The sequence below is a fragment of the Pseudophryne corroboree genome, chromosome 3 (genome assembly GCF_028390025.1).
Source record: "Pseudophryne corroboree isolate aPseCor3 chromosome 3, aPseCor3.hap2, whole genome shotgun sequence".
NCBI lineage: Eukaryota > Metazoa > Chordata > Amphibia > Anura > Myobatrachidae > Pseudophryne > Pseudophryne corroboree.
In genome coordinates this window covers 445,643,169-445,760,510 of record NC_086446.1, presented here as the reverse complement: position 1 = coordinate 445,760,510, position 117,342 = coordinate 445,643,169, and the positions used below count along the sequence as shown (strand labels likewise).

Here is a 117,342-nt window from a genome sequence, read left to right as displayed (position 1 = left end):
GCACCAAGAACCTGCACTCCATCTGCGCGCGAAAAAATTGTTAAAGAATTGGAACTGGATAGGATGGTGGGACCGTACAAGGCCCCTCCGCTGCCAGGCCTGGTAATTTCCCCTTTGGGCCTAGTGCCAAAGAAAGCAGCAGGGAAGTTTAGGCTCATTCAGCACCTATCTTTCCCGGAATGGGTGTCAGTAAATAACGCCCTGGATGATGAGCATTGTTCCGTGCAATACCAGTCAGCGTTCCGTACAATACCAGTCATTTGATCAGGCAATTGCAATGGTGAAGGGGCAGGATAGAGGAGCCGTGTTAGTAAAGCCAGACACTGAATCAGCATTTAGGTTGCTTCCACTGCACCCGGAGAGTTTCCATCTCATGGGGTTTTGCTTTGATTGCCTGCCCATGGGCTACGCCATATCCTGCGCATTGTTCAAAAAATTCAGCTCATTCCTACAATGGTGCCTGGAACTGCGAGCAGGGTGCAGGGCGGTGGCGGATTATTTGAACGATTTTTTGCTGGCGGGCCAGGCGCAGTCTGAGCAATGCGGGCGGTTGCTGCAGGAGCTAGAGCCGGTGTTCCAATTGCCACGGAAAAGACAGAAGGCCCAAAAACAATAATTTCTTACCTGTGCAGAGAGATAGACACAGTGAGAATGGAGTGCCGGCCTCCGGCAGAGAAGGTGGAGAAGCTAGGCCGGGAAATAAGTGCATGCGCCAGGGCTAACAAAGTTACCCTAGAGAAGATGCAATCGTTGCTAGGCCTGCTCAATTTTGCCTGCCAGATAATTCCCATGGGTAGAATTTTCAAGAGGCGCTTAGAAAAGGCCACTGCTGGCGTGAAGAGAAGGCTCCACCTCATACGCATCAATAGCGGCCTGAGAGACGATTTGTTGGTATGGGATGGGTTTTTGCAGCAGTTCAATGGGGTACGTATATGGCCTAAGGCTACGCAGACATTCCATGCTTTGGAGCTGTTCACGGACGCGACAGGGGCTACAGATTTAGGCTGCATACTGGCAGGACGAGTGGATTTGCAGAGTCATGGCCAGGCAGTTGGAAGGAGAAAGGCCTCACAAAAACCTGGCAGCGTTAGAGTTATTTCCCATAGTAGTAGCGGTAGGCATCTGAGGCTGATGGCTGGCAAATAGACGCATTCAGTTTTGATTTGACAACATGGGAGTAGTGCAAGCAATAAACAATCAGTCTGCTGCGTCACCCCCGGTAGTAAAATTACTGCAAGGGTTAGTGGCGGCATGCCAAGAGGAATTCCAGCTGGGTCGTTTCCTGCACTTCCTACAGTCAGGGGTGACTATGGGCCTAAAATTGGGGTCCATAAAGGTCCAGATTTCGGCCCTATCCATTTTCTTTCAAAATGAACTGGCTTCACTGCCTGAGGTTCAGACATTTGTTAAGGGAGTGCTGCATATTCAGCCCCCTTTTGTGCCACCAGTGGCACCCTGGGATCTTAACGTTGTGTTGGATTTCCTGAAATCCCACTGGTTTGAGCCACTTAAGACCGTGGAACTGAAGTATCTCACGTGGAAAGTGGTCATGCTGTTGGCCTTAGCATCGGCTAGGCGTGTGTCGGAATTGGCGGCTTTGTCATGTAAAAGCCCATATCTGATCTTCCATATGGACAGGGCAGAATTGAGGACTCGTCCCCAATTTCTCCCAAAGGTGGTGTCCTCGTTTCATTTGAACCAACCTATTGTGGTGCCTGTGGCTACTCGGGACTTGGAGGACTCCAAGTTGCTGGACGTAGTCAGGGCTTTGGAAATATATGTTTCCAGAACGGCTAGAGTCAGGAAGACTGACTCGCTGTTTATCTTGCATGCCCCCAACAAGCTGGGTGCTCCTGCTTCAAAGCAAACTATTGCTCGCTGGATCTGTAGCACGATTCAGCAGGCTCATTCTGCGGCTGGATTGCCGCATCCAAAATCAGTAAAGCCCATTCCACAAGGAAGGTGGGCTCTTCTTGGGCGGCTGCCCGAGGGGTCTCGGCTTTACAGCTTTGCCGAGCGGCTACTTGGTCGGGTTCAAACACATTTGCAAAGTTCTACAAGTTTGATACCCTGGCTGAGGAGGACCTTGTGTTTGCTCATTCGGTGCTGCAGAGTCATCCGCACTCTCCCGCCCGTTTGGGAGCTTTGGTATAATCCCCATGGTCCTTACGGAGTTCCCAGCATCCACTAGGACGTCAGAGAAAATAAGAATTTACTCACTGGTAATTCTATTTCTCGTAGTCCGTAGTGGATGCTGGGCGCCCGTCCCAAGTGCGGACTTTCTGCAATACATGTATATAGTTATTGCTTAACTAAGGGTTATTGTTATGAGCCATCCGTTGAGTGAGGCTCAGTTGTTGTTCATACTGTTAACTGGGTAAGGTATCACAAGTTGTACAGTGTGATTGGTGTGGCTGGTATGAGTCTTACCCTGGATTCAAAATTTCCTTTCCTTGTAATGTCAGCTCTTCCGGGCACAGTTTCCCTAACTGAGGTCTGGAGGAGGGGCATAGAGGGAGGAGCCAGTGCACACCAGATAGTACCTAATCTTTCTTTTAGAGTGCCCAGTCTCCTGCGGAGCCCGTCTATTCCCCATGGTCCTTACGGATTTCCCAGCATCCACTACGGACTACGAGAAATGGAATTACCGGTGAGTAAATTCTTATTTTCCTTATTTTCCAAGTTGCATGGCAATGGGGGACGATACTAAAGTTTTTTTTTAGTGCGCACCATAATGAGGGGGTGGGCCAGGGCAGAGCCAAGGAGGCCGAATACGCGCGAGCCGGTAACTGAGGAAAGGCTCAGGAGCATTACCCACGTCATACCGGGTGTGTGCAGCAATAAGTACGAGGAAGAGCTGTTCAGGACAGCTTTTACTATGGTGTTTGGTGGAGCGTTTAGAGTGGGGGAGCTGGTAGTGGATTCAAGCAGGGCAGTAGGAACCGACCTGCTATTCAAAAACATGGTGGTAAAACGAAGACATGGTTTTGTGCAGGATTCACAGGTCAAAGACAGACCAAGGTGGAAAAGGGAGATGGATCCGGCTGGCGAGGCATCGGGACACAGCAGTTTGCCCAGTTGTGGGAAGGTCAGGCCAGCCGGGGGGGGGGGGGGAGAATTTTCTCATTCACACAGATAGGGCAGCCCTCACCAGGTACCATTGAACAATGGAGGGTGTTTGTGAAACACAGGCAAAGGCGCAAGGGAAATGCTGCCTGTAGAGCAGACTGATCCAATATGGATTTCACCTTTTATCCAAAAATAAATTGAATATAACAAGAAGAAGGTAGGATCAGTTCGCTCTGTGGGTGCATAGGGCAAGGGAGGGAAAACAGGGTTAAATGAGACTTTCTTTTTGTCTAAATTGGTTTCCCATATATTCATACATAGGGTAATTGTCGAAAGGTTATCGGCGTACCCCCACTCACACTGACAGGGGGTAAATCGTGCACATAAAGGTATCTTTATCCTTATTCAATCGAACAGTGATGTCAATTCAGATGGATCAAAAAGTCTGGGTATCGTACCCCAACTCACACAAGGATGGGAAAGGTCACTCCTATCAAGGTATCTTTTAATGCATGTCCAGTTATGGCTCCTGATGTGTCACTGCGTCATGTGGCGGTCTCGTGTGGTTGGAAGACAAAAAAGGAAAACAACCAATGTGTAGAACCGTGGATACTCCCACCTTATGTAAATAGAGTACTTAACATGGTGAATAAGTGTCTCACTTACACCTTAAGATGGTGCTGGTATGTGTGCGGCAATTTGTTAATTAGCAATACACACTTCACCGTACTTAATCAATGCGTACCCCTGACTCACACAGTGATCAATTGGGTGACTCCTATCAAGGTATCTTTTGGTGACTATTCACGTTTAGATGTCGTACCACAACTCACAGCTCAATATGTAGAGGAAACTCCCATCAAGGTATCTTTACTGAATTCGTGCTTTGTCGGCACAGTGAGGCAGAAAACTCTTGGACTCCAAAAATTAACTGACTAGTTTTTATTCCTCAAAAAGTGTAACAATCATTAAAAAAGACATATATAAAAAAAAGGCCATGAAAGCAAGTTCCATAGAAAATAATCCGAGTAAAAACAAAAATAATTCAATTAAAAGTCCATAGATGAAAAAAAGGCTACTCACACAGCGGTCTGTCGACGCGTTTCGGTCCTAGGACCTTTGTCTAGACATGACCTGCTGTGTGGGGAGCCAGATATTTATGGTGCCAGTAGCCAATGTTGTGCTGACAGGAAATTCATCCACAGGAAGTGATGTCTTCCTGTAATCAAGCACTTCGAAATTCTCAAAACAAAACAAAACAACATAATCCTTCACAATCATCGATCACAATTAAAATGATAAAACTTCATGTCTAATAACCCATATACTACAGCCATTCTCTATCTTTAAAAGTAACTTAGTAGTCTCGGTATTCCCATTCACTTCCGGTCCCGCAAGGTGTTGTGGGAAATGTAGTGTTTTTAAATCTTGTGGGACTTCAATGCAAAGAATACAAATAACTCAACACTCTATAATATTAAGTCCAGGGTGGGCACATCGTTATCCTGGGATGATTGTTCTCTCCTTATTGTGAAATCATCCAGATATAAACATGCAAACATCAACGCCGCAATCCGTCGCTAAGTATTATGGGAGATGTAGTCCAAATCATCTTCCGTCGGGCGATATGCGCATGCGTCTTCCGGCTTTGTCTGACTTCCTGTTCTACAGCATCAGTTCCGGAATCTAACCCCGTTGGTGTATGGGAGATGTAGTGCCGTTCTGGCTGTCATGATGATGAGTATTATGAGATCCGTTCTGTACAACTTTTTTTACAGAAACCACTTAAGTTCAAAGTCGGCGTTAAGGCCTTTTGGAGACAGGGTTTTGCATTGGTAAATTAATCCCATTTCTGCCTTTGCTAGCCTTGCTGCTGTATCTCTATTTCTTAGGTTAGGTTTAATGTGTTTAATACCATAAAAACCTGTGATTTCTGACGGGGAACAATTATGATATTCCTTAAAATGCGAAGGATGACATCACTTCCTGTGGATGAATTTCCTGTCAGCACAACATTGGCTACTGGCACCATAAATATCTGGCTCCCCACACAGCAGGTCATGTCTTGACAAAGGTCCTAGGACCGAAACGCGTCGACAGACCGCTGTGTGAGTAGCCTTTTTTTCATCTATGGACTTTTAATTGAATTATTTTTGTTTTTACTCGGATTATTTTCTGTGGAACTTGCTTTCATGGCCTTTTTTTTATATATGTCTTTTTTAATGATTGTTACACTTTTTGAGGAATAAAAACTAGTCAGTTCATTTTTGGAGTCCAAGAGTTTTCTGCCTCACTGTGCCGACAAAGCACGAATTCAGTAAAGATACCTTGATGGGAGTTTCCTCTACATATTGAGCTGTGAGTTGTGGTACGACATCTAAACATGAATAGTCACCAAAAGATACCTTGATAGGAGTCACCCAATTGATCACTGTGTGAGTCAGGGGTACGCATTGATTAAGTACGGTGAAGGGTGTATTGCTAATTAACAAATTGCCGCACACATACCAGCACCATCTTAAGGTGTAAGTGAGACACTTATTCACCATGTTAAGTACTCTATTTACATAAGGTGGGAGTATCCACGGTTCTACACATTGGTTGTTTTCCTTTTTTGTCTTCCAACCACACGAGACCGCCACACGACGCAGTGACACATCAGGAGCCATAACTGGACATGCATTAAAAGATACCTTGATAGGAGTGACCTTTCCCATCCTTGTGTGAGTTGGGGTACGATGCCCAGACTTTTTGATCCATCTGAATTGACATCACTGTTCCATTGAATAAGGATAAAGATACCTTTATGTGCACGATTTACCCCCTGTCAGTGTGAGTGGGGGTACGCCGATAACCTTTCGACAATTACCCTATGTATGAATATATGGGAAACCAATTTAGACAAAAAGAAAGTCTAATTTAACCCTGTTTTCCCTCCCTTGCCCTATGCGCCCACAGAGCGAACTGATCCTACCTTCTTCTTGTTATACTCACCAGGTACCAGTTTGCAGCAGTTTTTAAGAGATGCATCGTAGCATTGGGCTGGAACGCAAGCAAGTACAGTATGCATTCCTTCAGAATTGGCGTGGCAACATCCGCAGCCAGTCAAGGGCGCTCCGAGGAAGCAATAAAGGGGAGGAGGTGGAAGTCAGGCAGTTATAAAATGTATATCAGACCAGTGGTAGCGACAACGTCGCAAGAGCTATTGTTGTAACCTGCTGACACCTCCGCCCCCCTCCCCTCAGCGTTCTTCACAGGGAACGGTACGGCAAGGAAGATTTGGATCGTGGGCCATTCATACGTGCATTGTGCAGTGCAGTGCAGCGGGCTGCAGTAAGGCCATATGGGTGGCAGCTGGGGCTGCAGCAGGAAGCAGGGAAGGTATTTTGGTACGGCAACAGGGGCATGGCATGGCATGGCATGGGCGCAAGCCAGAGAGACGCTGCGCAAGGCCGAGCGGATGGCAGGGCGGCCTAACGTGATAGTGTTGCACCTTGGCAGGAATAATCTGGGCAAGATCAAGTCACTAGACATGATTAGGATGGCCCGGCAGGACATTGCGTGGATAAAAGGGCAGTGAAGCAAAGTTCACATAGTATGGTCGAAAATCATAACAAAGCTAGCCTGGAGGGGAGCCAGAGTATGGTCAGGGATTGACAGGGCCCGTAAAAAGGTAAATGCAGCCATCAGCAAGTTGGTCACAGCCAGTGGTGGTAGTGTCGTTTAGCACAACGAGCTGGCCGGAAAATGCAATGGTTTGTACAGGAGCGATGGGGTGCACCTGTCCGACATAGGCCTGGACATATTCAACAATTCTTTGCAGGACGCCCTGGAGCGAGTAAGTTGGTAGCGCAGGGTGAGGTAGCGGTACACAAGGCATAAATGGCTGTGCGGATGGTAGCTGGTCCCAAAATGGTAGTGGGCATGGTCCCGTAACCACATGGTGGGGGGCAGGCACGCACCAGGTAGTACCAGAATTGGAGGGGGGGGGGGGGGGGACAGTCACGCCCCAGGTGGTACAACGTGGCAAGAGCCTGACGCACCGCTTCCCTTTCCGTGACCTGCGGTTGTTTTGGTTGTTATTATGTATTTAATCAATAAAGCTGTGACCTTTTGAATTGCCCAAGAAACAAAGTTGTCTTGTCTCAGTTAATGGTTGAACAAAGCGAGGCGCCGGTAAGCCGTCCTCTCCCTCCTTATTGTGCAGCTGCATACTGGCTTCTCATTGCAGACCGCTTGCATGCATAGTTGTCAGGATTACAACACTGATACTGGAAATTCTCAGCCCGTGCCCCTGAGAATAACAAGAAAATATACACAAAATATTCCCTTAAATGAGTCCTTATTTATTTTTTGCAATTGGTTAAACTCTCTCCCCATCTGCAGGATTTGCATTTTCTTTCCCTACCCCACCACCTACGCTCTCCCTTATAATCCATCTATTGATTTCTCTTTATCTTTCTCCTTCCCTCTGTTCTCTTGCTCTAAATCACAACAATCCGTGACACCTTTAAGGAGATGTATTAACATAATTAACATGCTACCAGTCTCTAGTCAGAAGTACACATTTTTTTGCTCAGGGAAATATGCAGCTGTTAACTTGAGGACCGTACTGTGTGGCTGTGTCTATCTTTGTAGTGATATATTATGTTTAATAAAGAATACACCCCCTGCTGTATGACAAAGAACTGCTGCTTCTCTCCCTTAACTGTAGTTATTTGTTGGTCAGTTCTTTTTATAGACCTCCCGAGGACCTATACATAATGTGGGCATCAGCTCCCTAATAAAGGCCTGTAGTCACTTACATATCATTCCTTGTTTTCACATCGTGGCAATAAGAAATGATGATAATATGGTATTTAACAAAAGTCTCTTGCCAGGACACAGGCTCCAATAACAATAAGAGCCCAGCATGTAAAGAGTAAAGCTGGCCACACACCTAAAGATCATCTTCCCAAGCAGCCAACTAGTTGGCTGGTTGGAACGAATATCTAGTAATGTATAGGAGCAGCCATTTGCTCCCAAACACTGCAAAATGGTCAATCAGACAAGTTTGTTAATCTAGGGCAGTGGTTCTCAAACTCGGTCCTCAGGACCCCACACAGTGCATGTTTTGCAGGTAACCCAGCAAGTGCACAGGTGTATTAATTACTCACTGACACATTTTAAAAGGTCCATAGGTAGAGCTAATTATTTCACTTGTGATTCTGTGAGACCTGCAAAACATGCACTGTGTGGGGTCCTGAAGACCGAGTTTGAGAACCTGTGATCTAGGGACTTCTTTCCTCATGTGCCTTTCCTTTTCTTACTTACACTATCTCATACTCCATACTCCCTTTAATGGCATCTAACCCCGGGTTTTCTAAACCTGTCCTATATTGTCTTGTACTGTAAGTGCTGTTTTCTTGTTTGCTCATTTGATTATGTACTGTGTAATGGGCGCTGCAGATCCCTTGTGGCGCCATATAAAGGATTATAATAATAAGGGGCCAATTCAGACCTGGACGCTGCTATGACAGTGGTCGCAGGCTGAAGACCGGTGAAGTGTGTGCACACGCGGTGAGATGCGACAGCATCTCACTTGTGCGAATGCCTCTGCCTGATTGACAGGCAGAGGCATTCGCCGGGCAGGGGGTGGCGTTAAAGGGGCATCAACTCAGCATTGGGGGACACGGTCCAGACAATGCAGGCGTGTCCTGAACGTTTGCAGGCACGCAACCGCTGCGACCTGAAACATGGCAGGTAGCAGTCTGCTTGTGCGCAGGCAAATGGCTACTCGAAACATGCTAAAGCATCACCGCTGTGCGATGCTTTCAAATGTCTGCGGGGGGGCGGGGGGGGGGGGGGTTGCCCTGTGCTGGTCGTTCCCCCGCATGTCAAATAAATTGATCGTAGATGTGCGTGTTTTTGCACATTTACAATCCGTTCTGAATTACCCCCCAATTTGTCTGAAAAACCATTTTTGCCAATTTTCTAGGCATTTGTCCAGATTGTCATTCCACCCAGCCGATTAGGTGTCTGTTTAGAAAACTGCTCTTTAAAGGTGTGATGTAACCTTACGATTTTGACTATATAGTTAAAATCATCGTAAGGAAAGTTAGTGCGAATCGCACCGTGTTTACACAGCATGCGATATTGATGCGCACTCCCGTGGGCTCGGTATCACAAGAAAAGATAGACTGTGCACACAAGTCAATCTTGACTATATAGTGTACAATCTAGTAAATAGTATAGTCACAAAAAGTCAAAATCTCAAGTAAAGATAGTCTGTATCGGTGGTTCAGGGCTCCAGGGAGTTCAGGGGAAATCGCAAAGTCAAAATCAGAGATAGTCACTATCTCACCGTGTGTATGCACCTTAAGTGTGTGGCCAGCTTAAGAAAAGTGATAGGTGTTTCAAGATCCTGCACTTGTATTGTAACGTAAAATGTAATCAACTGGGTCGCATAGGGAAGATAATGTATAGTATATTTTAAATTAAAAGGAATCATAGAGCTGTGAGAAGTATCTTTTTAATAATTTATATTAACTTATTCACAATTTGTTTATATTACCTTTGGGAAACCAATGTTTGATGGTTCTTTTCTTTTGGTAGCACTTATAACTTTTTCACACTTGAGACACAGGAATTTGCCTTGTCTAGCATGCCCGCAAATTCCCGGGTCTCAGCTCTGTGACCCTGGTCGGGAAGCAGGGTCGTGGACCCAGGGCCTAGTCATGGGTTGTTTCCTTTCACACATACAGAAATCCCGGGTTATTGCTCGTTCATGTGCAAAACACTGGGATTTCCAGGTATGTGAGAAAGGGGTATTAGAAGCAGATGTAAAAGGATTCAGCCAAGTTAACCTTTTATATTTCATTACATAGATCCAGTTATGCTAGGAGGCAGAAGTGACCTGATTTTTTGCTAGGAAAGTCCTTGTGACGCCCATGACAGTGGTAGCCGTGGCTAGCAGTGACTGCGTGTGACAACATATTTTAAAACTGCAATGCAGAGTGAACCAGCCGCTGGCAGTACGTAATCGGTTTCAATTATTGATGTATTATTGGATTGCTACGATGGATTGTATCATTTTGTTGTTCTACCGGTACACTATAATTAACATGTTACACTAAAGTTGGCCATGCATGTTAAGAGCCAGATGTACAGTTGTTGGGTAAAAGCTGGATCCACTAAAGCCCCATTTCTGTGGTTCTCTCATCTTCATGCATGTATAATAATGATAGTCGACGACTAATTGCATTTTCAAATAGTAACGCTAAAAATAAAACCATCATTGGTGATTATTGGAGTCACTCACATGGAATGATTTTAACCCTCTTTGGCCTAAAAAGCTAAACAAATCACAACATGTTTCATATTTAGTTTCACAATGTTTACATTTGGTGCATAACTCCGTCAGTGCAACATTTCTGTGAACCGTATAAAAAGGACAATGGATTGGAGCCAGGAAAGGGTGGCTAGGAGGTGTTGTCACTATTGTGCAGCTTTAGTATGGCGTGTGATTTGCTAGCTGCACTTTTCAAACTTCAGGCATTTAAGTCCGGGTTCAGGATTCTCTTTTTGCTTTAACCCCATTTTACATAGAAACATGCTTTACATGTATTTATGTAACATTGTTTCTGCTCTGGGGCCTCACTTCTGCTTCCCAAGCTTGCTTCAGGCAAGGAAAATATTCCTGTATTTGAGGAATGTTATCCGTGTGCAGGTCTGTAGAAAAAGCCAATGGCCCTCTTAGCTACACTTTAATAAAAATGTTTCGTTTTCTGGATATAGATCATTTCCTTGAAGAGCTGTTCTGGTGTTTCCTTCAGTGGAATGCTGTCAGAAACTTAGATGTTGGCTCAGTGATCCTATTGCCAGTAAAAGGGTGACTTTCTATTGTTCGTTTCCACTTCATATGCGTGCTCCTTTGCCACATAAGCATCTTTTCCTAATCTATTATGCAACATAGATATTTCTTGGCTTTCTTGGTATTGTGAAATTGTTGCACTTCATTAACTAGGCATCTTTTTGTGACCATGTGCCAGTACAAAGAACATGCTAATAGGTGTCCTATACCAAGTCTGCTTTTTCTTGTATATGCAGGTACTGTATGTCACACTTACAAGCCTGGGTGCTAAGATTTTTTTATTGCTGATACCACCTGTCCCATGCTACCCCTTTCCCACCTACGTACTGGGTCTGAACTGGGATTTTAAGCACAGTTCCAAACTGGATCAGACCCAGGAGACGCATCTTTCCACCGTGGTGCCCATCCTGGTTATTGCCAGACCAGGTGCCGTTCACATTGCGCACAGGTGCAGTGCCGGCGCTTGGAGATGACATAATTTCCTTGCACCGGGTAAGCAGTTCCCTCCATGCTGTGAACGGGTCCTGTGCCGGACAATGCGGGTTACCGGTTTCCAATGCAGCTCACCCGGGTCCTTACCGGGTAAAATCCTGCTAGCTACCATGGTTAGATATCCGGCTCACTAGACCCAGGTAGACCCTTTTCCATTGAGAAAAATCCCAGGTTGCTATGCGTTTATGTGCAATAACCCGGGATTTAGACGTCCAGTGAATGTGCAGCACCCATATCACAGGGCTATAAAACCACTGCATTATGCAGCATGTATTCTCCCTATTATAGTGTGAGTGTTTATCAGCTGCATCATCTCTGCTTTTCATGAGTACCCCAATCTCCATTATGTGGTTGTACACCTTTACTCCTCCTGTGCTGTCCTTAATCACAGCTCATTAAGGAGCCTATTTATTAAAAATTCTTCTTTGGCCTTGCTCTTCCCATGTGCAAAATTAGCATATTCAGATGCCATTAACGTTTTGGAGCTTGTTAACTATTCCAGTTCTCTGGAGCCATATTGAACTACAGGGTTGTATCCACTGATTAAAACTTTAGTAAATGCCTGATATATCTGTGATATATAGCATTCTAGAAGGGATGCGGTCAGGATCCCAGCAGTCAGAATATTGACAGTGGGATCCCGACGTTAACGTCAGGGGTTAGGGTGGAGCACTAGGAGAAGGGTTAGGCTGCGGTGGTGGGAGGGGGGACGGGACGGTTGGATGTAGGGTCAGGGTTAAAAAACTTAAGCTCTGCCGGGATTTTGACTATCGGGATTGTGACTGCTAGGATTTCGTACCCAACCCTTTTTAGAAATTTTATTGCTGCCACATTCCTGTAAAAACCGCTATTTTATCAGGATATATGGCTTAAAATCATTTAAATCAGAGGTTCTCAAACTCGGTCCTCGGGGGCCCACACAGTGCATGTTTTGCAGGTCTCCTCACAGAATCGCAAGTGAAATAATTAGCTCCACCTGTGGACCTTTTTAAAATGTGTCAGTGAGTAATTAATACACCTGTGCCCCTGCTGGGTTACCTGCAAAACATGCACTGTGTGGGGTCCTGAGGACTGAGTTTGAGAACCTCTGATTTAAATAGACACTTTACTTCCCTTGTAATAGTCTTACTCACACCCTCCTCATGTCTTTCGTGCCAGCCTTAATCACAATACCTTTACTCTTTATGTGTAAATCATTAGCACTGTACCATCTGTATACCTTCTTTAGTTCCTATGTACCATATCCACAACTTTTTCACTTCTGTTATACCAGTCTCAAAATACACTCACTCACACGCTCACTCACTCACTCACTCACTCACTCACTCACTCACTCACTCACACTAACACATCTGCTTTGTTTCATGCCTTGGAATTTTCTGCACTTTTCTTTCACCTCTGATATTGCAATTGTTTATCTGAGCGCATTCCCTTTTTATAACATTATTTTATGATTATTATTTTATTACTCAACCACCCTTTATTCTGACCAATGATTATGTAATCGTTCTAAATTCCTTCTCAATTTAAATTCCCTTTAATTTTATTGTAATTTTATTTATTGATATTCTATCATTTTTATTGAAAACATTAGTAAATGTCATTGTTTTTGTTTTTTTTCCTTCTTACAAAAGCCTTCTGACCCCTCTCAGATTATGGGCGGGATGTAATTCCGTCAGAGTTGGCTGGAGGTGCGGATTGCCGGCCGAACTCGGGCATTTTTTTAAATTGACAATCATTTACAAGGCATGGTTTTGCCTTATAAACGATTGTCGCTTAAAAAAATAAAAAATGGCTTACGTTTGTTCAGCAACCCGCACCTCCGGCCAACTTGGACGGCATTACTTCCCACCCTGCGTGTTTCCCACCATAATACAGTCCTTTTTTTTTTTTTTTGACCGTACAAAACTGCTACCTAGACCTAGAAATGTACTGCTTACAGTTTTTCTAAAACTTGTTTGGTTTTCCATTTGATTGGTTCACAAGGAGCAGCTGACAGGATATCATTTGTTTGATGAATAAGAAGCCCATCTAGTGCACCCATCCCATGGCAGCGCTACAGAACTGTTACACCAGACTTTTCTGTATTCTGTATGGTATCTGTTAAAGGTTGATACAATGTCATAGTTCACACAGGTTAGACAGTTTGCTATTGCTAAATTATGGTTAAATCCTTTTGAGTTACTTATTGCTTTTTAAAATGGTTAAAAGATTGTCTGTACACTGGCAGTGATAAATAGTTGTCTGTGGTTTGATATACATAAAATGTTTCTACTTTAACACAATCATGAGGTTCTTCTGAAAGGCTGCTGTCCACACGGCTGTTACCAAGCTTGGTGCCTTGTAAATGGCTAACCAGATTGGGGCTACCTGAAGATTTGGGGCTGCTGTGGATGAACAATTTAGCATACCCTTGAGTCAGACACATTATATTTGTGATAAGCTCATATTGAGCGCTCTCTCAGGTCAACCTCTACTGTGGTCACCAGGGACACTCGGATTTTGTGGTTCTCAGATAGCCTCATTAGACTATTGGCTTGTCTCTGCTGTGGCATTTTGTGAAGGACGATATTTCTCAATGACTTCACGCAGACTCATAGAGAAGTGCAGATCTCCACCAATGAGAATGAAACCCTGGAATAATACAGAAAACAACATCACCTGGGTGTCAGTGAAAACACTTGTAAGCATGCACACTTGTTCTGGTAAGTACTGGGACTTACTGCATGATGTGTAGTTGTCTCCCGTGTGAAATCCAAACCCTCGGGAAGTGGGATGCCTACTCCTCGCTTTGTTCTCTCTGTGACACACAGTCCATGCAACAAGTTATATTTTGCATAGCTTGCGGGCATATTTTGTATCAAAGAGAAGTTATGGTCTTACCATTGAGAATGGGCATCACTGTCAACTGCAAAAGAGTCTTCAAGGGGCTTTGCAAAGGTATGAGCTGCAAGATAAATGTATATGGTTGTAATTACTTCACTGAGCTCAAGGAGCGTCTTGTACTGACTGTAATAGATTACTCACTGCCAGTGATTCCAGTGCTGACTTGTTGGAGTATATTCTGAATCTAGGAACACAAAGAAACTATATAAGACATTTTTAAAGCTCCTTTAACACACTCAGATGAGAAATCCATTAATTTAAGGCACATTTACTTTAATTTCCTTAAGACCAATGGCATGCAGGTAGGCGATATCCCTTGCACTTATCTGGCTTTGTTTGTGGCCCCAAATCCCAATCTATCTGTACATGCTCCAGTTACTTCATGTATTCCTCTCATTAATGAACATTACAGTGGCAGATTCCATGCAATTCATATGATCCATAGATAATTTAATTAGTCTATATGATTTGTTAACAGTTCAAATCTGGGTCATTAGTGACTCACTAGATGCTTTATATAAACAAGTGTTCTGTACATAATAAAATGCTGTCTTATTTTGTGTAATTATAATCAGCGTAATGCCAAATTTGGGAAAATCTATAAGGGTATAGAGGAAGCAAAGATTTAGCTACATTACCTCTTGAGATCTAGCTGGACTTGTAAAGTGGTCTTCTTCAAAGTCACCTTGGCACTGAGACGGGATTCCTGGGGGCACACAAGATATAGAATGTTGAAAGCAAACTTTAGATCTGTCTTCCTAGCTTGCTTAATATATACAGCTGAGTTCTTCAGTTTTCTATTAAATATCAATTGCATTTTTTTCCCTTTTAATATAGGGTCTCCATTTTGCTGGTGTGTAGAGATCTTTAGCATTCATGTACATGAGAGCTATATTAATGCTATGTTAGTGATCTGCATGAACCCCAACTTCCTTATCTGAAACCATATGGTAAATGGACTAGTACTACACAGACATCTCTATCCATTTACACTGGGAAGTAACACAACTGATCTGCACATGTACACAATCAGTAATTCACTCCATAGTGTACAGATGGAAAGATATGTCGCACATTATGGAAGGAGAGAGGTTGTTGATCCAGTGCTCTAGTACTCACAATGATGCTGGAGTCTCTAATAAAGGATCCCAGGAAATATTAGCTGGGTCCTGGATTAGGCCTAAAGTTAGGCCTGTACATTATAGGGTAAGTGGTAGGATTTCCTTAATGGCCCATGTCTAGTTTTTGACTTCTCCCCAAATGGTGTCCCACTATTCCACTACAGTGAGCCTGTGTTGTCTGCTTAATGGATCCGTTTTAGATCCAGTTGCATTTAGGGAAATCACGCAATGTACCAATGTTCCATACATTGCTCATGTGCAGTATGGGTCCTGCGTCTAAGGACACAGTAAGGCTGCAGATGTCAGGTGATTGACAGTCTGCAACCATTTAAGGGTGGGGAGGGGTGGTGATGATGATCTCCATTTCATAAAATGGAGGTGTGTTGCCTCCGTTTTGTGAAGATGGAGGCAACACAGATTTCCTGGACTCGGCAACGGGCTGCGGTGACCGGTCTGTGTAAATGGAGAGTTACTCAGCTGAACGATCATGTTGCAGTAGTGGATCACACATCTATGCAGGGGGTGTCTTTTTAAACCAGACGCCTCCTGCTGCATTACCATTTGTAGGCATCGCTGCTGCTCCAAGTAAGCAGAATCTATGCTTTCTACCACCTGCACCTGAATCAGGCCCAATGTTTGCACACAGCTTACGTTGTGTAGGCACAGAATCTTTTAGTAAAACAAAATTCTTAAGTTTTAAAGCATATCAATAGCAACTATCAGGGTAGAGACTCATAAAAGTTAAGTACCATAATTTTTCAATTTTTTTTACATAAAGTATTGTAAATGCCCAAGCATGTTAATGTCTTCTATTATGGCGCTCTGCAAAACATAGTGTAACTATTAGGGATGAGCACCGGAAATTTTTCGGGTTTTATGTTTTGGTTTTGGGTTCGGTTCCGCAGCCGTGTTTTGGGTTCGAACGCGTTTTGGCAAAACCTCACCGAATTTTTTTTGTCGGATTCGGGTGTGTTTTGGATTCGGGTGCTTTTTTCAAAAAACCCTAAAAAACAGCTTAAATCATAGAATTTGGGGGTCATTTTGATCCCAAAGTATTATTAACCTCAATAACCATAATTTCCACTCATTTTCAGTCTATTCTGAACACCTCACACCTCACAATATTATTTTTAGTCCTAAAATTTGCACCGAGGTCGCTGGATGGCTAAGCTAAGCGACCCAAGTGGCCGACACAAACACCTGGCCCATCTAGGAGTGGCACTGCAGTGTCACGCAGGATGGCCCTTCCAAAAAACACTCCCCAAACAGCACATGACGCAAAGAAAAAAAGAGGCGCAATGAGGTAGCTGTGTGAGTAAGCTAAGCGACCCTAGTGGCCGACACAAACACCTGGCCCATCTAGGAGTGGCACTGCAGTGTCACGCAGGATGGCCCTTCCAAAAAACACTCCCCAAACAGCACATGACGCAAAGAAAAAAAGAGGCGCAATGAGGTAGCTGTGTGAGTAAGCTAAGCGACCCTAGTGGCCGACACAAACACCTGGCCCATCTAGGAGTGGCACTGCAGTGTCACGCAGGATGGCCCTTCCAAAAAACACTCCCCAAACAGCACATGACGCAAAGAAAAAAAGAGGCGCAATGAGGTAGCTGTGTGAGTAAGCTAAGCGACCCTAGTGGCCGACACAAACACCTGGCCCATCTAGGAGTGGCACTGCAGTGTCACGCAGAATGGCCCTTCCAAAAAACACTCCCCAAACAGCACATGACGCAAAGAAAAAAAGAGGCGCAATGAGGTAGCTGTGTGAGTAAGCTAAGCGACCCTAGTGGCCGACACAAACACCTGGCCCATCTAGGAGTGGCACTGCAGTGTCACGCAGGATGGCCCTTCCAAAAAACACCCCCCAAACAGCACATGACGCAAAGAAAAATGAAAGAAAAAAGAGGTGCAAGATGGAATTGTCCTTGGGCCCTCCCACCCACCCTTATGTTGTATAAACAGGACATGCACACTTTAACCAACCCATCATTTCAGTGACAGGGTCTGCCACACGACTGTGACTGAAATGACGGGTTGGTTTGGACCCCCACCAAAAAAGAAGCAATTAATCTCTCCTTGCACAAACTGGCTCTACAGAGGCAAGATGTCCACCTCATCATCATCCTCCGATATATCACCGTGTACATCCCCCTCCTCACAGATTATCAATTCGTCCCCACTGGAATCCACCATCTCAGCTCCCTGTGTACTTTGTGGAGGCAATTGCTGCTGGTCAATGTCTCCACGGAGGAATTGATTATAATTCATTTTAATGAACATCATCTTCTCCACATTTTCTGGATGTAACCTCGTACGCCGATTGCTGACAAGGTGAGCGGCGGCACTAAACACTCTTTCGGAGTACACACTTGTGGGAGGGCAACTTAGGTAGAATAAAGCCAGTTTGTGCAAGGGCCTCCAAATTGCCTCTTTTTCCTGCCAGTATAAGTACGGACTGTCTGACGTGCCTACTTGGATGCGGTCACTCATATAATCCTCCACCATTCTTTCAATGGGGAGAGAATCATATGCAGTGACAGTAGACGACATGTCCGTAATCGTTGTCAGGTCCTTCAGTCCGGACCAGATGTCAGCATCAGCAGTCGCTCCAGACTGCCCTGCATCACCGCCAGCGGGTGGGCTCGGAATTCTGAGCCTTTTCCTCGCACCCCCAGTTGCGGGAGAATGTGAAGGAGGAGATGTTGACAGGTCGCGTTCCGCTTGACTTGACAATTTTGTCACCAGCAGTTCTTTGAACCCCAGCAGACTTGTGTCTGCCGGAAAGAGAGATCCAAGGTAGGTTTTAAATCTAGGATCGAGCACGGTGGCCAAAATGTAGTGCTCTGATTTCAACAGATTGACCACCCGTGAATCCTTGTTAAGCGAATTAAGGGCTCCATCCACAAGTCCCACATGCCTAGCGGAATCGCTCTGTGTTAGCTCCTCCTTCAATGTCTCCAGCTTCTTCTGCAAAAGCCTGATGAGGGGAATGACCTGACTCAGGCTGGCAGTGTCTGAACTGACTTCACGTGTGGCAAGTTCAAAAGGTTGCAGAACCTTGCACAACGTTGAAATCATTCTCCACTGCGCTTAAAACAGGTGCATTCCACCTCCTATATCGTGCTCAGTTGTATAGGCTTGAATGGCCTGTTGCTGCTCCTCCAACCTCTGAAGCATATAGAGGGTTGAATTCCACCTCGTTACCACTTCTTGCTTCAGATGATGGCAGGGCAGGTTCAGGCGTTTTTGGTGGTGCTCCAGTCTTCTGTACGTGGTGCCTGTACGCCGAAAGTGTCCCGCAATTCTTCTGGCCACCGACAGCATCTCTTGCACGCCCCTCTCGTTTTTTAAATAATTCTGCACCACCAAATTCAAGGTATGTGCAAAACATGGGACGTGCTGGAATTTGCCCAGATTTAATGCACACACAATATTGCTGGCGTTGTCCGATGCCACAAATCCACAGGAGAGTCCAATTGGGGTAAGCCATTCTGCGATGATCTTCCTCAGTTGCCGTAAGAGGTTTTTTAGCTGTGTGCGTATTCTGGAAAGCGGTGATACAAAGCGTAGCCTGCCTAGGAAAGAGTTGGCGTTTGCGAGATGCTGCTACTGGTGCCGCCGCTGCTGTTCTTGCGGCAGGAGTCCATACATCTACCCAGTGGGCTGTCACAGTCATATAGTCCTGAGCCTGCCCTGCTCCACTTGTCCACATGTCCGTGGTTAAGTGGACATTGGGTACAACTGCATTTTTTAGGACACTGGTGAGTCTTTTTCTGAGGTCTGTGTACATTTTCGGTATCGCCTGCCTAGAGAAATGGAACCTAGATGGTATTTGGTACCGGGGACACAGTACCTCCAACAAGTCTCTAGTTGGCTCTGCAGTAATGATGGATACCGGAACCACGTTTCTCACCGCCCAGGATGCCAAGGCCTCAGTTATCCGCTTTGCAGCAGGATGACTGCTGTGATATTTCATCTTCCTCGCAAAGGACTGTTGGACAGTCAATTGCTTGGTGGAAGTAGTAAAAGTGGTCTTACGAGTATGACTTCCCCTCTGGGATGACCATCGACTCCCAGCAGCAACAACAGCAGCGCCAGCAGCAGTAGGCGTTACACGCAAGGATGCATCGGAGGAATCCCAGGCAGGAGAGGACTCGTCAGAATTGCCAGTGACATGGCCTGCAGGACTATTGGCATTCCTGGGGAAGGAGGAAATTGACACTGAGGGAGTTGGTGGGGTGGTTTGCGTGAGCTTGGTTACAAGAGGAAGGGATTTACTGGTCAGTGGACTGCTTCCGCTGTCGCCCAAAGTTTTTGAACTTGTCACTGACTTATGATGAATGCGCTGCAGGTGACGTATAAGGGAGGATGTTCCGAGGTGGTTAACGTCCTTACCCCTACTTATTACAGCTTGACAAAGGCAACACACGGCTTGACAAATGTTGTCCGCATTTCTGTTGAAATACTTCCACACCGAAGAGCTGATTTTTTTTGGTATTTTCACCAGGCATGTCAATGGCCCTATTCCTCCCACGGACAACAGGTGTCTCCCCGGGTGCCTGACTTAAACAAACCACCTCACCATCAGAATCCTTCTGGTCAATTTCCTCCCCAGCGCCAGCAACACCCATATCCTCCTCATCCTGGTGTACTTCAACACTGACATCTTCAATCTGACTATCAGGAACTGGACTGCGGGTGCTCCTTCCAGCACTTGCAGGGGGCGTGCAAATGGTGGAAGGCGCATGCTCTTCACGTCCAGTGTTGGGAAGGTCAGGCATCGCAAACGACACAATTGGACTCTCCTTGTGGATTTGTGATTTCGAAGAACGCACAGTTCTTTGCTGTGCTTTTGCCAGCTTGAGTCTTTTCATTTTTCTAGCGAGAGGCTGAGTGCTTCCATCCTCATGTGAAGCTGAACCACTAGCCATGAACATAGGCCAGGGCCTCAGCCGTTCCTTGCCACTCCGTGTGGTAAATGGCATATTGGCAAGTTTACGCTTCTCCTCCGACAATTTTATTTTAGATTTTTGAGTCCTTTTTTTACTGATATTTGGTGTTTTGGATTTTACATGCTCTGTACTATGACATTGGGCATCGGCCTTGGCAGACGACTTTGATGGCATTTCATCGTCTCGGCCATGACTAGTGGCAGCAGCTTCAGCACGAGGTGGAAGTCGATCTTGATCTTTCCCTATTTTTGGAACCTCAACATTTTTGTTCTCCATATTTTAATAGGCACAACTAAAAGGCACCTCAGGTAAACAATGGAGATGGATGGATACTAGTATACTTATGGATGGACGAGCGACTGCCGACACAGAGGTAGCTACAGCCGTGGACTACCGTACTGCGTCTGCTGCTAATATAGACTGGATGATAATGATATAAAAAATATATATATATCACTACTGCAGCCGGACAGGTATATATTATATAATGACGGACCTGCTGGACACTGTCAGCACTGCAGACTCCTAAAGTAAGCTACTAGTATCAAGAAGATAGGGAAAAAAAAAACACCACAGGTAGGTGGTATACAATTATGGATGGACGAGCGACTGCCGACACAGAGGTAGCTACAGCCGTGGACTACCGTACTGCGTCTGCTGCTAATATAGACTGGATGATAATGATATAAAAAATATATATATATATCACTACTGCAGCCGGACAGGTATATATTATATAATGACGGACCTGCTGGACACTGTCAGCTCAGCACTGCAGACTCCTAAAGTAAGCTACTGGTATCAAGAAGATAGAAAAAAAAAAACACCACGGGTAGGTGGTTTACAATTATGGATGGACGAGCGACTGCCGACACAGAGGTAGCTACAGCCGTGGACTACCGTACTGCGTCTGCTGCTAATATAGACTGGATGATAATGAGATATAAAATATATATATATATCACTACTGCAGCCGGACAGGTATATATTATATAATGACGGACCTGCTGGACACTGTCAGCTCAGCACTGCAGACTCCTAAAGTAAGCTACTAGTAGTATCAAGAAGATTGAAAAAAAAAAACACCACAGGTAGGTGGTATACAATTATGGATGGACGAGCGACTGCCGACACAGAGGTAGCTACAGCCGTGGACTACCGTACTGCGTCTGCTGCTAATATAGACTGGATGATAATGATATAAAAAATATATATATATATATCACTACTGCAGCCGGACAGGTATATATTATATAATGACGGACCTGCTGGACACTGTCAGCTCAGCACTGCAGACTCCTAAAGTAAGCTACTGGTATCAAGAAGATAGAAAAAAAAAAACACCACGGGTAGGTGGTATACAATTATGGATGGACGAGCGACTGCCGACACAGAGGTAGCTACAGCCGTGGACTACCGTACTGCGTCTGCTGCTAATATAGACTGGATGATAATGAGATATAAAATATATATATATATCACTACTGCAGCCGGACAGGTATATATTATATAATGACGGACCTGCTGGACACTGTCAGCTCAGCACTGCAGACTCCTAAAGTAAGCTACTAGTAGTATCAAGAAGATAGAAAAAAAAAAACCACCACAGGTAGGTGGTATACAATTATGGATGGACGAGCGACTGCCGACACAGAGGTAGCTACAGCCGTGGACTACCGTACTGCGTCTGCTGCTAATATAGACTGGATGATAATGATATAAAAAATATATATATATCACTACTGCAGCCGGACAGGTATATATTATATAATGACGGACCTGCTGGACACTGTCAGCTCAGCACTGCAGACTCCTAAAGTAAGCTACTAGTATCAAGAAGATAGAAAAAAAAAAAAAAACACCACGGGTAGGTGGTATACAATTATGGATGGACGAGCGACTGCCGACACAGAGGTAGCTACAGCCGTGGACTACCGTACTGCGTCTGCTGCTAATATAGACTGGATGATAATGAGATATAAAATATATATATATATCACTACTGCAGCCGGACAGGTATATATTATATAATGACGGACCTGCTGGACACTGTCAGCTCAGCACTGCAGACTCCTAAAGTAAGCTACTAGTATCAAGAAGATAGAAAGAAAAAAAAACACCACGGGTAGGTGGTATACAATTATGGATGGACGAGCGACTGCCGACACAGAGGTAGCTACAGCCGTGGACTACCGTACTGCGTCTGCTGCTAATATAGACTGGATGATAATGATATAAAAAATATATATATATCACTACTGCAGCCGGACAGGTATATATTATATAATGACGGACCTGCTGGACACTGTCAACAGAATGCGTTTATAGAATAAAAACACCACACGACGAGTGTTTAACTTTTTCAGGCAGACAATCACAATATACTGGTGGTCAGTGGTCACTGGTCAGTCACACTGGCAGTGGCACACTGGCAGCAAAAGTGTGCACTGTTAAAATATGTACTCCTGCTATAACTGCTCCCCAGTCTCCCCCACAATTAAGCTGTGTGAGCAGTGAGCACTCAGCACAGTCAGATATACAGTATTACATAGATGATGCAGCACACTGAGGCTGAGCACAGATATGGTATGTGACTGTGTCACACTGTGTATCGTTTTTTTTCAGGCAGAGAACGGATTAATTAAACTGGTGGTCACTGGTCACACTATCAGCAAGTAGTACTCCTAATATGCTCCCCAAAATTAGTAAATCAAGTGTCTCTACTACTCTCTAGTCTACTCTAAACGGAGAGGACGCCAGCCACGTCCTCTCCCTATCAATCTCAATGCACGTGTGAAAATGGCGGCGACGCGCGGCTCCTTATATAGAATCCGAGTCTCGCGATAGAATCCAAGCCTCGCGAGAATCCGACAGCGGGATGATGACGTTCGGGCGTGCTCGGGTTAACCGAGCAAGGCGGGAAGATCCGAGTCTGCCTCGGACCCGTGTAAAAAGCGTAAAGTTCGGGGGGGTTCGGTTTCCGAGAAACCGAACCCGCTCATCACTAGTAACTATCCCTGGTACATACCATTGTCATGCTGCTCAGCTGCACAGGGGGTTGGTCCTCTGGAACTAGATAGATGTTCAGTATGGCATTGACTGAAACGCTGGTTCCTGTTGGTTTTATGGTAAATCGTGGAGGGGTTGAAACACGGAGCTCTAGCTTCATAGGGGCCTCTGCCACAGGAGGATCCTATGAGTGGAAACAAATGTCAGCACGGTGCAGACTGGCAATTATGTTACAAGTATGATACATATATGTATGTATGTATAGATATAGATATATATATATATATATATATATATCCTGGTGCAACATCCTACAATATAGAGTAATACAGAAAATAATGTAATATAATTCCATGGCGCAGCTGGCACAGATATGCTATCCTCAGTGCCCTCTCAGACCTTTCTTTCGGGTAGTCTTGTGCCAATCATCTTGCACTACTGCTCTCTACTCTCAAGAGAAACATCCACAAGTAGAAGTGTGCAGACAGGTAGAATACATCTGAAAATGAGTCACAATTAAAAGTTCAACCTCCTACTACTTATGGTCCATACACACTAGGCGATATAGTAAGCGATATCGCTAATTTTTACCCCCCTGAGTGATATCGCTGCTTACTATATCCCCCGATGTGTATGCTGCTGATGACGGCCAGTGCGCGGCCCCGTGGGTCGTTAACAACCCTTAGAGTCGGCCGTGCAGGCAGCTCATTTTGGAGTCATCATCCAAAGTTGCATGCACAGGCTGGCCACGGGATGTCGTCACTGTGCGATATCGCTAGCAATATCGCACAGCGTGTATGCCCACTTTGGGTGGCCCGGGCCGGGAAGGGGACACTTCGTAGTGTGAACCCACCTTTAGAACCACAGCACTCTTTAAATACAATACTCCTGTTTTTTCCCCAACATAGGGGTATATTTACTAAGGTCCCGATTTTGACCGAGATGATGTTTTTTCTTCAAAGTGTCATCTCGGGAATTTACTAAACTCAAATCACGGCAGTGATGAGGGCATTCGTAATATTTTGGAAGTCCTAGGAAAAAATTACGAATCAATACACCATCGGTCAAATACACCTGCAATTTGGTAGAAATCGGTCATTTACTAAAAAGTGCAAATCACAAACACTGCCGACAATAGCCAAACACTGCCGTGCTGAAATACAATTTGTGAAAAAGTGCTAAAAAAAAACAGACCTGCTTTTTTCCCCCGTGTTTGGATAGGCATGCACGGATCCATGAGATCCGTGCAGGTTTTTCTGTGGGAAGGGGTGGGAAAGTGTTAATTTAAAAAAAAAAAAATGCGTGGGGTCCCCCCTTCTAAGCCAAACCAGCCTCGGGCTCTTTGAGCCGGCCCTGGTTGAAAAAATATGGGGGGAAAAATGTCAGGGGTTCCCCCATATTTAAACAACCAGCACCGGGCTCTGCGCCTGGTCCTGGTTCCAAAAATACGGGGGACAAAAAGCGCAGGGGTCCCCCATATTTCTGAAACCAGCACCGGGCTCCACTAGCCAGATACATAATGCCACAGCCGGGGGACACTTTTATCTAGGTCCCTGCGGCCCTGGCATTACATAACCAACTAGTCAATGTTACAACGTAGCGCCAATGGTGGGAACTTTGTGGTCAGCGGTGAGGTTACTTTCGGTCAACTGCTGACCACAAAGTTCCCACCATTGGTTACAATGGAGCGCATAGGCGCTACATTGTAACATTGCCGTGTGCTGCCTGTCATACACTACAGGAGCACACAGCCAATCAGGAGGGTGCCACAACGTGGCGCTCCCTGATTGGCTTATGGAACCGTCTTAGACGTAAGTCAGAGGGGGTTCCTGGCATTCGGGGAAAGGGGTCCCATGTGAAAACATGGGGCCCCTTTCAGTGCGAGGTCGGGTGTCCGTTTTTTTTATTTTGCAAAGTACCTGGATTACAAATGGATTAAAAGAGGAGCCATCTACACTGGATTTTGTGAGTATAATTTTTTCAACAGGTACACCATGGATTCTACATGGAGAAGAGGACCAACCCTCGTGTGAACATAAGTAACTATGTGTATATGGAGGTGTGGATGTATGTATTAAAGTTTTACTTTCAAGGTGTGTGTCATGTTTTTATTGGGGTATTTTTTTAGTAGTAGTACTACAGGTACCAGCGGGCCTGGTTTTCCTCCGCATGCTGGTACTTGTGGTTCTCCAAGTACCAGCTTTCGGGGAGGCTTGCTGGGACTTGTAGTACTGCTACTAAAAACAATATTCATTTTTTGACAAAAAGGCTATCAGCCTCCCATCCGCAGCCCTTGTATGGGGGGGACAGCCTCTGCTTCACCCCTGGTCCTTGGGTGGCTGGAGGGGGGGACCCCTTGATTGAAGGGGTCCCCACTCCTCCAGGGTACCCCGGCCAGGGGTGACTAGTTGGTTATGTAATGCCAGGGCCGCAGGGACCTAGATAAAAGTGTCCCCCGGCTGTGGCATTATGTATCTGGCTAGTGGAGCCCGGTGCTGGTTTCAGAAATACGGGGGACCCCTACGCTTTTTGTCCCCCGTATTTTTGGAACCAGGACCAGGCGCAGAGCCCGGTGCTGGTTGTTTAAATATGGGGGAACCCCTATCATTTTTCCCCCCATCTTTTTTCAACCAGGACCGGCTCAAAGAGCCCGAGGCTGGTTTGGATTAGGAGGGGGGACCCCACGCAATTTTTTATTTTATTTTAACAGTGATTTCATTTTTTAAAAAGGTGCACAATGAAGCCCAGCACGGATCTCTCAGATCCGGCCGAGATTCATTGTATTAAAGTCGGCAGTGTTTTACAAGTCACTCACGTAAAACACTGCAAAAAAAAAAAACGAATGACATCGACATCGGTAAATCCGAAAATGCAGAATACGAGAGCTTAGTAAATTAGTCGTAATAAATTCAAAAAGTTGCAACTTTACACTTTCGATGTCATTCGTGATTGAACTTTGACCTCAGACTGGAAAATACGGATTTTAGTAAATATACCCCATACTGTTTAGTTTAGTCTAATTTATTGCTTGAATTTGCTTTATATTGCAAATGTTGTTTGCTGCCTCTAGCCATAGGTCTACACATCCTACACAATATAGATTTGTATATATTAATCAAAATAATTTTTGCTAATTATTTCTATTATGTGTGCATATCCTTACCAGAAGCATGAGACTTGCAAAGTATGAGGTCCGCAGCAAAACTTCCAGGTCTTTAGGCATCTAAGTAATAGAGATCCAGAATTACGTCAAACAGACTATGATAGTGTCCCAGAAGGTTTCATAACAAATCTGTTAGTGCCACACATTTACTAATATAATGAAATTGTCTATAATCTAAATGTTCAGAGTTACCTTCACATTATACTGCAGCTCTGTTAAGGCGAAAGTATTACCTTCCTCTTCCTCCACAGGCAGCTGAAGTTCCTCTTGCATATTTAGGCCAAAGTATTAATGAGATTAGCTATTCTGACAGCAGTAGTCCTGTTCCTGTATATGCCTCTTTAACTCCACACAATATATTTCTACATTGTAAGCCGACCCTTCAATGTCTACTTCGCTGTAGAAGAACCTTACTCCTAAAGGGCCCTATACACTACAACGATAATGCCCAAATTCATCCGATTTCGACCTTTCGGGCCGATAAATCGGATGAAAAGTGGCAAATCGGATGTGTTTCACATCTGATCCAATCTGATGCGCGGTCCCGTGCCTCCCCTGTCATAATATTAAAAATAATACAAAGAAGATATTTATAACACAGATTCTGTGATAAATATCTTCTATTGTTATTTTCATTATCCCCCCCCCCCCCTCTATGAAAATCCCTGCATGTTGGACTGAGAGGCAGCGGGAGAGGTGCCTCCTGCTGCCAAACTAAAGTTCGGGTAGCGGGGGATGGGCAGGGGGCAGGGCGAAGCAATGGGCTGTAAAAGCCCATTGAAATTATATGGGGAAGCGGCACCTATACTGGTGCCTCAATGACAGGGGCATGCATTCAGCCCACCTCAATGCACGCCCCTGTCAGTCCCCCAGATGTGATTGGACTAGTGGATCCGCTGGCCAGTGGGCACATGTGGCGGGCATCATGGCGGCGAGACTCAGCGGACAAAGGCCCTCATTCCGAGTTGTTCGCTCGCTAGCTGCACACACTAAGCCGCCGCCCTCTGGGAGTGTATCTTAGCTTAGCAGAATTGCGAACGAAAGATTCGCAGAATTACGAATAGAAATTTCTTAGCAGTTTCTGAGTAGCTCCAGACTTACTCCGCCATTGCGATCAGTTCAGTTAGTTTCGTTCCTGGTTTGACGTCACAAACACACCCAGCGTTCGCCCAGACACTCCCCCGTTTCTTCAGACACGCCCGCGTTTTTCCCAGAAACGCCAGCGTTTTTTCACACACGCCCATAAAATGGCAACTTTCCACTCAGAAACACCCACTTCCTGTCAATCACAGTACGATCACCAGAACGATGAAAAATCCTCGTTATGCCGTGAGTAAAATACCTAACTTTTGTGTAAAATAACTAAGCGCATGCGCTCTGCGAACCTTGCGCATGCGCAGTAAGCGACTAATCGCAATATAGCGAAAATCGGCAACGAGCGAACAACTCGGAATGACCCCCAAAGGGCGGACAAAGGGTGGCTGGTGGCAGACCAGGATCCAAAAGAATCCAGTCCCTACCAGCCATTCTTCAGAGTTCAGCAGCGGAGAGCGACTTCCCATTTCAAAAATGGCGCCTCGGTGTAATTTTTGAAATTCAAGATGGCCGCCACGAGCCAATCACAGCTCGCCACGTCATCGCCCCGCCCCCTCAACTGGCTTATATAAGCCAGAGGCGAAGTAGCGGCGGTAAGTCTGAAGGCGGCGAGGGAGCAGGCAAGAGCTCCCGAAGATAAAAGATACCGGAAGCCCTGTGGCGGCGGCGGCCATGCAAAAGAGCTTAAAGGCCGCCGCCCCATAGGTGAAGACGCCGTAAGCCCTGGGGATGCAGTGGCCATGCAAAAGAGCTTAAAGGCCGCCTCCCCCAGGTGAAGGTGCAGCTAAATAAACTATTACCACATTAGGCGTCTGTGTTTCTATTTTAATATTTTCTTTACAGGCGGACTACAGGTGCCAGCGGGCCCTTAATGTCCGGGCATGCTGGCACTTGTGGTTCTCCAGGTGCCAGCATGCTGGGGCAGGCTTGCTGGGACCTGTAGGCCGCCTGTAAAGAACAATATTAGTATGCCATGAACCCCGCACCCACCACCACCAGGGGTGCGGGGCATAGCACTGGGCTGCTGGTTGTTGCTCATTTTTGGGGTCCCCACTTTCCCAGGAATGCTAACCCTGGGCTGACTGGTTTGGGGGGGTGTTAAATGCTATGGCAGGGGGACCCCACACTGAGTGTCTCCCCTGCTATGGCATTATCCCCACTGGCTGGTTCAGCCCAGTGCTAGTTTTGGTTAAATAGGGGGAACCCTATGTTTTTTGTGCGAGTGTGGGGGGAAGGGGGGGGGGGGGGGTTTGCACGTCACTAAGTGCCTCCCCAGTCACTGCCCTCACCGCATGTCACTGCCGCATACGATGTATCTTATGCGATCCTGCTGCCGGGCGGTTCAAGGGAAATCTTATGCGACATGAGGGTCAGACATGTTGCTGAAGTGTATGGGGCCCTTAACACTGCAGCTTGATGCCAAGGAGTGACAGAGATAATGTGCAGGTGTATTTAGATACAAACTTTCCAGTTGTTTCATGTATATTATTCAGCTTTGATTTGTACAGTCTATGATTTATTTAGATTTATATACACTGGCTTTACTAGGTTTTTTTGTGGCAGTTGTCATGGAAGTTTTTATCTATATACAGTATATTAAAAGATGCATATGCCTCACTCCTGCAGTCTCCATTCCTAGCCAAGGACCTAGCACCATCATTACACCCTCTATATGCCTTCCTTCCAAATTAATCTTACCTCAACGCTACAGCAACCCTGATAATCTCATTCACATCTCTCCCACAAACTCTTACCCCCTATCCTGTGCCCTCTGGAATGCCAGATCTGTTTGCAACAAACTGGCCCCTACTCACGACCGTTTAATTTCCAACTCCCTGCATCTCCTGGCCATTACAGAAACCTGGATTACTCCCTATGACACCACTTCTCCTGCTACTCTCTCTGCTGGGGGCCTCACATTCTCACACACACCCAACCCGGGGGACGCCATGGTGGTGGTGTTGGGGTCCTTTTACCCTCTAGCTACACATACCAACTTATACCTCCCGAACCATCCCTTACATTCTCTACATTTGAGGTCCATGCGATACGCCTCCACCAACCTACTAATCTGCGAGTTGCTGTCATCCATCGTCCATCTGGCACTTCCTCCATATTCCTCGACAACTTTGCTTCCTGGCTACCTCACTTCCTCTCTTCTGACATTCCCTCCATTATCCCAGGTGATTTCAACATCCCTATCGATAACCCCACAAAATCACCTGCCTCTAAACTCCTTAACCTCACCTTTTCACTTGGTATCTCCCAGTGGCCCACCTCATCCTCCCATGTGAACAGGAGCTCTCTGGATCTGGTTTTCACTCACCGCTGCGATATTTCTGATTTCTCCAATTCCCCTTTTCCCCCTCTCTAACCACCACCTGCTCTCTTTCAACTTATCTATCTCCGCTTCCCCATCTCTCCCTCCTAAGGCTACCATCACTAAGTGTAACATTGAGGCTATTGACACCTCATCCCTAACCTCTCTGTTCGACTCACTTCTCTCTCCTATTCTCTCTCTCGCATGCTCTGAACAAGCCACATCCCTATACAATGCATCTCTTACTTATGCTCTTGACTCTGTCGCTCCACCAACCACTATTCACCCTTGCAGATTAACACCTCAACCCTGGCACACCAAATGCAACAGATATCTTCAAAAAGGCTCACGTACTGCCGAGCGGCAGTGGAGGAAATCACTCTCTAAGGCAGACTTCCTCCATTTTAAATATATGCTCTCATCCTTCAGTGCTGCCCTTTCCCTCGCTAAACAATCATACTTCAAAATTCTCATCTCTACCCAGTCTTCCAACCCTGGCGCCTCTTTGCCACTGTGAACTCCCTCCTCTACCCACTACCACCTCCTGTCCCATCCTCATTGTCTGCTCTTGACTTTGCCACTTATGTTACATCCAAGATTGACTTCATAGGTCAGGACATCACATTCCACCAGACCAGCAACCAGCCACCACCCATCCCTTGCCACCACTCCCCTTCCCTCTCACCAACTCTGCCATCTTTCCGTTTCTCTCCCCCCCACACACACTTGACCCTATCCCCTCCCACCTCCTCCGCTACCTCTCTCTTTCTGCCTGTTCCCATCTTGCCCACCTTCTCAATCTCTCCCTCTCATCAGGCACTGTCACCTCTGCCTTCAAGCATGATCTTGGCTCCCTATTCTTAAAAAAACTTACCGTTGATCCAAACACCCTCTCCAACTATCGACCCATCTCTCTCCTCCCTTTTGCCTTTAAACTCCTTGAGTGTATTGTTTATAACCGCTTCCCTGCCTTTCTTTCCTCCCATTCACTGCTTGACCCATTCCAGTCTGGTTTCCGCTCTCTCCACTCCACTGAAACTGCCCTCACAAAAGTCTGCAATGACCTCCATGCAGCCAAATCTAAGGGCCACTACTCTCTGCTTATTCTTCTTGACCTCTCTGCTCTGTGGACCCCCCTCTCCTTCTGCAAATCCTTCACTCTTGGTCTGTGTGATACTGCCCTCTCCTAGCTGTCCTCCTACCTGTCTGATTGTTCCTTCTCTGTCTCCTCTCATGACGCTACCTTCCTCCCAACTTCCACTAACTGTTGGTGTCCCCCAAGGTTCTGTTCTCAGTAATCTCCTTTTCTCTCTCTATACGTCCTCTTTAGGTGAACTCAGTTCTTTTAACTTCCAATATCACCTCTATGCTGATGACACTCAAATATATCTTTCCTCCTCTTATCTCTCCCCGCTCTCCTCACTCGTACCTCCAACTGTCTCTCTGCTATCTCTTCCTGGATGTTCCAGCGCTTTCTTAAACTCAACATGTCCAAGACTGAGCTGATCATCTTCCCACCCTTCCGCACAACCTCACCTCCCACAATCTCATTATCCATTGATGGCATGGCTATCTCCTGTAGCCCCCAAGTATGCTGTCTTGGCGTAATCCTTGAATCTTCCCTCTCCTTCAAACCACACATTCAGCACCTCTCACAAACCTGTCATTTTCATCTCAAAAACATTTCCAGGATCAGACCCTTTCTCACCCAGGATGTCACCAAGATCATTATCCACTCACTGAGTATTTCCAGACTGGATTACTGTAATCTCCTCCTAACTGGCCTTCCTGGCAATTACCTCTCTCCACTCCAATCTATCCTAAATGCTGCAGCTCGGCTCATCTTCCTCACCAAACACACTACATCCACACCCCCTTTCCTACAAGCCCTTCACTGGCTTCCCTTCCCTTTTAGAATCCAATTTAAACTTCTCACACTCACTTACAAAGCACTCACCCACTCCTCACTCATCTTCCTCACCAAACACACTACATCCACATCCCCTTTCCTACAAGCCCTTCAATGGCTCCCCTTCCATTTTAGAATCCAATTTAAACTTCTCACACTCACAAAGCACTCATCCACTTACATTTCTAACCTTATCTCCCTTTACTCTCCCACCCGTCCTCTTCGCTCTGCTAATGAATGACGACTCTCCTGTCTTCTGATTACTTCCTCCCACTCCTATCTCCAAGATTTTTCACGTGCTGCTCCCTTACTCTGGAATTCTCTATCTCTCCCCCTCAGACTCTCCACCTCTCTACAGAACTTCAAATGGGCTCTTAAGACCCACTTCTTTACCAAACCCAGCCAAATCTCATCCTAACCCTCTGTCCCACGCTCGGTCTACCCCATCTGTGTCACCCCTGTCTAACTGACCCTCCCCTTTAGACTGTAAGCTCTCACAAGTAGGGCCCTCTTCCCTCATGTACTTATCCTTTTCTTGCTTTAATAATCCTCAACTGCCCAAATCCTGCAGTATTCGGCTTATCTCAGTGTCGTCTTCTGATGTAGTTATGCTTAGTTACCCTGTACTTGTCCTATATTGTCTTCAACTGTAAGTCCTGTTTTGATGATGTGCATATGTACTCTGTAATTGGGCGCTGCGGAACCCTTGTGGCACCATATAAATAAAGGATATTCATTATAATGAACGCTGATTTAAATTTGCATGGTGCGCGTGCATGCTGGACATTACGTACACTGTGTCTGCAACTGCCAATAATCACCTGACGTTCATGTGGGTTTGGTGACGTGCACCGACCTGAGTAGATGACTAGATATATGGAGCTGCGGTGCAGCAGCGGAAGATGATGGCTCAACTGAGAGGAACTGGAGGTAAAGGTTAATGGAAGAGAAACAGAAGACAGAGGAAGAGACAGAGGGCAGGAGAGAACGATACTCAGGGGCAACACGGGGCTGAAGAGAAAGAGAGGGGGCAGACACAGGCAAATAGAAATGAAGAAGACAGTAGAAAAACAAAAAACAAAACCGGCATCCGCTAGTAAACTCATACAGAGCAAGCGCACTTACCTGTTCATGAGAAATGTCCAAACTGAGCACACCTGATTTATAATATGCATACATTGCTGAATCAAAGAAATACTCAGAGAGTGCAATGTACACCATGCGTTCTTTCTGCTTTATGTGCAGTGCTGGGGACATGTTGGGGATTGTGTCATTCTTCGCAGATAATGAAAAGAACATGCCCTGAAAGTAAGGGAAACCAGATGAGTAGAATGTCTATGAGCCGTACTCTACACAGCAAAACACACAGTTTGCCTGATTCTGATATGTGCACTAATGCTGCTGCAATGCCCAAGTGCTAAAATATGCAAATGCTATTTTACACAGTTTCCGCGTGTGTGAGCGTGAGATGGACTGTGTAAAAGTGAAAATGCACCCTTTACTTATCTGAGTATTGTGCAGATCCACCAGATGGACCATGTATACTACAACATTGGCACACATCAATGGCTTGTGTAAGTCCTGAACTCTAACTTTCAACAAATATGGCCACTATGGCAGAGGTACTGTGAGACAGAACTCAGCTGCCTGCATAAGCACTCCCATTACACGCCCACGGCACTCCCGTTACACGCCCATGGCACTCCCGTTACACGCCCACAACACAGCCTCTTTCTGCATTTATTTTTTGTTACCACCCAGTCTCCACCCATATTCACAAATGTCTCACAATGGGCTTCTCATGTACTTGCGATTACGTATGTAGCTGTGTGCACATTTGCAAACGCAGTTCACGTGCGCGCAGTAAGGGTTTCTGAGGATATTCATGCAGGCACAGTAGCAAAACTTCAGCCATTTGTGAAAACGTCAGCATTGCATACAAATCAGAATCAGGTCAAGAGTGCACAGTGGCAGACACCATAAGGCCCGAGCTATAGGGATTTGTTACCTCTAGTGCGCACAGCTGCATCCACTGTGAGCAAGGTGACACAGTTAGATTGCCTGCCATCACAGAGATCCTTGTTATCTATAGTAAATGTTACCTCACTAAAGAGCAGGACACCCCTAAAAAAGGACATAGTGCATTTCCAGTATGCCATGCTCTTGGCGAGTACAGAACATGTGTTTTCCATAAAGAATAATGATCCTATAATAGCAGCAAGTCTACATCAATGACTGCATGATTAAGTGCTGTGGTTTATAAAGAAGGGTATTCATTGTGTGGTTAGACATTCTTGTAAGCAGATTTGGTTTCCAGAGAACCTCTAGATGGCATAAGAGTAGGGAACAGTCACTGGTCACAGAGCAGAAACACAAGTACTGTATGTGCTGGAAGGAGAGGAGAACCCATTACCTGAGATAGTCCTAATGTGCCACTGCCACTACAATACATTATCATGGCAATACACCAATACATACAGTTTCTGACTGAGACAGGTGTCCTAGAAAAATGTATAAAGCTTTTTTGTCTTAAACATCAAGACCACTTCTTCACCAAACCCAGCCAACTGTCCTCCTATCCCTCTCGTCTATGCTTACTGTCTACCCCTTCTGTGTCACCCCGGTCTGTTAGATTGTAAGCTCACAAGAGCAAGGCTTTCTTTCCTCATGAGCCTTTCCTTTTTCTTACTTAAACTATCTTATACACCATACTCCCTTTGACGGCACTTAACCCCTGGTTTTCCATACCTGTCCTATATTATCTTGAACTGTAAGTGCTATTTTCTTGTTTGCTCATTGGATTATGTACTGTGTAATGGGCACTGCGGATCCCTTGTAGCACCATATAAATAAAGGATAATAATAATAATAATAATCATAACATTAGTCCATATCCTAAATAAATACTTACACCAACATTTAATACTAGATCTTATTAGCTGAACCCATGACATTGAACCCATGACAGAAGCCTACAACCAAAATCTAACAGAATCTGTATCATCAATGTAAAAAACCCAAAAACATTCTTTGGGCAAGATGCATCAAGTATCACGTATACTTTGAGATATACAGTATAACACCCCCTATAGCATACATAACAGCGATTATTGAAGCTGGTATACATGATTACTTACCTCCCGGGACGGAATGTAGTTATGTGACCGATGGTCACAATAACTCCACCTGCATCCAGGCCACTCAAAATATCAACAGTCGGCATGCCGACTAGAAGGGACAATTCCCACTCGTGGGAAAAGAATCCGTGGCTAGCTGCGCTAGCCACGATCACGCAAGGGGCTTTGTTCTGCTTGCCACCCTGCCGGGACAGTTCTTCCAATATAATGTACTGACGTCCTGGTTTATGACCCAGGACTCCTAAAACATATGTGCAAGCCGTGGGGAGTAGATCCCTCTTTGGGGACTATTTACAGTAAGAAGCCCATAGGCTTTTATAGGCAATGGAAGGCGTTTTTTATTGAGCAGAAGCTCCGGAAAGTTAAGCTTTGTGGAGCATGCAGCATATGGGTACATTGCGGACTAATAGAATTTTATGTGGCATGCTGTGCCGTGGTCTGCAGAAGATATCTCCAATATTTGCTGTGGAGCATTTTAATACAGATGGGGAACTATGGGGGTAATTCCAAGTTGATCGCAGCAGGAAATTTTTTAGCAGTTGGGCAAAACCATGTGCACTGCAGGTGTGGCAGATATAACATTTGCGGAGAGAGTTAGATTTGGGTGGGTTATTTTATTTCTGTGCAGGGTAAATACTGGCTGCTTTATTTTTACACTGCAAATTAGATTGCAGATTGAACACACCACACCTAAATCTAATTCTCTCTGCACATGTTATATCTGCCTCCCCTGCAGTGCACATGGTTTTGCCCAATTGCTAACAGAATTCCTGCTGCGATCAACTTGGAATTACCCCCAATATGTATTGCAGTAAACCTCAGAAAACAGCAGTTTTCAGGTGTTTGAGCTCCTTTTTTATATTGATGAAATCCGCCCTTTGGGGGTAATTCCAAGTTGATCGCAGCAGGAAATTTTTTAGCAGTTGGGCAAAACCATGTGCACTGCAGGAGAGGCAGATATAACATTTGCAGGGAGAGTTAGATTTGGGTGTGGTGAGTTCAATCTGCAATCTAAATTGCAGTGTAAAAATAAAGCAGCCAGTATTTACCCTGCACAGAAACAAAATAACCCACCCAAATCTAACTCTCTCTGCACATGTTATATCTGCCTCCCCTGCAGTGCACATGGTTTTGCCCAACTGCTAAAAAATTTCCTGCTGCGATCAACTTGGAATTACCCCCTATGCTCCTACTGGGCCTTTTTTTGGATAGATTAATTGCCAACTGGAATGTTACACGTGTGTATTAAGGCATATAAACACTGAGGGGCTGATGCAGAGATGAGCACAAGTCGGACTGGCCCATAGGTGTATAGGGGAAATGGAATAAAGAAAACAGAAAGCAGGTGCTGAGGTGTGACATGCCTCTATATAAAACATTCATGCTTCCAACTTGTACCGTGCTGTATGGCTGAAGTTTGTTAATCTTTCTGACCTAAACAAATGTGACTTTTGGAAAAGCCACTGTACGAGTGTGTAGTGACATTTCTCCTACCCGAAAATCCATGTCCAGGCTGTCCTCTGACACATCAGGGTCACTCAGGAGAGAGTAGTCAATGCCTATGTAATCATCTACTGGATTCTTCACTGAAAGACCAGAATTAGTATTAGGAATAGTTTGGGAATTCAATAGAGGTCATTTATAAAGCACAAAATGGCAACTCCGCAGCACAACAACAGCTATGGACCCACCATGCTCCAAGGTTTACAGTGTTCAGTACCCATGTTTGCAGAGGAGAATTGGTTACACACTTGGCCAGAGGAAGTGGGCAAAGGGGGTCATTCCAAGTTTTGCAGCCATGCAAACGCATAGTCGCCGCCTACTGGGGAGTATATTTTAGCTGTGCAAGTGTGCAGCCGAGCACTACAAAAATAGTTTGTGCAGTTTCTGAGTAGATCTGAACTTACTCAGCCGTTGCGATCACTAAAGCCTGTCAGGTCCCAGAATTGATGTCAAACACCCGCCCTGCAAATGCTTGGACACGCCTGCGTGTTTCCAACCACTCCCAGAAAACGGTCAGTTGACACCATAAACACCTTCTTCCTGTCAATCATCTTGCAATCGGCTGTGGGAATGGATTCTTCATTAAATGCATCGCCCAGCAACAATCCGCTTTGTACCCGTACGACGCGCTTGCGCATTGCGGTGCATACGCATGCGCAGTAGTGACCTGATCGCTGCGCTGCGAAAAACGTCAGCGTGCGATCAGGTCGGAATGACCCCCAAAGTGAAGTAGGCTGACTTTTTTTTTTTTTGCCTCTTTGCACCTCCATGTGCGCTGGACAGACTATCATGAAGCAAAGAAGCATAACCATGGTATTGCCATGCAGATTGGGTTCTTTGCATTAATGCCTTTCAATATTCCACTTTCTTAGGGCATTATGTTGGGGGCAAATGGAACGCACCTGTTAGGCAGATATATACATTAAACTAGAAGAAAAATGACATTATGGCATTAATAATAACGTTGTTTGTCACCCTTTTGGAAAACTGAGGAAATGCAGCTATAGCTATGTCTTGCAGAAAGTTTTGTTTTCTCATAAGTCATGTGTTTTCTGGGAAAAATTGCATCTTTTCTTTGTACAGTGTGCTTGCCAAGATTTATCATTGCAGTTTATCGTTTAATGGGGGTCATTCCGAGTTGTTTGCTCGTTGCTGATTTTCGCAACGGAGCGATTAAGGCAAAAATGCGCATGCGCATGGTACGCAGTGCGCATGCGGTTAGTATTTTAGCACAAAATTTAGCAGATTTACTCACGTCCGAACGAAGATTTTTCATCGTTGAAGTGATCGGAGTGTGATTGACAGGAAGTGGGTGTTTCTGGGCGGAAACTGGCCGTTTTCTGGGAGTGTGCGGAAAAACGCAGGTGTGCCAGGATAAAACGCGGGAGTGTCTGGAGAAACGGGGGAGTGGCTGGCCGAACGCAAAAATAAAGCAGCCAGCATTTACCCTGCACAGAAACAAAATAACCCACCCAAATCTAACTCTTTCTTGGAACCAGATACAGGTTAACATTGTACATATTAGATTAAACCATATATTACTCATTATAATGCAGGGGTGTAGGAAAAAACGTTGTGGGCCCCATAGCAACATTTTAAAAGGTGCCCTATTTCCTTCTAGAGAGACACCCCTTTCCACAGAAGTCGCTAATTTTATGCCCCATAGTAGTGGCTTAAATCATTTTATAAATGATAGTGGTGCCCTGGTTCATATTATTCCCAACAGTAGTGCCCTAGTTTTCATTCTAACATTCAGTGCACCTAGTTTATATTATGCCATATTATAGTGCTCCAAGTAAACAATATGCCACATTGTACTGCCACCAGTTCTCATGCCATACAGTACGTAGTGGGCATTTCCGGGAACCTAGTAGACAACTTTATGACCTGGGTGCACTTGAGTTAGGACATAGAGGTGGGCCCCTTAAGCCTCTGGGTCACACAGCAATATCCTCCCCTGGCACCCACTATAGCTACGCCCATGTTATTATGTATTATGCTTGGATCTAAATATTGCTCAGCATATTGTATCTGCCAACAAATACAATATGGCTGGACTTTGTGTATTTGGTAGCAGACATGGTTGGGCTCATCAGACTAATGCCCAGATTTATCAAGCCTTGGAGAGTGATAAATAACACGGTGATAAAGTGCCAAACAATCAGCATCTAACTGTCATTTTCCAAACACAGCCTGTAATATGGCATTAGGAGCTGATTGGCTGGTACTTTATCTCCGTGGTATTTATCACTCTCCAAGGCTTGCTAAATGGGCCCCTAGGTATCATATAGGATTTCGATTTGTATACTTGGCTCCATATAAAACCCAGGGCACTCACCAGGTACAGTGTTAAGCAGAGAGTTTAGCAGCACCATCCCCGCATGTCTGAGTGCTGGACAGATCTGAAATAAGAATCATGTAACTATGAGCTAATGCGGATACATGTTATTCATTTCAATATATATATATATATATATATATATATATATATTTCAAGAAAAAATAATTTTAATAGAACTCTAACCATAATATTCAAGTAGGTAACAAAAAAAAATCTGGGACATTCCAAAATATATATGTAAAAGTATATGCCAGGCTATAACAGTATTTACAACGTGTTAACGTAAACTAAGCACCTTGAGTCCTTCTGGAGAAAGAGCACTATATAAATACAAATTATTATTATTACTATTTTGTTCTCTAGCTGAGTGTTCTGTAGCTGCCTCTATAAAGTGGGTAACTCCATCTAAGATGGCATAACCCAGCAGGGGCAAACTCCAAAATGCTTCGCTTTTCAGGGGTGTGGTCCGTAGGGGTCAGATCGTAGTCCCCATTGATAATAATTGGGACTGCAATCTGTAGTGCTAATTAGCATTCTGCATGAGATTTCTGTACATAGCCACAAACTATGCATAATTTTATGAAGCAGTGCTTTGATAAATAGGTCCCTTAGGGCTCTATTTAGTAAACATAATAATCTACTTTATCCAGCATTTCAGCCAGAGAAAATAAATTTCACTTATCGAAGAGAAAACTGCAGTGTAGTCACCTATTCACTGAGTTTTCTAATCTCTTTTCTTAGTAATTATGCTATTCATGGAGAAGAGAAATTCTTCTTTTCTCCAAAAGGTAACACCAATTCTAGATGGTGTTATGGTAGGCGGAAAAAACACACAATTAATTGTGCAAATAAAAAAAAAATCTTGAAGAGAAATAGGAAATTAAAAAATATATAATACATGTAAAATATATATATATATATATATATATATATATATATACATATATACACTGCTCAAAAAAATAAAGGGAACACTTAAACAACACAACGTAACTCCAAGTCAATCACACTTCTGTGAAATCAAACTGTCCACTTAGGAAGCAACACTGATTGACAATCAATTTCACATGCTGTTGTGCAAATGGAATAGACAACAGGTGGAAATTATAGGCAATTAGCAAGACACCCCCCAATAATGGAGTTGTTCTGCAGGTGGTGACCACAGACCACTTCTCAGCTCCTATGCTTTCTGGCTGATGTTTTGGTCACTTTTGAAAGCTGGCGGTGCTTTCACTTTAGTGGTAGCATGAGACGGAGTCTACAACCCACACAAGTGGCACAGGTAGTGCAGCTCATCCAGAATGGCACATCAATGCGAGCTGTGGCAAGAAGGTTTGCTGTGTCTGTCAGCGTAGTGTCCAGAGCATGGAGGCGCTACCTGGAGACAGGCCAGTACATCAGGAGACATGGAGGAGGCCGTAGGAGGGCAACAACCCAGCAGCAGGACCGCTACCTCTGCCTTTGTGCAAGGAGGAACAGGAGGAGCACTGCCAGAGCCCTGCAAAATGACCTCCAGCAAGCCACAAATGTGCATGTGTCTACTCAAACGATCAGAAACAGACTCCATGAGGGTGGTATGAGGGCCCGACGTCCACTGGTGGGGGTTGTGCTTACAGCTCAACACCGTGCAGGACGTTTGGCATTTGCCAGAGAACACTAAGATTGGCAAATTCACCACTGGCACCCTGTGCTCTTCACAGATGAAAGCAGGTTCTCACTGAGCACATGTGACAGACGTAACAGAGTCTGGAGACGCCAAGGAAAACGTTCTGCTGCCTGCAACATCCTCCAGCATGACCGGTTTGGCAGTGGGTCAGTAATGGTGTGGGGTGGCATTTCTTTGGGGGGCCGCAGAGCCCTCCATGTGCTCGCCAGAGGTAGCCTGACTGCCATTAGGTACCGATATGAGATCCTCAGACCCCTTGTGAGACCATATGCTGGTGCGGTTGGCCCTGGGTACCTCCTAATGCAAGACAATGCTAGACCTCATGTGGCTGGAGTGTGTCAGCAGTTCCTGCAAGACGAAGGCATTGATGCTATGGACTGGCCCGCCCTTCCCCAGACCTGAATCCAATTGAGCACATCTGGGACATTATGTCTCGCTCCATCCACCAACACCACGTTGCACCACAGACTGTCCAGGAGTTGGTGGGTACTTTAGTCCAGGTCTGGGAGGAGATCCGTCAGGAGACCCTCCGCCACCTCATCAGGAGCATGCCCAGGCGTTGTAGGGAGGTCATACAGGCACATGGAGGCCACACACACTACTGAGCCTCATTTTGACTTGTTTTAAGGACAATACATCAAAGTTGGATCAGCCTGTAGTGTGTTTTTCCACTTTAATTTTGAGTGTGACTCCAAATCCAGACCTCCATGGGTTAATAAATTTGATTTCCATTGATAATTTTTGTGTGATTTTGTTGTCAGCACATTCAACTATGTAAAGAACAAAGTATTTAATAAGAATATTTCATTCATTCAGATCTAGGATGTGTTGTTTAAGTGTTCCCTTTATTTTTTTGAGCAGTGTATATACACACACACACACACACACACACACACACACACACACACACACACACACACACATCTACTTATTTATATATCGAAAGAGCAAATGATGCATACTCAGAGTTATGTGCATTCATCGGGTGCCTAGTTTTAAAAGATAAATAGCAAGCATATGTCCAGAAATAAACCAGCACCCCATATTTGCAAAAAAGTGTATAAATATATCATGCCATCAGTCACAATAAAATGTTAAAAAGTGCTGAATACCCATTATGTCACAGGGTACAGTGATCATGAGTCACATGGTTTAGCAGGCTTGACACAGCTTCCCCACAGTGTTGGAGATGTTGGGACAAATTAGCCTCCTTCCTGCATATCTGGTGGACCTGCCCTAAAATTCTAAAAAGTTGGGGTAATACTGTTTCTCTTAGATCTCATTTTATCCTGCCCCAGGGTCTTTTCTTTTATGCTTATCAATTGAGGCACTGCCCAGCCTAAGCTCTAGTATAAACTGGCTTCCCAGATCTGCAATGTGACCAGATGGTTTATGGCAAGTCATTGGAAAAGGTTGGATGACCAGCCCTTTCAGCAGGTGCCCTTTAATTCTGGACACATTAATTACACAGGTTCTGTGGCTGATTAAAACCAGGCGAAATGGAGTCTTGAAGTCAGCCAGCCACAGAACCTGTGTAATTAATATGTGTCCAGAATTAAAGGGATGGGGTGGTAACCCTAGGCGTACACCAAAGTTTGGCACCACATGACCATGGAGAAAATTTCCTGATTTGAATAATGAAACTCACAAATTTACCAAGATCTGGAACCTTTGTTATAATTACATTACATTGTCCTTAAATGTACTTTCAGTCTTTGGTAATTGTTGCACTCCCCATCCGACTCCCATCTGCCTAAATTATAAGGGTTTCCTGTTTTGAGTTTCAAATGTTTATTCTTCCTAGGCTTGATGTGTTCCATGGGGGTTGTCCACCATCCTATTTTCTTCATCTTGGGTCATCGTGACGTTGCGGCATTACTCATTACCCGTGGAATTTCACTGTGTTTTCATGATCTCAACTGTTTCAACAGTCCTTTGATGTATGGCTTTATTACCTCTATGCTGTTTCATTTGTAAATAAAATAAAGGATTTTTTTATTTTATTAATGAAACACTATTATTTAGGGTTTTAAACCTGCCACCCCTCCCCCACACACACACACCCTGACACCCACACACGTATACACACACTAACTTCCAGATAAAGTCCATTTTGAACCCACATGTTAAACTGAGTTATATTGATGGTTATAATGCAAACATGTTCAGGGTCTTCAAAATAGTGAAATACAATCAAACTTCAAACCAGTTTGAATGTTTCGTACATCCCTATTTGTGAACACAATTTTTCCTCATGCCTCACTCATGATATTAGGCCAGATTATTAGTATGTCTGTTTAATTAGGGTTTGCAGTACTTCTACCTACTGTACCTGTTTGTTTAGGAGGAATCTCATTCCTGTTGTTATAAATGAAGCAAGAAATTCATACACTGTCCTGCAATGATGAGAAAAACAAGTGAGTCCAACAGTGAAGACAGGAGGTGGGTGTATAAGACAAAGATCTGGAGGGATAAATGTGCCGGCCTTACTACCAATCATGAGTAGAAATAGCAGAGAGAGTATGTGGAAATAGAGAAGAGCACTATTATATTAGGGGACGCTATTCATCCATCTCTCTGTACTATGTGCCTCATACCTCAAAAATGTTCACTGGTTCCTGGTGAATTGATGGGGTGCATTATCGTGAATACTGGTTCAGAATACAAAATGATTAACTTTGCACTGTGTGACTAGTTTAGTTTACATTATACTTTATTCATGCAAACAGATCCATACAATACTTGGAATCTCATCAAGAGACCTTGACTATGTATGTATGTATGTATGTATGTATGTATGTATGTATGTAGAAGTATATATAACTGAACAAACAGGACTGGTGGGACTTAATCAAGAGAGCGATAGTAAAGGAAGCTCTTGTATGATAGTGGTAGTTAGCTCACTTGAGTGTACCACTGAACCCGGCCTGCATTCTTTCGATGGATGCCTCACATGACATGTTACCAATCTTCAAACGTCCTTTTGAATCACGGGTAAGATCCAGGTCTGTTTTAATGTGCACTCCCTCTGCTGAGGCATTGATCATCCCCACATCATAGCTGTAGAATAAATGACACTAAACTGAATTTCTAAGTACTGAAACTCTGGTGGCTTATTATTAGCAAAGAGACGAGCATACGGATAGCACAAAGATGAGGAAAATACTTACAAGAGCCAGTACAGAAGTTTCCTCTGGAAGTTGAGACTGATAGATGCGTTATTAATGTCCAACACCAACTGCTTGTCTGGCTGAAACCACAATGCAGACTGCGATAGTTGTAAATGCGTAACACGGACACTGCAAGAGACAAAATCCATTAATATGACCTACAAGAGACAATACTGTGTAACACACATCTGTAAGCTAGAGATTTTAAAGCCACTATTGGGTCAAATGAACTGCTAACACCAAATTAGGGGTTGGGACTGAATGAAATGCCGGCATTCGGGATGCCGGCTGTCAGAACATTGATCAAAGGTTAGAATCCAGACAGGGGATAGAAAAGTATGCTAACCCTCCCCCCCTAACCCTAACTCTCTCTTACCGCCTAACCCCCCCCCCCCCCCCCGTAGCCTAACCATAACCCTGCCCGTAGCCTAAACCTAAGCCTCCCCACCACCACAGCCTAATCCTCCCCGGGAGTGCTTATACCTAGCCCTCCTCCCCGCCCGTAGCCTAAACCTAACCCTCCCCCCCACTGCAGCCTAACCCTAACCCTCCCCAGGGGTGCCTATACCTAACCCTCCTCCTCGCAGCCTAAACCTACCCCTCCCTCCCACCGCAGCCTAACCCTCCCCAGGGGTGCCTATACCTAACCCTCCTCCCCGCAGCCTAAACCTAACCCCCCCTTCCTGCAGCCTAAACCTGAAGCCCCCGAAGCACAATCCCAATACATGCTGGCGATCCTTTTAGCAGCGGAAAAGTACTGCTGCTAATAGGACACTGCTCTTAGTGTCGCTGGATCAGATACAAGTTCAGTTGGGTGGAGAATACACATTTTGGGACCTTCACCTGCAGTGCTTCCCCCAACATGACCTGTATATCTTGTATAGGTGTTCCAGGGTTGATGATAATCCCTATTCTTCTTATACTAGTGTCAATGATGAGATAACATTTTCATTTTAAATACAATAAAATGGAGTATCTGTGCACCTGGACAAACCATGTTGCAAAGCAAGGGGTGCGAGTACATTTTTTTTTTCTTTATTTAGTTATTTATTTATTACATGTAGAGTAAACACTGGCTGTATTTGCATATAGGCCACATATACTGGCCAGCTTTATTTTTACTCAACAAATACCTCCCAAATCTGATTTTCTCTGCACATTTAGATCTATCATACCTGCAGAGCAACATGTTACTGCTAAGTGTGAAATGACTCTTTCAAGCAGTGGCAGCTCCACAGGTGGGGCTGCAGCATATTTGCCAATATCCTGGCTGCTCTCTCTGGGAGAGAGCAGTCAGGCTGGCTCAGCAAGGGGGCGTTTAAAGGGGCGGAATGGAGGCAGAATGGGGGAGTGGTCACAGCAAACGCGTCATTGTAGCCACGCCCTTGCTCTGTAATGTCGATATTAATGGCATTAAACTGCAGGGGGCGTGGCTATGATGGCGCGATTCAGCAAGAATCATGTCATCAACTGCCCGGACCGCCCACTTTACTCACTAAGCGGGCAGCCGGGCAGAGGGGGACCTTCAGAATCGGGAGACTTGCCTGCTCTTCTGGGGGGCTGGGAGGGCCACTCAATTTTCGGGAGCCTCCCAGCCATTCCGGGACAGTACGCAAGTATGGGCAGCAGCATAGGCGTGCGCAGAACATTTTATTAGGGCAGGCATTCCCAACCACGGTCCTCAAGGCACACCAACAGTGCAGGTTTTAGTGATATCCAGGCTTCAGCACAGATGGTTAAATCAAAATAACTGAGGTACTAATTAAGTCACCTGTGTTCAAGCCTGGATATCACTAAAACCAGGACTGTTAGTGTGCCTTGAGGACCGTGGTTGGGAAACACTGTATTAGGGGGTGCACGACTGGAGAGGCATGCCTAGCACAGCCTACTAGGCATGCCTATCACCATGTATTAGTAGTCAATGCCTTCAGTAATATAGAGATATATATTCAGTGAAAGGCTGCAGCATTATAGAAACAGTCCAACTGTGGGCACTCTCCAGACTTCTATATAAAATGAAGAATAATAAATGTATTGAACATACTCAACTTGCACATGTTATTTCCCAAACGGAAGCGGAAACATTTGGGAAGTAACCTGTGCAAGTAGAGTATGGTCAATAAATGTATTATTCTTCATTATATATAGAAGTCTGGAGAGTGCCCCCTGTTGGACTGTTTCCATAGTTATGATACCTTGGTATCCGGTGTACACCCCGGCTGCTGATTTTTCCTGAGTATGTGAGTGTGACATGTGTGTGTGCTGAGCCAAGCAATTAGTAGTTTAGTGAGTGCACCTATAGACTATAGGTACGGTACACTCAGGAAACTACTGATTGCTTGGCTCAGCTAATATATATATATATTGTCACTCACCGCGGGCTGCGGCGGCCGCGCTTGTCCCTGCGGGTGACCTGGACTGCCCGGCGCCTCTCTTCTCCCGGCGATCTCCGGTTCCAGCGGCGGGTCGGCGCGTTCCTCCCGGCGGCTTCCCGGAGCGAGTGATTCCAGAGCTCCCACGTTCCTGTGATCTCCGTGCCTCCAAGCACCTCCGTGCCTCCAAGCACCTCGTGCCTCCAAGCACCTCCGTGCCTCCAAGCACCTCGTGCCTCCAAGCACCTCCGTGCCTCCAAGCACCTCGTGTCTCCAAGCACCTCGTGTCTCCAAGCACCTCCGTGTCTCCAAGCACCTCCGTGCCTCCTGCACTTCAGTGCCTCCAGTGCCTCAGCATTCAGTCTCACTGTGCTCCCGGCACCTGTGTGTCTCAGTACCTGTACTACCAGCACCTCAGTGCCTCCAACACCACAGTGCCTCCAACACCACAGTGCCTCCAACACCTCAGCATTCAGTATTTCTACAAGTCTTGTCTTTCAGGAAACCTTCAATAATTCTTCCGTGCTTCCTGCCTGCCGTCTTAATCCTGCATGAGGAAGACCTACATCCGGCCATCTCTACTGCGACCCAGTAGCGGTTCCTCTTCCCGGTCATCGGAAGAAGCCCCGAGTCCACAACACTCCCAAATCAGGTCAGTGATAGTATACTCAGGCCAGATGGACCCGGGGAATCGGAACACGGACTCAAGTGCCATCCAGAATCTGGCTTCCCGAGTACAAAGTCAGGAAGCGGCACAAGGCCAGGTGATGCAGTACCTCCAGCAGTTGTCCGGGCGTCTGGATCAGATTCAGGCGTCTCTAGCCTCTGTAAGTCCGGCACCTGTTCCAGTAGTCGCACCAGTTGCCGTTGCCAGCAATGTTCAACCATCGGCCGGTATCACCCCACGCCTTCAGCTGCCTACTACGTCCCGCTATAATGGGAATCCTAAAAATTGTCGCGGTTTCTTAAACCAATGCGAGGTACATTTCGAGCTACTTGCACACAACTTTCCTACAGACCGGTCCAAGGTAGCATATATTATTTCTCTGCTGGAAGGGTCTGCCTTGGATTGGGTGTCTCCATTATGGGAACGATCTGATCCCATGGTTTCCAACTATACCAACTTCATCACGTCCTTTCGAAGAATTTTCGCCGAACCCGGCAGAATGACCACTGCTTCTTCCGACTTGCTCCGTGTTCGACAGGGCGCCCGTTCCGTGGGTCAGTACGTGGTTCATTTCCAGACCATTGCCTCCGAACTACGCTGGAATAATGATGCCCTGAGAGCTGCCTTCTGGAATGGTCTTTCCGACCGGCTGAAAGATGAGCTGGTTACCAGAGATCTGCCGGATCCATTAGAAGATTTGATTTCCCTTTGCGTCAAGGTGGATCTTCGGATGCAGGAGCGTGGAAGGGAACGTAGCCGTTCGGATCGTTCCAGGTTCCGGAATCCTACTCCTAGACCAGTGGCCTCACCTAGCTCGGACGAGCCCATGCAAATTAACCGATCCCGACTGTCTCCGGAAGAACGACAGCGTCGTCGTGAGGGTAAACTCTGCCTTTACTGTGGAGCCGCAGATCATTTTCTTAAATCTTGTAAATCCCGTCCGGGAAACGGGCAGGCCTAGCTTGTTCCGGAGGAGTCAAGCTGGGAGTTACGACAAAAGCTTCTCCAACTTCGGACTGTTTGCTTCCTGTAACTCTAGTCTCCGATTCAGTCTCCAAGTCTTGTGAAGCCCTGTTGGATTCCGGGGCTGCGGGGAACTTCGTATCTTCCTTCTGTGCCCAAAGCTTGGGTTTAAAGTTACGGCCTATCGAGCGGCCAATTTCACTGACGGCTATCAACGGGACTAGAATTTCCAAAGGTCTTATAATGTGGCGCACGGGGCCAGTTAAGCTGCAGGTCGGGGCTCTACATCAGGAAGGTCTGGAACTCCTGGTAATCCCAGAAATGCACCATGATCTGGTTCTTGGAATGCCTTGGCTAAAAAGTCATAATCCCCACATCGACTGGAAGTCTTCACAAATTCTGTCCTGGAGTTCCTTTTGTCACACTAATTGTCTCACTCCTGTTTGTCCGCTCCGTGTCTCCTCCAAGACGGATGAAGAGCACATTCCGGAGGCGTATCAAGGGTACAAGGACGTATTTTCGGAACAAGCAGCTGATCTGTTACCACCTCATAGGCCTTGGGACTGCCCTATTGACCTTGTCCCAGGGAAGACGCCACCCCGTGGTCGCACATATCCTCTGTCACTTCCCGAGACTCAAGCTATGTCGGAGTATATTAAGTCCAATCTGCTCAAGGGATTTATTCGCCCCTCTTCCTCCCCTGCTGGAGCGGGCTTCTTTTTCGTGAAGAAAAAGGACGGGGGGTTGAGACCATGCATCGACTACCGCGGCTTAAACGATATTACTATCAAGAATAAATACCCCTTGCCACTAATCACAGAGTTATTTGATAGGGTTCGTGGTGCCCGCATTTTTTCCAAACTCGACTTGAGGGGAGCTTATAATCTTATACGCATCCGAGAAGGGGATGAATGGAAGACTGCCTTCAATACCCGAGATGGGCATTATGAATACTTGGTGATGCCGTTCGGTCTCAGTAATGCTCCCGCTGTTTTCCAGGGATTTGTCAATGAAATCTTTCGTGACATGTTATATCAGAGTGTTGTGGTATATTTGGACGACATACTGATCTTTTCCAAGAATCTTGTCGAACACAGGACTCAAGTCAAAGAGGTGCTCCACCGTTTACGAGAGAATCATCTCTATGCCAAGCTTTCCAAATGTACCTTTGAAGTAACATCAATTCCGTTCCTCGGTTATATCATCTCGGGGACGGAGCTTCGCATGGATCCGGAAAAGCTGTCTGCCATTTGTGACTGGACTCAGCCTCTTTCTTTGAAAGCAATACAAAGGTTCCTGGGCTTTGCGAACTACTACAGGAAATTCATTAGGGGTTTCTCCACCATTGTTGCGCCCATTACTGCCCTGACGAGAAAGGGTTCTAATCCAAGTTTGTGGCCTCCGGAAGCCATTGAGGCTTTTTCCCACTTAAAGTTAGCTTTCATGACGGCTCCAGTTCTCCAACAACCAAATTTCGATGAACCTTTCTTCCTAGAGGTTGATGCATCTTCAGTCGGGGTTGGGGCTGTTCTCTCTCAGTACTCCTCTGATAAGAAATTACATCCGTGTGGCTTCCATTCTCGTAAATTCTCTCCGGCCGAACGAAATTACACTATTGGAGACCAGGAACTCTTGGCAATTAAATCCGCCTTGGAAGAGTGGAGATATCTTTTGGAAGGGGCTAAACATGTGTTTACCATCTACACGGATCACAAAAATTTGCTGTACATCAAATCCGCACAATGCTTGAATCCTCGCCAAGCGAGATGGGCACTTTTCTTTTCTCGATTCTCGTTTGTTATCAAGTACCGGGCCGGGACTCTCAATATTAAAGCAGATGCGCTTTCCCGTTCACAAGCTTCCACAGACGAGGATGAATCTCCTGAGCGGGGTTTAATTCTAAATCCAGTTTCTGTCTCTGCTGCTTTAACTACTCCAGCTCCTCCTCCTGGAGGAATGTCCGTACCAGCTAGATTCCGGCCAAGAATACTACAGTGGGTCCATAACTCCAAGTTTTCCGGTCATCCCGGTGCCCAGAAGATGTACAAGTTTCTGCAAAGGTCTTACTGGTGGAACACCATGAAGAAGGATGTACAAGATTGCGTTAATTCTTGTCCACAATGTACACAACATAAATCTCCTCGTCTGCCTCCTGCAGGGTTACTTCGTCCTTTGCCTATCCCTGTGAGACCCTGGACTCACATTTCCATGGACTTCATCACTGACTTGCCCTGTTCCAAGGGTTGCAACACCGTTTGGGTAATCGTTGACCGTTTTTCGAAGATGGCACACTTCGTGCCTTTGACTGGTCTCCCGACAGCTTCGAAACTGGCTCTACTGTTCATCCAAGAACATTTTCGATTGCATGGGTTGCCACAAGAAATTGTTTCTGACCGTGGAGTACAGTTCACCGCCAGGTTTTGGAAAGCCCTCTGTTCAACTCTACAAGTTAAACTTAAGTTTTCGTCCGCTTATCATCCCCAAACAAATGGTCAAACGGAACGAGTCAATCAAGATCTAGAGACTTTCCTTCGTTTGTATCTCTCCCCTTCACAGGACAACTGGGTGGAGTTGTTGCCTTGGGCGGAGTTTGCCCATAACCATTTGTTTCATTCTTCCACTGGGGAATCACCATTCTTCGTCAACTACGGGTTCCATCCACGTGTTCCAGAATTTCCAAGCCTTCCGATAGAAGAGGTTCCAGCTGTAACGTCCACTCTACGACACTTCGGACAAATTTGGAGAAGGGTTCATGCTAATCTTAAGAAGGTTTCAGTCCGGTACAAGTTCTTCGCAGATAAGAAACGGCGAGCCACACCTCAATATAAAGTTGGGGACAGGGTATGGCTGTCCACACGTAATCTCCGGTTGAAGGTGCCCACCATGAAGTTCGCTCCAAGGTTCATCGGTCCTTACCCTGTGCTACAAGTCTTAAATCCTGTGGTCTGTAAACTGGGTTTGCCTTCCCACCTTCGAATACCTAACGCCTTTCATGTTTCTCTACTCCGTCCCCTCATTCTGAATCGGTTCCACTCAGCATCCCCTAGGCCAACGTCTGTAGTGACAGAAGCTGGAGCGGAGTTTGAAATCAAAGCTATTCTTGACTCTCGTTATCTTCATAAAAAATTACAGTACTTGGTGGACTGGAAGGGTTATGGTCCTGAGGAGAGAAGTTGGATTAAGGCTACTGAAGTAACGGCTCCTCGACTGGTTCGGATCTTCCACTCCAGACATCCAACTAAGCCCGGAAAGTGTCCAGGGGCCACTCCTGGAGGAGGGGGTACTGTCACTCACCGCGGGCAGCGGCGGCCGCGCTTGTCCCTGCGGGTGACCTGGTCTGCCCATCGCCTCTCTTCTCCCGGCGATCTCCGGTTCCAGCGGCAAGTCGGCGCGTTCCTCCGGCGGCTTCCCGGAGCGAGGGCGCCGCCATCATAGTGAGGTCAAGGAGGCGGAGCAGGACTGACGTCACCTGCCTGCTCCGCCAATCAGGCAAGGGCGGGGAATTCAAAACCAGACGCCGGGCAGAGATCCGGTGCCTGAGTATCTTCGTTTCTCCCGCAGAAGCTGTGATTCCAGAGCTCCCACGTTCCTGTGATCTCCGTGCCTCCAAGCACCTCCGTGCCTCCAAGCACCTTGTGCCTCCAAGCACCTCGTGCCTCCAAGCACCTCCGTGCCTCCAAGCACCTCCGTGTCTCCAAGCACCTCGTGTCTCCAAGCACCTCCGTGCCTCCAAGCACCTCCGTGCCTCCAAGCACCTCCGTGCCTCCAAGCATCCCGTGCCTCCAAGCACCTCCGTGCCTCCCAGCACTTCAGTGCCTCCAGTGCCTCAGCATTCAGTCTCACTGTGCTCCCGGCACCTGTGTGTCTCAGTACCTGTACTACCAGCACCTCAGTGCCTCCAACACCACAGTGCCTCCAACACCACAGTGCCTCCAACACCTCAGCATTCAGTATTTCTACAAGTCTTGTCTTTCAGGAAACCTTCAATAATTCTTCCGTGCTTCCTGCCTGCCGTCTTAATCCTGCATGAGGAAGACCTACATCCGGCCATCTCTACTGCGACCCAGTAGCGGTTCCTCTTCCCGGTCATCGGAAGAAGCCCCGAGTCCACAACACTCCCAAATCAGGTCAGTGATATATATATATATATATTAGAATAAGGTAATAACCCTTTATTTTATACAGAACTTTATCCCCCCTCACCCCTGGCTGGCCTGAACTCCTCTCAGTCTTTCGTAAATACAAAAAATACAACACTAAATGGCGCTGCCAATGGTGAGCTGCAGAGAAGTAAACTGATTAAGTCACCACCCTTAATCAATAGATACAAATGGACAAACAAAAGGTTTACGTCTCAGTCTGCGCTTTCCAGTGTTCTCAATTTCTTCAAAATAGGTGTATGTGGTCCTCAATGTGCCGTTATGTATATAAAAAATAATTGAAAAACAACAATGTGTGAAAACTGTATAATAAAGGGGGTCATTCCGAGTTGTTCGCTCGCTATCAGATTTTAGCAGCATTGCACACGCTAGGCCGCTGCCCTCTGGGAGTGTATCTTAGCATAGCAGAATTGCGAACGAAAGATTAGCAGAATTGCGAATAGAAAATTCTTAGCAGTTTCTGAGTAGCTCGAGACTTACTCCTACACTGCGATCAGCTCAGCCCATTTCGTTCCTGGTTTGACGTCACAAACACGCCCTGCGTTCGGCCAGCCACTCCCCCGTTTCTCCAGACACTCCCGCGTTTTTCCCTGACATGCCTGCGTTTTTTAGCCAACGCCGGGAAAACGCTGAGTTGCCGCCCAGAAACGCCCCTTTCCTGTCAATCATTTACCGAACACCAGTGCGACTAAAAAGCGCCGCAGACGCTACAGCAAAACAGCTAAGTTTTTTGTAAAATAACTAAGCGCATGCGCTCTGCGTACCATGCGCAGATAGCGACTAATCGCAGTATAACGAAAGTCGGCAACGAGCGAACAACTCAGAATGACCCCCTAAAGTCCACTGAAATAATCCCAATTGTGCAGGAAAGCAGGAAGGTGATAAGTCCTCTCCCCGGCATGCGTCATAAGGATCCCTCAGTAAATATTCAACACCCAAAGTGTCTAGATGATATAGATTATATGCTTAAATGTATGCTTACATGAATGAGGTGAACACTTGCACATAAAGGTTTCTTTATATGTCCCCTTAACGTATAGGAACATGGATTCCTCATAATATGTCTCAAAATAAATGTAAAGAGACGTATATGTAGTTTCTATATATTAAAAACTATTTTATAAAATTAGAAGAAAACTGTCCTTACCCTAACATGTGTGGGAAGATGGTACTCGGGTTTATCCAACACAATATTTACGGGCAAAGGACAGCGTCTGCACTCTATACAACGCTTTTTGAGTTGACGCGCTACAGCGTCTTTATCAAGTAGAGTGCTAGGATTAAAAACTGTATACATGTGTAAATGTCAGCCTTATTACAATGGTCAGACAAATATATCCAGTACATGTACAATGTCATGCTTACCACTCTTGTAAAAACACTGCCTGTCCTCATCCAAGCCTGCAGTTTCCTGTCCTGCTGATGGTCAAATGGTACACCCCCCCCCCCCCCCATTCCGCATGGTATATATAGGGAGCTAATTGATCAATTGGTATCCCAATTACCTCCCATGTTAATATGTTTGGATCATTCCTTTAAATAAACTGATCCAATTAGGTATCGTCCTTATTAAAAATGTATTTTCAGGCAATATCTGTTAATTTTTATTAATATGAAATCTTATTTGATTAAATTTATTTATAAAATGGCGTTTGTCGTCATTATAATGCGCCTGCCATCGTGGAAACCATATGTTACCATAGCAACCCGATGACGTCCACTCCCATTCATAGGAGAACATTTTATATGTCCGTCCTCCCCTCCAGTGCAGTCAGGCCCACATTCACTCACGTGATGTGTCCCTGCTGTATATGACGTAAGTTAACCGCAGTGTGCATCTGACATCTAACGTCACATCAATGCGCCCGCCATCACGGACGCCACGCGTTACCATGGAGACGAATGCCGTTCAACCCCATTTATAGGAAACCGCGCTTCATGCATGTCTAACGTCACATTAATGTAGTATGCGTGATGGCGTGGTGGTGGGACAGCAGTGGCAAACGCAGGATTTCTAGAGGGGGGTTTCCAAATGCAATTCACAATTTCTCATTCTGCGGAACATTGGAGCAAGTGTAGGACTCTGGGGGAGCAGCAGAAGAGCCTAGTAACAACCCTGGCTATTAATGTAAACAATGGTCTTTTTATACACTGGATACTGTATGGCAGTGGTTCTCAAACTCGGTCCTCAGGATCCCACACAGTGCATGTTTTGCAGATAACCCAGCAGGTGCACAGGTGTATTAATTACTCACTGACACATTTTAAAAGGTCTACAGGTGGAGCTAATTATGTCACTTGTGATTCTGTGGGGAGACCTGCAAAACATGCACCGTGTGGGGTCCTGAGGACCGAGTTTGAGAACCTGTGCTGTATGGAATACTGTGTAAATATTTAACACTATTGATTGGTCTCTAATATAGGCTGTAGTAAACATATTTAAAAGGTTTAATGTATAAATTAGAGAAAATATTTAAATACTATAACTAAGTGGTCAGAAAAAGGTTAAACATACCATAATAAAAAAAAATACACAAGCATAATAGAACCAGTACTACACTTTCTAAGCACACATTCTCCCATCACATAGTAAGGCTCCTGTCTCTTCTTCCTGGTAGCTACTCTCTGGTCCAGTGCACTGCTTGAGGACTCAGATCCACACACACAGCAAGCTTGGTAGAAAAAGCTGCTACCATTGGGCATGAGAGGAGGGGGGTTTCTGAGCAACTGGAAACCCCCCCCCCCCTGCGTGTGCCTATGGACAGAGTCTGGAGAGGACGCTGTGCTTTACGCGGCAGTGTCACATCACGTTAGTGATTGTGAACCTGTCCGCGTTGTAGATTAAGACGTGCATGAGGCGCGGTTTCCTATAAATGGGGTTGAACGGCATTCAGTCGCCATGGTAACCCGTGGCGTCCGTGATGGCGAGGCGCATTGATGTGACGTTAAACGTCAGATGCACACTGCGGTTATGTCATATACAGCAGGGACACATCACGTGAGTGAATGTGGGCCTGACTGCACTGGAGGGGAGGATGGACAGATAAAATGTTCTCCTATGAATGGGAGTAGACGTCATCGGGTTGCTATGGTAACATACGGTTTCCACGATGGCGGGCGCATTATAATTATAATGATGTCAGATGCCATTTTATAAATAAATTTAATCAAATAAGATTTTATATTAATATAGATTAACAGATATTGCCTGAAAATACATTTTTAATAAGGACGATACCTAATTGGATCAGTTTATTTAAAGGAATGATCCAAACATATAAACATGGGAGGTAATTGGGATACCAATTGATCAATTAGCTCCCTATATATACCATGCGGAATGGGGGGTGGGCGTAACCATTTAACCATCAGCAGGGCAGGAAACTGCAGGCTTGGATGAGGACAGGCAGTGTTTTTACAAGAGTGGTAAGCATGACATTAATTGTACATGTACTGGATATATTTGTCTGACCATTGTAATAAGACTGTCATTTACACATGTGTAGTAGGGTATGCCGGCGGATGGGCTCCCAGCTGCCAGCATACCGCAGCCGGATTCCCGACCGCCGGCATACCGACAGCTGGGTGAGCGCTAATGAGCCCCTTGCGGGCTCGCTGCGCTCGCCACGCTATCTATTCTCCCTCCAGGGGGGTCGTGGACCCCCAAGAGGGAGAAAAGGTGTCGGTATGCCGGGTGTTGGGATTCCAGCGCCGGTATACTGTGCGCTGGGATCCCGACAGCCGGCAAACTGAAGACCACCCATTTACACATGTTGTATACAGTTTTCAATCCTAGCACTCTACTTGATAAAGATGCCGTAGCGTGTCGAAAAGCGTTGCATAGAGTGCAGACGCTGTCCTTTGCCCGTCAACATTGTGTTGGATAAACCCGGGTACCATCTTCCCACACATGTTGTTAGGGTAAGGACAATTTTCTTCCAATTTAATAAAATTGTTTTAAATATATAGAAACTACATATATGTCTCTTTCCATTTATTTTGAGATATATTATGAGGAATCCATGACTGTTCCCATACGTTAAGAAACCTTTATGTGCAAGTGTTCACCTCATTCATGTAAGCATACATGTGAGCATATAATCTATATCATCTAGATACTTTGGGTGTTGAATATTTCCTGAGGGATCCTTTTGACGCATGCCGGGGAGAGGTCTTATCAACTTCCTGCTTTCCTGCACAATTGGGATTGTTTCAGTGGACTTTATTATACAGTTTTCACACATTGTTGTTTTTCAATTCTTTTTTTATATACATAACGGCAAATTGAGGACCACATCCACCTATTTTGAAGAAATTGAGAACATTGGAAAGCGCAAAGTGAGATGTAAACCTTTTGTTTGCCCTCTCAGTCTTTCGCCTGGTGCACACAGTGAGTGAGTGAGTGAGTGAGTGAGTGAGTGGTCATTCAAGTCTTGACTCACTCACAATCTGAAGGCTCAGGCAGGAAGGCTCTGTCCAGACGAGACCATCACTGTCCTCCTCCAACGGTGGCTAGTCCTAGGCTCCAGACAGTCTTCCTGGCGTGTGTTGGGCTGTTGAATAGGGCAGGGCACAAACAAATGACTGGACTAGCAACTGAGTGCGGGCGGGAAGGAGGAGAGGGAGGCCGCATGGTGTGACGTGTTGACGTCACACCGCGCAATCGGATCATGACGGCAGGTGGGCTGGGTTGTATGGCCAGCTACCCACCCACAAAGAAGCATGACGGCGGGTGGGCTGGTCTGTACAGCCAGCCACCCATCCACAACAGTGAGTCTGTCTGACTGGCGGCGCAGCGGGAGGGGGTGACTGTGGAACAGCCCGGGCAGTGATGCAGGTGATCTGATCATCACTATTAGTGTGCTGCAGTAGTAGCACTGCTACAACAGCAGCACACAGACAGTGATGATCGGATCGCAGGCGTGACGTGCGGGGGGTGACGGACATTAGGGGGTGCCTGTGCGCACCAGGCACCCCCCGTGCGCACGCCTATGGGCAGCAGCACAGTCCCAAATTGACTCAGGTGCAGTAGGTGTGGCTCCCCTATTTTACAACTTTGGACTATGCTGCAGCCCCACCTCTGGAGCCGTTACTGCCCTTTGCACTCCTTCAAAATGTGTGAAGTGTTTCACAAAACCAGAACTGGAGCATAGAGCTGTGCAGAAAGTTCACTGTTTTTGTGAAAACAAGAAACAATCAGTTGTCATAGTGACATGGAAAACGAACATGGGAGGCACAGTGAATACTCACTCATTGATGCTGTAGCTGAACCTCCCCTCTTTTCCTTTCAGATCAGGAATTGTGATATTCTCCAGTTCCTGTTCCACAAACTTCAGTCCCTCATGTTTCACTGGGCACAATAAACGACTGCTCAGTTCATACATATACAAGCTAAGCAGTATGTATTCTAACTTAAACGTACACTTTATTATACCAAATGTTATGGGTTTTTCTTTTGCCATTTCCAGTATGAAAGAAAGTATTTTTTTATGGTTCTATATTTAATTAATTACAAAATCAGAACTGCCGTATAGTATTTATTTTATTTATGTGAGGACACCTGTCTCATGTATCACTATCAATGTCACTTCTTAAGGTGGGTACACACTATTAGATATATCTGCAGATCAATTGATCTGCAGATATATCTATGTACGGATCGGGCAGTGTGCTGTGCATACACACAGCCCGATCCGTCGGGGGACTGACGTCATGAACTGGGCGGGCGCCCGCTCGCGCCCGCCCAGTTCACCTGTCAATCACCGCCGGCCGCCGCAGCATGTGTACGGGCGGTCGGACGACCGCCCCGTACACACACAGCGACGCGCCAATATATCGTTAGATATATTGGCTGTCGGCTGTGCTGCGCGGCCGACGCGATACGTCTGTGAACGACGGAGTTCACAGACGTATCGCCCGTACACACTGGCCGACGGTCCCGCGATGTATCGGCCGTTCAAGAGAACGGCCGATACATCGACCAGTGTGTACGGGCCTTTAATTTTGTGGCCAGATTGTAAAATTCTTACCACCTAACTTTTATCAATTTGTATTGCGTCATGGCATCTTGACCACATGTCCATGAAAATCACCAGACCAATCGTCAAGGTCTGGTCTACTTTTCTTTACTCTACTCACCAAACTGGAGCCCCTTAGAGGTTATCCTTATTCTGCAGCCCGGATTCGGGGAAGATGACTTTGACACCACAAATGGAACGGCAAGTAACAGAAGGTACACTGACACAGCCATTGTCCTTTACGATCTGAAAGAAATGATGTATAGAAACGATATGCCAAAGCAACTAAACCCATTTTCTTATAGGACTAATAAAAGCATCACAAGAGTTAACACGTAATATATTTTCAATTAAAATGTGTCCCCCTTTGCAGCACTGCTGTGGAGGCCAAATGCCCCCTCTGTAGCAAGCGCTACCGCTTTGCGGCACTACTCATTGCATTGCATTGCAGAGAATGATGTATACTTGTATGTTTTAATTGTATTTATATTTGTATTGTAAGAGTATGGACTTATACAGTGCATATGGAAAGTATTCACAGAGCTTCACTTTTTCCACATTTTGTTATGTTACAGCCTTATTCCGAAATGAAATAAACTCATTTTGTTCCTTGGGATCTGGGGACAGGGCCACACCACAGGCAGTAAACCTGCCTGGAAAGGGAGCTAATAGAGACATGACTCTGAGTGTGCGGCAGGACTTGATGGACACTTGGATGTGTCATGTGATCAGGAAGTGCACTGTAGTCGGAGCTCAGTTAGCAGCAGCAAGAGAAGACACAGGGATGCAGGTAGGAGACTCAGTGGACACTAGCTTAGTGTAGTGAAGGGAGAGTTACAATGAGTAGGTGGTGAGATAGGCTCTCAGCATTAAGACACATCCCCATGTGTGCCTCCCCAGCCATTCACCTCACCGCACGTCACTGGACTGTGGCACACAAGGCTGTGAGTATAATTCCCCTGCATGCAAGCTGTGCATTTTGTGTTTTAAACAGAAGTTATTTTTTACTCAGTGCACATTTCTCCTGCCCATTGGAGCTAAACTAACTCAAGGGGGTTGCTGAGAAACGATTCACATGAAGACAGAAAGGAAGTGTCCCATCCATGTTTTTCTTACAAGGTAATTTCTGTTGTGTCTGTAAATTCTATTTTTGCAATAATTTTTAATTCTTATAATTATAAACAACCAGAAAATTGCATTAAAATGGCGCGCAAACATCATTAGCAATAGCGCCACTTATGTTAAAGAGCATTCTACATTTACTCATTAAAGTTTGTTTTAGGTAATAACCATGAAAGATGTACAGTAAGTCAGGACCTAGGCATACATATAATATTATTATTATTATTATTAGTACTAATTATTATGATTACTACTACTATTATTACTACTACTACTACTACTACTATTAATAATATTATTATTATTATTATTATTATTATTACTACTACTACTACTATTATTATCATCAATACTATTATTATTATTATTATTATTATTATTATTATTAATACTACTACTATTATCATCATCATCATCATCCCTTATTTATATAGCACCACAAGGGGCCCGCAGCACCTTACAGAGTACAGAAACAGAAACAGCAAGAACAAAAGAAGGGGAAGGGGAGTCAGTGTAGGGCCTGTATGAGCGGGGAGGCAGATGTACTATGTCTGACCAATGATTTTATATTGGTATTTTTGTTCCTAGAAACGTTTATATTTTTAAGCAAACATCAAATATACAGGGGAAAAAAGTGTCATTTTCATGATCTCTTCTTATTCTCTGAAATTTACAGGTTAAAATCTGTTTCATACTTCATATTCTATATATCTCCCTCTGCTGGGTAATATCAATTTTCAAAATGACATGGCATCCTCTCCATTCACAATTATCTCAGGGTTTGTGCATGGACAAACGACTTTCCAGTACAATATTGAAGCACAATTAAAAGAGGGAAAAAAGAGAGCCCAATCTGTGGTGAGTAATGAAATAGGAGCGGGAGCTAACCAAGTGGTTCAACAACTCCCTTTAAGCACAAAGACTAAACCAAGAGTCGGCCCTAAGCATTGGCATCCTAGGAGAAATCCTGCCTCCCAACCCAGCACATCCGAGCCAGCCATGTCACCTTCCTGCCTTGCCTGCTCGTGGTAAAATATTTAGACCATACAGTCAGATAGTAATGACAGCAACAGCCCAACAGCCATTTCAAGCACAGTCAGTTGGTTTTCTTCAGGGGCTAGGGGGCGCTCGTGAAAGAGGGTCCACTCTCGTGAGAGGGGCCCGTAGGTGCTACTCACAGGGTCGTGCTGCGAGTCAGGGTGCGTGGACTCATGGCACGTCTCCATATTTCTTAGAAACAGGCACTTCGATCGGCGGGGAAGACGGCTTACCAGAGAGCCTGAAGCTGTGCTGCACGCGGCCTTCCTGGCTCTCTTGACCGGACCGGCCCACCAGCCCATCGGTCCTTCTGGCATTTGCCAGAAGTGCCAGATGGTCAGTCCGGCCCTGCGCCAAACCAACCAAGAAGAGTGTGCACTCCTATTTCTCCTATTACAAATGATAAAGTGATTAATATTATAAATTAGATTATTTATATTAAATACTACTAAGCTCCAATAGTCAGAATACCGACATTTTAAATGCCGACATTTCAAAATACCGACATGAGTTTTTGTTTTTTTGGAGGTGTCATTGTCGACATAGGTCGACATGGACACCGTGTAAGTGTACTGCGTCCCCTCGCATGGCTCGTTGCGCTCGGCACACTATTATATTTCCCCTCCATGTCCGCTGGGATGGTAAAGTATGAACAAGTCTATTTTTGGGCAAGAATTCCTTCAAAACTGGTTTTATTTCATGTAAATAAGTGTTTAAAAATGATGTTGTCATATTACTTAGCACATATTCTCTGTGGAGAGACTTGCTTAGTACACAATCACTGCGGAGGCACTTTTTGAACTCCCTCTACTAGTGCCATAATATCTTTTCTCTCATCTGTGAAGTGGAACAACCAATTAGATACTACTTACTTATCTTCTGGTTACCAGGGTAGAGCTATCTCTCTTACTTTTATCATATTTTGGGGACTGGGAGGTAGATCTATTAAGCCTGGAGAAGTGATTTAGCAGTGATATAAGTGCAAGGTGATAACGCACCAGCCAATCAGCTCCAATATGTAAATTGACTGTTAAGAGCTGATTGGCTGGTGCGTTATCACCTTGCACTTATCACCGCTTTATCACTTCTTTATGCCTTTTCCAGGCTTAATACATCTGCCCCTCTGTACTTTACTGGGGCCTATACAGCAGGACTCACATAACAGCAAACATTTACTTCCCTGAGCTTAGCGAAAAGGCAGTTCTGCATTCCCTTCAATACCCTAGTTTATACCCTTACAGCTATATAAGGAGATGTTTTACAGACTATTCTACTAAGGTTATATTTTTCCTAATCCTACCTCTGCATATCTGAAATGTGATCGCCTCCAGGTGTCCCCTACCATTGACTTTGATTATTATTAAACAATTTGCTATAACTGGATCTCCCATTGAACCCAGATTGGGCAATTCTAGGACACATTTCAACCACAACAAGAATATCCCATGCTGTAAAAAACGATTCCTAATTATTTCTGCTGTGGCTAAAATATGCATCCTTCAACAATGGATCCACCCCACTCCTCCTACCCTCTCAATGTGTTGTTTTAGGCCTTTCAATTGACATTAACGGCGGGATGCCAGCCGATCTCTGCCTTTTTTAAAAGGGGCAATCAAGTTACAACGCATGGTTTTGCCTTGTAAGTGTTTGCCCCATTAAAAAATACATCCGAGATCAGCCTGCATCCCGCACATCTGGCGATCTCGGACTCCATTACGTCCCACTGGCAGCGCCAGATAAAACACTGTTTCAAATCTACATTATGGTATGAAACTAGAGTCTTCCTAAATGACCCACCAATTACTTGCACTTGACCTCTAATTGCTCTTTTGAACCTGGTTGCGCGTTTCATTACTTCCCCTCTATTTCCCACCTTTTTTCCTCTGCTTTTCCTTACCCTCCTTCTCTCATTCTTTTATATCTTTTCTATTTGTTTTTGTTTTTTTTCTTAGCTATATCATGATACTGGGTTATTATTGTTAGGCTGAGTAGACACTAGAGCGATTTCAGACCAATATGTAATTTCCATCCAAATCGGAATGATATATTGGCCAGATCGTTCATTGTGTATGCCAAATCTGCTCACTCCTGAGTCTCATGTGATATCTTCCAATTGGCTGTGCTGCACGGCCAACTGGACGATATCGTATGCGGCACCATGCAGTGTACATCGCTCTGATCTGTACAGCGGATACGATATATTGACCCGTCGACCGGCATAACGCCCAGGTACACATTGTTCTAGTGTGTACCCAGCCTTACCCAATCTTCTTTTTGGTGTAATACATTCCATTGCCAGCTGCACTACTTTGTTAAATCTGTCTCTATGGTTGTAAGCCTTTGTTTATGTTCTTCAGTTTGTTTGTTCCATGTAATAATGTCAACTATACATTTTGTATGTTTCTAAGGCTGCATGTTTCTGACTATGATTAGTGTTTCTGTAAAATGTGGATTCTGTTTTTTGTCCCCTTTCAATTCTTTGTCTTAATAAATTCATTTTTGCAGACAAAAAAATAAAAAATGAATGAGCATTTTATAATATACAAAAAACAATATTATAAGTATTTTTAGAGAAGAAATCATGATGGGGGTTTAATATATGTCATACTTTGCCGATACGTTACTTCTCCCCTCCCCTACACTGCTGGTGCATGCATTTGCTGATCGTTTTCTCTCATTAGGCAGCAGCATACACAACTCAGTTGAATCTCTACTTGCTGCTGAAGTGACGCTAATTGGTGGTAACAGGGTGTTTACACAGAGGCTGAGTTTATGTTAAAGGAATTGTAAGCTAAAACGTGCATACTTTTACACCAAGTATAGGGACGTGCAAGTGTGCAGTGATAATGGTGACTGCTATGTAACTAAGTGCCTAAATCAGAACTGATCGCAGCAGCACGTTTGTTAACTAATGGGCAAATCCATGGGGGTAATTCAGACCTGATCGCTAGGGTGCGTTTTTTGCATCCCTGCAATCAAGTAGACGCCGACTACAGGGGGAGGAGGAATTCGCTGTGCAGGTGTGCGATCGCATGTGCAGAGAGTTGCACAAACAAAAATTTGTGCAGTCTCTGCACAGCCCAGGACTTACTCAGCTGCTCCGATGATCGGGGCCGGAGCTGACGTCAGAAACCCTTGCTCCAAACGCCCGGACACTTCTCTAAAACGGTCAGTTGCCACCCACGAATAGCCTCTTTCTGTCAGTCACCTTGCGGTCACCCATGTGATCGATTTGTTCGCACCATCCCGTCGCTGCGGATCGACGCGCCTGCGCATTGAGGTGCATATGCATGCGCAGTCCAGACCCGATCGCCTGCTGTGCAAAAACGCACAGCAGCAATTGGGTCTGAATTACCCTCTACGGTGGTCATTCCGAGTTGATCGAAGCCAGTAACTTTTCGCTGCTGTTGCGATCAACTAGTCCACGTCTATGGGGGAGTGTATTTTAGCTTAGCAGGGCTGCGATTACTTGTGCAGCCCTGCTAAGCTAAAAAAAATTCAAGCAAAACTAGACTAGGCCTGGACATACTTACCCTGTACGATGGATCCAGCGATGATGGGCTCGGCTTTGACTTCACTCCTCCGCCCTCTGTTCTGCTGGATACGCCTGCGTTATACTCACCACTCCCCGAACACGGCTCCAAACGGTCCGGATCCGCCCTGGCACGCCTCCGTCCTGTCAATCTTCTTTGCGGTCCGTCCTGCGACCGCTTTCTTCTTTAGACGCAACGTAACCCGGCGACCTTTGTCGCCGGGCAACGTCGCGCACGCACACAGCAGCCACCAGCGCATGCGCATTCCACACCCGTTCGCACCGCAGCAAAGAACCGCTGCGTGTGAGCATGTCGGAATGACCCCCTATGTGCACTGCAAGTGTGGCAGATTTTGGGAACATTTGCAGAAAGAGTTAGATTTGGGTGGGTTATATTGTTTCTGTGCAGGGTAAATACTGTCTGCTTTATTTTTACACTGCAATTTAGATTTCAGTTTGAACACACCCCACCCAAATCTAACTCTCTCTACACATTAGCTAACAAACTTGCTGCTGCGATCAGGTCTGAATTAGGCCCTAAGAGTACAGATATAGGGCCTAATTCAGACCTGATCGCTCGCTAGGGTTTTTTTGCACTGCTGCGATCAGATAGTCGCCGCCTATAGGGGGAGGGTATTTTCGCTTTGCAAGTGTGCGAATGCATGTGTAGCTGAGCTGTACAAACAGATCCTGTGCAGTCTCTGAGTAGCCCAGGCCTGTGTTTTCCAGACACTCCCAGAAAACGGTTAGTTACCACCCATAAACGGCTTCTTCCTGTCAATCTTCTTGCGATCGGCTGTGCGAATGGATTCTTCGCACAAACCCATCGCTGAGCAGTGATCCGCTTTGTACCTGTGCGACGCGCCTGCGCATTGCGGTGCAAACGCATGCACAGTTCTGACCTGATCGCAGCGCTGCAAAAAACGCTAGCGAGCGATCAGGTCTGAATTACCCCATCGTCAGTCCTACTGCAGAGATGCGTGCAACTCAGCATACTTGGGAATATACCTACATGTATGCAATGCGGTAGCAATTACGGCCAACTTGCGTTCAGCTCTGCTTCAACACCTAAGTGTCATCTGCTCCCTTAAAAACATCATATCCAGACAACATATGAAAGGATCAGCATCCTGCTATTCCTGTAGATTGTTATTTCTGAGATTTGCTGTAGCTATTTCATTTCACTGTCTATAGTTCTGCATCATGTGATTCTACAGGTTTTTTTTTAGCCATCATTTAATATTTCATTACATTGAGGCTGTTTGTCCAGACATTCCAACCCAGTGCTCTGATGTGATCAGTATCAGGCAGATTGCTCCCTTGATCATGGGTTCAGAATTCCCACTGTTGTTACTTCAGCAGTTGTGGTCAGATAAAAGTCGGTAAACAAGTGTTATTACCAGATGTTGGATCCTCGTGATCTGACGATTCCCCTTGAAAAACAAACTTTAAAATTGCACAGCAAGCAAGTCAACATTTCCATGCTACGTTTTCCTGTACTCTCTTTGATAACTGCAGGCAAAAGTTCACTGGCACAGAAACCCATTTCAGGTCTCAGGCGCACCATGAGGGCTGTAGACACCACATCATAAACTTCAAAACTGTAAATAGCTGCAGCTATCCCTGTCATTATATGTGTAAAGTTAGCCGTATGAGCTACTTGTATTTACAGGAGACTTAACCCACTCATACTATACAGCCACAGGTTACACCCTGGTTATGGTTAGCTCTTTATAGACTGCACGCTTTATAGTCCTACAATGGTATTTATGTGGGTAAACACCAACACAGTGGGTGTGCAGGAACACACAGTACTTACATCCAATTAGACTCCTACAAAACAAAACTTTCATACACCCATATTATGCCAGCAGCATTTCATACCCCTCATTAACGTTAACAGCCCAAGAAACTTGCAGTTTAGCAAGGATTGTGTCATTGGAAACCTAGTGAAGCTTCCTTGAGAAAATTCATAGAGCGTCATTAATGAAGTCATATAGGATGGTACGGGATTTATGTGTTATTCGAGATGCAGGTAACACCCTATATGGAATGTCCGGACCAAGGGAAAAAGAAGCAATTAAATCAGCTACAATCTACTGTTGGTGCCACCACCGCCAGCTGTTAAAATCATGAAGGGGAAATGTCATGAAGGGGAAATAAAATACAGATAGTGGGGTTCATGAACCTAGGGCAGTACGCAGGTGTGATACATGCCTGCACAGAAGGAACCCGATGGATGGTACCTCAACCATGGACTTCTAGGGCAGTGCGCAGGTGTGATGCATGTATGCACAGAAGGGACCCGATGAATTGTACCCCAACTATGGACTTCTAGGGCAGTGCGCAGGTGTGATACATGCCTATACACAGAAGGAACCCGATGGATGGTACCCCAACTATGGACTTCTAGGGCAGTGTGCAGGAGTGATACATGCCTACACAGAAGGGACCCGATGAATAGTACCCCAACTATGGACTTCTAGGGCAGTGCGCAGGTGTGATACATGCCTATACACAGAAGGAATCCGATGGATGGTACCCCAACTATGGACTTCTAGGGCAGTGCACAGGTGTGATACATGCCTATACACAGAAGGAACCCGATGGATGGTACCCCAACTATGGACTTCTAGGGCAGTGTGCAGGAGTGATACATGCCTATACACAGAAGGAACCCGATGGATGGTACCCCAACTATGGACTTCTAGGGCAGTGCACAGGTGTGATACATGCCTATACACAGAAGGAACCCGATGGATGGTATCCCAACTATGGACTTCTAGGGCAGTGTGCAGGAGTGATACATGCCTACACAGAAGGGATCCGATGAATAGTACCCCAACTATGGACTTCTAGGGCAGTGCGCAGGTGTGATACATGCCTATACACAGAAGGAACCCGATGGATGGTACCCCAACTATGGACTTCTAGGGCAGTGTGCAGGAGTGATACATGCCTACACAGAAGGGACCCGATGAATAGTATCCCAACTATGGACTTCTAGGGCAGTGCGCAGGTGTGATACATGCCTATACACAGAAGGAACCCGATGGATGGTACCCCAACTATGGACTTCTAGGGCAGTGCGCAGGTGTGATACATGCCTGCACAGAAGGAACCCGATAAATGGTACACCAACTATGGACTTCTAGGGTAGTGCGCAGGTGTGATACATTTATGCACAGAAGGGACCCGATTAATGGTACCTCAACTATGGACTTCTAGGGCAAACTTGCGAGCAGGGCCTTCCTACCACTATGTCTGTCTGTTTTTACCCAGTTTTGTTCTGTTACTGTTGTTCTAATTGTAAAGTGCAACGGAATATGCTGCGCTATATAAGAAACTGTTAATAAATAAATAATAAATAGGGCAGTACGCAGGTGTGATACATATATGACCAGAAGGAAACCGATGGATGGTACCTCAACTATGGACTTCTAGGGAATGGCACAGGTGTGATACATGTATGACCAGCAGGGACCCGATGAATGGTACCCCAACTATGGACTTCTAGGGCAGTGCGCAGGTGTGATACATGCATGCACAGAAGGAACCCGATGAATTGTACCCCAACTATGGACTTCTAGGGCAGTGCGCAGGTGTGATACATGCCTATACACAGAAGGAACCCGATGGATGGTACCCCAACTATGGAATTCTAGGGCAGTGTGCAGGAGTGATACATGCCTATACACAGAAGGAACCCGATGGATGGTACCCCAACTATGGACTTCTAGGGCAGTGCGCAGGTGTGATACATGCCTGCACAGAAGGGACCCAATGAATAGTACCCCAACTATGGACTTCTAGGGCAGTGCGCAGGTGTGATACACAGCAAGAGACCCCTCCAGCAAGAACACCAGTTTTCACCATTTAATAAATAGACCTAGTCTGCTGTCTTGTCTTGAGCTGTGTCCCCTCTATTCTATATTAAATTATGAATAATGAAACACCATTCCTGATTGGCTGCACATCTATGAAGTAGGCAGACTAACCAATGTTTAACTAATTTATTTGAGGAATCCCTAGCAAGATGAAAAGTAATAATCATTGCAATACAGAACATATGTGGTCAAAATATGAATTATTATTTAATATCAGCGGATAAAAAAATAAGAAAAATGGAAATACACTGATTCTTAATTCCCAGCCTTGGATAGTATAAATAGTACTGTGTATCCAAAATGAAATAAAATAGGTAGAAATTCTGCACTTCAGCAAATGAAAAAATAAATAAAAATGAATTAGTCAACAAACAACGGAATTATTTATTTAAAAAAATTGTGGGCACTTTTATTATTAGCTTAAAATGGGCACTATTATTATTTGCTACAAATGAGGCACGTACAATATTTACTAATATATAGGGGGAAAACATTATGTTAATTACGAGAAAGAAGGATGTATGCTTGGGCCCCTGCACTTACAATGGCGTCAGTTTTCCATAAACCATATACAGTTAGCCTTAAGCCACATGCCATTTAGGGGTTTGATTGAAATAGAAGCCCATTGCTGGCAATTTCAGTTTTAAGTTTAACCATCCAAACGGCTGGTTAATAAATCTGTAGTTAGGAGGGCAGAATCCCAGGCAATGTGCAACGATTTCTGACCCACTCTGAAAATCAGCATTTTATAAAGTTACCGCTTAATTTTCAATTATAGGACCATTCTCTAGAATGAAGCAATGAATGAGTGACATGCATAGATCTTTCGCTGTTGAGTAATAGAACCACAGTTGTACCATATACATAGGCGTGCGCACGGGGGGTGCCTGGTGCGCACAGGCACCCCCTAATGTCCGGCACCCCCCGCACGTCTGGCGCCTATGATCCATTGTGCCGCCGATGTGAAGATGTGGCGCCGCCAGCAGCTCTGCAGTCGCACATCTGAGCAGAGCCGCCTGCGGTAGCACCGGAGCGGGTGCACTGCGGGCTGCGGCGCGGTCACTGTGACTGTTGGTGGGGTGGGGCACTGTAGTCAGCGTATGTATGACAGCCCCTAAGAAATATGGCGGCCGCTCCGGGAGGACGGCTGCTGCGCATGCCCGGCTGCAGCAGCTCCTCCTCCCATGGTCCTTTGCGGAGTCAGTGAGACTCCGGGCACTGCGCCACCACTGAGCCTGGACCCTGCTAGTATTCTGTCAGAAGAGGAGGACGTACCATACCACCGATCCCCACATATAAGTGATCACCAGCAATACATGTGGGCCCGGGGGCGGGGCGGAACGGAGAGCCGCGAGTGCTGTCAGAGCAGTGTACACTGCTTCCTCTCCCCTCTCTTTCTCCTCAACGCTGCAGGTCATCAGAAATTATGGTGGAGCCGATGGAAGCACCTTTATTCAGGATCTGCAGCTCTGATCTGCTGCGTCCTGTGTGCTGCCTGAGCTCCTCCTCCGCTGGGTGCAGCTCATTCACAATCTGAGGTGAGCAATGCTGTGCTGCTCCATCATCTATTATCACTGTAGCTAAAGCCTGTGTATGTGTGCCCCCATATCCCTCACCCCCCCCCCCCCAGTATGTGCGTCCCCATATCTCTCACCCGGCCCCACTATGTGTGTCCCCGTATCTCTCATCCACCCCACTGTATGTGTACCCCCATGTCCCTCACCCGGCCCCACTGTGTGTGTCATAAATATCCCTCACCCGGCCCCACTGTGTGCTTCCACATATCCCTCACCTGGCCCTACTGTGTGTCCCCATAACCCTCACCCACCCCCCTGTATGTGTACCCTCATGTCCCTCCCCGGGTCCCCAGTATGTGTGTCCCCATATCCCTCACCTGGCCCCACTATATGTGTCCCCATATCCCTCACCCAGCCCCACTATGTGTGTCCCCATAACCCTCACCCACCCCCCTGTATGTGTACCCCAATGTCCCTCACCTTGCCCCCAGTATGTGTGTCCCCATATCCCTCACCTGGCCCCACTATGTGTGTCCCCATATCCCTCACCTACCCACCACTGTGTGCGTCCCCATATCTCTCACCCAGCCCCACTGTGATGCGTCCCCATATCCCTCACCCGGCCCCACTGTGATGCGTCCCCATATCCCTCACCCGGCCCCACTGTGTGAGTCCCCATATCCCTCACCCACCCACCACTGTGTGCGTCCCCATATCCCTCACCCGGCCCCACTGTGTGCGTCCCCATATCCCTCACCCGGCCCCACTGTATGCATCCCCATATCCCTCACCCGGCCCCACTGTGTGCTTCCCCATATCCCTCACCGGCCCCACTGTGTGCGTCCCCATATCCATCACCCGGCCCCACTGTGTGTGTCATAAATATCCCTCACCCGGCCCCACTGTGTGCTTCCACATATCCCTCACCCGGCCCCACTGTGTGTCCCCGTAACCCTCACCCACCCCCCTGTATGTGTACCCCCATGTCCCCCACCGGGTCCCCAGTATGTGTGTCCCCATATCCCTCACCTGTCCCCACTATGTGTGTCCCCATAACCCTCACCCACCCCCCTGTATGTGTACCCCAATGTCCCTCACCGTGCCCCCAGTATGTGTGTCCTCATATCCTTCACCTGGCCCCACTATGTGTGTCCCCATATCCCTCACGGGTGGTCTTCTGTTTGCCGGCGGTCGGGCTCCCGGCGCTCAGTATACCGGCGCCGGGAGCCCGACAGCCGGCATACCGACAATTATTTTCCCTCGTGGGGGTCCACGACCCCCATAGAGGGAGAATAAAATAGTGTGGCGCGCGTAGCGCGCCACCGTGCCCGTAGCGTGGCGAGCGCAGCGAGCCCGCAAGGGGCTCATTTGCGCTCGCCAAGCTGTCGGCAAGCCGGCGGTCGGGCTCCCGGCGCCGGGATGCTGGTCGCCGGGAGCCCGACCGCCGGCCAGCCGTAGTGAACCCATCCCTCACCTACCCACCACTGTGTGCGTCCCCATATCTCTCACCCAGCCCCACTGTGTGCGTCCCCATATCCCTCATCCGGCCCCACTGTGTGCGTCCACATATCCCTCACCCGGCCCCACTGTGTGCGTCCCCATATCCCTCACCCGGCCCCACTGTATGCATACCCATATCCCTCACCCGACCGCACTGTGTGCGTCCCCATATCCCTCACCCGGCCCCACTGTGTGCGTCCCCATATCCCTCACCCGGCCCCACTGTGTGCGTCCCCATATCCCTCACCCGGCCCCACTGTGTGCGTCCCCATATCCATCACCCGGACCCACTGTGTGCATCCCCATATTCCTCACGCGGCCCCACTGAGTGCGTCCACATATCCCTCACCCACCCCCCTGTATGTGTACCCCCATGTCCTTCACCGTTCCCCCACTATGTGTGTCCCCATATCCCTCACCTGGCCCCACTATGTGTGTCCCCGTAACCCTCACCTAGCCCCTGTATATGTGTACCCTTATGTCCCCCACCGGGTCCCCAGTATGTGTGTCCCCATATCCCTCACCTGGCCCCACTATGTGTGTCCCCATATCCCTCACCTGGCCCCACTATGTGTGTCCCCGTAACCCTCACCCACCCCTGTATGTGTACCCCCATGTCCCCCACTGGGCCCCCAGTATGTGTGTCCCCATATCCCTCACCCGGCTGCAGGTGACAGTGACAGAGGGGCAGGTGACAGACTCACTCATCCCGCTGTTAGCAAACATGACACTTGGCTTTTGAACCTGTTTATTGTGTATTTGCTTAGTGCCAGAGAACACAAAGAGCAGCTGCACTTTATGGCCCCTAGCAGAACTGGCTTCAATGGCTGTAAATTTTCATTGTTTCTGAATGAGCCCTCACTTACTGAGCCGGCAGAGTTCTCATTCTGACTAGGGCCCAGATTTATCAAACCTTGTAGAGTGGTAAATAGCACGGAGATAAAGTGCCAACCAACCAGCTCCTAACTGTCATCTTACAGTCTGTGTTTGAAAAATGACAGGTGCTGATTGGTTGTTACGTTATCATGTGCAATTCATCACTCTCTAAATCTTTCTAAATCTGGGCCTAAGTGGCTCTGCCAGGCAAAACGTGTGCAAATGTGTAATGAGCTCTACCTGGCGTAATGTGTATAAGGGGCTACCTGGTATAATGGGCTCTACCTGGCGTAATGTGTATAAGGAGCTACCTTGTATAATGTGTATAATGAGCTCTACCTGGCGTAATGTGTATAAGCGGTTCTACCTGGCATAATGTGTATATCTACTTGGCGTAATGTGTATAAGGGGCTACCTGGTATAATAGACTCTACCTGGCGTAATGTATATAAGGGGCTACCTGGTATAATAGGCTCTACCTGACTTAATGTGTATAAGTGGCTCTACCTGACATAATCTGTATAAGAGGTTACCTGACATATTGTGCATAATGAGCTCTACCTGGCCTAATGTGTATAAGGGGTTACCTGGCATCATGTGTATAATGGGCTTTACCTGGAGTAATGTGTATAAGTGGCTCTACCTGGCATAGGGGGTCATTCCGAGTTGATCGCTCGCTAGCTAGTTTTAGCAGCCGTGCAAATGCTGTGCTGCCGCCCACTGGGGAGTGTATTTTAGCTTAGCAGAAGTGCGAACACTTGTGCAGCCGAGCTCTGCAAAAAAAGTTTGTGCAGTTTCAGAGTAGCTCTGAACCTATTCAGCGCTTGTGATCACTTCAGCCTATTCATGTCCGGATTTGACGTCATACACCCGCGCAACGAACGCCCAGCCACGACTGCGTTTTTGCAAACACTCCCTGAAAATGGTCAGTTGACACCCAGTAACGCCCACTTTCTGTCAATCTTCTTGCGGCCGTCAGTGTGAAGAAAAACTTTGCTAGAACCTGTGCACAACCACAACGGTCTTTGTACCCGTACGACGCGCGTGCGCATTGCGGAACATACGCATAAATGCAGTTTTTTCACCTAATCGCTGCGCTGCGAAAATCGTCAGCGAGCGATCAACTCGGAATGACCCCCATAATGTGTATAATGGGCTCTACCTGGCGTAATGTGTATAAGTGGCTCTATCTGGCATCATGTGTACAAGGGGATACTCACTCCCAGCTACTTCATAGAGTTCAGTACAGGTACAAGTGTCCTGTCTAAGGTGGTCAGAAGTTAGGGGCGCCAAACTGAGATTTCATCTTGCCCCCCCCAACCAAAAAACGTTCTGACACCCCTGCCTGCTACCCACTATCACAAAATGCAGGGGCGGACCAGCGCATGATGACGGCTATTTTTGATAAAAGTAAGGCAGCTTACATGTATTCAAAAGTGTCTGTGTGTGTGTGTGTATATATATATATATATATATATATATATATATATATACTCAGTATGTATATATGTTTAAGTATATATATACATATATATATGTTTGTGTATAGATGCTAAGTGGATGGTGGCACTTACAGGACTTTAAAGCATGCTGCGTTCCTCTGCTGAGTTGTCAGCATTTCAATTTATTCTATACATTTTCGTCAGGACAATCATTTTCATTATGTCCTGACGAAAATGTATTGAATAAATTGAAACGTTGACAACTCATACTTTAAAGTCCTGCAAGTGCCGCCATCCACTTAGCATCTATTGTTTCTACCAGAGGGCAGCAAGGCCAGTTGTGAATAGGGAGGCCAATCCCGAGATTGGGAGTGGGATCTGCGGGATCCCGGCCCAAAAACACCAGGGTTTGAATCCTGGGATTGGCGCTTCCAATCACGGGATTATACTGCGTATGCGCAGTTCCCTGCTCCACTTCCCCCGGCAGCTTCTCTTCCGAGTGTGTGTAACCCTTTTTTTTTTAATATATATGTGTATACTAGCCCATTAGGCGGTGCTAGACACGCCCAGTAGGCGGTGCTAGGCACGCCTAGTAGGCGGTGCTAGGCACGCCACTCCAGCCGTGCACCCCCTAATAAAATGTGCTGCGCACGCCTATGACCATATAGTCATATAACCACAGTTGTACCAACTGCTTCGTACATGGGGCCGGATTCAAATGTTAGCGCCCGCCAGCAGCTATTCAAATGTTGCTGCCGATGGGCATGATAAGCTAATTTCAGCTTGCTACTCCCGGAAGTAGCGAGCTAAAATGTTTGTAAAGAGACCCGTTTGGGTGCCCAAACAGGTTTTTTCATGCTCGCGCCCATTAGTTTAGTCGGGTTTAGGTGCTTTACACGCCTAAACCAATCTCTAATGGGCGCAATCAGTGCCATTAGTGGGGGCAATTGCATATCGCCCCTCAATCTCCCGTCACTTTAGACAGGAGATTGGGCGCAATAAAACAATTGAATTCCCCCCATGGTGTCTATTTATTATAACAATGTGATTAATAGATTTTGTAACTAGGTTCACCCCAATATTTTAAAATTAATGTTATAGGGGCAGCTGAGTGCCACTTAGCTCCATGGCGATACTGGTTGGCAGTAGTGATGCAAAAGCCAGCATTTCACACGTGTATACCGAAACTGGAAGCTTCATTTGAACGTTAAGTTATGCGTTAGGAAAAGAAGAAAAAAATCAGTATACAAAAAAAATATTATTTTATTTATTAACAGTTTCTTATATAGCGCAGCAAATTTTGTTGCGCTTTACAATTGGAAATAGCAATGATATAACAAAACTGGGTGATAACAAACAATCATAGAGGTAGGAAGGCCCTGCTCGCAAGCTTACAATCTATAGGGAAATAGGCATGGATACACAAGGATAGGTGCTATCTATTGCAGAGTTGTCCACCAGATTCCAAAGGTTCTTGGTGGGCTGTATGATATGGTCATACAGCAATGATGAACCGGGGTCGAGAGGAAGGGAAAGTGAGGAATGAGAAGACATGTGAGGATATGTATGGACTGTGCAGAGTGGATGCAATTTGATAGGAAAGTTTATGAAAGTTATGTGGGCGGATCTGGAATATGATACGCTTGCCTGAAGAGGTGCGTTTTCAGGGAACGCTTGAAGGTTTTGAGACTAGAGGAGAGTCTTATTGTGCATGGTAGGGCATTCCACAGAGTAGGTGCAGCCCGAAGAAAGTCCTGCAATCGTGAGTGGGAGCAAGTAATGAGTGTGGATGAGAGAAGCAGATTTTGTGAAGAGCGAAGAGGTCGGGTTGGGGGATATTTTGAGATAAGTGAAGTGATGCATGTTGGTGTAGTTTGGTTGATGGCCTTGTATGTGGATAAAATTATTTTATATTGAATACAGTAGAGTACAGGTAACCAATGGAGGGACTGACAGAGTGGATCTGCAGACGATGAACATCTAGCGAGGAAGATTAGCCTCGCAGCTGCATTCAGAATAGATTCTAGTGGTGAGAGTCTCGTTTTGGGAACACTAGTTAGGAGACTATTGCAATAATCAATGTGGGAGATAATGAGAGCATGGATTAGAGTTTTAGCAGGGTCTTGTGTAAGGTATGGTTGTATTTTGGATATGTTTTTTAGATGCATGTAACACGATTCATTCAGATGATACTGAAATCCAAAAGAGCTTATTAGTTTACCAAGAGATGAGGTATAGATTGAGAAAAGCAGAGGACCCAAGACTGAGCCTTGCGGTACTACAACTGAAAGAGGTAGCGAAGAGGAGGTAGATTCAGAGAAGCGAACACTGAAGGAGCGATTAGATAGGTAGGATAGGAACCAAGAAAGGACTGTGTCTTTAAGACCTAGGGATTGTAGTGTTTGTATGAGTAGAGAGTGGTCAACAGTGTCAAAGGCAGCAGATAGATCTAGAAGAATAAGAAGTGAGCCTTTAGACTTCGTAGTGACCAATCATTAACCACTTTAGTCAGTGCTGTCTCTGACGAGTGTTGGGAATGGAAGCCTGACTGAAGTGGGTCCAATAAGTTGTGTGAGTTAAGAAAGTGTGTGAGTCGAGTGTAGGTAAGTCTCTCAAGTAGCTTAGAGAGACAAGGTAGCTGAGAGATAGGGCGGTAGTTTGAGAAATAGTTAGGGTCAGAATTTTGTTTTTAAAAAAATGGGATTAATCACTGCATGCTTGAACAGTGAAGTGAAAATACTAGAGATGTGCACTTGAAATTTTTCGGGTTTTGGTTTTGGGTTTGGTTCCGCGGCCGTGTTTTGGGTTCGACCGCGTTTTGGCAAAACCTCACCGAATTTTTTTTGTCGGATTCGGGTGTGTTTTGGATTCGGGTGTTTTTTTCAAAAAACACTAAAAAACAGCTTAAATCATAGAATTTGGGAGTCATTTTGATCCCAAAGTATTATTAACCTCAAAAACCATAATTTCCACTCATTTTCAGTCTATTCTGAATACCTCACACCTCACAATATTATTTTTAGTCCTAAAATTTGCACCGAGGTCGCTGGATGACTAAGCTAAGCGACCCTAGTGGCCGACACAAACACCTGGCCCATCTAGGAGTGGCACTGCAGTGTCACGCAGGATGGCCCTTCCAAAAAACCCTCCCCAAACAGCACATGACGCAAAGAAAAAAAGAGGCGCAATGAGGTAGCTGTGTGAGTAAGATAAGCGACCCTAGTGGCCGACACAAACACCGGGCCCATCTAGGAGTGGCACTGCAGTGTCACGCAAGATGTCCCTTCCAAAAAACCCTCCCCAAACAGCACATGACGCAAAGAAAAAAAGAGGCGCAATGAGGTAGCTGTGTGAGTAAGATAAGCGACCCTAGTGGCCGACACAAACACCGGGCCCATCTAGGAGTGGCACTGCAGTGTCACGCAGGATGTCCCTTCCAAAAAACCCTCCCCAAACAGCACATGACGCAAAGAAAAAAAGAGGCGCAATGAGGTAGCTGTGTGAGTAAGATAAGCGACCCTAGTGGCCGACACAAACACCGGGCCCATCTAGGAGTGGCACTGCAGTGTCACGCAGGATGTCCCTTCCAAAAAACCCTCCCCAAACAGCACATGACGCAAAGAAAAAAAGAGGCGCAATGAGGTAGCTGTGTGAGTAAGATAAGCGACCCTAGTGGCCGACACAAACACCGGGCCCATCTAGGAGTGGCACTGCAGTGTCACGCAGGATGTCCCTTCCAAAAAACCCTCCCCAAACAGCACATGACGCAAAGAAAAAAAGAGGCGCAATGAGGTAGCTGTGTGAGTAAGATAAGCGACCCTAGTGGCCGACACAAACACCGGGCCCATCTAGGAGTGGCACTGCAGTGTCACGCAGGATGGCCCTTCCAAAAAATACTCCCCAAACAGCACATGACGCAAAGAAAAAAAGAGGCGCAATGAGGTAGCTGTGTGAGTAAGATAAGCGACCCTAGTGGCCGACACAAACACCTGGCCCATCTAGGAGTGGCACTGCAGTGTCACGCAGGATGTCCCTTCCAAAAAACCCTCCCCAAACAGCACATGACGCAAAGAAAAAAAGAGGCGGAATGAGGTAGCTGTGTCAGTAAGATAAGCGACCCTAGTGGCCGACACAAACACCGGGCCCATCTAGGAGTGGCACTGCAGTGTCACGCAGGATGTCCCTTCCAAAAAACCCTCCCCAAACAGCACATGACGCAAAGAAAAAAAGAGGCGCAATGAGGTAGCTGTGTGAGTAAGATAAGCGACCCTAGTGGCCGACACAAACACCGGGCCCATCTAGGAGTGGCACTGCAGTGTCACGCAGGATGGCCCTTCCAAAAAACCCTCCCCAAACAGCACATGACGCAAAGAAAAAAAGAGGCGCAATGAGGTAGCTGTGTGAGTAAGATAAGCGACCCTAGTGGCCGACACAAACACCGGGCCCATCTAGGAGTGGCACTGCAGTGTCACGCAGGATGGCCCTTCCAAAAAACCCTCCCCAAACAGCACATGACGCAAAGAAAAAAAGAGGCGCAATGAGGTAGCTGTGTGAGTAAGATAAGCGACCCTAGTGGCCGACACAAACACCGGGCCCATCTAGGAGTGGCACTGCAGTGTCACGCAGGATGGCCCTTCCAAAAAACCCTCCCCAAACAGCACATGACGCAAAGAAAAAAAGAGGCGCAATGAGGTAGCTGTGTGAGTAAGATAAGCGACCCTAGTGGCCGACACAAACACCGGGCCCATCTAGGAGTGGCACTGCAGTGTCACGCAGGATGGCCCTTCCAAAAAACCCTCCCCAAACAGCACATGACGCAAAGAAAAAAAGAGGCGCAATGAGGTAGCTGTGTGAGTAAGATAAGCGACCCTAGTGGCCGACACAAACACCGGGCCCATCTAGGAGTGGCACTGCAGTGTCACGCAGGATGGCCCTTCCAAAAAATACTCCCCAAACAGCACATGACGCAAAGAAAAATTAAAGAAAAAAGAGGTGCAAGATGGAATTGTCCTTGGGCCCTCCCACCCACCCTTATGTTGTATAAACAGGACATGCACACTTTAACCAACCCATCATTTCAGTGACAGGGTCTGCCACACGACTGTGACTGAAATGACGGGTTGGTTTGGACCCCCACCAAAAAAGAAGCAATTAATCTCTCCTTGCACAAACTGGCTCTACAGAGGCAAGATATCCACCTCATCATCATCCTCCGATATATCACCGTGTACATCCCCCTCCTCACAGATTATCAATTCGTCCCCACTGGAATCCACCATCTCAGCTCCCTGTGTACTTTGTGGAGGCAATTGCTGCTGGTCAATGTCTCCACGGAGGAATTGATTATAATTCATTTTAATGAACATCATCTTCTCCACATTTTCTGGATGTAACCTCGTACGCCGATTGCTGACAAGGTGAGCGGCGGCACTAAACACTCTTTCGGAGTACACACTTGTGGGAGGGCAACTTAGGTAGAATAAAGCCAGTTTGTGCAAGGGCCTCCAAATTGCCTCTTTTTCCTGCCAGTATAAGTACGGACTGTGTGACGTGCCTACTTGGATGCGGTCACTCATATAATCCTCCACCATTCTTTCAATGGTGAGAGAATCATATGCAGTGACAGTAGACGACATGTCCGTAATCGTTGTCAGGTCCTTCAGTCCGGACCAGATGTCAGCATCAGCAGTCGCTCCAGACTGCCCTGCATCACCGCCAGCGGGTGGGCTCGGAATTCTGAGCCTTTTCCTCGCACCCCCAGTTGCGGGAGAATGTGAAGGAGGAGATGTTGACAGGTCGCGTTCCGCTTGACTTGACAATTTTCTCACCAGCAGGTCTTTGAACCCCAGCAGACTTGTGTCTGCCGGAAAGAGAGATCCAAGGTAGGCTTTAAATCTAGGATCGAGCATGATGGCCAAAATGTAGTGCTCTGATTTCAACAGATTGACCACCCGTGAATCGTTGTTAAGCGAATTAAGGGGTCCATCCACAAGTCCCACATGCCTAGCGGAATCGCTCCGTGTTAGCTCCTCCTTCAATGTCTCCAGCTTCTTCTGCAAAAGCCTGATGAGGGGAATGACCGGACTCAGGCTGGCAGTGTCTGAACTGACTTCACGTGTGGCAAGTTCAAAGGGCATCAGAACCTTGCACAATGTTGAAATCATTCTCCACTGCGCTTGAGACAGGTGCATTCCACCTCCTATATCGTGCTGAATTGTATAGGCTTGAATGGCCTTTTGCTGCTCCTCCAACCTCTGAAGCATATAGAGGGTTGAATTCCACCTCGTTACCACTTCTTGCTTCAGATGATGGCAGGGCAGGTTCAGTTGTTTTTGGTGGTGCTCCAGTCTTCTGTACGTGGTGCCTGTACGCCGAAAGTGTCCCGCAATTCTTCTGGCCACCGACAGCATCTCTTGCACACCCCTGTCGTTTTTTAAAAAATTCTGCACCACCAAATTCAAGGTATGTGCAAAACATGGGACGTGCTGGAATTTGCCCAGATTTAATGCACACACAATATTGCTGGCGTTGTCCGATGCCACAAATCCACAGGAGAGTCCAATTGGGGTAAGCCATTCCGCGATGATCTTCCTCAGTTGCCGTAAGAGGTTTTCAGCTGTGTGCGTATTCTGGAAAGCGGTGATACAAAGCGTAGCCTGCCTAGGAAAGAGTTGGCGTTTGCGAGATGCTGCTACTGGTGCCGCCGCTGCTGTTCTTGCGGCGGGAGTCCATACATCTACCCAGTGGGCTGTCACAGTCATATAGTCCTGACCCTACCCTGCTCCACTTGTCCACATGTCCGTGGTTAAGTGGACATTGGGTACAACTGCATTTTTTAGGACACTGGTGAGTCTTTTTCTGACGTCCGTGTACATTCTCGGTATCGCCTGCCTAGAGAAGTGGAACCTAGATGGTATTTGGTAACGGGGGCACACTACCTCAAGAAATTGTCTAGTTCCCTGTGAACTAACGGCGGATACCGGACGCACGTCTAACACCAACATAGTTGTCAAGGCCTCAGTTATCCGCTTTGCAGCAGGATGACTGCTGTGATATTTCATCTTCCTCGCAAAGGACTGTTGGACAGTCAATTGCTTACTGGAAGTAGTACAAGTGGGCTTACGACTTCCCCTCTGGGATGACGATCGACTCCCAGCAGCAACAACAGCAGCGCCAGCAGCAGTAGGCATTACACTCAAGGATGCATCGGAGGAATCCCAGGCAGGAGAGGACTCGTCAGAATTGCCAGTGACATGGCCTGCAGGACTATTGGCATTCCTGGGTAAGGAGGAAATTGACACTGAGGGAGTTGGTGGGGTGGTTTGCGTGAGCTTGGTTACAAGAGGAAGGGATTTACTGGTCAGTGGACTGCTTCCGCTGTCACCCAAAGTTTTTGAACTTGTCACTGACTTATTATGAATGCGCTGCAGAAGACGTATAAGGGAGGATGTTCCGAGGTGGTTAACGTCCTTACCCCTACTTATTACAGCTTGACAAAGGCAACACACGGCTTGACACCTGTTGTCCGCATTTCTGTTGAAATACTTCCACACCGAAGAGCTGATTTTTTTGGGTATTTTCACCAGGCATGTCAATGGCCATATTCCTCCCACGGACAACAGGTGTCTCCCCGGGTGCCTGACTTAAACAAACCACCTCACCATCAGAATCCTCCTGGTCAATTTCCTCCCCAGCGCCAGCAACACCCATATCCTCCTCATCCTGGTGTACTTCAACACTGACATCTTCAATCTGACTATCAGGAACTGGACTGCGGGTGCTCCTTCCAGCACTTGCAGGGGGCGTGCAAATGGTGGAAGGCGCATGCTCTTCACGTCCAGTGTTGGGAAGGTCAGGCATCGCAACCGACACAATTGGAGTCGGACTCTCCTTGTGGATTTGGGATTTCGAAGAACGCACAGTTCTTTGCGGTGCTACTGCTTTTGCCATCTTGAGTCTTTTCATTTTTCTAGCGAGAGGCTGAGTGCTTCCATCCTCATGTGAAGCTGAACCACTAGCCATGAACATACTATTACAACGAACGATGCTGTTTCACACAGGTTCTAGCGAAGCTTTTCAGTCGCACTGCTAGCCGCAGAGTGATTGACAGGAAGTGGGCGTTTTTGGGTGTCAACTGACCGTTTTCAGGGAGTGTTCGAAAAAACGCAGGCGTGCCATGAAAAACACAGGCATGGCTGGGCGAACGCAGGGCGTGTTTGTGACATCAAAACAGGAACTGAACAGTCTGAAGTCATCGCAAGCGCTGAGTAGGTATTGAGCTACTCTAAAACTGCACAAAAAAACTTTGCCGCCGCTCTGCGATCCTTCGTTCTCATTTCTGCTAAGCTAAAATACACTACCAGTGGGAGGCGGCATAGCATTTGCTTGGCTGCTAAAAACTGCTAGCGAGCGAACAACTCGGAATGACCACCCTGGTTTTGCCCAACTGCTAACAAATTTGCTACTGCGATCAACTCTGAATTACCCCTGATGTTCTTTAACTAGTTTCTTTAAAAAAAAATGCAATAATCCTTCATACAGACTAAAGGTGCATACACACTGGGGGTAATTCTGAGTTGATCGCAGCACTAGGTTTGTTAGCAATTGGGCAAAACCATGGGGGTGATTCCGAGTTGTTCGCTCGCTAGCTGCTTTTAGCAGCATTGCACACGCTAAGCCGCCGCCTACTGGGAGTGTATCTTAGCATAGCAGAATTGCGAATGAAAGCTTCGCTAATTTTCTCGTAACGATTACCCCGCAGTTTCTGAGTAGCTCCAGACTTACTCAGCCATTGCGAGCAGCTCAGTCCTTTTCGTTCCTGATTTGACGTCACCAACACACCCAGCGTTCGCCCAGCCACTCCCCCGGTTCTCCAGACACTCCCGCGTTTTGGAACTCGAACGCCTGCGTTTTTCTGCACACTCCCATAAAACAGCCAGTTTCCGCCCAGAAACACCCACTTCCTGTCAATCACACTACGAACACCACAGCTATGAAAAAGCTTCGTTATGCCGTGAGTAAAATACCTAACTTTTGTGTAAAATAACTAAGCGCATGCGCTCTGCGAACCTTGCGCATGCACAGTAAGCGACTAATTGCAGTATAGCGAAAATCGGCAACGAGCGAACAACTCAGAATGACCCCCCATGTGCACTGCAGGAGGGGCAGATATAACATGTGCAGAGAGAGTTAGATTTGGATGGGGTGTGTTCAAACTGAAATCTAAATTGCATTGTAAAAATAAAGCAGCCAGTATATTTACCCTGCACAGAAACAAAATAACCCACCCAAATCTAACTCTCTCTGCACATGTTATATCTGCCCCCCCTGCAGTGCACATGGTTTTGCCCAATTGCTAACAGAATTCCTGCTGCGATCAACTTGGAATTACCCCCATGGGGGGTAATTCTGAGTTGATCGCAGCAGGAAATTGTTTAGCAGTTGGGCAAAACCATGGCCCTCATTCCGAGTTGTTCGTTCGTTATTTTCCTTCGCATCGGTGCGATTTTCCGCTAACTGCGCATGCGCAATGTTCGCACTGCGGCTGCGCCAAGTAAATTTGCTGAGAAGTATGGTATTTTACTCACGGCATTACAAGGTTTTTTCTTCGTTCTGCTGATCGTAGTGTGATTGACAGGAAGTGGGTGTTTCTGGGCGGAAACTGGCCGTTTTATGGGAGTGTGTGAAAAAACGCTACCGTTTCTGGGAAAAACGCGGGAGTGGCTGGAGAAACGGGGGAGTGCCTGGGCGAACGCTGGGTGTGTTTGTGACGTCAAACCAGGAACGAAACTGACTGAACTGATCGCAGTGGCAGAGTAAATGTCGAGCTACTCAGAAACTGCTAAGAAATTTCTATTCGCAATTTTGCGAATCTTTCGTTCGCAATTCTGCTAAGCTAAGATTCACTCCCAAAGGGCGGCGGCTTAGCGTGTGCACTGCTGCGAAAAGCGGCTAGCGAGCGAACAACTCGGAATGAGGGCCCATGTGCACTGCAGGTGTGGCAGATATAACATTTGCAGAGAGTTAGATTTGGGTGGGTTATTTTATTTCTGCGCAGGGTAAATACTGGCTGCTTTATTTTTACACTGCAAATTAGATTGCAGATTGAACACACCACACCCAAAACTAGCTCTCTCTGCACATGTTATATCTTCCTCCCCTGCAGTGCACATGGTTTTGCCCAATTGCTAACAAAATTCCTGCTGCGATCAACTTGGAATTACCCCCATGGTTTTGCCCAATTGCTAACAAACTTAGGGGGTCATTCCGAGTTGTTCGTTTGCAAGCGGATTTTAGCAGATTTGCTCATGCTAAGCCGCCGCCTACTGGGAGTGAATCTTAGCATCTTAAAATTGCGAACGGAGTATTCGCAATATTGCGATTACACACCTCGTAGCAGTTTCTGAGTAGCTCCAGACTTACTCGGCATCTGCGATCATTTCAGTGCTTGTCGTTCCTGGTTTGACGTCACAAACACACCCAGCGTTCGCCCAGACACTCCCCCGTTTCTCCGGCCACTCCTGTGTTTTTTCCGGAAATGGTAGCGTTTTTTCCCACACGCCCATAAAACGGCCTGTTTCCGCCCAGTAACACCCATTTCCTGTCAATCACATTACGATCGCCAGAACGATGAAAATGCCGTGAGTAAAATTCCTAAGTGCATAGCAAATTTACTTGGCGCAGTTGCAGTGTGGACATTGCGCATGCGCATTAAGCGGAAAATCGCTGCGATGCGAAGATTTTTACCGAGCGAACAACTCGGAATGACCCCCCTAGTGCTGCGATCAACTCAAAATTACTCCCACTGTGAGAAATTTTAGTCACTATTGCTCATATTCCCCCTTCTGAGCGATATTGCCTAAAATATTACACAGTGTGTATGCTGCAAACAACGGCTACTGTCAGACGTACATGCAGATCAGTTTTCGCTATGTTGGCCAAAACTACACGTTAAGGGCCGGCAGTGGGGTTAAGTCACTGAGCGATATCATTTGCGGTATCGCTCAGTGTGTACACACTGAGCGGCCCGGGAGGTAAGGGAACAACACACTGTGCCATATCGTTCATGTGGGGTCATTCAGACCCTATCGCACGCTGCATTTTTTCGCAGCCGTGCGATCAGGTCTGAACTGCGCATGCGTGTGACCCGCAATGCAAGGCGCGTCGGCCGCCGGTGACAACGGTCGCCGGGCAGCGACGAATCTAATGAAGAAAGCAATCACACCAGCAATCGCAAGAAGATTGGCATTGACAGCAGAAAGCGTTCGTGGGCGGCAACTCACCGTTTTCTGGGAGTGTGCGGAAAAACGCAGACGTGCCCAGCAGCCATTCCAGATGAGGATTCCTGATGTCACCACCTGTCCAGATTGTCGCAGCGGCTGAGTAAGTCCTGGGCTGTGCAGAGTTTGTGCAGCTCACTGCACAGCCGATCGCACCCTTGCAAAGCGTTTACCCCCTCACCTGTAGGCGGCGATTATCTGGTCACAGCTGTGCAAAAAATAGCCTGCAGGCGACCAGGTCTGAATTAGGCCCATGGAGCGTATTGCACAGTGTGTACCCACCTTAAGAGCTCAGTACATACTACTTTTATACAATAATGCAAGTTTCCTTTCAGACTAGGGGTGTAAACTAACAATTAATGGTACAGTGATGCCATAATGGATTGCTTGTTTGCTTTATCAACCAGTGATAGGTTTTGCTAGTGAAAGTCTCATACGTGAAGGTAGTGATTCATATACAACAGTAACATACAACCACTATATGGTTTTTAAACTAAATGACTATTCAGTGTAGTGTCTCTCTAAAGTGGTTCTGGAGTGTAACAATAAAATAAAACTTATCTGCAACACCCAGCTACTAAAAATAAAAAAATAATAATAAAGCATAAACTTTTTTGCTGTTTATTAAATTTTTTGCATTACACATATATTTCAATCCAACGGGAAACATTCTGCAAAATATTTATCGGATATTATCTCAGTAAGGAACTCAAGGTCTTTGTTTCTGGAGTCAAAACACAAAAAAACCACACAAAAAACAAAACAGAATTTGGCTTAAGGTCTTTGCTTTGGGATAAAAGTTCCTTTCTCTGAGCAGCTGCCAGCTTAGCGGTGGTGGTGTGAGGTCCCATAGATGGTGGCTGTCTAAGAGTTATTACAGGTCTTTGTTAAGTACAAAAAAAAACCCACTATAATAATAACAACATAACTTTCCTTGTAATCACAATGAGAACTGCTAATGTCGAAGTGCATTTTTACTTCAACCAACAATGGATTTTATACTGAACTGTTATTGTTGCCACATAAAAGCACACGGTGGTCTCTGTAAAGTAGAACTCTAATAATATATAATGAAAAATTCACCATTTTGAGGCTGGAGACTGCAATTTGCAGCCATTTTTTGTGGTTCGACTCATGGACTTGGCCAAAAATGGGAATTGTGTGAGGGGCGGGAGCAGGGAAATCCAATCAAAAGTAGACTGCAGCTCTTTATTGCGCCTCTCATTTAAAACCAACAGGTGCCTTGAAAGTATTTGCAGTATTTTTAAAACAAAGATTAATACCTGATGGGTGTGATTCAGATCTGTTCGCAGGGCTACTAACTTTGCTGTCCTGCATTCTGATAGTTGCCACCTCCAGGGGCAAGTGTGTAATTGCATGTGTGCGCCAAGCTGCAAAAACACACTGTGTGCAGTCTCTGTGCTGCCCAGGACTTACTCCTACAGTGCGATCACAACAGGGTTATCGGAACCGGGGCTGACGTCACACAACCTCCCTGAAGACGTCTGGGAATGCCTGTGTTTTTCCGGACACTCCCAGTTAACGGTCAGTTACCACCCACAAACGGCCTCTTCCTGTCAATCACCTTGCGAACATCCGTGCAAATGAAATTTTCACACCATCCTGTCGGTGACCGGCGATGCCCGTTGTTGTTGTCCGACGCACGTGCGCATTGCGGTGCATACGCATGCGTAGTTATGACCTGATCGCCCCGCTGCGTGAAAACGCACAGCAGTGATCATGTCTGAATCAGGCCCAATATTTGTCCTTCCACAGCTGCAGCCTTCTCTATTTATATAGTAACAGTATACCTGCTACTCTATGCTGTAAGCTATAATGGGCAGGACCTACTGGAATGTCTCATATGTGTTCCCCGTGTCTACCTATTCGCACACTGTCTATTCTTCGTGCCATCTCTAATTGTACGAGCTGCCTTACAATGTGCATACAGTAGTACACTGAGCCTTATGTTGTGCACAGTATGCTGTGCCTTATGTTGTATATAGTATGCTACGCGATGTGCGGAGCATGCTGTGTCTTGCGTTGTGCAGTGCACACTGTGCCTTGCGTAGTTTATAGTAAGCTATGCCTTTAGTTGTATATAATAAGTATACGCTGTGCCTTATGTTCTGTATAGTATGCTAAGCGTTGTGCGGAGCATGCTGTGTCTTGCGTTGTGCAGTGCACACTGTGCCTTGCGTAGTTTATAGTAAGCTATGCCTTTAGTTGTATATAATAAGTATACGCTGTGCCTTATGTTGTGTACAGAGCCGGATTAAGAGGGGGGTCCCGGGGATAAGTACCCCGGGCCCCCTTTTTTCAAAGGGCCCCCCGTCGCCGCCGCAGATCGGAACAGCGATCCGATCTGCGGTATTGCGCTGCGCTCCCGGGAGCCGGCGCCACACGCAGCGGCAGGGCAGCTCAGCGATTGCTGTCCCTGGCGGCTCTGGCTCCCGGCAGCGGCTCCACTGACTTCACTGCCTGTGTGATGGGACAGCTGAGCGACGGCTCACCTGTCCAATAACATGAGGAGCAGCAGCCTGCGGCTCAGACATTGGCTGCCGCTGGGCGCGCAGGCTGCAGGGAAGGAGGAGAGAGGACAACCGCGCGTGGAGGCAGCAGCCAACCCAGCACCCATTCTCAGCCAGCTCTCAGAACGTAAGGCTGATTTACAGTATGTTATGGGTTTTAATATATATATATAATATATATATGTATATAAATATATGTGTGTGTGTATGTATATACATATATATATTTGTATATATAAAGGTGTGTGTGTATATAATATATATATATGATTTTAATTTTAAATCTTAGGGCCCCCCTGTCTTAAGTACCCCAGGCCCCCTGAGGCCTTAATCCAGCTCTGGTTGTGTATAGTATGCTAAGCGTTGTGCGGCGCATGCTGTGTCTTGCGTTGTGCAGTGCACACTGTGCCTTGTGTAGTTTATAGTAAGCTATGCCTTTAGTTGTGTATAGTAAGTATACGCTGTGCCTTATGTTCTGTATAGTATGCTTGTGTTATGCAGTTTGCTGTGCCTTGTGTTGTACACAGTTTGCTGGGCTTTACATTGTGCATAGAATAAGAATACTGGTCTGTTCTCTATAGTATTTTTGTGTTGTGCATAGCTCTCTATGCCTTGTAAAAAAGGAATACTAGAGGTGGATGGTTGCGCTGTAAGGATTTGTGCAGGCCTGGGGGTAGTCTGGGAGTTCCCTACAAACTCCAAACGGTAAAAATGCACTACAAATGGTAAAGTGACTCCTCCCACTTTGGCGCTAATCCAATGCTACACTTTTTGCAGGAACTTCTATTTTCTCAATAAAATGTAATGTACCGGCTTGATGTGAATAAAATATAAATTTAATACTACACAATGATTAAAAGTGAGACAAAAACAGAACCCAACATGGGAAACAGAGTCCTACCAAGATGATAATCGGAGCCGCACTGGGGAACACGCCTGACGGAGCCACATGCAGGGTATTGTTCCCGGGAAATACCTTGCATTCATAACACCTGCGGCTCCAATTCTCATGTTCTGTTTCCCATGTTGGGTTCTGTTTTTGTCTCACTTTTAATCATTGTGTAGTATTAATTTATATTTTATTCACATCAAGCCGGTACATTACATTTTATTGAGAAAATAGAAGTTCCTGCAAAAAGTGTAGCATTGGATAGCGCCAAAGTGGGAGGAGTCACTTTACCATTTTTAGTCTCTATGCCTTGTGTCTTGCACAGTTCTCTGTGACTTGTGCATAGTACGCTGGGCTTTACATTGTGCATAGGATACTGTGCTGTTCTGTATAGTATGCTTGTGTTGTGCAGAGTTCGCTGTGCCTTGTGTTGTGCATAGTATTTACATTGTGCATAGAATACCAGCAGCAAATTTGTTAGCAGTTGGGCAAAACCATGTGCACTGCAGGGGGGGCAGATATAACATGTACAGAGAGAGTTAGATTTGGGTGGGTTGTATATTTTGTTTCTGTGCAGGGTAAATACTGGCTGCTTTATTTTTACACTGCAATTTAGATTTCAGTGTGAACACACCACACTCAAATCTAACTCTCTCTGCACATGTTATATCTACCCCCCCTTGCAGTGCACATGGTTTTGCCCAACTGCTAACAACTCTGAATTACCCCCACTGTTCTGTTCTGTATAGTATGCTTGTCTCGTGCACAGTTCGCTGTGCCTTGTGTACAGTAAGCTGTTCCTAATGCTTTGTTCACTCAGGGATGTGTCTTAATCATTCTGCTGTCTGAGGCTGCAATTGAAATGTTGGTCTTCTTACCACTTACGCCAACAATAAACATTTGTATATGTCTTTTTTGCACTTCACAAGACAAATATTGGAATTGCTCAGAATCATTAGGCCCACAAAGCAAACCCTCTAATGTATAGTGTAGTGGTCCCTACACACTGGCCGATTACACTGAAAGATATGAACGATCTTGTTCATTAATGAACGAGATATCGTTCATATCATTCAGTGTGTATGCACCAACGATGAACGATGCGCGGCCCCGCGCTCGTTCATCGTTGGTGCCGGCTCATTTATGCATGCATGCCAATATGGACAGTCTCGTCCATATTAGCATGCAGGGCTATGGGGCTGGGTGACGAAACTTCACTCCCCCGTCACTCTACCCCCCCCCCCATCCTTCCGCCACCGGGGCATCCGTATCGGCCATCAGGCACCTCGGCCGGCAATCGGTCAGTGTGTGGGGGCTATAGGTCTGAATCGAGCAAATGTGAAAATTTGCCTAGGGGGCTATTTATTATGTTTCCCCAAATGTCCTTTAAAAATACAATTTCTTATCTCCATATATCACAGCAATAAGAAATGCTTATTCCTCCTAATTCATTAAAATTCTCTTTGCTGAAACAGTGGCTCTTATTGTCTAACAGCCTGTAATCAGGAAAGTGATATCTACACTTGCGCACTTTATTGCTGTGTCTGGACTGGCTTGCTATTATGCATACATGGTAACCCTCTCTGCAAAAAATTGTAATACTGTAGCCTTCAGTTCAGGCTACGATAGCTGATGTCATCTAAAGATTGTGTCATCAGGGTGAAGCTGTGAAAAGCTCAGCTTTTTGGAGCTTGGTAAATTGGGCATTTTCTCAGTCCCCACATAATACCATGGGCCTGCTACTGAATTCAAAAACAGAGGGACCACTGCAGATATCTCTGATGTCTTAGTATAGCATATACCCATAACTAGGGTAACACTTCTACTAAAGTTGTAATGAGTATGGTCATGTGCAACATGTAAATATATAAACCTACATAACATTTGGGCAAAATCATTGTAGTGTGAAAGTGACATTAATTGTGTATAGTAAAACATTGCTACATACGTTTTTGATACAAATTCAGATCAGTGAGGTCAGTAGCTGGGGAGGCACCGGCTGGTACAGAGCCGGCCCTAACCAATATGATGCCCTAAGCAAGATTTTGGCTGGTGCCCCCTAGCACCACCGCTGGTTGCGCCTCTGACCTTGAACCTCTTTCCCAGCACCATCACCCCTCACCCATAGCAGTCCTTATTTTGGTGTTTGTACCCCCTATATTTTAAATAGGAACAGTTCGCACATTTGGCGCACTGCCCAAAAAGGGGTGTGTTTTTGCTGGCAAGGGGCATGGCCACACAATAGTAACCCCAATTCCAATTACGCCACACAGTACTGCAACTTTATTCACATTTGATCATGTGATAGTGTCCATAATTCATATTACATCCCAGAGTAGTATCACTTTACCTTATAAACGTTACTCCTCACAGTAGAGCCCCTTATTCACATTACATCACACTGAATTGCTCCTTATTCACATTACACCACATCCTATTGCTCTTTATGTATTCACATTAGACAACACAGTAGTGCCCTTTCTATACGCAACACCACATAGTAGAGCACCTTATACACATAATGCCACACAGTAATGCCCCTTACACATATGAGACACATTATTAATGTCCTTATAAACATAATGCACCTTACACATTATGACAACCTTTATTAATGCCCTTTTACACATAATGTCCCTTACACATATGCTGCACATTATTGATGCCCTTATACACATGACACACATAGTGACCCCTACACATTTGCTGCACATTATTAGTGCCCCTATACACATAATGACACACATACAGTAGTACCCTGTTACACATATGCCGCACATTATTAATGCCCTTATACATATAATGACACACATAGTGCCCCCTACACATTTGTTGCACATTATTAGTGCCCCTATACACATAATGACACACATACAGTAGTACCCTGTTACACATATGCCACACATTATTAATGCCCTTATACACATAATGACACACATAGTGCCCCTTACACATATGTTGCACATTATTAATGCATTTTTACATGACACACATAGTGCCCCTTACACATATTCCGAACACTACTGCACAACCAACCCACTCACATGCACACAGCACTCACACTGCCACTAACACTGACCTCTGCCTCTGCTTGGATACAGATGTGTCCTCATAAATCTTGCCTCAATGCTAACGTCGGGCACTTTTTTTTAATGAAAATGCATCTTATTTGCATTACTATGTGGCTAGGATGCACAAGCAGCTTCTGCTGATTAAAATGATATGCAGCATGCCTATATACTGTGTGAGACTGCGGCTGTATCTGCATATGAAATGCTACACACAGAATATAGGCATGCCGCATATCATTTTAATCAGTAGAAGCTGCTGATGCCCCTAGGCATATCAAATGCCCTAGGCAATTGCCTAGTTTGCCTATACCTATGGCCGGCTCTGGGCTGGTATCAGATCCAGATTTACACACACATACAGAGTTGGACTGGCCCATAGTGGCATAGCGGGGGTGTAGTATGGTATGCCGGCGGCCGGGCTCCCGGCGACCAGCATACCGGCGCCGGAATCCCGACCACCGGCATACCGACAGCTGAGCGAGCGCAAATGAGCCCCTTGCGGGCTCGCTGCGGGCACGGTGGCACGCTATGCGCTCCACGCTATCTATTCTCCCTCCAGGGGGGTCGTGGACCCCCAAGAGGGAAAAAAGATGACGGTATGCCGGTGGTCAGGATTCCGATGCCGGTATGCTGGTCGTCGGGAGCCCGGCCGCCGGCAAACAGAAGACCACCCCACAGAGGAAACCCCCGGTGGGCCCCACTGTCTAGGCCTCCTCCTCCTCTAGGGATCAGGATCCATACTGTGTACTTGAATTGTACATTATACATATGTTACCTTGTACTGCACAGGACTGTGGTGTATTTTCTACAGTGCATTGCTGTTAATAATCTGGTACAGAATGTTATCAGGCATGCACTAGCAGTATTTACGTACAGTATATATTGATCAAGGGGCCCAGACCATGCACTCCACAATGGTTATGTGAATCAATGTGGTGGCTTGCCACACCCCCTCTGGAGACTGGCCACACCCCTGAACATGGGCCCCTACCACTGTATCCACCCGGTGGGCCCTTCACGTCCCAATCTGACACTGCACACATATATGATTTGGTGGTGAGTTTTCACTATAAAAATTATATGAATGAAACAAGATGATATGAATAATAAGTTGTTATTTACTGTATAACTTGTAAATAAGGCCGGGATTCTTAGGTTCTAACCTATTCTAATTCTTTCCCATTACTCTCAAAATTTCAGTTTTCTTGTAGGTTTTATGTGCCAGGGAATATCATACTTAATTTCTACTGGACATATAATGACCTAACCTGGAGTTTTGTACCTTTTTCATAGGCGTGCGCAGGGGGGGTGCCTGGTGCGCACAGGCACCCCCTAATGTCCGGCACTCGCTTACACATGCCTGTAACTGAGTCATTGCCAGGCTTGCAGTTCTATTCCTGAGTGTGTATGCCCACCCGCACTCTACTCCCACCAGCACAGACCGCCCACTCTCTACGGCCGTCCGCCTGCTCGCTATGCCCGCCCACCCCCACTCTCTACACCCGCCCACCCCCGCTCTCTACACCCGCACCCGTCCTCCACTTCCCTCTCTTTCTCTTCACCTGCCCGATATGCCCGGTCAGCAGGCTTGGCGATAGTGGAAGAGACATGCCGCTGCAGGGGCAGTAGAGGTTGCATTTGTCAACTGCACCCGCTACTGGAACCCACATGTGAACAGGATTGCAGGGAAGGAGGGGGTGAAGGAGAGAGAGGACGGCAGTAGTTGTCTATGCATGGAGGGGCAGGCGGTGAGGTGCGCTCAGCTGCGAGCGCACCCACAAGTAATGTATAATGTATATATTATATAATGTATTTGGAGAGGCACTATGTGTCACATAATGTGTGTGTGGGGGGGGGGGCACTGTGTGGCATATGTGTTTAGGGTGCACTGTGTATTATATAATGTGTTTGGGGGGCACTATAGGGTCTATTATGGCCGGGGCATAATGTGACGTAATATGAATTTTGCCTCATACCGTGTGGCGTAATGTAAATTTTGGCTCATATCGTGCAGTGTAATATAAATTTTGGCTCATACTGTGTGGCATAATGTGAATTTTATCTCTTACTGTGTGGTGTAACGTGAATTTTATCTCATGCTGTGTGGCGTAACGTGAATTTTATCTCATACTGTGTGGCGTAACGTGAATTTTGGCTTATACCATGTGGCAGAAAATGGAAAATTTGAAACTCCACGTGGCGCTACTTATATACTATCAGAGTAACTCACACAGTGTGATCACAGGAAATTCCGGTTCTTCACAACTATCTCAGTTTGAGAACATAACCAATATTTTCACATGAAAGTTGCAGCTGGCTTGATGTAAAGCTACAAAACATAGAATGTACAGAACATAGTGCAAAACTGTTTTAAAATTATATGTGGGTATTTAAAGTTGTCTCAGTCCCACTCACATAAGGATGTAAATTAAATCGCATGTAGATAATCATAGAAGGATGGCATTCATTTTGGAACGGGATCTTCCTCCTCAATACTTTGAATAAAAAATGATAATAATGATAGTGCAACACCGTCTTTTTATAAAGACAAGTATTTAATAAAAGAATGCACTCACAAAACATCTAATTTAAAACAGCACACTATAGGGTCTATTATGGCCGGGGCATAATGTGACGTAATATGAATTTTGCCTCATACCGTGTGGCGTAATGTAAATTTTGGCTCATATCGTGCAGCGTAATATAAATTTTGGCTCATACTGTGTGGCATAATGTGAATTTTATCTCTTACTGTGTGGCGTAACGTGAATTTTATCTCATGCTGTGTGGCGTAACGTGAATTTTATCTCATACTGTGTGGCGTAACGTGAATTTTGGCTTATACCATGTGGCGTAATGTGAATTTCGGCTCATACCGTGTGGCATAATGTGAATTTTGCACCAAGGCTCACCACTCTCTAGTTCCACCACTAGGTCAGGGATAGGTTGGGGAAGTGTAAGTAGCGATAGGATGCAGCAGCAGCTAGGACTTATGCTGTAGTGGACAGTCAGTAGTGGCTACTGGTCGCACCATTATGTTTCATTTTATTTCTCTGGGGCAGAGGCGGAACTAGCGCCAGTGCAGGCAGTGCCTTACACTGGGGTCCGCCACTGTCAAGGGGCCCAAAGCCAGAGCGGCATGTAATGAGTCAAACTGACTCATTACATGCCGCCTGGCTGCCGCTGTGTGCCACCGCCGAGGCCGAGGAGAGGATGCGCACCGGCTACAAAGGGGGAGGAGGAGGAGGGGGCGTGGAGGGAGCCACAGCAGCGCTGTGTAATTGGTAGAAGCGCTGCTGCTGCTGTCCCTCTCCTTTACCATAGGCTGCCATCCGCCACTGTGAATGCTGGGATGTGCATCGCATACCAGCATTCACAGCGGCGGAGGGCAGCCTATGGTAAAAGAGAGGGCCAGCAGCAGCAGCGCTTCTACCAATTACACAGCGCTGCTGCGGCTCCCTCCTCCACCCCCCCCTCCTCCTTCTTCTCCCCTGCCAGAAGCTGCACGAGGAGCCTGAGCCAGCGGAAATGGTAAGTATACCTATTCTATCTATCTATCTATCTATCTATCTATCTATCTATCTATCTATCTATCTATCTATCTATCTATCCTGTTTGCCATAATGTGTAAAAAAAATGGGACGCTGTCTGCCGTAATGTGCAAAAAATGGGACGCTGTCTGCCGTAATGTGTAATAAATGGGATGCTGTCTGCCGTAATATGCAAAAATGGGACGCTGTCTGCCGTAATGTGTAATAAATGGGACGCTGTCTGCCGTAATGTGCAAAAAATGGGACGCTGTCTGCCGTAATGTGCAAAAAATGGGACGCTGTCTGCCGTAATGTGTAATAAGGGGACGCTGTCTGCTGTAATGTGTAAAAAAGGGACGCTGTCTGCCGTAATGTGTAAAAAGGGGACGCTGTCTGCCGTAATGTGTAAAAAAGGGGACGCTGTCTGTCGTAATGTGTAAAAAGGGCACGCTGTCTGTCGTAATGTGTAAAAAGGGGACACTGTCTGCCGTAATGTGTAAAAAGGGGGACGCTGTCTGCCGTAATGTGTAAAAAAGGGGAAGCTGTCCGCCGTAATGTGTAAAAGGGTCTCTACCTGGTGTAGTGGTACTACCGTGTGGTGTAATTTGAATAATGGAGACTACTGTGCACCGTTATATGAATTGGTATTATTTTGTGTGCCACAACCCTTCCCCACGAAGCCACGCCCCTATTTTTTGGACGCGCGTCTGCGGCGCGCACTGCCCCTGTTTTGCATAGAGGGGCAGGGCTCCGATGCCGTTTCTTGCACACAGCACTAAAATGACTAATTACAGCACTGTTGCTAGGTATCCATTTCTCTGGTCCTGAGCAGGTCCCCCTCACCAGATCCTCTCCAGGGGTGAGGCGGTGGACTTAGATGGGGGGGGGAGGGGCAAAGCATTTTGTTGCACATGGGCCCACCGCTCGCTAGTTCCGCCACTGCTCTGGTGCTCTGGGGTGTATTGTATCTACTTGTATTATTAGGAACTAGAGAGAAATTAGATTACGCTATGTGATTTTACTGAGAGAATGTAAAATAGTGTTAGACATGTCCCTGGGTGATGCGAGACACGCCCAAAAGGCGGTGTGAGTCACGCCCTAAAGGTGGTGCTAGACACGCCCCTCCAGCAGTGCACCCCCTAACAAAATTTGCTGCGCACGCCTATGACCTTTTTGATTGTTAGTACCTAAAAAAACCCTAATCCTGTTACTTAGGTTGAAACTATATATGATTTACTGTGGAAGTGTGTAGAATGAGTAGTTTTCATATGTAACTCATATATACAGATGTGTCCTGTTACAGCCTTGCTGTGTAGTGAACGCATCGCGACTGTCGCCTTCCGAGATTCTCTGGTGCAAGCGTATGCACGCACCCGCGATCCATCCGCTTATATGGAAAAGCCGCAGCTGTGAATGGATCACAGCCTCCCGCGGCATAGCGCGGGAGCAAACGCTGCAAGGAAGTACCAGGACACAGCTGTAATAAAGGCACAGTGTTTCAAACATAATAATGTCTTGCATGGTTTTGCCTTATTTTCATACCAAGTATAATTCCTAAACTGAGATTTTTAAAACCTATAAAATGGATTTCTCTAACGTCCTAGTGGATGCTGGGACTCCGTCAGGACCATGGGGAATAGCGGGCTCCGCAGGAGACAGGGCACATCTAAATAAAGCTTTTAGGATCACATGGTGCGTACTGGCTCCTCCCCCTATGACCCTCCTCCAAGCCTCAGTTAGGTTTTTGTGCCCGTCCGAGAAGGGTGCAATCTAGGTGGCTCTCCTAAAGAGCTGCTTAGAAAAAGTTTTTTTTAGGTTTAAATCTCAGTGAATCCTGCTGGCAACAGGATCACTGCATCGAGGGACTTAGGGGAGAGATTTCCAACTCACCTGCGTGCAGGATGGATTGGAGTCTTAGGCTACTGGACACTTAGCTCCAGAGGGAGTCGGAACACAGGTCCTCCTGGGGTTCGTCCCGGAGCCGCGCCGCCGATCCCCCTTACAGACGCTGAAGACGGAGGTCCGGAAAGCAGGCGGCAGAAGACTCCTCAGTCTTCATGAAGGTAGCGCACAGCACTGCAGCTGTGCGCCATTGTTGCTACACGTCTCACTGATTCAGTCACGGAGGGTGCAGGGCGCTGCTGGGGGCGCCCTGGGCAGCAATATTAAATACCTTTAGTGGCAAAATAAATACATCACATATAGCCATTAAGGCTATATGTATGTATTTAACCCAGGCCAGTTTTCTTAAAACCCGGGAGAAAAGCCCGCCGAAAAAGGGGCGGAGCTTATTCTCCTCAGCACTCAGCGCCATTTTCCTGCTCAGCTCCGCTGGTGAGGAAGGCTCCCAGGACTCTCCCCTGCACTGCACTACAGAAACAGGGTAACAAAGAGAAGGGGGGGCATAATTTGGCGATATTGATATATTAAAAGCGCTTATATCAAAAACAACACCTTCTAGGGTTGTTTATATACATTTATAGCGCTTTTGGTGTGTGCTGGCAAACTCTCCCTCTGTCTCCCCAAAGGGCTAAGAGGGTCCTGTCTTCGATTAGAGCATTCCCTGTGTGGCTGCTGTGTGTCGGTACGTGTGTGTCGACATGTATGAGGACGATGTTGGTGTGGAGGCAGAGCAATTGCCGGTAATGGTGATGTCACCCCCTAGGGAGTCGACACCGGAATGGATGGCTTTAGTTATGGAATTACGTGATAATGTTAGCACATTACAAAAGTCAGTTGACGAAATGAGACGGCCGGAAAACCAGTTAGTACCGGCTCAGGCGTCTCAGACACCGTCAGGGGCTGTAAAACGTCCCTTACCTCAGTCAGTCGACACGGGTACCGACACAGATGAATCTAGTGTCGACGGTGAAGAAACAAACGTATTTTCCAATAGGGCCACACGTTATATGATCACGGCAATGAAGGAGGCTTTGCAGATCTCTGATACTGCTGGTACCTCAAAAAGGGGTATTATGTGGGGGGTGAAAAAACTACCTGTAGCTTTTCCAGAATCAGAGGAATTGAATGACGTGTGTGACGAAGCGTGGGTTAACCCAGATAGAAAACTGCTAATTTCCAAGAAGTTATTGGCATTATACCCTTTCCCACCAGAGGTTAGGGCGCGCTGGGAAACACCCCCTAGGGTGGATAAGGCGCTCACACGTTTATCAAAGCAAGTGGCGTTGCCGTCTCCTGATACGGCCGCCCTCAAGGATCCAGCAGATAGGAGGCTGGAAACTACACTGAAGAGTATATACACACATACTGGTGTTATACTGCGACCGGCAGTAGCCTCAGCCTGGATGTGCAGTGCTGGGGTAGTGTGGTTGGATTCTCTGACTGAAAATATTGATACCCTGGATAGGGACAGTATTTTATTGACTCTAGAGCAATTAAAGGATGCTTTTCTTTATATGCGAGATGCTCAGAGGGATATTTGTACTCTAGCATCAAGAGTAAGCGCGATGTCCATATCTGCCAGAAGAAGTTTATGGACGCGACAGTGGTCAGGTGATGCGGATTCCAAAAGGCATATGGAAGTATTGCCATATAAAGGAGAGGAATTATTTGGGGTCGGTCTTTCGGACCTGGTGGCCACGGCAACTGCCGGCAAATCCACTTTTTTACCTCAGACCCCCTCCCAACAGAAAAAGACACCGTCTTTTCAGCCGCAGTCCTTTCGCTCCTATAAAAACAAGCGACCAAAAGGACAGCCTTATCTGCCGCGAGGCAGAGGAAAGGGTAAGAGAGGGCAGCAAGCAGCCCCTGCCCAGGACCAGAAGCCCGCCCCGGGTTCTACAAAGCCATCAGCATGACGCTGGGGCTTTACAAGCGGACTCAGGAGCGGTGGGGGGTCGACTCAAGATTTTCAGCAATCAGTGGGCTCGCTCACAAGTGGACCCGTGGATCCTGCAGATAATATCTCAGGGTTACATGTTGGAGTTCGAAAGGTCTCCCCCTCGCCGGTTCCTAAAGTCTGCTTTACCAACGTCTCCCTCAGAAAGGACGTCGGTTTTGGAAGCCATTCACAAGCTGTATTCTCAGCAGGTGATAGTCAAGGTACCCCTCCTACAACAGGGAAAGGGGTATTATTCCACACTATTTGTGGTACCGAAGCCGGACGGTTCGGTAAGACCTATTCTAAACCTGAAATCCTTGAACCTGTACATACAGAAATTCAAGTTCAAGATGGAGTCACTCAGAGCAGTGATAGCGAATCTGGAAGAAGGGGACTTCATGGTGTCCCTGGACATAAAAGATGCTTATCTGCATGTCCCAATTTACCCCTCACACCAAGGGTATCTCAGGTTCGTGATACAAGACTGTCATTATCAGTTTCAAACGCTGCCGTTTGGTTTGTCCACGGCCCCTCGGGTCTTTACCAAGGTAATGACCGAAATGATGGTTCTTCTACGAAGAAAAGGCGTATTAATTATCCCTTACTTGGACGATCTCCTGATAAGGGCAAAGTCCAGAGAACAGCTGGAAGTCGGTGTAGCACTAACCCAGGTAGTGCTTCAGCAACACGGGTGGATTCTGAATCTTCCAAAATCTCAATTGACCCCGACAACTCGTCTGCTGTTCCTGGGAATGATTCTGGACACGGTTCAGAAAAAGGTGTTTCTCCCGGAGGAGAAAGCAAGGGAGTTATCCGAACTTGTCAGGAACCTCCTAAAACCAGGAACTGTGTCAGTACATCAATGCACAAGAGTCCTGGGAAAGATGGTGGCTTCTTACGAAGCGATTCCATTCGGCAGATTCCATGCACGGACATTTCAGTGGGATCTGCTGGACAAATGGTCCGGATCGCATCTGCACATGCATTAGCGGATAACACTGTCACCAAGAACAAGGTTGTCTCTCCTGTGGTGGTTGCAGAGTGCCCATCTGTTAGAGGGCCGCAGATTCGGCATACAGGACTGGGTCCTGGTGACTACGGATGCCAGCCTACGAGGCTGGGGAGCAGTCACACAGGGAAGAAACTTCCAGGGCGTGTGGTCAAACCTGGAGACGTCCCTTCACATAAATATACTGGAGCTAAGAGCGATCTACAATGCTCTAAGCCTGGCAAAATCGCTGCTTCAGGGTCAGCCGGTGTTGATCCAGTCGGACAACATCACGGCAGTCGCCCACGTAAACCGACAAGGCGGCACGAGAAGCAGAAGAGCAATGACAGAAGCTGCAAGGATTCTGCGCTGGGCGGAGAATCATGTCATAGCACTGTCAGCAGTGTTCATCCCGGGAGTGGACAACTGGGAAGCAGACTTCCTCAGCAGACACGACCTTCACCCGGGAGAGTGGGGACTTCATCCAGAAGTCTTCCACATGATTGTGAACCGTTGGGAAAGACCAAAGGTGGACATGATGGCGTCTCGCCTCAACAAAAAATTGGACAGATATTGCGCCAGGTCAAGAGACCCTCAGGCAATAGCTGTGGACGCTCTGGTAACACCGTGGGTGTACCAGTCAGTGTATGTGTTCCCTCCTCTGCCTCTCATACCAAAGGTACTGAGAATTATACGGAAAAGAGGAGTAAGAACAATACTGGTGGCTCCGGACTGGCCAAGAAGAACTTGGTATCCGGAACTTCAAGAGATGCTCACGGAGGATCCATGGCCTCTACCTCTAAGAAGGGATCTGCTTCAGCAGGGACCTTGTATGTTCCAAGACTTACCGCGTCTGCGTTTGACGGCATGGCGGTTGAACGCCGGATTCTAAAAGAAAAGGGCATTCCAGAGGAAGTTATTCCTACCTTGATTAAGGCTAGAAAGGAAGTGACTGTACAACATTATCACCGCATTTGGCGAAAATATGTTGCGTGGTGTGAGGCCAAGAAGGCTCCAACGGAAGAATTTCAATTGGGTCGATTCTTACATTTCCTGCAAGCAGGATTGTCTATGGGCCTAAAATTGGGGTCCATTAAAGTTCAAATTTCGGCCTTATCAATCTTCTTCCAGAAGGAATTGGCATCAGTGCCTGAAGTACAAACTTTTGTCAAAGGTGTACTACATATACAACCCCCAATAGTGCCTCCAGTGGCACCGTGGGATTTGAACGTAGTTTTGAATTTTCTCAAATCTCATTGGTTTGAGCCTCTAAAATCGGTAGATTTAAAATACCTTACATGGAAGGTAACCATGCTATTGGCCCTGGCTTCAGCCAGGAGAGTTTCAGAGTTGGCGGCTTTATCATACAAAAGCCCATATCTGATTTTCCATTCGGACAGGGCAGAACTGCGGACACGTCCTCATTTTCTCCCTAAGGTGGTTTCGGCTTTTCACTTGAACCAGCCTATTGTGGTGCCTGCGGCTACTAGCGACTTGGAGGACTCCAAGTTACTGGACGTTGTCAGAGCATTAAAAATATATATTTCAAGGACAGCTGGAGTCAGAAAATCTGACTCGTTGTTTATATTGTATGCACCCAACAAGATGGGTGCTCCTGCGTCTAAACAGACGATTGCACGTTGGATCTGTAGCACAATCCAACTTGCACATTCTGTGGCAGGCCTGCCACAGCCTAAATCTGTAAAGGCCCACTCCACAAGGAAAGTGGGCTCATCTTGGGCGGCTGCCCGAGGGGTCTCGGCATTACAACTTTGCCGAGCAGCTACGTGGTCAGGGGAGAACACGTTTGTAAAATTTTACAAATTTGATACTCTGGCTAAGGAGGACCTGGAGTTCTCTCATTCGGTGCTGCAGAGTCATCCGCACTCTCCCGCCCGTTTGGGAGCTTTGGTATAATCCCCATGGTCCTGACGGAGTCCCAGCATCCACTAGGACGTTAGAGAAAATAAGAATTTACTTACCGATAATTCTATTTCTCATAGTCCGTAGTGGATGCTGGGCGCCCATCCCAAGTGCGGATTGTCTGCATTACTTGTACATAATTATTGTTACAAAAATCGGGTTATTATTGTTGTGAGCCATCTTTTCAGAGGCTACTTCGTTTTTTGTTATCATACTGTTAACTGGGTTCAGATCACAAGTTGTACGGTGTGATTGGTGTGGCTGGTATGAGTCTTACCCGGGATTCAAGATCCTTCCTTATTGTGTACGCTCGTCCGGGCACAGTACCTAACTGAGGCTTGGAGGAGGGTCATAGGGGGAGGAGCCAGTACGCACCATGTGATCCTAAAAGCTTTATTTAGATGTGCCCTGTCTCCTGCGGAGCCCGCTATTCCCCATGGTCCTGACGGAGTCCCAGCATCCACTACGGACTATGAGAAATAGAATTATCGGTAAGTAAATTCTTATTTTTTTTAGATCCTAAAAATCCTGGGCCTAGTTATAAATATCATCTTTGTATTATTCTAATAATTTTTATAGTCAGAACTCTGAAGTATGACAGGGAGTATGGCAAGTGAGGTTGTGCCTCTCCTGTCTACCCTGACTGCATGTCACTAATTCAGATGTATTATAAATGACCATAGCACAATATGACATCATTGCAACTCAAGGGACAAAGGGGTCTTTCCGACCTGATCGCACGCTAGCTATTTTTTGCAGCGCTGCGAATAGATAGTCGCCGCCTATGGGGGAGTGTATTTTCGCCTTGTAAGTGTGCAAACGCTTGTGCAGCCGAGCGGTACAAAAAAGTTTTGTGCAGTTTCTGAGTAGGTCTGAACTTACTCAGCCGCTACGATCACTTCAGCATGTCCAGTTTCCGGAATTGACGTCAGACACCCGCCCTGCAAACGCTTGGACACACCTGCGTTTTTCCAACCACTCCCTGAAAACGGTCAGTTGACACCCATAAACGCCTTCTTCCTGTCAATCTTCTTGCGATCGGCGATCATTCGGCGATCATTGCAGTGCATACGCAGTTTTGCTGAGTTTTGACTTGATCGCATCGCTGCAAAAAAAAAAGCTAGCATGCGATGAGGTCGGAATGACCCCCAAAGCACTATTGCTGAAATAGGGCTTATTATTGCAAAGCCAGCAATTACATTGTTACTAATAGCTGCTTGGTTGGGAAAGCCTATTCAACATGTATCATGTTTTTTTTTTATTATTTACACATTCAGAGACGGGTTTCTGCACGAGCCAGCAAGCCGGCTTACGCCTGTGCACAACTGAAAAGACGGGCTGGTAAAGAAAAGTGGTCAGTTAACACCACTCTATTAACACAAAAAATAAACATGCCCGTTTACTCAATTTATTCCATTTAAATAGCTTGCAATTAATGATAAATATAAGACGTGAAAATTATTCTGCGTTCTAAATGAAAGTCACTGGAAGAGCATTGGAGCAGATGTTTCATGGGTGACCCAATTTCTACCAGATAACTACTGCCCTCACCCCCTCAAACTGTTCTCACAATCTGTCACAGGTTCTAACACCAAATCTGTCATTGGTATGAATAACCAGATATTAACACCCTTTTCCCACTACTGGCTGTACAGTGCCACGAAGCAGATTCCAGCTTGAAACACATTTGACATAATAGTGTAATGCTGTTGACAGAAATTAGTTAGGTTATGGATTAGTCTTTGTAAGTGGTGTCTAAAACACGTTGTAACCTGTAGGAGATGACAGCATACATTTTAATGATTTTTTAAAACTATGCACAAGGCAGGATAGTGAGCACATGAGGGCCTGTGGGTGATAATAATATGGGTGGTCTTCAGTATGCCGAATGTCGGGATTCTGGCGCAAAGTATACCGGCGCCGGAATCCCGACACCCGGCATACCGACAGCTATTCTCCCTCGTGGGGGTCCACGACCCCCCTGGATGGAGAATAAAATGGTGTGGCGCGTATAGCGCGCCAGCGTACCCGCAGCGAGCCTGCAAGGGGCTCCTTTGCGCTCGCCCCGCTGTCGGTATGCCGGCGGTCGGGCTCCCGGCGCCGGTATGCTGGTCGCCGGGAGCCCGAGCGCCGGCATACCGTACTACACCCAATAATATTATTATTAAACATTATGTTTCCACTCTGACATAAAGAGGGCACTACATACTGTGGGCACTGTACCCAATAACCCCACAAATAATAATTTCAGAAGGATGTGTCAAGTTACATATATGCTGTATCTTAAATGATCTATATTAATCTTAAACACTAACTTAGTCATGAACACTAATTAGTTGTCACTTAATAATGATTATTATCATCATCATCATCATCATCAACAACAACAACAGCCACCTGAACAAATCAGGGGGTCAACGGAAATAAATAAACTGAGTTTCCAACATTTATCTTGTAAATAAAAGTATAATTTTCCTCAAAATCTGACAAATATTGCTAATAATATAGAAGTTATTTCAGAACCATGACAAATTAATCAAATGTTGATAAAAAATGTATATTTTGGAGCCATGGCCTATTAGATAAACAAATAGCAGTATAGGGTTTATTACTCAACCATGACAAATTATAGGAAACCTTGGTGGTCTAAAGGCAATTTTTGGAATTGGGGTTTTGAGGCAAATGTCATTTTACCCTAAAACTGCGTTAGTGATAGCTAAATTATAGCCAAAACCTTAAACTTTGTCCACACAGAGTGCTAGACATATGCTCATTAATGCATCTTAAAACTTTTCCGTACTATAGTGTATTTAGGGGCACATTTACTAAGCAGTGATAAAAGTGGAAAAGTGAGCCAGTGGAGAAGTTGCTTATGTGAACCAATCAGCTGCTCTGTATACTGTTATTTTATGCAAATTATAAATGTTACGTGAATGCTGATTGGTTGCCATGGGCAACTTATCCACTGGCTCACTTTTATCACTGCTTAGTAAATGTCCCCCTATGTACTTAATGATAGTGCTTGTGAACACAATACAGTAGGTAACTGCAAAATTGCTGGAAAGCAACCACTTGTCAGAAAGTGATAAACCACTTGTCAGAAAGTGTGTTAGTGGAGTCCAATCCACATACAACATACATACGGACAGACAGTTTTTGTTCAGCATCCCGCCAGGACAGGAGGTCCAGATGGAAGGTGCAGAGGGTGTGGTGGTGCGAATTGTGCCATCACATTTTGGGCCAGTGCTACAAATTGCAGCTTTGTGCAGCAGGGGGAGGGGCCACAATAATGCAACTGATGCAAATCGCATCTTCAAGCCCTCAGAAAACCTACTTACCTAGGTAAGAGATGCAGGAGGCTAGTCTACTCCCTCTGGAGTCTGGGGGGTATATTTACTAAGGTGGGAGTTTTTTAGAGTTGAGATGTTGCCCATAGCAACAAATCAGATTCCACTTAACATTTATCTAGTTGCTTCTAGAAGATAATAGCTAGAATCTGATTGGTTGCTATGGGCAACATCTCCACTTCTAAAAAAACTCACAGCTTAGTAAATATACCCCTGGGAGAGCAACTTGAAAATCCGGGAGTCTCCCAAAGTTACTGAAAGAGTATATAAGTATGGCTGAGTATATAAGTATGGTTTACATTTTCCTGGGTGTATTACTAACATAAAAAGGGCACTTAACCATTTAACTGGCACGGTCAGATCACATGCGACTGCGCCGTCCCAATGTGTCCTCCAGTTTTTGACGAGGAGATCTGTTCTGCAGATAATGTGATATTTAAATATATAAAAAAACTTTTTAAACTCTATTAAATAATAAATCTTTTCTTTTTTTTTTTAAATCAGCTATATTGAAAGGGAAAATCATCAGCTAAGTGGCTAATACACACCTCCCAACCCTATTCACCTTAATTTAATGTCTGAAGATAGTTAATTTAACTGATTTTAGCTTTATTTTTTCTAACTGTAATTGATCCTAATTTCTCAACTGACAAGTCCATTAACGCGTTTTTATCAAGTAATAATAATCATTAGCATTACTGCTTAGTGTTTCTTTATTAGTTTACCCCAACTGTACTGATATTCTCACCTTCACTTTTCAGATCAATTGATAAGTAACACTCCAGTTTATGTCAGTTCTCATCACCTGGCCTTGCAATTGTAAATATGTGCCTATGGAAAGACCCACCAGGACATATAACGTAACAGATACTCTGTTTAGGAACAAAAGTCATATCTGTAAAGTACAGGATATGTTCAATATTGCATCTGACGCTTAAGGAAATAAATACAACCCATAACTCTGACATACACTTCTGATGACTCTGCGGACTTATACACATGTAAACAATTAGTATAATTAAAAAAGAGCATATACAGTATTTTGTGGACAACCTGTCAAAGGAGTATCTATAGCAAAATCTGAATCAGTCACTGAAGATAAAATTATGTCGTTTTAGTTGAGGCAGCTCTATCCTACATCATAAAAGGCAACCGCTGCTCCTCACCTCTATGGGGGACTTTAAGTGTTTTGTGCACTGGTGGCCACTAGATGGCGCCCAACTGAACAATTCAAGTGTTGCTCCATTCGGGCACGCACAGCCGTTGGCGCTGACATTACTGTTGTGTTGTTACGTCATTTTGATGAGCTGGTAACTACTCTGATTAGAAAACTGCTTTTTCATTCATTCATTGCAGAGTTGGGGGTTTTTTTTATAGGAAGGAATGAATATCTGTTATGTGAATGTGACATTAGAATACAGTATGAATGGTTAGGGGGTCTGTGTGGGTCAATAAGGTATTTTTCTGCAAACCATCTTCTAAGTCAAGGTCAGTGTTTAAAGATTTCAACACTACATATTGAATCTTTTGGCTGGGAATTCAATTCACACTATCTGCTGAGTAAAGTCCCATTTGATGCATTAATTCTGAGTAAGGAAAAGTATATTGGCTAGATACAAACCACACAATAAAACATGTAACTCCTTGGAATAGTTTCCGTAAAAATACAATATATCTATTTAAATCTAATGAAAAAATTAAGACTGAATGAATATTCTCCTGCGCACATCATGGTATTCTGCTCACACTTACCTTGCCCCCTGTGCTCACTTGCAGTATTCTGATGCTGTGCAGTCCCCTTTCTGGTACTAGGCTAGAGACCAGCCTGCAGAGGCTTATATAGTGCACACATTCACACACATTCATACACACACCAGGCACAGCCCCTCCTCCTTCCCACAGACCACACAGCTGGATACAGAACAGACCCTGAGGCTGCAGCATATCATGTAAAAGACTTGAGCAGGAAAAAACACAACATGAAAGACATTAAATACAAACATACATTGGAAAACCACAGGAGTCGTACAAAACTACTCACAGAAGAAGATGAAGAAGAAGGCGTAGCAACACACAGTGACAACAAGCACTCTAGAAATAGAGGGAACACAATAGATGTACATTACATGTACATTTTGGAAGAACAGTAGCACAGTGGTTAGTCAAACAGCAATATACTCATAGAAACATACATTTTGATGACAGGTAAGAACCACTTGGCCCATCTAGTCTCATTCAGGTGGGGTTGCACCTGTACCCATTGTTACAAAGTACTGATTTTTGTTACTTTGCGCATGCGCAGGACCCGTTCTGCGCATGCACGAATAGATCCTGTGACACAGGAAGCAGGACAGCATCAGACTGTCACTGACTGACAGTCTGCAGCCGGCTGGGGGTTGGGGAGGCGATGGCCTCTGTTTGTCAAAAAGGAGTCGTTTCGCCGCCGTTTAGGGGTGGGAAGACGACACAGATCTCCACTGTAGGATGGAGATTTCCCGGCCTCTGCGACGGGCGGGTTGTGTGCCACCATGGTGCGGCACGCAAAACAGCAGGGACAGCTGATTTTCGGATGAGCTGCCCCCGCATCGGAGCAATGTTAAATTGCTCCGGTGTTTTAGTATCCACCGCTGCTACTCGCAGCGAGGTGGATACTAAATTATCATGGGCCACCCAGTCCCCGATGACGAATAGGCTCCATAGTGAACTACTGCACATATGGAAATAATACATCTCTACAAAAGTTTTAGGTTTTATGATCTTTAAACGACATTAATACATAAATTTTCATTCTGAAATTTATATACTGATTGAGTATCCCACATCAATAATGCTTGTGACCAGAAGTATTTTGGATATTGGATTTTTCCGTATTTTGGAATAATTGTATACCATAATGGGATATCATGGTGGGTGGTCTTCATTTTGCTGGCTGTCATGGAATCCCGACACCTGGCATACCGACACCTTTTCTCCCTCTTGGGAGTCCACGATCCCGCTGGAGGGAAAATGGATAGCGTGGCGCGCCACCATGCCCGCAAGGGGCACATTTGCGCTTGCCACGCTGTTGGTATGTCGGCTGTCGGGATTCCGGCGCCGGTATGTTGTGTGCCGGGACCCCGACAGTCGGCATATCATACTACACCCATCATGCAATGGGTCCCAAATCTAATCACAGAATGCATTTATGTTTCATATACACCTTATACATACAGCCTGAAGGTCATTTAATACAATATTTTTAATAACTGTGTATTAAACAAAGTTTGTGTACATTGAGCCATCCGAAAACAAAGGTTTCACTATCTCACTCTCTTTCAAAATATTCCGTATTTCTGAATATTTGGATATGGGATACTCAACCTGTATTTTGAATGACAAATTGGTCAAATAAAGAAAATGTTTTTGTTGCTTTTAATGATTCCCCCCCCCCCTATTAAATAAAATATATATTTGAGTTTAGCAAGCCTTTAATGGCTTTTTCCTAATGTATATTTACTGTAATACTATAATATATAATAATATAATACATATATAAAATAATATTATATAGTATTAAGGCTGCATTACACCTCATGCTGATAATGACACCATGCTACCTGGTCGCTGGGACTTCTAGTTCCAAACAGTTGAAGTTGAAATTACTCCCACTGATTATGAATTTAACATAGCTGGCAGTAAGCAGGAGAAGGAAGAAATTCTAATTTCTTTAGATGGCCAATGTTTGAGTGCGAACACAGTCAAGCAGAGCTGTAATTAGACTTTTTGGTGCCCTGTGCTGGGAAGAGAATTGGATCTCACCCCCCACCCCCCCATTTTTCAAATAGGGACACAAGGTGCATGCCTCCTGGGAAAGAGGTATGACAAAATTGATCTCAGAGAAAGCCAATGCTATGACATGTCTAATCATTCTGAGACGACACTTGTAACTTAGCAAGTGTCAATCAGCGGCAGGGGTGGGAAGTGACCAAGATGTTAGTGCATGACACTGCTAGAGCAGGTGAGATGATTGGGGTGTAAAATGCTGCCACACTATGGTCCACTCATAGCTACTCTCTCGGCATCATGTCCACTGACCGACTCTCTTAGGAGTCCAGGAGACCACCAACCATTTTTGGAGTCTCTTGGACAGTCCATTGCTAAATATGGCAGGGGTTTTGTTTGATAGAGTGGAATCTTCTCTTTGGGGTACATTTACTAAGCAGTGATAAGAGCAGAGAAGTGAGCCTGTGGAGAAGTGCCCATGGCAACCAATCAGCACTGAAGTAACATCTATAATTTGCATACTATAAAGTGATACAGAGCTTCTGATTGGTTGATGGGGAAATATCTCCACTGGCTCACTTCTCCGCTTTTATCACTGCTTAGTAAATGTACCCCTTTGGCAGGTATCATATTGTGATTGATAGCCCATACTTGCTTACTCTACAATAATGTCTGAAAATGTAGACAAGAGTGGACAACTCTCCTGCATCATGTCCATTTCTGCAGTTCAGGGCAGTTAAGTGGCGGGGCAGTACCATGATGATGCAGTTTGGATCATTGTAGTCTCGCCTCCCACTGCACTATGCCTCCATTTTACAGTGGGGAAGGAGCCATTATGAAACAATTTCTGGCACCATGTCACCTGCAGTTACTTCTGGGACTTCCCCATCCAGGATCTCTTGTAAGGATTCCACAAATCTAACAACTGTGCACAAAACAATATACCCATTGCATTACAGCAAAGAGTCCAGACATGGGGTATGCTCTAAAAGAGGCTTGATCTTTTAATTATGCGTGTGTGTGCTTTTCTTGTATGCCAACTCCAGGCCAAGAGTACTAAAAATAGAATCCTTTCAGAAGGGATCCATCCGGAAAATCTCAGTATGACTCTAAATCCATAGCCAATAACTTTTGCGAGTTTTATTCTTCACTCTATAAAGTCCACAACCAGGGCCGGATTTAGGGGTCCTGCCTCGTACTAGGTACATTATTGACTGCCCCACCATCTCATCACTGCCCCCTTTATTTAATTGCCAGTCCAGTATGCCTCATGACCGCCAAAGTAGCCCCAACATCAACCTACTAAGACATCCTGGACCACTATTTTCTGCCCATTGTTCAACTTCCGTCAGTTGCAAAATAAAGTATTTAAAAAATGTCACAATTAGGAAATTAATAATCACCTGGCCTTATCAGCCTGGTGTGCTGCTCTCAGCAACTGCCGTCCCTAGGCACGTGCTTCACGTGCCTAGTGGGAAATCCATCAATGTCCGCAACCGAGACCTCTCTCCACGTGCACTTTCTACGGCTTTCCATGCTTATCTTGATTCGTGCAACTTGATGCGCTTATCAGATTTCCAACTTTTAGCCTTGAACAACAACATCACAGTTGAATAATTGATCTGTGCAGTCAAATCCTCAAATTTTCTGCATCTCCTGGCTCCAATGGTTTTAAAACCACTTTTTATAAATAATTCCTGCCTTCACCCCCCCTTGCCCCTTGCTTGCCTTTATAATTCCATTCTTACTGGCCGGAAGTTCGATGAGGCCACCTCCAAGGTAGAGATCGTAATTATCCACAAGGAAGGGCATGATCCCGCTTTGTGCGCTAGCTATAGGCCTATATCGCTCCTAAACGTAGATCTCAAACTCTTTGCACAAATCTTGGCTACATGGCTCACAATAATTATTCTCTCCTTGGTTAATTTGAACCAAGTTGGCTTTATCTCTGGCCAGCAAGCATCAGTCAACTGTCACAAACCTAATGACCTTATAAACAGAGCTAATGAGAGATTTCCTCCTACCCTGGTGATGGCCTTGATATGCTAGACTGGACCTTTATGCATCTTACTTTACAGGCATTCAGCTTCCAAGGGAACTTTATGCACAGTGTTGCTTCTCTATATTGTAACCCCTCAGCCCTAGTCCTAGATAGCCTCCCCCACATTTAATATCTATAACAGCACTAGACAGGTCTGCCCGCCCTTGCCCTCTAGTTAGTCTTGATTATGGTACCATTGGCAGCTAGTAAAACCAATATCTCTGGCATCCAAATTGGCCTGGAAGACCACAAATTACATCTTATACACGGGCAATCACTAAACCTACTTGTTTTTAGGATATGTCACCAGTATGGTGGCCATTTTGAAATCGGACATCTTTGTTAATTGGGAAGGTAGTCATGTGACATATCAAACAGATGCAGAATATCATAAGGAAAATAATGGTGGCCTTCATTTTAACGTATCTTTATTCATTCTTGAGTTTTAACTGAGTTTTCTTTTGCATGTAGTGACCTTAATGACAATGGCACTAACACAATTAGGACATGTTGATATTGTCTTGATATCTGGAGAATGAAGCACACGTGCTAATGCAACTGATTTCAACCAACACCACCCAAATAGGCCACCAATTATTCACAGTGCAATTGCCAAACTTCGTGCCAAAATTGCCAAACTGCACTGTAAGTAATGGGTGGCCTATTTGGGTCTTGCTTCCTTCCCATTTAAAACATTTGCATCCTAGATGGCTGATTTCAACATGACCACCATACTAGTGACAGTTTTCCCCACTCCCATATTGTAGGTATAGATACTGGATTAATATTTCCTTACCCATTTCCTTTTGATAAGGGTGTTTTCACACTTCTGTACCACCCTGTACTTTGGGGTGCAGCTCACCCAATCTTATGACCAACTGTTTACTGCAAACTTTCCTCCCCTCTTAGAGAGAATCCAATGGGATCTGGGGAACCCATTGTATATCTTAAGTTGACTGCATTAAGGGAGTTCTTCAGAGTAGTTAGCAAACCAAAAAAGTTAGCAATTTGGCAAAACCATGTTGCACTGCAGGTGGGGCAGATTTAACATGTGCATGTGCAAAGCAATCGCGGAGCATGCGCAGATGGGTGAAAATCATCCATTTGCGGTTTTGCAAATTTGCATCCAGGTCTGACTAACCCCCTTTGCTCATGCCAGTTTTCTCTGCAGAGAACAGGTTGATCTTGAGGCAAACTTCGTACATATGCTCTCTTCTTCTCACTCTACTGGATGCAACCCAAGTATAGACCTCCTCGCCCCTAATCTTTACTCCTCACTATCGATATACGTAGGATTACTGTAGTGGAGTTTTCTTGTTGGTCCGAAACCATCTTGCCATGACCCCTTTATGGAATAATAAAGTGTTTCTCTGTGGGCTCGACCCCAAACCCTTTGCTTAGTGGACCAGACACAATATTAAGTTTCTCTGTGTATTCCCTGAGTTCTCTGACCTTCAAGATAGTCTTGCCTTGCCTTCCAAATGCTTCCATCAATTTCTCCAACTTTGACACCTTTATACCTCGCACTAGACACCGACCGTCCTATACTTCTCTAGAAACACTTTGCCTCATTTGGGCAAACTCCAAAGGCTACATATCTACATTGCACAGTCTTCTGATTGCCCATAGCCATCTCCCCCAAGGAAACTCATAAGTTGACCTGGGAAAGGGACACTGGGGAGGTTCTAGAGGGATGAGCTATAATTTGAGAATATGCTGCTAAAGCTCCACTTGTGTTACAATTCAGGAAAACACATAAAATGTTTATACTGGTGGTACTTCGTACCTACCCACTTTAAAGCTATATTTCCTCAGGCTTCTGATAGAGGTTGGAGGGGGTGTGGAGAAGAGGGCACTCATTGGGCATATACTAAATGTAGCCAATTGTACCATTACTACTAACTGGAAAAAGTGGACTTCCCCTCCCCTGCACTATACAACCATATCTGCATACATATCTTTGGTCTCCTTCTATTACATATAATTATTACTTGAATATGTTTTTGACCAACAGTCCTTTCTCCCTCGTCCTTTTTCTAATCTTACTAACACTACCCCCTCTATCCCCTCCCCCTATCTCTCCCTGCCTTCCCTTATTCTTCCAAGACCTTACCAGCTTCTATTGGTGTCTCCCATTTTGCTGTTCTACCTCACTTTCACTATACTGTAGTCATACCTCCCAACTGTCCCGATTTTCACGGGACAGCCCCGTTTTTTTGGGACAGTCCCGCTATCCCACCCGCGGGCCGCAGAGTCCTGCTGTGGGAGGGTGAGGGGGGAGGGGTAGTTGGGAGGCTCCTTTCACTCACTCCTGTCACTCGCTGCTATGGTTAGCATCTATTCACGGGAGATAGGGGTTTGGGGCATGCCAGCAGCTCACAGAGCGCTGAGCATGCCCCCATAGTGACAGAAAACAGGGGCGTGGTACTTCACACATTATAACAATTAAGCTTTTATTTGACTCTACTGTCATAGTATTGAGATCGTCTTTGGAAGCCTTGCTTTTGTTATGTACCTGCTTGTTATCTCTTATTAAAAACAATAAAAATGTGTTTCATTAAAAACGAAAAAAAGGTGCTCCTCGATTTGATAAAAAATGGGGTCCATATATTGAAGCCTTGGATACTATTGTTCTGATACATATCTTTGAACACATAGGGGTAAATTTACTAAAGCTTCCAAAATTTAAAAGTGGTGATGTTGCCATTCAGATTCTGTCTATCATTTTCTAGGATGCAATAGAGAAATGATAGACAGAATCTGATTGGTTGCTATGATCTCATTGGTTGCTATGCACTGATTGGTTGCCGATTGGTTTCAATTTTAGAAGCTTAAGTAAATATACCCCATAGAGGTGAACTTGGGGCCTAATTCTGGGCTGATCGCTGCAACGGCAGCGATCGCACCCTGAAGCTCAATGGCTTGTGTGCATGCGGAGTGGCCGCACTGTGCGTGCGCACATAGTGAGATGCTGCTGCAATTGCCTCTGCCACCAACGGCACTAGAACGCTGTTGGTGGAGGTGCTGCCCGGACAACACAGGCGTGTCCGGACCGTTGCTGGGGCGGTCCGCAGCGGCTGCATGATGTCACACACAGACGCTGCAACCCAAAACATGGCGGGTAGCCGCCTGCCAGCGCAGCTAGGTTGCACAGGCAGGGAGCTACTCGCCGGGTGCGAAAGCATCGCCACGTGCATGGGAGGGCAGGGCCTAGCATGCGGGGCGGACTAGCCCTGTGTTGGGCTTCCCCCCGCATGTCAGAGAATATGATCATAGATGTCTGAATCACCCCCTCAGTCAGTAGACTGTATAACCCTAATGTTGTTTGACAACCTGTGCCATTTCATATCTTGTGTTCAATTAACGGTAAAGAATTAACTTGACAATTGTTATCTAATGGGTATTGTTCTGCCACTTGTATTCCACATAAGTTATCATGTCGTTCACCTCCCTTTTTTACTCATTGAGTACTGTTTTCATTTTTATTTCTCCTTGAGAATTTACAATTGTTAATATTGTATTGCATACCAGTCTACCTACGCAGCCTGATCCGATCAATGGTTAATGTTTTTTATTTGGTTGAATGCTATTTTTGACTGTTATTATGGGTTGGGTACGAAATCCTGTGGGTACTGTGTGTGGCAGTGTAAGAACGGTCAGTGCCACTGACCGTTCCAACACCAGCAACTATCGATTTCGACAGCTGCAGCTGTCATTGCCCCATTGACAGCTACTCTAATGGCTGCTGTGGCTGCCGGCTCCAGGCTGTGCACGAGAGATCTTGCAATAGTAGTGAGATCTTGCGCATGTGCACTGGAGCCGGCTAGGGATAGAGACACAGCGCATCAGCATTAGGCTTATGAGCTATGGGGGGTCTGACAGGCATCATTAGGGGCTGTAGGAGTTTTCACTCTCTCACTCCGACATCGAGATGTTAATACATTCGGCGCTAGTGCTTCCCGCTTCGCCTCACTAAAGAGTCGAAGCTGGAAGAGCCATACAGGCATGATATATGCCTGATTTATATATCTCCCCAAAGTACCAGCCAATCAGCTCCTAACTGCCATGTTACTGGCTATGTTTAAAAATGACAGAAGCTGATTCTCCCCAAACACTACAATCACTAGGTCTTCAGGACACTGTCCTATGCTGTTTCTCATCCTACTTATCACATCGGTATTTATTTCTCTGGATTCTCTCCATTTGCTCTATGAGTTGGAGTACCCAGGGCCGTCTTAACAGCAGTGTAGGCCCCTGGGCAAAGCAATGCACTGGGGTCCCTACCCATCCTCCAGCGGTAGGGGTGGGGGGTGCTATCAGTGACAGCTTTGATGTCCCGTGGGCGGTAGGGGGTATTCTATCTTCTGCTCAGCATGTAGGACCTGGAGCAGTAATTTCTGCTAATTACTCCTTTACTGCACAGATGGTGGGAGATGGGGTGGGAGGGAGAACTGTTAACTATAGAAGGGGACATTGGGCTGAATGAAGGGGCCCCTGGAACATGACCTCCAGGGTTGTATGCGGTGTTTAATAAGCAGGGGAGGGGTGGATAGTTGAGTGTGCTTAATATTCATAATTTTCTGGTGGGAGGGTAGCTTGCTTGACTGCAGATTTCTCAAGTTCCTGGAAATAGATTTCTAAGATTTCAATGAGAAACAAAACTAGAGAGTCCCATCTTTCAGGAGGTACTGGGGACTTGGGGATCAGAGTTCAAGAGCCAGAACAATCCACTGACGAAAATATAGAACTGCATACCAGGCATGTAGAGCTGGAGCAGGGACCAGCTGCTAGAGTATCAGTATCTCTGGTTCTGGGCATAGTAGAGACAAGCTGCCAGTGTCCATCGAAAGGGGAGAGTCACAGCTTTTGGAGTATACCCTCAGAAAAACTGTATGCCAGACAGAACCTATCATGGCTGTAGTTTTGTGAAGTCCATGCGGGTAACTGGAGGACTGTGTGTATATTGGCTGGTATGTGGGAACCAGTGAAATGAAGAACTCAAGGAAGACTATGGACAATGAAGTCGGTACAAAAAGTAAGATTTAATGGAGTAATGATAATTCACAGAGGCGGAGGTTACCCCAATGACTGAACTGAAGAATGCAGTTAATAATTGTAAAACAATGCTGTATCAGTCTATATGAAGAACAATGACTGTGGCTGAGACTTTAAGATGAGGCTGAAGAACTGACTACTGTGACTGTGTCCTTAAGACGAGACTGAAGAATACTGTGACTGTGTCTTTAAGATGAGACTAAAGAATACTGTGACTGTGTCCTTAAGACGAGACTGAATAATACTGCAGCTGTGTCCTTAAGATGAACCTGAAGAATACTGCAGCTGTGTCCTTAAGACGAGACTGAAGAATACTGCAGCTGTGTCCTTAAAAGGAGACTGAAGAATACTATGACTGTGTCCTTAAGACAACACTGAAGAATACTGCGGCTGTGTCTCTAAGGCGAGACTGATACTGGATATAACTGGTAACACAGGTGTAATCCGGGCGGGTAGCAAAAGAGCAGCATTTTACAGGAAGTAAGGTAGTAATGTTACCTCTTAGGGAGCTCAGCTACTAAGCTCACACTGAGCTGTGTGACTCAAGAAACTGCCCGCTTCTGTAACACAAGTCTCTTTACTTATACTTCCTGGTCCTTGGTGATTGGTTAACAGGGTCAGGTGATTCAGGGAGTCTCAGGCTGGCACAGAATTGGATAGCTCATGGTCAGGTGATCTGACCCTGTCATGTCAATACTCCAGGTTAGGCTCTGATGTGGAGTGAGGCCTAGCAGGCCGGTAAAACACTGAAGCCTAAACTCCTAAAATAAGCAGAGGATGCTAGCTTTTAGGCCCAAACGCCAGAGAGCTGAGCACAGGGGAGAATGTATCTGGTGACTACTGGAGTCAGAGAGGCATATAGTATAATGACAACAATGACTGCTGTGTAGGCACAGCATAGAGAGACTTGCTGAATTCAGTATTCACACAGAAGGTCAATCAACACAGGTGCAGCTCATTAACTCTCACCTTCCAGGCAGAGAACTCAGTACTCAGGGAACTCATGGCACTGGCAAGCTGCTTATCCCAGTGAGTAGAAAAGACACATGATCCAGGACAGATGGCAGAGGTAAGTCACCAAACATGAGAAATACAGTCAGGTTCATGACAGAACCAGAGATATCTGGCTGGGAAGAGCAATTAGCAGGCTCGGATGGGGACCACTGCTTTGAAGTGGCATATCTTCAGTTGCCTAGCGCTGAGTTTCAAAAATCTGGTAACCCTGGAAAAAGGGGACATCAGCTTTCAGCTTAGGTCCCTTATACTCATGGGGGCCTTGGGCAACTGCACATTGTACTCTTACGAAAATACGGCCCTGGGAGTACCACAAGGTTCAGTTCCAGGTTCTCTCTCTATACCACCTCTCTTGAGAAATGAATCAGCTCTTAGGATTCCAGTATCACCTCTAATTTAACTTTAATCATCAGATCTGTTATCATCTGTATTACTCTTTCTGCCCTTTCATCTTGCATGTCCTCTCACTAGTAGTTATCGACCTGGCATTTCTATTTCTGTTGACAACATGACAATAAACTCTATTCTCTGTCACATCAACAGATCGGGTTCCTACTTACCAGCTATAGTGGCGGGATCTGTGGTGCTGCCGTGCTAATGTCTGATGGCGGGACTGTGGGGAGGGTCTATAGAGTCCACCCTGTTCTGCACTGCTGCGCTGGGTCTGTGGGGCTCAGTTACCGATTCTCTTCTGCCCTTAGTAAGCGTGGCGGTTTCCAGATGTCACCCCCCTTCTTTTCATACTTTCCCTGTATATCAAAAATCATGCACTGTTTATCTATTGATGTGATTATACCATCTGCTATATTTTCAGTATGTAATTTATGAGATGCAATAAATAAATGAACTCACATCATTTTTAACTAAAAACTAAAACACATGTACTTTGATGATTGCTTAAGCCATAACTTCCACACCATACTCCCTTTTGGATGCTGAGTGCAGTAAAACAGTTATACAAACATGTCCCCACTCTCAAGTTAATTTAAGAACATCTGGAACCTGGACATGCACACATGCATGCACACAACACACACACCATGTCACCGTGTTCTCCCAGTTAGTCATGCTTCTGTGAGTTAGTCACGCTTCTGTGAGTTCTGTAATCTATTTTTACCTTCAGTTTCAGGGGTTGTGTTTTTTTCTTTACCAATAGTATTACTGTCTGGCACAATTGTGGCTGACATCATTTTTATTTCTGCAGAATTTAAACATATGCCTCTACCAGATGGTATGGCATGCACTCATTCTAGTAAGGCTATAATGATAGTCGTCAACAACAGACAAACCTTCCAG

The 117,342-nt window shown here is 45.8% G+C and overlaps 1 protein-coding gene across 1 annotated transcript; it reads right to left on the bottom strand.

Annotated features, from left to right (window-relative positions):
• Positions 1 to 12,931: 12,931 nt before the first annotated feature.
• Positions 12,932 to 106,034, bottom strand: PLTP (phospholipid transfer protein). The gene is made up of 16 exons (XM_063960477.1): positions 105,927 to 106,034; positions 57,983 to 58,107; positions 57,095 to 57,194; positions 43,683 to 43,811; positions 43,417 to 43,572; positions 42,845 to 42,908; positions 38,844 to 38,907; positions 36,497 to 36,588; positions 32,991 to 33,167; positions 26,542 to 26,601; positions 23,398 to 23,562; positions 14,938 to 15,005; positions 14,441 to 14,483; positions 14,297 to 14,360; positions 14,137 to 14,213; positions 12,932 to 14,047 (listed from the first exon to the last, which is right to left on the bottom strand). The coding sequence occupies exons 2-16, from the start codon at positions 58,092 to 58,094 to the stop codon at positions 13,943 to 13,945; spliced, it is 1,476 nt and encodes a 491-aa protein (XP_063816547.1). The 5' UTR covers positions 58,095 to 58,107; positions 105,927 to 106,034; the 3' UTR covers positions 12,932 to 13,942.
• Positions 106,035 to 117,342: the final 11,308 nt, after the last annotated feature.

Bases quoted from the DNA above. Each gene is read 5' to 3' on its own strand.
- PLTP (XM_063960477.1), bottom strand. From the start codon at position 58,094: ATGGCTGTGTCAGTGTACCTTCTGTTACTTGCCGTTCCATTTGTGGTG. The intron at 57,195-57,982 runs GTGAGTAGAGTA...TATTGTGCCCAG, and splicing joins CTCTAAGGGGCTCCAGTTTG to TGAAACATGAGGGACTGAAG. The intron at 38,908-42,844 runs GTACAGTAGGTA...TTCTTATTTCAG, and splicing joins GATTCCTCCTAAACAAACAG to ATCTGTCCAGCACTCAGACA.